This window comes from Leopardus geoffroyi, chromosome B1 (assembly GCF_018350155.1).
Source record: "Leopardus geoffroyi isolate Oge1 chromosome B1, O.geoffroyi_Oge1_pat1.0, whole genome shotgun sequence".
Classification (NCBI taxonomy): domain Eukaryota; kingdom Metazoa; phylum Chordata; class Mammalia; order Carnivora; family Felidae; genus Leopardus; species Leopardus geoffroyi.
Window position 1 is genome coordinate 133,249,233 of NC_059327.1, and position 116,757 is coordinate 133,365,989.

Sequence of the window (116,757 nt, forward strand, 5' to 3'; positions counted from 1 at the left end):
GTCTGCGCTTGGCTCCGGCGACTCCGTTCTGCTAATCCTCTGGCGGTTTTCTGGGTTATTTAGGCAGGTGTAGGTGGAATCTAAGTGATCAGCAGGACGCGCGGTGAGCCCAGCGTCCTCCTACGCCGCCATCTTCCCCTCACCCCTCAACTTTACTTTTTAAACTCAGCTCTTCATCACTAAGTTATGCTCAATCATTATCTCCCAGATTTCTCATCTGTTCCTAGATTCCCAGTTCATCACATGATGTCTCCCATTTCCATAATCTCTTGCCATGGCTCCTCTCAGTTATTCACTGCCTGGAAAGCTGTATGAGATCAGAAGCCCTGCTCTGAGGCCCATGATTGAGCCACCTCTCACCAGCCATGCCCTCTACCCCCATTGGGTTCCACTATGTTTTCCAGACACCACAACCTCCAAAGGGCATCACTATCATTGATGAACTACACCGACCTTATCAGGACTCTGCCTCTGCTGAGCACTGTCACCGCAAGTCAGCATCACTACCACCATCCCCCTGAGGGTCTACACTGTGTACTATTACTTGTGGCTGGTGCCACTGAGATGCCAAAGTAACTCTGTGTGCTCTGGAGTCATCCATACACTGAAGCCTACTGGGCTTGCATTGCACTGAGTCACATGGGTATGAAAGCAAAGCTGCTTATGCCCTGGATTTTCAAGAGATTTGATTAAATGGCTTGTTCCATTTAAACCCAGAGCCTCACCCTCTTTCCAGGATGCACTTGCATTCATTGAAAGCTGGGTGAGGAGAAAGCAGGCAAAAACCTCTTTGATCTTGCCCACAGCAACTTCTTACTCAACACGTCTCCAGAAGCAAAATCCCTCTGGGGAATTTGAATGAATTCAAATGAATTACTGGGACCTCATCAAAATAAAAAGCTTCTGCACAGCGAAGGAAACAATCAGCAAAACTAAAAGGCCGCCAATGGAATGGGAGAACATATTTGTAAGTGACATATCAGATAAACGGTTAGTATCCAAAATCTACAAAGAACTTATCAAACTCAACACCAAAAAAACAAATAATCCGGTGAAGAAATGGGCAAAAGACATGAATAGACACTTCTCCAAAGAAGACGTCCAGGTGGCCAACCAACACATGAAAAAATGCTCAACATCACTCATCATCAGGGAAATACAAATCAAAACCACAATGGGATACCACCTTACACCTGTCAGAATGGCTAACATTAACAACTCAGGCAACAACAGATATTGGTGAGGATGCGGAGAAAGAGGATCTCTTTTGCATTGTTGGTGGGAATGCAAGCTGGTGCAGCCACTCTGGAAAACAGTATGAAGGTTCCTCAAAAAAACTAAAAATAGAATTACCCTTTGACCCAGCAATTGCACTACTAGGCATTTATCCAAGGGATACAAGTGTGCTGTTTCGAAGGGACACATGCACCCCCGTGTTTATAGCAGCACTATCAACAATAGCCAAAGTATGGAAAGAGCCCAAATGTCCATTGATGGATGAATGGATAAAGCAAATGTGGCATATATATACAATACAGTATTACTCGGCAAGCAAAAAGAATGAAACCTTGCCATTTGCAACTACGTGGATGGAACTGGAGGGTATTATGCTAAGTGAAATTAGTCAGTGAGAGAAAGACAAAAATCATATGACTTCACTCATATGAGGACTTTAAGAGACAAAACAGATGAACATAAGGGAAGGGAAACAAAAATAATATAAAAACAGGGAGGGGGACAAAACAGAAGAGACTCACAAATATGGAGAACAAACTGAGGGTTACTGGAGGGGTTGTGGGAGGGGGGATGGGCTAAATGGGTAAGGGGCACTAAGGAATCTACTCCTGAAATCATTGTTGCACTATATGCTAACTAATTTGGATATAAATTTAAATAAATAAATAAATAAATAAATAAATAAATAAATAAATAAATAGAAAATAGAACATTGAAGACACACACACTCACACACACACAAACTAAGGGAAATAAAATACAGGCCTACCTTATTTTATTGCACTTTACTTTATTGCACTTTGCAGATACTGCATTTTTTTACAAATTGAAGGGTTGTGGCAACCCTGTGTTGAGCAAGTCTGTCAGCACCATTTTTTTAATTGAAGTATAATTGACACACAATGTTACATTAGTTTCAGGTGTACATCATAGTGATTCCACAAGTCTATATATTGTACCATGCTTGACCACAAGTCAAAGCTACCATTTATCACATCAGCAACATTTTTCCAACAGCTTTCTGTCTCTGTGTCACATTTTGGTAATTCTCATAAAATTTTTCTTATTCTCACAAACCTTTTTTTTTTGAACCGCTGCACTCTCAAGGTAAATCTTTAATGAACAAGGAGTTGCTTCTTATAGATGAGCACAGCAAGTGGTTTATTTTATTTTATTTTTTTATGTTTATTTGAGAGAGAGCACAAGCGATGGAGAGGCAGAAAGAGAGGAGGACAGAGAATCTGAAGCCAGCTCTGTGCTAACTAACAGAGAGCCCGAGGCGGGATTCAAACTCACAAACCATGAGATCATGACCTGAGCTGAAGTTGGGCGCTTAACCAGCTGAGCCACCCAGGTGCCCCACAAGTGTTTTCTTGAGATAGAATCTACTGTGAAGATTACTGGGGCACCTGGGTGGCTTAGTCAGTTAAGCATCCGACTTCAGCTCAGGTCGTTATCTCACAGCTCATGAATTCGAGCCCCACGTAGGTCTCTGTGCTAACAGCTCAGAGCCTGGAGCCTGCTTCAGATTCTGTGTCTCTGTCTCTCTCTGCCCCTCTCCCCCTCACTTTCTGTCTCTGTCTCTGGAAAATGAATAACCCTTAAAATTTTTTTTTAAAAAAGAATCTACTGTGAAGATTATTAAAATGACAACAAAGGATTTAGGATATTACATAATCCTAGTTGATAAATCAGTGTCAGGGTTCAGAGAATTGATTCCAGTTTTGAAAGAATCTCTACTGTGGGTAAAATGTTATCAAACAGCATCACATGCTACAGAAAAATTGTTCATCAAAAGAGGAATTAATCACAGCAAACTTCATCATTGTCTTATTTTAAGAAATTGTCACAGCCACCCCAGCTCTCAGCAATGACCACCCTAATCAGTCAGCAGCCATCAACATTGAGACAAGACCCTCTACCAGCAAAAAGATTACAACTCACCAAAAGCTCAGGTGATGGTTAGCATTTTTTAGCCATAAAGTATTTTTTAATTAATGTATATGAATTTTTTAAGGCATGTTATCACATACTTAATAGACTATAGCATAGGGTAAATATAACTTTTATGTGCACTGGGAAACAAAAAAAAAAAGTATTTGACTTGCTTTACTCTGTAATATTTGCTTTATTGCAGTGGTCTAGAACCAAACCCCCAGTATCTTCTTGTATTCCACCACTCCCCTGGCTATATAATTGAGCTAATCTTGTCTGCCTAGCTTCCTATTCCCTTAGAATGAGTCTTTCCCAAAAAATCCTTGGCTCCTCCTAAAGGGCCCACCCCATTCATCCCTCAGTACATGTCCAGATTTTTCAGTAGTGCATGAAACTAAGTTCAAACTGAACCTACAGAACAGAGATTAGAATTTAATCACAAATAGGAGTTACATGTGTTTTTGCAGGTTTGTTAATGTCAGCAGGGAAGAATTAAAACCAAACAATCACAGATCATTTGTTACTTGTCTCATAGAATTTATTTTACTTAATCGGACTTTAGCCATTTTCTATTACCTGTCCACCCAGGGATGTTGTAGGAAGTAATAAAATGAAATGTGATATTGCAAAAGCATGCGGATGCTGTTAGGGCACCATTTTCTGCTTTACGTAATGTCTCATATATTCTTTCTGAAATTATTTTACATTATGAATTTTACCGCTAATCATATTTTCCTCCTTCCTTTGGTCACCCAGTTTAGAGTCACATCTGCAACCCACCTGGTAGTGGCTTGAATTGTGTTCCCTCCAAAAAAATACGTTTGAGTCTCAACATCTGGCTCCTGTGAATGGGGCATTATTTGGAAATAGCGTCTTTATTTTTTTTATTAAAATTCTTTTATGTTTATTTATTTTTGGGAGAGAGGCAGAGGCAAGTGAGTTAGGGCCAGAGAGAGAGGGGGACACAAGAATCTGAAGCAGGCTCCAGGTTCTGAGTTGTCAGCACAGAGCCCATCATGGGGCTTGAACCCAGAAACCGTGAGATCATGACCTGAGCTGAAGTCGGACGCTCAACTGACTGAGCCACCCAGGCGCCCCTTAATTTTTTTTTAACATTTATTCATTTTTGAGAGACAGAGTGTGAGTGGGTGAGGGGCAGAGAGTGAGAGGGAGACACAGAATCTGAAGCAGGTTCCACACTCTGAGCTGTCAGCACAGAGCCTGATGCAGGGCTTGAACTCACAGACCACAAGATCATGACCTGAGCCAAAATCAGACTCTTAACTGACTGAGCCCCCCAGGCACCCCTGGAAATAGGGTCTTTGCAGATGTAATTAAGTTAAGATGAAGTCATACTGGATTTGAACTGACCTTAGATCCAATGACTGGTATACTTAAAATAGAACAGGGGCATCTGGGTGTCTCAGTCGTTTGAGCGTCTAACTCCAGCTCAGGTCATAAGCTCGCAGTTCATGAGTTTGAGCCCCACGTCGGGCTCTGTGCTAACAGCTCAGAACCTGGAGCCTGCTTGAGATTCTGTGCCTCTTCTCTCTCTCTGCCCCTCTCCTCCTGCCCCTCTCTCTCACTCTAAAAAATAAATAAACATTTAAAAAAGGAAAGAAAGAAAGAAAATAGGACACACAGAGGTTCAGAGGAGACACTCAGGGACCAAAGTCATGTGAGGATGGATGCAGAGATTGATAAAATGCTGCTACAAACCAACGTATGCCAAGGATTTCTGGGAGCCATTAGAAGCTAGGAGGAGGCAAGGAAGGACTCTTCCTTAAAGCCATCTTAAGGAGCATATGCCTGTTGACACCTTGATTTCAGACTTTTATCTTGAGAACTTTGAGAAAATAAAGTTCTGCTATTTAAAGCCACCCAATCTGTGGTAATTTGTTATGACAGAGCTAGAAAACTAATATATAACTCTTAAAACTTTATAGAACCATCTGATTGGTATTTCTCTAACCTAATCTAACCCCTTTTATTTCTGTTGTCTCAGTTTTCTTGGTTATTTATTTGTGTCTTCTGTAGAGCTGCCTCTTATTTTCCCCTCTCTCTTCTTCCTCCCTTGCCCTTTTTATCCTCTCCCCTTTTTTTCTAACTTCACTTCTGCCCCTTTATTTTCTTTTCTTCCTTTCTCCTAATACTTTTTTCAGTGGGCTATCCTATTTTTCCATTCTGATTAAAATCTACGTTCTGGTTTTATTGACTATAGTTCCTCTTCTCTGTAGGAAGAATATACTTCCCCACGCTGTTAAGCTCAGGTGTGGCCACATGACCTGCTTTGGTCAATGCGATGTAGTCAGAAGTGATATGTATCACAGTCAGGCAAAAGCTTTAAAACTAAGCGTAGTTTGCCATATTTCTTTTTCTTCGTCAAAGGGAACTGATTGATCAGCCTGGATCCCAGAATGAAGGCAATGTATAACGCAATTCCAATAGACCTACGGTAAACATGTAGCATGAATGAAAAATAAACCTTTGTTGCAAGTCCCTGATGTTTTGGGGATATTTGTTATTGCAGCTCAACCTATCCTGATAGATACTATTTTTTTTTTAAGATTTCATTTTTAGGTAATCTCTACAAACAACATGGGGCTCGAACTCACAATCCCAAGATCAACAGTCACATGCTCCACCAACTAAGCCAGTCAAGTGCCTGCTAGATACAGTATGTTATGTTTGTTCCATCCTCTTCTTCCTAACCTTAAATGGGTCAAATCTTCCAGAGCTCCCTTTTACCTAATGAATAAGAGCCAAACTGCTTAGACTGACATAAAATTCACCTCACCCTAGCCAGTCTTTCTCCTTTTATTTTTATTCCTTTTGCTTTGAAAGTTATTATGAGAAAAATAGCAGTTAATCACATTAACTGCATTATATTTAGCAAAATACTATGCATATTTTGCTATTCTCTTGCTTATTGTTTCCATAAGTCACGCCTCTGCTGAAGGCCAGATAGAGAGTATGACTAAGCCCATAGAAGAGCCAGGCTGGGAAAGGATGGCTAACGTCCTGCAAAAACCCATGGTCAGAAATTGACCCAATAGGTTGATGACCAAGACAGCTGAGAGATCTGAAATGGTTCAGGGCCAGGATATGATGGTAGTGCTGGGAGACGTTCAGGGGAACGTCACAAGAAGTCAGTAGCTAAGCCAGAACTGAGAAATGAGTATGGGTCCCAGAAGTAAAATCTTAGGGAATTAAATATAAAGGTATGAAAGATAACGGGGTGTTAATGGACTGAATTGTGTCTTCCCCAAAATTTACATGTTGAAGCCCTAATCCCTAATGTGATTGAATTTGGAGATAGAGCCTTTAAAGAGGTAATTCAGGTAAATGAGGTTTTAAAGATGGAGCTCTAATCTAATATAACTGGTATCCTTTTAAATATTATTTATTTATTTGGGAGAGGGGGTTGCAGAGAGAGAGGGAGAGAGAGAATCCCAAGCTGTCAATGTGGAGCCTAATATGGGGCTCAATCCCATGAATTGTGAGACCATGACCTGAGCCAAAATCAAGAGTCCTTAACCAACTGAGCCACCCAGGAGCCCCTGGTGTCCTTTTTTTTTTAATTTGTTTAATGTTTATTATTTGAGAGAGACAGAGAGCAAGCAGAAAAGGGGCAGAGAGAGAGGGAGACACAGAATCGGAAGCAGGCTCCAGGCTCTGAAGTGCCAGCAAAGAGCCCTACGCAGGCCTCGAACCCACAGACCGTGAGATCATGACCTGAGCTGAAGTCGGACACTTAACCAATTGAGCCACCCAGGCGCCCCCTTGATGTCCTTTTAAAAAAAGGAAGAGTCACCAGGATTGTGTGAGCATAAAGAAAAATCCATGTGAGGACACCAATGAGAAGATAGCCATCGATAAGCCAAAGAGAGAAGCCTCAGAAGAAACCACCCCAGTGAGCACCTTGATCCTGGACTTGCAGCCTCCAGAACTGTGAGAAAATAAATTTTTGTTAGACAAGTAAGCCACCCAGTCTGTGCCATTTTGTTACGATAGCCTTAGCAAACTAATACATGGAAGGAGGAAAGTCCTACAGGCCAGGTCCTGGGCAAAATAATTATTGAAACTCTGCTTTCACTGCACTTCCTACCTTCATCCATACGCACTTCCTACCTGGAGCTCTCCACTACTCCACAGGAATCATGCTCCTTTCTGACAATGAATGCATGTCCTGTGTCTTAGACTGCTAATAGTCAGGAACTGTATTTCTCTCACATCACCCAGAAACCAAAAAAGCTTATTCAGTGCTTAAGGATTGATTAATGTGTTCTCTGTTTACCTAAATCAGAGGTTCTTAAGTTCATGGAACCCCGGGGGGGGGTGGGTAATTCATAAATGTATTTTAGGAGCTTGCCCACAGCTTTTGTCAGATTCTCAAAAGGAATCTTAGCACTTAGCATTTAGTTAAAAAAAAAAAAAAAAAAAACTTTGATGTTGGCTTTTGTGAGACCCTTTTGACCAATGCTGATGTTATATGGATCAGTTCATATGTAGTAATTGATACGCTCTTTATTTGTCAAAGTTCTCCAATCACATTTAGGCACTGGGTAAGTTTCTCTGGCTTTTGTTTGTGTTGTGTTGTTTTGTTTTGTTTTGTTTTGTTTTGTTTTGTTTTGTTTGAGGGGGGTGGGGCAGAGAGAGAGGGAGACAGAGAATCCCAAGCAGGCTCCATACTGTCAGCGCAGAGCTCTATGTCAGCACAGAGCCCGAACTCACAAACTCCGAGACCATGATGTGAGCCGAAATCAAGACTCGGATGCTTAATGGACTGAGCCACCCAAGTACCCCAAGATGCTGGGTGAGTTTCTAAATCCGATCTACAGCTCCATCTGTTAGGTGGATATTATAGGTTTATTGTCTTCAGCTTCATGCACTGTAAACTATTTTAGAAATGACAGCCTTAGAAACAATAAGAGTTTGGATATCTGCCCATGAACATTCCTAAAATAAAGCCATACTTAAAAGACATTGTAAATTCAAAGTTTTTTTATTAAAAAAAATAATACTCTGTTATCTAGTTATAAGAAACACAGTCAAAATTCTCAAGATTTGCCACCTACAAATGAACTCTGTACCTATATATTTACACTTAAGAGATAAATCGCATATTTTCATTTAAGAGATGTAGTTTGCATTAACCAAATTATTTTTATGTTCATATAGATTCCTTAAGAAATTTCACTTTGATCCTTTCATAGAAATGTAAAATATCAATTTTAGTATTAGAAAAAAGTATTTTTGTTGAGCAAATTTTTTTCCATTGTCCTCTAGCTCAAACTTTCCCTACATTCTCAGTGAATTGATGTAATTACCTGAAATCAATCTCATAAAGCTATCTCAAATAAATAGGGAATGTGGTTAGAATAAGAAGTCCATATTTGGGCTCCAGAGAAAATTTCCATAGCCAAACCAGGGAAAATCTTCAGAAATGCTTATCCTACATACCCTGCAATAGTACCTCATCCCCGTGGCCCTCGGGAACTGTTGGAAAAAATGGTGCCTCTGTCTCCTCCACCTCTCAGACCCAGATGTGCACAGAGGCAGAGAAGCAAAGTCGAACACAGACCACTCCTTTGATCCTGCCTCTGAGGAGACTGCTTACACCCTAGACCTTGGCTAAGGAAAAACATCCCATTGTCTGAGGCAAAAGGACATCACGTCATTTCATCCTGTGCCTGCAAAGGCCGTTAGGAACAAGTAATCCTGATGGTAGAGTCGTGAGACACTTCCCAGCTGCGCGGTGACTTGTTTTCGGTTCCTAGGCAAATTGCCCAGTTTCCTCTGCTTCCAAATTTCCCCAACTGCAAAACAGAGATAATTATTGTTACCTTTCTTTTGTGGTGTTCTGACAAATAAATAGGGCAAATGTTCCTAAAGTGGCTAGAGACAGTTGTCTGAGGACATATTTGCCTACAACTGTAGGTGGGGTGTTTGTTTAGTTTTGTTGTCATTGTTTTGCTTTTGGCCTGACTTTGGCATAAATGTAGAAAATCTAAATTAAATTATAACCATTCATTTGAAGTTAATGGAGCATTTACAGTCTGCAAAGCACTGTGCCAGGAAGAAGGAGCACATCTCTACCCTCAAGGAACTCACAGCTCACTCAGAAGGAGGTATTATAGCCTGTAGTTTGAGTAACACAAGCATAGCAGTTGGCCAAGGTAGCTGGGTTGGAATCCCACTCTTTACCTTTACGAGCTGGAGACTCTGGAAAAATCACTCAGCTACTAAGCCTAGGTTTCCTCCTATAAACCACAATAGCTAACATTTGAGCATCTGCTGGGTGACAGGAGGTGTTCTGTGCATTTGTATTTACCTAAAACTCAGAACAACTGCCTGAGATAGATATTATTCTCATCCCCATATTTGTATCCCCCATCTTATAGATAAGGATACTGAAGCTTTGAGAGGTTACATAATTTGTCCCAGGTCATATAGTTGGGAAGTGGTGAGGCCAGGATGTAAACTCAAGCTGTGTGGCCTCAAAACATGCAGACTTTACCACTTAATACTACACCACCCTCAAATGGGAGCATACTCACCTCATATAAACGTGTGAGACTCAACTGAAATAATGCACATAACAAACTGTTAGCACAGTGTCTGACACACAATAAATGTACAATAAATGTGAGAGTAGCAGTAGAACAGATTAGACACAAACAACCAGAATGCCAAGTCAAAAATAAATGCATAACGCCAGTCTATTTCATGAGAATATTTCTTAACAGATCAGTCATTATACTGGGGGGGGGGGGGGCGGTTAGTAGGGAGTTGTGTGGGGAGAATAATAGTCTGTGAACCGCAAAGATTTCTGAATCAGCATACAAGTGATCTATAATATGAATGAGTGATGCTTCATATATACATAAATCCCTGAAGGTCATTTAAAGAAAGTTTGAAGTATCTGAAGTACCCTGCTATGATTAAAATCGAGAGTATATTCGTGAGACAGTTTCCAATTAAAAAATTTAAAAATGCATCTGCTGCAATTATTCTTCTCCCCTTCCTTAACCCCCCCTCAATTTCCTTTAAGAAACAACAGTAGAGTTTCTTTTCAAAGTCTTAAAATAAAAAATCCCCAAAAAAGGGATCCTGCTTGCTTTTAGAGTTATTTGAAAAAGGGGGAAAAAAAAAAAAGCATGAAGAGCCACGTGCTTCTCTTCTGGCCAAGTTATTAGCTTCTGAGAACAAGAGCTTGAGGGGAGGACTGTTAACCCCATAGTCTCTCTGGCAGAATGAGCTCTTTCCCTGTTGGCTTGCACTGCCTGGAAAGCTCCTCGCGCCCTCGGAGAGGCCAGCCTGCCGGAGAACTGCAGGAATCTGCAACAAAAACGATGACAGCCTGAAATACCCCCAGTGCCAACCTCCACATTTGTCTGTCACCTCAGACCCTGACTAGTTGACAGAGCAGCAGAATTTCAACTCCAACAGACTCGAATGTGTGTCTGGGCAGAGAAGCAGAGCTAATGAGGGAAGAGATTTTTTAAAGTGTATTGGGTATTTGTCAAACTTTTATTTCTTGGCTGTGTGCAAAGAGAGGATTCAACTGCAATTTTGTATCGAGGCTCTGGGTCCAGCCACCTACTTGAAGGTAAATTTTAATAAGTTTACTGTATCATCTAATTGCATTTGTTATACTACACTGCATGATCCAATGAAGATGTCTAGTATTTTTTTCCTAGGACAAAGCCATTTATTTACAAAAAAAAAAAAAATTTGTGTGATTTACAGAAAAGCTACTTAGTAAGAAATTTTAACTCTTGTATTCATGTTTCCTTTTCTTCTTCAAGATTATGTAGTAAGTAGTAATAAATGATGGTTTTAATGAAGACCAAGAACACAAATGTAGAACTGTTGTTGGCCAGATTAGCATTCAGATCTTGGTGAAGTCTGAATCTGGAAATGTGTTTAATAGAAATATTTTACTGAGTATATTAAGTAAATCATAAGGGAAGTAGTTTAAAAAAAGAACTTTCAAATCAAAGTAACATGTATGTTTTCCATGTTTAAATTATCTGAAATTATTTCATCACCACCACTGTCCCAGTGTGTACCTACCAGCAATATAGACATGGAACATTTTGCTTTTCCAAAAGGCAGGAAAATTGCTGCACTACTATAATCTTCTTTTATTGTTTTTTAGTTATTATGACTATTATTCCTTTCCTAATTCCCTTTTATACTTTTATGACTAGCTGTCTCTTGTCTCCCTCCATTGTTTTTTAAGGTGCACACACATAAAATTTCTCTAATTCCTGATGATGTCCTACTTGGGGAGGGAAGGAGGTAGGGAAACCAGAGAGCTGAGGAGATTATGGCAAATCCTATATCATACGGTATTATCATTCTGGCTCTACTAGAATAAAACAATAATGTACGTCATGCTCACTCATTCCTCCTAGGTATTAGAGGTCCCCCTGCAGGAGAAAACCATCCTTTCAACTGTAGATGGGTACTGTTGATACTATAACCAAGCAGTACTGAGGAAAGACTGTCTCTTTTGCACTGCCTTTAATCTGCAAAGAGGTTAAATATGTCACCTTGGCATTGTGTCTGAGCTTTCCTCTGGCCCACTGCCTGACTGCACTGAATAGAAATGTTCACTCGATCCAACTCAGCAAAAATCTTTTTAATAAATTCTCCCCTCTCTCTTGGATACCAACTTTTTTTGAGTTCGGAGCTTATTCATCTAAACTTTGGTGGTAGTGACTATTGTTAACCATGACTGTTTAAAAAAAGGACACGCCTCTTAGGAAAGATTTAAGTTTATATTTCTATTCATTCAACCAGATCTAGCAAAGAAGAGCAATCAGTCTGTTTCATCTACTTATCATCCAATCAACTAATGCTACTTCCCAAATTTTTAAAAAGAATGCGTACATGTTATTCATGAATCTTGCCTTTTTCCTTTTATGGAATTTCTGTGCACCTATTTAGCAATTCCTGAGGTTTCTTCTCCAGGTCTTTTGGGGTTCGATCCCCAGTACTTTCTCATGTGCAACTTCACTTATCAACTACATAAAAATAAATAGTGATGACAAGAATGAAATGAACAGTGATGTCTCTAGACAACTCCAGAACACTATTCATTTCATTTTCTCTTGACTATTATTTTTATTCCATTTAATAACAGTATACAAATATTTGTTTGTTTATGCTTTTTCCACCAAGAAAAACATAAACAACTGCTGTTAAAAGACTTCAGGTGCCCTTTTCCTTTACATGTCCTTCTGGAACAGCCTTCAGTGAAGGGGAAAGGGGCCCCATAAATCCAGGAGAACTTCCCCAGTAGACCTGGCTGCCCAAGAGATGGCCAGCTAAGCTGGGGTCTGGTTCACACAAGGCCCACAGGGCATCTGCCAAAGGCTGAGCTTGCACTGATAATACCACCTGGGCCTGGTTTTTGTGTTGGGCATCAAAAGGTACACAGAACTCTGGGGGACAGAATGTGCGGTCTCTAATAATTGTAGGAGATGGTGTAATAAAGTAAGATCATGAATTCTGGAAACACACAGACGTGGCTTATACCTGGGCTTTACCAGGCTCTGTGACTTTGGACAAATGAGTCTTTGAGCCTCAGTCCCCTCATCTGTGGAAATGAGGATCATAAAATTATTTGCCATTTCAGAGATTTGTTATGATAATTAAGTCAAGAAAACCCCTATGCCTGGTGCATATGAAGCAATCAGTTAATCATAGCTAATAATGAAAACACCACCCTACCTAGGTGTCCCAACTGGAACTCTGTAAAAAGGAATTTACTCTCGGTTTTCCCTCAAGGTTTCTTAGTTTACCCATCTATTAAGCAAGCAGTGATAATAATACCCACAAATGCAGTTGTTGTAGGAGTTAAATGAGATGTTTTTAAAATACCAAGTGTAGCACCTGGCAGAGTGGCACAGCGTGAGAAAGTATTCAGTTATACACTTGAAATGATTTTTCTGATAACAAAATTGGGGATTGAGAAGGGAATATTCTTTGAATTGTCTTTTTTTTTATTCAAAGGAATGGAAAAATAAATCTGAATCTACTGTACTCCCCTGGGGGGGGGGGTTGCTCTACATGAAGTATTTATTACTGTGAGTCTTTACTGCTTCATCAATTAGTTTCTTCTTAAGGACCAAGTCCAATGAAACCAAAGGGAGTTTTCTGTTTCAGATTGCCATTAAGAGAGTGAGATGAAATGCTGCTTTGCACTTGATTCTGTTTTATTGGCCTAGTTGGACAGGGGAGAAGGCCCCCAACATTTCTCCTTTCTTATCTTTTCTAAAGGCAAGAATAGGGGTTTTGACTTGCTCCAGGGGTATTTTTTCCTTTCTAACTGAAATTCAAACGAAAGGGTTTGGGTTTTGTTTTTTGTTTTTGTAAACCTCTCCCCCTGTGCTCCTAGCATTGAAATGTCAGCTGCTTTTTCTGGCTACATGTAGCAGGAGCAGCCTGTCGTCATAGCGATGAAAGGGTATAGAGAGACTGAGTTTCATGACCCACTCTGTGAAATAACTCTTAGTCTGCTCTAAAATCCTTCTTTAGAAATGAAGTCTCCAGTCTTGGCTTGTTTCCTTCCTATTATGCAACCAACTATGTACACCAATTGGAGTAGCTAAATGTTTTCTTTAGAGATTCGATGAATAGGTGTTAAGAAAATGAACAAGAAAGCTACTAAAACAGTGACCAGTTTACTCTGGAGTGCAGGGGGAGAACTACTGGGAAGGCAAAGGAAGAGAGATAGAAATAACCTCACTTCAAAGCACATACTGCACAGCCCAGAATAAATCCATTTTCCGAGTTCCTGCCGGCTCCTCCCATCTTCACAATGCACCACAGTACAGTGGTTATCCAGGGGGATTCTGGGGCGTCTACCAGGACTTGCACCCGGGCACTCTCTAGTGTTTTACCTTACACACTCTTTGCCTCTGTCTTCTCATCTGCAAACAGAGATAAGAATAGTCATGAAATTGTTGTGGAGATTGAATGAGATAGTGTGTGTAAGGCTCTCATTACAGTATGTGACCAGTGGTCAAGGTTAGCTGTTAGGCTTGCCAGGCCCCTATATCCCTTATTTGTTAGATGGGGGTAACAGCTAATTCATTGTCAGATTAACCGAAATGATGTGTGTAAGTGCTCAATAAGTAGTAGTTCTTTTAATACTTTTTAATACTTTTAATAGTCTTTTAATACTTGTCATCGCTATGTCCAACTTTTTTTTTTTTTTTCAACGTTTATTTATTTTTGGGACAGAGAGAGACAGAGCATGAACGGGGGAGGGGCAGAGAGAGAGGGAGACACAGAATCGGAAACAGGCTCTAGGCTCTGAGCCATCAGCCCAGAACCTGACGCGGGGCTCGAACTCCCGGACCGCGAGATCGTGACGCTATGTCCAACTTTGATGGAAATAGCTTTTTTTTTTTTTTTTTTTAAGAGAGAGCTTGGGCAGAGTAGAGGGGCAGAGAGAGGGGAGAGAGAGTGCAGGCTCTGCTTCCCGTTCAGCATGGAGCCCAATGCAGAGCTTGATCCCAAGACCCTTAGCTGAAATCAGAGTCAGACACTCAACTGACTGAGCCACCCACGTGCCCCAGAGCTAGCTGTTTTGAACTTGGAATTTCCCAATGAGTAAACTGTAATGAATATAGGTGTCAGAATTATCATTGTATAAATGTGAACCATTGAATTTCTAAAGAAAAATAAATAAATAAGGGTTTTTACATTTATAAAGAAAATTCTCATCTTGATTAACAGAGTAAAAGGTTATTAAAACATCTTTTATTAAGATGCTTTGCATTAAAGCATCTTAGTGTTTTAGTCTCTCCAGTGTTTTCCAGACCATGCAATTATGTCAATAAATAATCTTATGTCTTGAAAGACTCATGCATTTCAATGTTCTATACCATGAGAAATGCCAGAGATGCTGCAGGAGTGAATATAGAGAGGGCTGTGCTCTAGTGGCACTTACTGTGTAGTTAGGGAGACTGTCATTAAGTAAATCATCACATTAATAAAAAGTGCTTATGCCCAAACATAAGGTGACCTTGAATACAAAGCCATCTTTATTTTCCTAATGAAAAGATTCTCAGCCAAAGTCCTTGGCCAACCTAAATGCACAAACGGGTAGTAAATTGTAATATGTACTTAGAGGATACCTAAGATCTACTCACTGAATCCACTCTGTAATTATCTAGTACAGACTAACGCATCATCAGTCCTCCGCAAGTTGTTTATAACACACTTCTTAAAAATCTGTGGATGCTGCAAATTGGATCCCTAAGCATAAATTCTCATTCTATTTATTACTTCTTTGTTTTTTCCAGCCCTCTTTCAAGGCTTATTTGAAAACACTTGAGTTTGTAAAGTGTGGTTTTCTAAAACTGCGATTTTAACACTTGCAATAATGAAGTCATACCTCACGAATAATTACTAAATCTGCTTTAAATATCTTTACCTCCTTTTTTATTGTCAAGATGACCATCTTAAGCATGACAAAAATAAGCATTGCTTGAGATCATTTCAGGCTGTTTTCCTGAAACAATACTTTGTTGTTCAAAATGAAGTCATTGAGACAGTGGTCTTTAATGTGAGAGATCTCAGAAGCACTAAAATATAAAGCAAATCCCTCTTTTTTATAGCATAATTTGGGGGATGAAAAAGTCACAGTATATTTGAATTTGTATTGTATATAATCATCTGCTGAAATAAGTGTTAAGAGGGTAAAGCACCTTTGTTCTAAGAAAGTATGTTTAAGGAGCCTGACCTCTGCCGAAGGTCACTGATGGCTGTTTTGATCTGAAGGCTAAATAGATGTTACTCTGTGGTGTCTCTGTGTGTGCTTGTGTATGCTTGTGTGTGTGTGTGTGTGTGTGGTGATTGGGGCAAGTGGGTGCTGGCAAGAGAATTCTAACACTGTGACACCTTGTGCAAAGACCCCGCAGCAAGTGAGATCATGGTCTATTTGAGGAATACAGAGAAGGCCAGCTCCTCTGAGAGCAAAGAGCAGAGAGATGGGAGATGCAAATCCTAAGCAACTCTCCACAATACCCTCTTCCCTGATCACTAAGCATTTTTATTATCTGCTTGATTCATGTTGAACTCTTGTCAAAACCAGGTTGGACTCAGTGCCCCAACTGACATAAACCGTGTTTATCCCTCACTCGGCCCCACATGATTGTAGTAGGTTTGGTTAGGAAGGATGACGGTGAGTTGAAGGTCAAAGCTCCAGAAAATCTTTATCATTCACAGGGCTGGGTCACCTTGATGTCAGATGGTGACTCAGCAGAGAACTCAAAATAGAAGAACATCTTTTTTAATCCTTCAGATGACTTTAATGTCAAGCTACAGAGCTCTCCTAAGAGACTCATTAATACTTTAAAAGCCCTGAAGCATCAGTGTTAACTCTGGATCGGGTAACAGTATGTATATGTTAGCCAAAATGTGACTAAAGGGTTTGCTCTCTAATAATAAAAGCTTTGACTATTATGTAAAGACAGGGTGAAGGAAAATGATCTGTTTGTGATTGATTATGAAATAACCATGATGATCATTTTGTTTACTACATTTCCCTGAAAGGAAATTTTTCCACAGTTAAAATAATTACTAAAAATAGCAGCCTACAGGCTTCCTCTGATATAAATGAATTCAACAGAAGATATACCTAGCCTTATTTAGAAGCATGGATGTGCATACTCTAAGAAATGATATGCCAATAGTAAGAAGAAAAATAGGGAAAATGGTCAATGCAAACCTCTCCTTTTTCTAGGATATATGGTGTGTCTTTCTCAGTTTGTTGGACTTTAGACAAGGTAAGATGAACAGATCAAGTAATCATAATCTGCCTTGAAAACCAAAAGTGTTGAAGCAACGTTTGTTTAGTTTCCTTGGCCTAGAAGGGAAGGAGGAAGACTTGTAAGTTTGGCTGGGACTGCCTAAGAAGAAGCCAAGATCTAGGGAGAAAGGGGGCAGTTCAGCTGCCTGGGTAACTCCAGGCAACAAGAGGGAAGTTCAGTTAAAAAGACTTCAAACAATAACTCCCAGCACTAACATTTCCAAGGAGTCATTTACACAGCCAATAGAAGAGCTAGAAAAGAATAGACTCCAAGCCTGTTCCTCCTTTTAGAGGAATGGATAGCTGTTTACACTAGTTCATTGGTCAGAGAGCTTGTTAATGCTTAAGAGAAAAGAAAAGAGAAGGGATATAAAAAGAAGAGGTAGTGACACGAGAAGTGCCAGGTTGAGAAAAATGGTTACAGTAGGTAGATTTAAGCAGCAAGATGACAGCAGAACTTCGAAAAGAAGACTTATTTTTTTAAGTTCAAATTTAAATTAGTGCTTTAAAGTAATAAATTTATTTAGTGTTCTAAAAAACTTTAGAAGCTAAAAAGAAATCAAATACAAAAATCTACTCTGACCCAATCTTACTCTAATTTAAACTTCTAGAAAATACCCTAGAAACCGAAATGCAACCAATTACAGATAAGAACTCAAAACGAATCAGAGTACCCAAAATATATTCTGGTAAGTTTGTGTAAGTTCACTCTTAAATCTAGATGGAGGATGATATTCTCGGGAGTGCCAGACTTTAGGTGCCCTTCCTTTCTCTGGGAGATAGAAATTGCAGGACATCAAAAGATAGACCGAGTGTCAGAGGGTTCCTTTTAGAAATGTTCCACACCAAATGCAGTGTCCAAGCAATATTTACCTATCGCATGCACTGCTTTCCACCCTCAATCTAAAGGACCAAACACTGGTCTTAGAGGCCAGAGAGGTCTTTGCTCCATCATATGGGGTTGGATGATACACACATGGCCTACTTTGCCTGTGCCTTTCATTAATCCCTTCAAGCTTAGCTGGGCTACCTTCCCAGCTAGAGGAAAGGATAACCAGGCCCTTTTCCTTGTTTTTCCAGGGAGGGAGCTTGTAGACCTGCTGAGAAATCTAATTACAACCTCCTTTCATGGTAAAATCCAATTACAACCTCTCCCATGGTGAAAGCCAATCCTTTTGATACAAAAGGAAGCCAAATAAAGGGGCTTCAAGCAGCGGGTATGACTGTGTTCTGCTTTCTCTTAGGCAACTATGCAGAAAGGTTGCAGTGACCTTCACTTGCTTGAGTAGGAACAGTGGTCATAATCTATTACTACTCCCATTCTCATAAGAAGGAAAAATATTTTCATATCTGATGCTGGAGTTTCTGGGGATTTTCTCAAGCATCTATTAGTTGACCAAAGCAAATTTTGAGCCTCTCTCCAGACACATATTTTTGATTCAGTGATGGGGTTTTGGAGTGATGAGAGTTCAGAGCCAATGGCCAAGAAAGAATTCTTGAGACATCTTTGGTACAAAAAGGTGATTTTATTAAAGCACAGGGACAGGACCCATGGGCAGAAAGAGCTGCACTGGGGTTGTGAGGAGTGACTGGTTATATACTGTGGAGTTGTGAGAGGTAAAGGCAAAAGGGAGGCCTCCAGAGGGACTTTGATATGCTAAAGAGAACTCCTAAGATACCTGAGGCCTTGCTATTGTAGAGCTGCGGTTGTTTTCCCTCTAGCAAAGCATTATCATTAAGACGGTAGGGGGTTCCTGGAGAAATGTTATACTCTGTATTTACCTCAAGTATTTGTCAGTGGGCTGCAGGTTATGAGGAAATTTCATTTTACCTGCCATTTCCTTCTTGTTTTTGCTCCCCAAGTCACTATAGAGGGGAGGGTGATATTAAGGGCTCCAGGAAACTGAGTCTATAGGTTTCTGGAAGTTAAGCTATTGATAAGATTGCCTTTTTCTTATAATTCACTAAGATATTTGTAAACTGATAGAGACTCCTGTCCTGCATGATTGTGACCTCTATCAGTTAATCATTGGTGTTCTTTCCCTTTCCTTTGTCCTTGGGCAGCCAGGAGTGCCTGAAGAATGTAGCATACATCCCACCCTGGGCGGGGAGGGGGTTGGAATTGGTGCTAGCTTGTGCTTTGCCCTCTGCTTGCCTTATGGTCCCTCATCATCAGCAAGATGACTTTTTTTTTATTGAATTTGGAATATGTTAAATGAACAACAAAAAAAAGTAGTGAATTATTTAATCTAATATCCTCCTATAATCTGTTCCTGACATCTTTGACCTCCTATGCCACCCTGTCAGCCACCTGTTCACTTGAAGATAATGAGAAACTGCAGCGCTGCTTACAGAAGTGTCACCCAAATTCCTGAAACCTGAATGAGATAAACAGAGACAGTTCTCAAAATAGTCATTTGTGAAAATACTATTTTACAAGTACCTGGCATAAGTCTATAATTGCTGAAACAATAAAATTTAACCACATTCGAATATCAGTCTACACAATCACTATAGTCACAGAATATGTATAAAATCCAGGTTTTCAGCTTATCCAAAAACATGGGCAATTTAGAAGGAGCATCCAGTTATCTAATAGGTTTTTAATCAGATATGTATGGAGTAGTGGGTTTTTTTTTTTTAATTTTTTTTTTCAACGTTTATTTATTTTTGGGACAGAGAGAGACAGAGCATGAATGGGGAAGGGGCAGAGAGAGAGGGAGACAGAGAATTGGAAACAGGCTCCAGGCTCTGAGCCACCAGCCCAGAGCCTGACGTGGGGCTCGAACTCACGAACCGCGAGATCGTGACCTGGCTGAAGTCGGACGCTTAACCGACTGCGCCACCCAGGCGCCCCAGGTTTTTTTAACAGGATAAAGTTCACCCTAGGTTCAGATAAAGTGCTACACCCATGAAGTTAATATAAGTACATAAAGAAGTATAAAATCCACCATTTAAAGATTCTCAAATACCTCTGAAAGCAAAACATTTTTACTATACTTGATTCAACCTCAGTTACCTAATCATCTATTCCCTCTCTCTCTCTCTCTCGCTCTCTCTCTCTATATATATATGTATATATGTAAATATATATGTGTGTGTGTGTGTGTATATATATATATATATATATATACACACACATATATATATATATATACATATATATATATATATATATACACACATATATATGTAATTGCATGTCAGTGAAAACCTCTAACTGGTTTTAAGACACATGTTTACTCAGATCTTCATGCTCTCTTAGCCCACTGGATCATTTTTAACTCTCAAGCCATTAGTTCAGAGGGTTTTCTCAACCTTTCATTGAGGACCAAACAACTTTGAGCTAACTCTAAATCAATGCATCATTCTGTTGGAATTCAGAAGAATCAAAACACAAATGCTGAACCCCAAGTGTCTTCTTTCCCTCTCTTTTTCTTTCTTGATCCCCAATTTTAGCACATAATAGTAGCCTTCAAGGACCTCACAGTGGAGTGCAAGTTAAGCTCTTTCCAGGAAAACTTTTCAGTAATTTCCTAAAATATAGGTAAAGGAACATACTACAGGCTTTTGTTTTAAACTAAGAACGCTTTTGGTTTAAACCTTGGTACTCCCAGTGATCTTGCATTTTAGTAGCTTCTTAGGTATGGGGGCAGGGAAGGAGTACAGCATTAGCTCACTGATAAAATCAACTGATTGATGTCCCCTTGTAATCTGAAAACAATTTAAAGTGATTGATTTCAAAAGCAAATGTTTTCTTATAATTTGAAAAATACTCTGGGTAGAAACATACAAGGTTACTATAGTCTGAGTTCTGGATATGATTGACTTCTTTTCTTTCCCACAAGGTAACGGACAAAAATCTAGCCTATGTTTAATATATGTTTGGTTCTTTGTTTTATTTTTCTCAAATCCTCTGTGTTTGGATGGTGGCCACAGTAAGGTTTGAGGTTATAGTCATGGCTGGAGGTGGCTGACTCACCTCACACTTCCCAGCATCATGATAATAGGGCTAATAGCTCTAAAGATCTGTAGCCTAGTTATTGAATGTGGTGTGTACATTTTTAGTGTCATGAAACCAAAAATAGTCATTGTCCAAAAAGAATTAACAACAGATTCCCTTGTACAGTATTATTCATCCAAAATACAACTTTGTTTCAATTTGGCTAATTAGACTACTCTTGATTAGGCAAATTTCTACATGTTCCAGGACTAACCACCCAAAAACAATGGTTTTAGAACAGTGTTTAAAATGTTTAGTCAGACTGAACTAATGAGTTGGATTTCCTTTGGCATAGAAAAGACTGCATAATGGAGGGGAAAAGAGCAGAGGGACTAACTTACTTTCTAAGGTTTCAGATTAATCCTGGTGTCAACCTTCTAGAGATTGCATGACAAGAAAAATGGGAGAGGACTATAAAGTGAAAAAAACCATAGGTACTCCCAGACCTAGTTGTCCATATTTGTTTCTAAAACTCCTTGATTCACCCTTCAAAAATCAAAATAAAGATGATTTTGCTGTGATTTTATCAGCAAAATCATCTTTATTGAGTGCTGATCACATTTGAATACCTTGTAGCTTTGGGTTCTCTCCAAAGATGAGGACTGCTATGCTACATTTAAAGAGAAAAACATGGCGATTCCTGGGTGATTCAGTTGCTTAAGTGTCCACACTGGGCATGAGGCTGACTGGATTGAAGCCTACTGGACATGAAGCTTACTTCAAAAATTAACAATAATAGGGGCGCCTGGGTGGCTTGGTCGGTTAAGCGTCCGACTTCAGCTCAGGTCATGATCTCACAGTCCGTGAGTTCGAGCCCTGCGTCAGGCTCTGTGCTGACAGCTCAGAGCCTGGAGCCTGTTTCAGATTCTGTGTCTCCCTCTCTCTCTGCCCCTCCCCTGTTCATGCTCTGTCTCTCTCTGTCTCGAAAATAAATAAACGTTAAAAAAAAATTAACAATAATAAACATAAAGAAAAAGAAAAATGTGCCCCAGCTAAGGCAATGTAGAGGAGGAAAAAGCTTTTCCTCACCCTCTTATATTCAGTATTTGGGATCTGCAAATTAAACTGACAAAAGACAGATTAACAGGAGAAAAAAGTTCGTTCATATGCACACAGAAGCCAACAAAAGTAGCTGGCTCCTTAAGCAGGTCAAGTTTAAGGTTTATATAGATAGCTAACTTCAAAGGGGAAAGGAAGGAGTAGGGGAAGAAACAGCATCTGTGAGAAGGACAAAAGATTTTTTAGCAAAGACAAGCGTTTTTAGAACAAACTGGAGATAAGAAACTTTGTGAAAATGTTTGTTTATACAAGTATAAGTGGCCACAAAACTCTCCTGGAGAGGAATTTGTGGCAGGTTTACTCTTGGTCTCTCTCCTGGGAGTACAATCTGCCCTCAAGAGGGAATTCATGGCAATGTCTCATTTCTCAGAAGTTTCTGCTTTTGGTCAGATAAAGGAAGCTCCAAGAAGGTTTCTTTCTGCATCTGTTTAATCTCAAATGCCCTTAGCATCGAATAATCTTCATACCAACAAAAGTTCCAAGTGGATCCCCACAGCAACTGTTGGACAGACTTGAAACAGGGCAGCACTGGGGAGCAGGAGGCAGCTTTGTTGGCAAAGGATCTGAAAATATCCAAACCCACGAATACTAAATTTTGAATCAAGTGTTGTGTGGTCAAGGTTTCAGGAAGGAAATGACAGATCCAGGCCAAAAAAATTGAATTTGGGGACTTGAGAAAATGTATAATGGGATTATTTATCAAGGTGTGGGCAGGGTATAGAGAACCTGCAAGGGGTTCTAAGAACAGACTGATAAGAACTAAATTTGTTCATACCATGGGAGGGAGCATTTTCTGAACCCAGACAGAAAATGCTGCATGGAGAGGATCACTGAGAGGTGAGAGGGGCTATGACCTTCAGGAGAGGGACATAGTCACAGAGAGGGCACTGAGAAAACGTATACCTTGATTTTGCTCTCCTCCTTCGCCCAAATTTCTCCTGCAGTGCACTCCACTGGCTGTACCCAACAGAAACCATCAGGCAAGAGAACCTGATGATGCAATTCACAGGCCCTGGGATAGGTCAGGGTGGAGAAGAGTGGAGAGTGGATATGGTGTGCATCTGGAGGAACAAATGGAAGGTTTCTAGATTCTGGGGGGAAAGAATCTTTTCCCAGTGTGGGAGAGGTAGAAAACAGCTGTAGACCAGCTGTGTCCTCTCCTTGCTTAAATGAATCTTTTGGAGCTTCCTCTCTGAAGGCCTAAATATGCTTTGGTTTTTCACCCTATTTTCAAAGAATTCCTCAAATCTCAACCATAAAATTCATTAGGGTTATTGTATCTGCTTCTTTCAGAGAAGACAGGTAATGAATAACATTGCACCACTGGGGCAAGCAATTGTTCTCCCTGTTTAATGTGTTGGACCTCGCCAAAGCACATGAGAAGCTTCAACCATGTGCTGAATCCTGGAGGGACTTCTACTTGGAGTGAGTGCTTTCATTAGTGGTTCACACAAGAACTACTCATCAAAGCCCACCATTGTTCCCCAGCAGATCCCAACACCATGAGAATGAGGCTACTTGGAACTGCTCTTAGGTATGATTTACTGTTTTTCTTAATCCTGGAAGAGAACTACCCCAGTGAATAGTTCTTGGTACATTCACAAAGCTGAAAGCACTTGAAATTCCTCTCCCAACTAGCAGAGCTTAACAACCAACTTACTCTATTAACAAAAGGGAGACATTTTCCATTGAATCCAAAGAGGTTTTATATTATGCTGGTAGAGTTTAACTAATAAGGGAAATTCAAATAAGAATAGTCAGAGCAGAAAGTTAAGAACCTGGCATTCAGGGGAAAATAATTCCAGGGACGTAGGGAATAAAATAAACTGGGGGGAGGGGGGACGGGTAGAGAAAAGAACTAAAGGCAGAAAAAGAATAGGAATAATATGTCTGATCACATCATGGGCTAGGCTTCAAAAGGTGAATTGTCATGCCATTAACAACATGAAGCAAACCATTCGGATATTATTAAGTCTGCAATATGACACATGCCCCAAGCCTTCAGGTAAGTCATACTCAGGAGTAGATTCAGAATTTGTGAACCAAAAGTTTGCTGTATGTGTGGGGACTTCTTTTTCCAAATAGAAAAATCAAAATTAAGTGTAGGACTTTGTAAGGAGCCCATTCAAGTGAGGAGCTCTAAAGCTTAAGCTTCTTAGCTTCGTAGTATATCCACCTCTGGCCACACTCAAGTATCTATTACCCCAAATGATATACAAAAAGATGAGGGCAGGAAAAAAATAAGTATGAGAAAACCCTGCATGCACAGAGAAAGAAGAAATAAAAAGACATTTATCATAATATTATCTGAGCAAAGAAAAATAAATATGGCCAAAATAATTTCTCCCACTACACCATTCTCAAACAGCTCCAAAAGCAAAGCATTTTTACTATACTTGATTCAGCTTCAGTTATATATATCATCTATATGATATGATAGGAACCAGAGGAATCATAGCCTGAGATTTACTAAAGTCAGAAGACTTGACCTTGGGGCGCCTGGGTGCAGTCAGTTAAGCACCCAGCTCTTGATTTCAGCTCAAGCTCCATGTTGGTCTCCACGCTGGGCAAGGAGCCTGCTTAAGATTCTCTCTCCCTCTGTCCCTTCCCTGCACACACTGTCTGTCTCTCAAAAAAATAAAAAAGACTTGACCTTGTTTATAGGTCAGTAAAAACCTGTAACTGATTTCAAGATACCATGTTTACAATGGCATCAAGTCAGTGGAGTGTGTGACTCTTGATCTTGGGGTTGTTGAGTTTGAGCCCCACATGTGAGTGAGTGTAGAGATTACCTAAAAATAAAATCTTCAAAAAAAAAAAAAAGACACCATGTTTGCTCAGATCTTCATGCTCTCTTAGCCTGTTGGAATCATTTTTAACATAGGCAACAGTGGAAACTTTCAGAAGGGCTGGCAAATGCCTGAGGAAAAGAAAAGAGCACAGCCTCCATGGCTCCATCCTATACGGAGTTATGAAATGAGACCCAGTGAGATTAGTGAGTGATGAGTGGTACAATAAGATGAGGAGATCTGAGAGGAATGATGAAGAGGTGTGGAAACATGGCTATTGCACAGCCTTGCCTAAGATAAGCCTGTGAGATCCTCTAGATAATAATTAAAGTAATCTTTCAATTACACATTATAGAAGAGGGAGAATGTACTCATTTCTCCTGAGCTGGAGAGAGAGAGAAATCTTTGAGAATGTCCCTGAAAAATAATTCCATCTTCCATGACTCCTCATCCATGACTGGTCACAGTGGTCCAGAGCTCAGGAAGCTGTCACTGAATGGATATGCCTTGAGGTAGAGGTGAGGCAATAGGTAGGAATACATGGATGATTCATAGAGAAACATTTAGTGTAGTACCTGGCATATAGTAAAATCTCAAAAAATAAAAGCTAGTATATTATTATATATAATAGTCAATGATAAAAATCTTTTTTTTTAATGTTTATTTTTGAGAGAGAGCGAGCAGGGGATGGGCAGAGAGAGGGGGGACGCAGAATCTGAAGTAGGCTCCAGGCTCTGAGCTATTAGCACAGAGCACGATGGCGGGGCTCAAACTCATGAACCTCGAGATTATGGCCTGAGTTGAAGTTGGATGCTTAACCAATTGAGCCACCCAGATGCCCCAAAGCCTACTTTTTCAATAAAACTATATTTGGGTGAAGATAAGTGATGCTACTACTACTGACTATACCTGAGTGCTATTTCACTCAAGATATTTAATATTCTGATTATGTATTGCTGCTTACACATTTAGTGACTTAAAACAATAACCATTTCATAATGTCTCAAGCTTGTGTGGGTGTGGAGTTTGGGCAGGTCACTCAGAGGTACTGAAATAGCAAATGAGCTACTCTGGAGGGTCCTAGGTGGCTGTGCTCACATATGCTATGCCTTTGCAAAGACAGATGGAAAGCTGTAATCTGCAGGCACCATTGAACAGTGTCTTCGGTGGATCGAGTTTCCTACAAAGAAGATCAGGCCTCCCAAAACAAATATCCCAGAGATCTAGGTCAAAATGCCAAAGCTTCTTATGAGCCAAACTCCAGAGTCCTCAGACATCACTTCTGCCTCAATCATATGGTCAAGTAACTAAAGTCAGTCCAGATTTAAGAGGAAGAGAATTAGATTCCACCTTTTTACAGGAGGAACAGCAAAGAATTTACAGTCATCTTCACTGTACTGTAATGTTTATGTGTATTAAATAAGAAATGGTAGAAATGGTCTTAAAACAGCTACCCATGTAAGCTGTTGACATTCATGGATGTTTAGTTCTTAATGGGGAGACCTGTTTCTGCCGTGCTAAATATTTCATCTGGCTGTTTGTTTCCATGCTGCATGGGCTGGCCAGTAGAAGAACTTCAGGCATATGAATGTCAAATCCTGCATTTCCCCAGAAAGGCCATTCCTATAAAATGCAGTCTAGCTATCATCTTTTAAAATTCCAAATGAGGTTCTCCTGAAAGTTTGGTAATGAGACACTCTGCTCCTAACAGAGGAAAAAAGCTCGCCTCAAAGTTCCTTATCACCTCTCATCTCTAACCTCTTCAGACCCATGAAAAGAAACAGTGGTACAAAGGAAAGAAAGAAAACACTTAAGAACTCTAAAAGGATGAGTTAAAGTCTCAGTGAAGCATTAATTATTGGAGTTATTAAGCCATTTTTCCCTCATGAATGTTGTAAAGAAATGATACCCTTCATTTCATTTTTTACAGGTTAAATCATCAAATGACTATATGGTCACATTGGGTCTCAAAACAACCCTAGAAGGTAAATAGGAAAGGTACTATAATTTTTCCTACTTTGTAGATGAAGAAACCAGTGACTTGACAAAAAGTCTCCTGGTGGGGCGCCTGGGTGGCTCAGTCATTTAAGCGTCCAACTTCGGCTCAGGTCATGATCTCACAGTCCATGAGTTTGAGCTCCACATCAAGCTCTGTGCTGACAGCTCAGAGCATGGAGCCTGCTTTGGATTCTGTGTCTCCCTCTCTCTCTGCCCCTCCCCTGCTCATGCTCTGTCTCTCTGTATCTCAAAAATAAATAAAAACATTAAAAAAATAAAAATAAAGTCTCTTGGCTGGCAGATGCAGTTCAGGTCTGGAACTTAGATTCCAATTCTATACCAGTGTTCTTTCAGCCATGCCAATGTCTCTGGATAGACTCATTCAGTTGGGCTAAATAACGATCTAATTTCACATCAACACTCCATATTTAAGTCTTCAAGACTAATAACTTTGTATTCAAAAATTTGTCTCATTTCTTCATTTTTCACCAAGAGTTTTATTTGTTCTTTCTACAAAAAGGACATTCTGCATTTTGTAGACAGTGCACACCAAATTTGAATGCCTCAAAATATGTGACTTTTTACTTATCCAAGATTAAATGGTATTCATCATACTTAGCAAGGACATCATGAATTTCATTTTCAAAGTACTTTGCAAGCATCAGCTAATTAAGCCTCCCTGTAGTCTTCAGTGTGACAGTTATTTTCAAAATATCTCTCATTTTCCAGGAAAGTTCTCTATTCTGTCTTATTTATACAAATCAGCACATTTGTTCAGTTCTTAAAATAAGCTAAAGGCTGTGAAATTATTTTGATCAGTGTGTGGCAAATACAATTAGCTCAGTGAGACAAAAATGCCCAGTGACTGGTCTGAAGGACAACATAGGACACAGCACAAGAACTCGAGGCCTTCTACATTCTGGATACTAGATTGTTCCACGAGGTCCAGTCTTTAGAAGATAACACTGTTATCTGCTTTGTAAGTGAAAATTTGAAGGGTGCCTGGGTAGCTCAGTCTGTTGAGTGCTGTTGATCTCAGGTAGTGAGTTCAAGCCCCACATTGGGCTCCACGCTGGATGTGAAGCCTACTTTAAAACAAAACAAAACCAAAAAGTGAAAATTCAGGGTGATTTCCCACTTTGGTCATTCTAAATGACACAGTTATATTCTGTCTTCATATTTTGTTTTTTACTTCAGGATGGAAATAAACATGAGACCCTTAAAAAATAGTTCCATTCTGGACACAGTCAATAATCAGGGATCACATAGGAGATGTTGAGTTGATGGTCAAAAAACCTGCACAGTTGGCTGACAGAGGTCATGTGACAAACTCTATACTCGCTCCAAGTCTTATTACATCTTCCCACAGCTATGCCAAGATTTTCAGCACTGTGGTAGCCTCCTATGGGCTAAAGCCAATGTGAAAATACCTCTTACCTGAGGCTAGGAAGACATTAGTTCAGGAATATCCTTTTCTCCTAAGTATGGATTAGAAGCATATAGAAAACTAGAATTTAAATATGTGTTATATAGGACAGGTTTGTTTTTGTTTTTAATGAGTGAACTAAACATAAACATGTTTGGAACTAGGTCTCCTGGGCAGTTTGAGATCACCAAGGAGAAGAAGACAGGGAACAATGGAGGGAAAAAGCAAAGGAACACTGAAGATTCATTTCCTTTATGTCATACTTAATAGAAGACATAAATGATTATAATAATATTGATGAGATGCACAAGGCAGGGCAATGGAAATAATAATTACTTACATGTGCCTGTTACTTCAGAGTTTGCAAACAGCTTCTCCACCTCAATGATTCCCATTTTTTTAAGTTTGTTTGTTGAGAGAGAGAGAGAGAGAGAGAATTTCAAGCAGACTTCGTGCCGTCTGACACAGAGCTTGAACTCATGAACCGTGGCATTGTGACCTGAGCCAAAATCAAGAGTCAGATGCTTAACCGACTGAGCCACCCAGGTGCCCCTCAATGGCTCTCTTTGACATTGCAGGGAATTGTTATTTTCATTCTATACATGAAGTTTGGAGAGATTAAGTAATTTGCTCAAAAGTAGTATTTAGTACTTGGCAGAGCAAGGGCGCAATGCCCGAATCTCTGATTTCTTGTCTGCAGCCAGTTCTGCAGCCATGTGAGAACCCTGAATTCAGAGTCCAAAGCAGTGCATTCTAATTGTTCACCTCTTTTTTTTTTTGAAGTTTTATTTAAATTCTAATTAGTTAACATATGTGGTAAATTTGGTGTCAGGTGTAGAATTTAGTGATTAATCACTTACATACAACACCCCAGTGCTCATATGTGCCCCCCTTAGTACCCATCACCCATTTAGCCCAGTCCCTACCCACCTCCCCCCATCAACCCTCAGTTCTGTATAATTAAGAGTCTCTTGTGGTTTGCTTCCTTCTATTTTGCCCCCTTATCCCATGTTCATGTTTCTTAAATTCCACATAAATGAAATCATATGGTATTTCTCTTTCTCCGACTTATTTTGCTTAGCATGATACACTCTAGCTCCACCCATGTCATTGCAAATGTCCTTGCTCACCTCTTAAGCCTTGCATTTAGCAAAGTAATTCAGATTCTTTAAGCTTCTGGTTCTTTATAGTTAAATGTTGTCTACTTCCTTTCTTTATTGGATCAAATGAAGAGAGTATAAAGAAAGTACTTTATCACCATGAAATGTTATATAAATGTAAAAAAGGTATAGCTAAGTCCAACTTCATGAATTCCTGGGGCCTTGCCTCAATATATCCTTATAGTTAAGCCTTCCTCCCTTCTGTCTGAAAGAACAAAGAATCCCTCTTCTCTTCAAAATTAAACCTTCCACCTGTGCTTTAATATTAGACCAGCAAATATTTATCAAAGGCTTCCTGAGATTCTGTCATCTCACTTCATCGTTGTACAGATGAAGAACTGAGACTCAAAAAAGCTAAATTTTTTTAATGTTTTATTTATTTTTCGAGAGAGAACACATGCACATGTGCGTGCAAGCAGGAGAGGGGCAAAAAGAGAGGGGGGGACAGAGGATCCAAAGTGGGCTCTGCACTGACAGGCTGACAGCAGCAAGCCCGATGTGGGGCTTGAAATCACGACCTGAGCTGAAGTTGGATGCTCAACTGACCGAGCCACCCAGGCGCCCCAAAACTAAATAATTTAACCAAGATTATGCAAATTAAGTAGTGAGCCCAGAAGGCCTGTGTCAGAGCCTGTGTCTTTAATCACTATGCAATATTGTCTTCACAGTGACTTGGGCAGCTTCTCTGTTTTCTCCATTTCAGTTATCAATTAATGCGTAATAATCCAACCTAAAACTAAATGACTTAAAGCAATCCCCTTATTTGTACATGATTCTGCAATCTGAACTGGGCTCACCCTGGTGGTTCTTCTGGTGATTTTTGTCTGGAGTCATTCACATGTCTCCAGCAAGCTGGGAGCTCAGCTGGGGCCAAACCATCCCAGATAGTCTGTCATTTTCCAGGGTTCTATGTGGCCACTTATCATGCAATGGTCCAAACTAGTCTCTAGCCCAAACTGTCTTACAGCATGGTAAATGACTTCCATAGAAAGACAAATCCCAATATGCCAGTACTTACTAAACCTCTGCTGGCATCATGTTTGCTAATGTTCCATTGGCTGAAACAAGTCACAAGACCAAGGCCAAAGTCACAGGGCATAAAGCCCAGAAGTTGTGGTTCACTGGGGTTATCATTGTTTAGCAAATCTCCTTTCTCCCTTTTTCTTCTCATTCATTACTTATACTTTCCCCTCAGCATAGAAAATGCTTTAATGACCACATTTAAATACAAATAAAAATTTCCTGTGACCACATGTCCCCCCTTAGCTACCATCTTACCTTCCTTTCACAGCCAACCATCTTAAATAAGTAATCTACATTCATTGTCTTCATCACATCACTGTCTATACAGTCTCCAGTCACTGCAGACTGGCCTATACCAACACTATTGCACCAAACTTACTCTCCCTCCACTCTCCAATAACTTCTGTATTTGCAAAGGCAATGGATAATTCACTGGCCTTGTTTACTTTGACCTCTCTATGACATTTAACACTTTCTTTTTCTTATGTGACTCTCCTTTCCCTCATCCTTTGTATCTTTACCTTTTCTCATCCTCTAATGTTACCTAATGGTCTTTACTCACCAGGGTTGTGGCTCCTGCCCTCTGCTCTACTCACTGTATGGTTTCTGATAGTAATAGCATCCAAAACTCTACTTTAGCCCCAAGCTCTATGCTTACCTCCACACCTATTTATCCAAGTATGTCTCTACTCAAATGCAATGAGTCTGAAACTAATTCATCATCTTTCTTCTGAAACCAGATCCTCCTCCTCCCCAGGGCACCTGGGTGGCTCAGTCAGTTAAGCCTCTGACTTCAGCCCAGGTCATGATCTCCCAGTCTGTACGTTCAAGCCCCATGTTGGGCTCTGTGCTCACAGCTCAGAGCCTGAAGCCTTCTTTGGATTCTATGTCTCCCTCTCTCTCTGCCCCTCCCCTACTCATGCTCACTGTCTCTCCCTCGCTCTTTCTTTCTCTCTCAAAAATAAATAAACATTAAAAAGTTAAAAAACAAAAATAAAACCAGATCCTTCTCTTAATAATCCCTTATCTTGGTGATAAATTTACCCAGCTGCCCAAATTATAAATGTGATAACCCAAGACTTTTCCTTCTCTTCTTCCCACAGTGTCCAATTGGTCATTAATGCTTATCTGTTCTGCCTTTAAATAGTTCTCAGAAGTCTCCAGTGGTAAATGTTTAATAACCAGCTTTGGGCAGGATGGGGTGGGGATAGAGAGGTTGTTGGGTGGCATTTGATGATTTTCATGTTATAATCGTCCCACCATGGCTGTTTTCAAGCTACTGATGTCAGACATGACATCACTGAACAGAACTGGGAAGAGATGCATGGTAGCACACATTATAAAATATTTCCACCTACAGATATAACAGGCATAAATAACCTTGAGAGTAAGTAACAGCAAAATGTAGTAAAATGAGTATGAAGTGATGAGTTTTGAATATTTATTTCCTTTGTTTTTAATATAATTAAGTGTATATAATGTAATTTTTAGCAGTGGCTTTGTTTAGTAGTTCCCAGTACTCCTAGAAATTTAACAGTTGGCTCTCACAAGACAGTACAAGCTGGATCTATCCCTTCTCCATTTCCAAGACCACAGCCAAAATTTAAAGGTCTGTCCACTTCTCACTGTGATATTGCAATTTCATTTTAGTAAGTCTTTGTACTGGTCTGTCTCCACATTGGTCTGTCTCCCTTTTTAACATACAAACCTGATTATACCACTCCCCAGCTTACAGTCATCCATTGAGACTTCATAGCTTTTTAATTGGAATTCCTTGTTTAAAGCACAAAGATTTGCCTTGTTTCTGAGCCTTATCTCCTTCTACTTCCCCTATTAACACCCTAGTGACTCAAATGTTTGCTATCTTATGTCCCTGGACCTTCATCTATGCTGTTTCGACTCTCCGGGTTGTCCTTCCATCTTTGAGACAGCAAACTACCACTGATTGGTTTTCCAGATATCAGGTCAAGAATTACTTTCTCTGAAAGCTTTTTCTATAGAAGAGCAAATTAGCATAGTAGTTAAGAACACAGACATAAAACTAAACAGCCAGGTCTCAAATATGGCTCTGCCACTTGTGTAACCATGAACATGTTATTTAACCTTATTTCCCTTACTAGTAAAATGATGAAAACAAAATGCTATTTCATAAGATCATTGTGAAGATTAAAGAGGTATTATGTGCAAAGCCTTCAGAGCAGTGTCTATAACTTAGCACCTAAGACTTAGTAAATGTTAGTAATATTAACTAATTTTAAATGCTTCTTATCTCTGTTTCTGTTGCATTAGGTAGACATCACACTATACTAAATCATTGATTTCCTTGATTTCCTCCTTTTTAACTCTTCAAACAGAAACTTTGTAGCCTTGTAGGGGCACCTGGGTGGCTCAGGCTGTTGAGCATCCAACTTCGGCTCCGGTCATGATTTCATGGTTTGTGGGTTCAAGCCCTGCGGCAGGCTCTGTGCTGACAGCTCAGAGCCTGGATTCTGCTTCAGATTCTCTCCCTCTCTCTCTCTCTTTTTCTCTCTCTGCCCCTCTCCCGCTCGATCTCTCTCTCTGTCTCTCAAAAATAAACATAAAAAAAAAAAAACAGAGGTGCCTGGTTGGCTCTGTCGGTTAAGCATCCAACTCTTGGTTTGGGCTCAGGTCATGATCTCATGGTTCGTGGGTTCAAGCCCTGCATCAGGCACTGTGCTGATGGTATGGAGCCTGCTTGGGATTCTGTCTCCCTCTCTCTCTGCCCTTCCCCTGCTTGCTCTCTCTCTCTCTCTCTCTCTCAAAAATAAATAAACATTAAAAAAAACAACAACAACTATGTGGCCTTGTGCTTAGGCAGTGTCTAGTAAGCACTTAATGGATAAAAGTGAATGAGTGATGCACATTATGGCCAACTGGACATGTGTTTCTTCTTGATTCATTCAGCTGCATTAGATTCAAGAAAGTGAAGGGAATTTATGAGATCCTGTGATCAAGTTAAAGGGCAATGTTTTCTCAAATTTAACTATACATATTGCTATAAAAACTAAAATCAAAGGAAATTAGTCTTGAAACCCACAACACTTTTGATGATTCTTGCTTACTTTTTATGTTGCTATTATTTATAAGAAAATGTGGTAACAGTCTCTTAGCCTAATTTCATTGTCATTTGTGATGAATGTAGGAAAAACTGAAGTTAAAAGGAACTTTGGTAAATGTGTAGGCAAAAGAGACTTTAAATATTCCACTGGAAAAAATATTCTGACCTCACAGCAAAACTTATATTATTTTCTGAGGCTCTGAGTTGTTTATTCAAGATTCACAATTTGAATGTGTAGATTGCTTTGGGTAGTATTGGCATTTTAACAATATTTATTCTTCCAATCTTTGAGCATGGAATGTTTTTCCATTTCTTTGTACCTTCTTCAATTTCCTTCATCAGCTTTCTATAGTTTTCAGCATACAGATCTTTCACATCTTTGGTTAGGTCTGCTCCTGGGTATTTTATGGTTCTTGGTTTAATAAACAATTTATTTCCTTCAAAAATAAAAAGAATCACAATTTGACTTTTATGAAAGAAGAGAGAAAAAATAATAAAAATGTATTGAGTGTCCTGGGTATCAGGCAGTTTTACAACTATTATTTCTTCTAATCTTCACAAAACTGAATTAGATAGCGTATGCTGTATTAGCATAGATATGCTATAGATCTATGCTATAGATATGCTATAGATATGCTATAGATATACTATAGACATGCCAATATCTCCTGGAAACAACCTCACAGGCATACCCAGGAATAATGTTTAACGGCATATCTGGACATCCTGCAGCCCAGTCAAGTTGTCACATAAAATTAACCATCACAGACATTATCCCCTTTCTAGATGGGGAATCTGAGGCTTAGAGGCTTAAGTAATTTGCCAAAGATCACATAGTCGGCAAAGCACCAAAGCACCATTCCCCTTCTACTAAACTAGTAGTTCTCAGTCAGGGCAATTTTATCGTCAGGAGATACTTGGCAATATCTGGAGACATTTTTGGTTGTCATAGCTGGTGGCAGGTAGGGGACTTGCTATGATATCTAGTGGGTAGAAGTTACGGATGCTGTAAACATCCTACATACCACAAAGAATTACCCACCCAAAATGTTTACAGTGCCAAGATAAAGAATCCCTGCACTAAATGTACTATTTTTTTAAACTGTACTCTTTTATATTTTTACAGTTTTCCAAAACTATTCTATTAAACAGTGTAGGCTGATCTAAAATATAAATGATTATAGGGGCGCCTGGGTGGTTCAGTCAGTTAAGCTTTTGACTTCAGCTCAGATAATGATCTCACGTTTCATGGGTCCGAGCCCCACATCGTGCTCTGTGCTGACAGCTCAGAACCTGGAGCCTGCTTCAGATTCTGTGTCTCCCTCTCTCTCTTACCCTCTCCCAGTCTCTCTCTCTCTCTCTCAAAAATAAATAAACATTAAAAAATTTTTTTAAATAGGGGCACCTGGGTGGCTCAGTTGTTTGAGCGTCCGACTTCAGCTCAGGTCATGATCTCACAAGTGGGTTTGAGGCCCGCATCAGGCTCTGTGCTGACAGCTCAGAGCCTGGAGCCTTGCTTCGGATTCTGTGTCTCCCTCTCTCTCTACCCCTCCCCCACTCATGCTCTGTCTCTGTCTCTAAAAAATGAATAAACCTTAAAAAAATTTTTTTAATTTTTTTAATAAAATATAAATGATTTAGTTTCATAAATCTGATAAAATGAATGAATGCTAAATTCTGAATATGGAGGAAGGAAACTGCATTTTTCAATGACTTTTTACATTAGCATTCACTGAGAGAATAAAATATTTTAAATTATCAATAATAAAGATAGGAAATAGATACCACTTATATGCTCAAAGCAGTAAATACCATAATATATTTAATTTTGATACAATAAAATCATGAATATATTTTCAGTGGATTTGTAGTTTACAGAAAAAAGCAGCAGTTTATGGTTCATGAAATTCATAGAATTATCTTCAATTTTAGAATTATAAAATATTAAAGCTAAAGGACCATCAAGGTCATCTGCTTCATTGTTCATCACTTAAGGAAATTGCATCTAAGAAAGGGTAAGCTATCCAAGGCCTCTTAGCCAGTTAAGAACAGTGTTGGAGCCAGAATTCAGCTCTCCTGACAGTTACATGCTTTTTTTGATTCCAAGGTGTTTTTCAATATCCCTGAAGTGTTAGAATGTGGGGTAGAGGGAGTTGCTATATATTTTTATTTAAACATGTTCTTCATTCAAAGGAAATTGAATTTCTATGTTTTTGCCTTGTTTCAACTAAAAAAGCATTGAAAGGGACTTTTGATATCAAATAACCCAACCAACTTTCTATGATAAGACTTTTTTTCCTCAACACAAAAAAATGTATTTACTAAGTATGCAAAATCTTAAACCTTAACATTTCGGAATGCTTTGTTTAAAAACTCAAAGTGAATTCCAAATTTTTCCCAGTACTGGTTCAGAAGTTTTTTTGTTTTTTTGGTTTTTTTTTTGTTTTTCCTCCTTCCCTACATCTTTGTGTAAGAGGTAAAGTAGAGGTCTTTATTTGCAAAATTGCTACAAAAGCACCAGAGCTGGAGCCAGGAAAGCTCAGTTTGAGCCGGATTCCCTTCTTAACATCTTTCCAACTTCCAGCCTATCCTGTCATAGCCTTTCTAGTCCTGTTCTTCATCTCCCACATCATGGGGTTGTTGCAAAGGTCAAATAAGATAATATCTCATTTGTAAATCTGTTTGATAAACACAAGGCACTTTGATAATATAAACTTCCAGTATTTGTTACACATCATTACTAGTTCTAAATGTTTATTTCAAGATATAAATGGAACACACATGCCACTGTCAGTATTCTGAGTTTCTGACATTATGTACAGTCATTTTCAGAGGGGTCCATTAGAGGAATTAAATTTAAGTCTCCAAGCTGAGTACATGTTACTTTCATTAAACATGGAATAGATTAGTTTTTTTAAGGTGTTATAAGGTTATATGTGATTTGAGTTTTTCCCCCAAGACTTAATCTCCATTCTTCCAACACACTGTTCCCTAGTCTGGGCGGCCCACCCTCGGGGGTTTGAATAGGAGGATAGGTGAAAGAGTGTTTTTATTTTTTCTAACATGATAAGGAAGTCTGTGCTAGTACCTGTAGGCTCCTTTTCTTCAATAAAATCTTTATTTGTTAGCGAAGTTAGAACACAGACCCATAGTAATTCCTATGTGTCCTCGAAGCAGCAGCAGCAGTAATAACAGTAGTAGTGGTAGTAATGGGGATATAAATCTGATGAAGAAATGGAAATAATCTGTTGATTAAATGGGGTAATGAAGGGGCGCTGGGTGGCTCAGCTGGTTAAGCATCTGACTTCGGCTCAGGTCACGATCTTGTGGTTCATGCATTTGAGCCCTGCGTCAGGTTCTGTGCTGACCGCTCAGAGCCTGGAGCTTGCTTCAGATTCTGCATCTCCCTCTTCTCTCTGCCCCTCCTCCACTTGCTATCTCTCTCTCTCTCTCTCTCTCTCTCTCTCAAAAATAAATAAAGATTTAAAAAACTGAAATGGGGTAATGAAACATATTGCCACTCCCTGCTCAAATTCCAGTATAATGATAGAAAAAGAGAAATAATAATATAAACTCACAATAACAAAGAAAAAAGAGGAGGTGACAAGATAAAAGATTCCAGCAAATTTTTAGAAGGTAGCAAGCAGTTGGAAGAATAGGGAAAGCTTAAATCTAAGGATTTTCAGAGAAGGGTACCATAGACAAAGAAGACAGTTCACACTGCAAAACCCAGAAAAGTTTCAAGAATTGGAAGTACCAGGTAATTTGAAAGTTGAGGTAAGGGGAGAGGTTGAAACCAGGAGGACTGATGGAAAGCCTGTCAGATAAACAGATGTCAGATCTTTCCTTCTGTGTCTACTGCCAGAGGACTTCCCATTTCAACCTTAACGAAAAGGGAAGGTTATTCTCTGGTCCTGGGCTCTAGATAGGCACCATAGGGACAGGCGGTGGGGATGGGGGAGGATATGTTGCCATACAGAAATCTGGGGAGTGAGAGTCAGTATATTGTACTGAGAGACCTCCAGTCCCTTCACTCCTACACCTCACAGAATGTAGCAACCAAGCTTTTACCCACTCCCTGGGGTTGGAGGTATGGAGATCTTCTCTAGAAAAAAAAATCTCTCCAAGAACAAAAATCTGACAATGACACTGAGGGCAGCACCACATCAAAAATGTTAGGTTCCTATCTCAGCCCCTCCAAGGTAGCTCTCCAAGGTGTCGAGCCCTGCCCATGAAATGTCTAACTGGCTGTTTAGTGACTTGCTACTAAATATTACCATACAACCAAAGACATTGGACATTCGAGAAAAGCTTTTAACATAAAAATCAAAGACAAAAATATACAAGAAAAACTGGGATAATATGGAAACAGAAAATGCAGGGCTCAAAGGAAAATTTTAAAATATTTAATTAATATCCTCAAAAAGATAAGAGTATATATCACAGTAATGAAAACAGAAGAGGATAATATTAAAGAGGGGAACATCAGGAAATCAGAAATTGAAAGTTTAAAAATGTTTGAAATGTTTTTAATATGTTTAAAAAATGTTTAAAAAACCAATAGTAGAGATGAAAGATAAAATTAAGGAAGTTTCCAGGGCGCCTGAGTGGCTCAGTCGATTAAGCGGCCCACTTCAGCTCAGGTCGTGATCTCACAGTCCCGCATCGGGCTCTGTGCTAACAGCTCAGAGCCTGGAGCCTGCTTCAGATTCTGTGTCTCCCTCTCTCTCTGCCCCTCCCCTGCTCATGCTGTGTCTCTCTCTCTGTGTCTCAAAAATAAATAAACGTTTAAATTTTTTTTAAAAAGATTAAGGAAAAAAAAAGATTAAGGAAGTTTCCAAAAATAATATAACCATGGAAAAAAAAGAACAAAAACTGTAAGTAAATTAGAAAACCAATCCCAAAAGTCGTCATTTAACTATTATGAATTCCAGAAAGAAAATACAAAAAACTAGAGGGACAAAAATTATCAAAGAATTACATATTAAAATCTCTCAGAACAGTTGAATTTCCAAATTCAAAGAGACTAATGAGTGCCTAAAGTAAATTTAAAAGGATTCAAATTAAGGCAGATATTGTAATATTTTATTTTTTTGGTTTTTTTGTGTGTTTTTTTTTTGGTAGTATTTTAAAATACTAGAGATAAATATTAAAACTTGGGACAAAAACTTAAAAGCTTACAGAAAGAAAAAAAAACAGTTCTCATTTTTAAAAAATGGGAAAAACCAACACTGGTGCTCTTACTAGCAACACCAGAAACTAAAGAAAATGGATCATGTTTTAAAATTCTGAGAAAAAAGAATTGATCTAGAAGCAGCTTGGTGGCTCAGTCAGTTAAGCATTGGCTCAGGTCATGGTCTCATGGTTTATGAGTTGAAGTTGCTCATGAAGCTCTCTGTTCTCAGCAGCAGAGACTGCTTTGGAAACTCTGTTCCCCTCTCTCTCTCTCTGCCTCTACCCTGCTCTCACTCTCTGTCTCTCTCTCTCAAAAATAAATAAACGTTAAAATAATTTTTCTAATCTAAAATTCTATATCCGGTCAAACTGTCTATCAAGTGAAGGATGAAATACTCATGTTTTCTTGCTATACAGCGTCTCAAAGCTTTTGTCTCCTATATACCGTTTCTCAGGAAGCTTCTGGAGTATGTGCTCCATAAAAATGAGGGAGAACACCAAGATAGAAAAATATATGGGATCCAGGAAGCAAGAACTCAAACACAAGAAAAGAGCAAGGGGGATCCCCAGGGTGTGGTAACTAGAGATCCCAGGAGGAAAGCAGGGTAGCGCTTGGGGAGGGGGAGGAGGGGGGCTGCTGTCAAATGGAGCAAGCGAGCCAACACCTGGGAGGGACATGTCCGTGAGGAAAATGGGGCTTGGGGATCCCCTATGGGTTTGTTGTTGTTGTTCTGTTGTGGTAGTCGTTGTTGTTAGCATATTAAAATGAACTTTTAAATTTTGTTGGACAATTTGGGAAGAATAAATGTACCTGGAAAAGTACACTAAAAGAGGAGGCAATTTCTAGGGCCAGACAAAACACAATATTGTTCAAGAAATAAATGTAAGTATGATTCAACACAGGAAATTACTAGTTGACTCAGCTATGAAGAGTATGCACATTGTCATAAATGTTAAATAGTGATTTAAATAGCAATTGTGATATAATTATTTTAGGAAGGGAGCATTTGTGTGTGTGTGTGTGTGTGTGTGTGTGTGTGTGTGTGTGTGTGTGTATGTGAAGTGATAGCTGTTACAGTATTAAATCACAGAATGTTTGACATTAATGTATTTTTAAATATATATTTATTTTAAATATCCATTTAAGTATTTGTTTAGAAATATACACATATTTCTATTTCAGTAGGAGAACTCACTTTCTTTATAAACCTCAAAATATTTTTTTAAAGCTCTATAGATTTATACATTTATGTATAAAACTATGATTGCAAAAAAAAACTTAAAAGAGACATCTACTATTTCTAGGCGATCCAGAGAATCTCTTTTAAAGACTAAAAACTCTGTTCCTAATACCAGTGGGAGTTGGACTACTAGGCTTAGAGATACTCTGCAGAGAAATGTATACAGCTCACTCCTTTTAAGAAAATTCCCCTGGAGGCCAATTTACTTAGCCTCTTTGAGCCTTGCTTGCCTCATCTCTAAACTGAAAAAGTTCATTTGGAACAAACGAAACTCAAATTCGAGGCAAATAACAAGTGAAACAGACCAGGTACAAATGCCAGCATCCCTTACAAAGGACAGTCTCTACTCAGAACCAGCCGGCTTTGCCATGAAGACCTTTTGTTGCTAAAAGGCCCAGTGGTTCAAGAGAAACTGCAAATCTGAGTTTTTGCATGAAACCTCTAAATTTTAAAATGCTAGTTTAAAATACACAATGCTTTGGGACACTTAAGTGGCTCAGTCAGTTAAGTGTCCAACTGTTGGTTTTGGCTCAGGTCATGATCTAACGGTTCGTGAGTTTGAGCCCCATGTCGGGCTCTGTGCTGACAGCATGGAGCCTGCTTGGAATTCTCTGTCTTCATCTCTCTCTGCCGCTCCCCTCCTGCTCGCTCACTCGCTTGCTCTCTCTCTCAAAATAAATAAACTTAAAATAATAATTAAAATTAAATTAAATTAAATTAAAATAAAATAAAATACACAGTGCCTGCCAAACCAAACCCATCTGCAGGCCACCACCAACCCACAGATTGCAATGTGAGACTTATAAATTAGCTGAACATTGATGACCACTTAAGGTCTCATTCCTAAAACTCTGCATTGAATGTATGGGTTTCTCCACCACCAAAGAGGCAGGCTATTTTATCCCAACCTGACAAACTATATTACTTCACTTTGTCAATTTTATCTTTACTGTGAACACTCACAAATCTTAAGACTTAAATCTGCATAGCATCTTTATTCATGGAAACACAGTCAAAAACAGAGATAGGTGCTGCCCAAACACAGCTGAGCCAAAAAATCAAGGAGTCATTCTCACAGACACAACTGGATAAAAACTGTCATTAAATCCGTCTTTCCAGACATGTTAGTTCACATGTCTGTAAAGGCATTACTGTAAAGACAGTACTCGCGTTTAAATACAAAGGTCAGTATCAAGCTCATTATTTGCTAAGAAGATTATCTTTTAATTTTTCACAAGGAAACTTTTACCCACCACTGCTAATTATCTTCTTCATTCGCAGGCCTAGAAAGCATGAAGACTGTAGTTTTTCTCCTATACATTTTGGGAACTGCAACTGCAATACCGGTAAATATCCTTTTTTCTGTTATTACATCTCTCCTTCCTACATTTAATTTAGAAATCCTCCATTTAAAAAAATTTTTTTTTTCAACTTTTTTTTTTTTATTTATTTTTGGGACAGAGAGAGACAGAGCATGAACGGGGGAGGGGCAGAGAGAGAGGGAGACACAGAATCGGAAACAGGCTCCAGGCTCTGAGCCATCAGCCCAGAGCCCGACGCGGGGCTCAAACTCACGGACCGCGAGATCGTGACCTGGCTGAAGTCGGACGCTTAACCGACTGCGCCACCCAGGCGCCCCTAGAAATCCTCCATTTAAAAGAAAATGTGTTTATATAGTGGTTTGAAATTCTCTTTTTTTGTTTTAATATTATTTTTTCCCAAGCAGAGAATGAATGACTCAAAATATTGATATAAAATACTTTCTGAAAGAATATTTCCTTCAGAACTACCAGATTCTACAAGATACAATAAATATAAATCTGAAAATGTTGATTATCATTTATTAGAAAGGGGATCTTCCAGGACCCAAATGCCAAAGAGAATGGGAAGAAATAAATTTTCCTTTGGAAGTTTATCACTTAGTATAAGAAACCTAAGAAATTAGTATGAGAAGTCTTGGGAATGCACACCCATGCTCTTTAGCAGCATTTTCTTCAAGATCAAATATATACTGGCTGATCAATTCTGAGTCTGTAATAAAACAAGAACCAGTGGGTTAGGGCCAGGAAATGGTATGATAATCATAAATTGGCTCCTAACTCGTCCTTGGGGGTGGTTGGGGAGGGGGTACTTTCCAAGCAAACATGCTGATAATAGACAGAACTAGAACATTCTTTTCTTCACAATCAGATATCCTGGCACCACCATTCACACAGCAGTAAATCAGACACACACAAATCAGAATCATTTGAGACCATGTCAGCAGCCTTAAAATAACCTGAAAGTTATTATTGTTGTTGTTTTAATGTTTTTAATGGCTTGGATGATCATGTAGATGTCTCCCAAATGATCCATATCATCCATAATCAAGCTAAAGGATTTATGCCATTTTTTTTCTTTTTTGCCAAATGGAGGAATCAATCTCCTTTAAATAAACAAAGTAATTTTTCTCATCCCTTCTCTTCCTCTGTCTCTATTATGTCTAAGATTCTGTCCTTGTTTTTTGGATAGCTGGTGGCTAACATTTGGTTGACAGATGTGTCCACAAAGACCAGCATCATGCCACCCAGACCAAGCTTTTCTTAGAAAACAGAATTTATGACACTCCTAAGAATTGTGCTTTAGTAGCTGGAGCTACTCCAGCTGAAATTATACATGCCCTCTGCAATTACAAAAGTGGGATAAATTATGTTCAGCACAGAAAGAAGCTCCCACAGACCCATTGTTTTCTCCTAAAAATGTGTTTTCCCTTGCAGCTGTTGCCCAGTATATAAACAGGCATCAAAAATGTGTTTGAACCAAATGTTTGAATAACACATCTACATATAGACACATTTTAAAGGTTTTCTTTTGGGGACAATTTGTTATGTAGATCCAGTCAAACACTAAGAAGCTAAATATCTTCCCATAGGGTTTACCTCTTATAAATCTTGTGTCATTTTCCCAGATTGCCTGAATTGTAAGGAAGTAAGTGGATTCTGTGTGGTTCAGGGATTCCACACATTTCCAGAGGGTATGGTGTTATAGATGTGGGAATAATAATAATAAAACAGAGTTTGATTGCAGACAGTTTCTGAAAGAAGATAAGCTGCTGTCCTTCTGCATTTCTTTCAGCTTGGAGAGGGAGAGCAGAGGAGGAAGGGTGCAGAGGGGGAGCAGTTCTCTACTAATAAGCCGAAAATCTCCTCCATCCCTTGGCTTCCATAATGCCCTTGCTGGAAACCTGCCAAACTGGCCACCATTCTTTATCCTTTCTCCCTTACAAATGGCTTCTTTGGAAATTTTTTCACATGTTATTACTCCTTTTAGTTGAAAAGGTGATAAGCAAGAGAGCAAACCACATCTAAAATGAACCCTGAACTCCATGTCTTTCCTTATATTATACAATTGGTACAACAGAATGTGCTAATAGAGTAAAGACAAGTCAATGCAAATAAAATCTGGTTTTGTACTTATACCTCGATCTGCCTGACATGAGTATCCATAGCATCTCTGTAAGAAAGATTTGTAGTGAATACCTGCTTACAGTATTGGACAGTTCATAGTATTACCACTGTAGGATATTACTTCTAGCAATAGTCAGTTTTCACTTGGTTACTTTATAATTTACAAACGACTAATATACATAAACTTATCTTGATATTTCTGCTCACTTCACCTTGACAGATGATAGGGTGGGATTCACAATTCGTCAAATGACAGATAGATAGCTGATAGCAGAGTCAAGACTTGAAGGAAGATCTTTAATCTCTAAGTCAGTTGCTAAACTTCTCCATCATATATCACTGCCAGTTCTTCATCTATGCCTTCAGTCTTGCTAGAAATAGAGCCATCCTTCTAGTTGAAATAATACTCCATTTCTATTCTTCCTAACTAGACTTAGTGTACTATTTCACACAGTTTTTGAATTAGTTCTATGTTAAATTATTTATCATAAGATTTCTTGATGAATATAAGGCTGCTAGTGTTAAGAAAATAAATATTGAATAAGGTTTAAATCTTTTCTGCTATTTATCAGTGAATACTTAAAATTTAACTTAAGAAAATGTACAATGTTAAAGAACTTCTCAAACTCAACACCCAAAAAACAAATAATCCGGTTAAGAAATGGGCAGAAAACATGAATAGACATCTGTCCAAAGAAGACATCCAGATGACTAACAGACATATGAAAATATGCTCAATATCACTCATCACAGGGAAATACAAATCAAAACTATAATGAGATACCATCTCACATCTGTCAGAATGGCTAAAATTAACAGCACAAGAAACAACAGGTATTGGCAAGGATGTGGAGAAAGGGGAACCCTCTTGCACTGTTGGTAGGAATGCAAACTGATGCAACCACTATGGAAAATAATATGGAGGTTCCTCAAAAATTTAAAAATAGAACTACCCTATGATCCAGTAACTGCACTACTAGGTATTTACCCAAAAGATACAAAAAGACTGATTCGAAGGGACACATGCACCCCAATGTTTATAGCAACATTATCAACAATAGCCAAACTATGGAAAGAGCTCAAATGTCCATAGACTGATAAATGGATAAAGAAGATGTGGTTTATATATACAATGGAATATTACTCAGCCATCAAAAAAAAATAAAATCTTGGCATTTGCAACAACATGCATGGAGCTACAGTGTATTATGCTAAGCGAAATAAATCAGTCAGAGAAAGACAAATACCATATGATTTCACTCATGTGGAATTTAAGAAACAAAACAGATGAACGTATGGGAAGGGAAAAAAAAGAAAGAAAAACCATAAGAGACTCCTAACTATAGAGAAAAAACTGAGAATTGCTAGAGGCAGGTGGGTGTGGGATGGGCTAGATGGGTGATGGGTATTAAGGAGGGCACTTATGATGAGCAATGGGTGTTGTACATAAGTGATGAATCACCAAATTCTCCTGAAATGAATGTTGCACTGTATGTTAACTAACTAGAATTTAAATAAAAATTTAAAAAGAAAATGTACAGAGTTATATCGTTGGTAAATTTAATTTGACTTGACTTTCTGCTAACAACAGTTCTTAAAATTATAGAGTATGAATGTTTTTTAAGTTTGAAAAGCACAGAAAATAATTCCAAACCTCAAAGGTGACAATTATTGAAATAATCTTTGCTCTATTTTCACCCAGTCTCTGCATATATAACTTTTTCTTAAATATGTTTGGGAGTCTGTTTTCACCTAAGATTATAATCTAGCCATTTGCTTGTATTCTTAAAAATTCTAGAGAGTATTTTCTAATTGATGTTATGTATGAACCATAGTGCTACTAAGAATGATGACGATAAAAGAGTAGCTAGAAATTTTAGACATCAGCATCTAGACGTGAATAACATGAGCCAATTTCTACTTTTTTTCAGACAAATGCAAGGTTCCTGTCTAATCATCCAAAACCAACTGCTGATTCCTTGAGTTCCATCGAACAGGCTGAAGTGTTAGTAACACCTAACAACACTGCAATCCCCATGTTAAGGGTTGAAGATGCAGAAAATGAAAAGGAAATTGCAGTGCCTATAGAAGACCATCCCAACCATAAGGTAAAAGTAACATGGTTATGCGATTATAATTTAAAATTTTTCCAAAGGTCTCAATTTCAAAGCATAGTTAAGGATATTACCTCATTCTCACCTCAGCTTAATTTTTAAAAGATGATTATTGTATCAGTGATCTCCAATTATCAAAAGAACTGTGAAAATTAGTGAGTTTTGTGCCTTTGGCCAAGGTGCTATATAATTTCATACCACAAAATTCAAATTCAGGTTATAAACTTGCGACTATAAAGTGTGAGGAACATTGTATATGAGTTTACCTGATATTATGTGAAAAAAATAATGAACACTAAAGGTTAGCTTATGAATTAAAATATGATGTAGATATTCCATTACCAATTGTTTCAGGAGTAAACTTTTTTTCTTGTAAGGCTGAAAAATCTTCAGTACTAAAGCCAAAGGAGGAAAGCCAGGACCAGTCAGCAGATCAGGACCAGAGTTATAGCCAAGAGCTCGGGTTACAGGATGAAGAGGAGAGTGAAAGTGACTTAAGTGAGAATGTGGAGTACATACCATCTGAAGGTACATTGGACCTAAAAGAACATACGAATGAGCCTCAAAAGAAAAAACGCCCAGAGAACATTGATTTCCTTGCTCCTAATATTAGTTCCATTGTAGATATTAACCAACAAGAAAGCATCACAAAAACAGAAAAAAAAGAAGAACAACCAATGAATGAATTACATTCTCAGTTGAACAGGAGCAACAAACATAGCCAAGATGTAAATGATCAAGGAAACCAAGAGCAGGATCCAAATATCCCCAATGGAGAAGAGGAAGGGGAAGAAGAGCCAGGTGAAGTCAGTACCCACAACAATAACGAAGAAAGGGAGAGAGAATTTCCCAAGGAGCATTCTAATAGCAAGGAGGATGAAAATAGTACCAAATCTGATGATGTTTTGGAAAAGTCCAGTGAACCAACTGAAGTAAGCAAAATGCAGAAAGCTGAATTTGAGCAGGGTAACCAAGAACAAGAAGAGGACAGTTCCAAGGCAGAAATGGAAGAGGAAAGTGCATCAAAAATTACTAAGCACAGCCAAGATGCTGAATGGCAGAGCCAAGAAGAAAAACCTGAAGTTACCAGCAACCATGAGGAGATGGATAAAAAGACTGTTTCTGAGGCTTTGCTCGTGGAGCCTACCACTGGTGATGGTAACACCATGCCCAGAAATCATGGGGCTAATGATGATGGTGATGATGATCCCAGACACGATGCAACTGATGACTACGAATTCATCCCAAGTGAGGCCTTCATGGAGGCTGAAAGATCTCAGTCCATTTTCTATCACCTCAAATATGAAGAGGAAAGAGAAAGAGAAAAAGAAAGAGCACGTGAAAATGGGAATGTAGATGCCAGTGAACCTGGAGAATACCAAGGGGTGAGATTCTTTACATTGATGCTTGTCTGATAGAGCACTTAGCTTTATAAAGAAATAGCCATGACCTTTCTCTGTGCTCTCAGTCTCCTGTGCCTATCTCTACCAGTACATCGCTAAAATGTATTAAAATTATTTATTTTCCTGTGCTCTCCATCACCAGGCTGAAAGTGCCTATTTTATTTGGGTTCCCCTAGAAGCAGAGCCTGGATTTAAGTAGTTTATTTGAGAAGTTCAGGGAACAAAGAGGAATGGGACATGATATCAGGAAGGGAAGGAAGCTAATCAAAGGTATATCATTAAAGCCATGTAAAGCACATTCCTCTGAAATACCCCATTTGGAGAATGAGGGAGCTGGGGCATTTGTACAGACTGAGAAATGCTAAGAGAGGTGTTAATTCCCCAGCACTTTCAGTCTGTCCTTTGAGCAGGCCAAATAGATGTCATGGTTTTCCAGGCACAGAGATGCAGATACAGGCAGTTGAAAGTGCCTGGAGCTAACTAAAATGGTAAATTCTGACAGATATGAGGGATGGAAACACTAACAACTACTGCTCTAATGTCTTAAGAGTAGATGCCATGTAATATTCAGGTTAGATCACCAAGGTCTAGCAAAATGTCTCTAATGTAATAAGAAATCCAGGAATGTTTGTTGATTTAGCTATAAAGATGAAGAATAAAGACTTCAGCTCCAATTTTAAGTAAATACACACCAAAATGATAATCAGGAAACTGCAACAGAGTGGGAGTAGGGAAGAAGCATATTGTCATTGGCTGTTTAATCATTTGGAGCTTTCAGGCAAAACGCCAGCAGCCACCCACTAGGAGGACTTGACACAGCTTTTGGTGGCCAAGGTCAATAGTGACCTTGATTACTGCCATTTTAAGGTACGAATTTTATTACACTTTAGAAACATGGTAAGAAACCTTTATTAACAGCTCCATAGAGGTTACTGATGTAATTGTGTCTTAACTATAGAATCACATGATAATACTACATTTCTACCATTCCAAAATCCAAAGGGGAGGTCCCAGCTTTGCTCCTGATGTTAGTTCCAACTTTTATTGAATAATCCCCAGAGATACAGCACTGAATCCAGTTGAGGAAGAAACAAATGGCTCCTATTCTCAAAGGGTTACTGTCTATTTCCACAGTTATGGCTGGTATCATTTTGAGATCTGAAATGATTTGGGTATGAAAAGCTTTGTGAAGGTACACACAGTGGAAATATAAATTATGTAATGGCTTTCCTGTAAATAAACTTCAGCTTCTGCTCTTGTTGTTATAAAGGCCAAGAAAACAGAGAGCCTACCAAATGAAGGTGAAAGTTCATATGAAGACAACAGAATGGTACATGGTACTGGTGAGTCCAGGCTAAGCTGCTCATGACTGTATCAAGGAAGAAATGGAATGGCCACATTAGGCTATCCCCATTCCATCATTTATTTGTCACTGCTTCTCAGAATTTTTCCTCTCTTACATCCTCCCCACAGAAATGTTCTCATAAACTATTGACATTCTCTTGCATACATTTTATACACAACTATGAGCAAATGTGTTTACAAACTGGAAGTCTTGTAATAGTATGAAAGCTAGAATTCTTTTTTCCTAAATCCTATGCTTCTGAGAAGAATTCGTTCTACTTTATTTTTTCTCTTTGACGTCATATTTATTTTTGAGAGAGAAAGCATGAGATGGGGGGGTGGTGGGCAGGTAGTGAGAGGGACAGAGGATCTAAAGTGGGCTCTGTGCTGACAGCAACAAGCCCATTGTGGGGCTTGAACTCACAAACTGCGAGATCATGACCTGAGTCAAAGTCGGACACCCAATCGACTGAGCCACCCAGGTGCTCCTACTTTATTTTTTCTCAAATCCATAACTTGTGAATTTAGATCCTGTATTTAATTGAGACCTAATTCCCAATGGCTTACCCCAATCGCAAAGATTTTAAATTTCAACACAAAATTTTCATGACTTATTAACTTCTGACCAACCTGCAGAAACTTAAATTATTGACTTCAGACTATGACCATTGTAGGCAGGCCAAGAAGAGCTGTTCGTTCTTTTTATATTCCCAATTCAAACTGCCCAGAAAATCTAGACTATTGTGTAACACAGTTTGATGTCAGAGGGTCCCATCTGAACATTAAGATGTCCATTAGAATGGTTTCTAATATTTTCCCAAATTTTCTTTAATTAGTGAAAATGGAGCTCATGTCTAGATAAATTTGAGGTTACATACACAGTTTAGCTTTGCTCATGCTTTCTGTTCAATCTTTCCTGTCAGATTCTTGCATGAACTTCCAGTGTAAAAGAGGACACATCTGTAAAGCTGACCAACAGGGAAAACCCCACTGTGTTTGCCAAGATTCAGTGACTTGTCCTCCTACAAAACTCCTTGACCAAGTAAGTATTCTACAAAATAGTCTCTAAGGCGCCCCAAGTAGTTAGTGATTTGGATGAAAGTGGCTTGCAATTGAAATGTTTGTCAAAAAAAAAATGTCCAAGTTATCATCTAATACTTGAAATAATACTGAATAGGAACAAATGCCAGCAAAAGTGAGGAATTTCAACTGTACCTTGAAAAGGTAATAATGGCATTGATATCTTCAGAACTCATTTTAAAACTCACTGTATCCTTGAAAAGTCTGCAGTTTGCATTCTACTGAACTTATCTAGAGCTAGATTGTCATCACCATTGGTATAATTTAGTTGATTTTTTAAAGCAAATAGGCAGTTATGATTTTAATAACTTCACTTACCTGGCTTACAACTGATCAGTCTGCCTATGAGCTTTAAGAAGCACAGTATTTTCCTAGTGTACATTCAGAAACATGAGCTCAAGGGGCACCTGGGTGGCTCAGTCAGTTAAGCATCCTACTTCGGCTCAGGTCATGATCTCGAGGCTCATGGGTTTGAGCCCCGTGTCAGGCTCTATGCTGACAGCTCAGAGCCTGGAGCCTGCTTCAAATTCTGTGTCTCCCTCTCTCTCTGCCACTCCCCTGCTCATGCTCTGTCTCTCTCTCTCTCAAAAATAAACATTAAAATTTTTTTTCAAAAAAAAGTTTTAAAGAAACATGAGCTTTTTCTCATGCTTGTCTTTCCTAGGTTTGTGGCACTGACAATCAGACCTATGCCAGCTCCTGTCATCTGTTTGCTACTAAATGTAAACTGGAGGGAACCAAAAAAGGGCACCAGCTACAACTGGATTATTTTGGAGCCTGCAAATGTAAGATTCTGCCACTCTTGCCAACCACCATTGCTGAGAGGATTTGGGGTGAATCTATGCATATCTGAATAATCTATATACATACTCCCACATGCAAATGGAAAAAGGCTAATGTAGTTCTGAACCTAGGATGCTCATTAAAATCTTCCAGAGAGACTTAAAAAAAATAAAAAGAATAATTCCCCAGCCTTAACTAAAAGAGACTGATTTAATTGGACTGGGTTGGGGCTTTAACATTGCTTTTTCATTTGTTTTTAAAGTAACCTAGACAATTATAAGGTGCAGCCAGGGTTCAGAATTACTATGATAATGTTACCACTTAATAATTGAAATGAATCATTGGAATTTTGCTAAATTACTTGTCCTTTTTCCAATGTACATTAAGTCTCCGCCAAGAAGTTTTATGACAATATATTCTTCTAGAAGTTTTTTTTTTAATGCTCTTCTTCCCCCCCAAATACTCTCAATTGTGTTTGGATCTCCTTATCACTAAGTGATTCTCCACATTAGCAGTGCTTACTAATATTTCCAGTTCTCCTGTCTTTCCTGACACACAAGAGTATTAAATTTCTCAGCCCTCTTGATGTTAGATGTGGCCATATGAGTTGATTTATCCAGTGAAATTTCAGCAAAAATCATCCATGTGAGTTCTGGGCAGCTGCATTTAAGAGCTAGCATATGTGTGGTCCTGTACGCAGAGCCCTCCTGTCAACTTGTATTGGCCTTGAATGTACAACACAGTGACTGTAATTAACACTGCTGTATAGTATATCTGAAAGTCACTAAAAGAGTAGATCCTAAAAGTTCTCATCACAAGGAAAAAAAATTTTGTAGCTAGTGAGGTGATAGTGAGGTGGTCATTGCACAACATATGGATGTCAAGTTATTATGCTGTACATCTTAAACAGTGTTGTATGTATATTATATTTCAGTAAAACTAAAAAAATTAAAAAGTTTTTGTTCTTTTAAGTCACTGAGATTTAACACTGTTACCACAGGATAATCTAATTTCCACTTTTTTCTCTTTTCTCCTGATAGATAGTTCTTGCAGCCTCCACCCTCCACCTATAAATTTCAACTTTCTGATTCTAGAGCAATGGTTCTCAGACCTACCTGCATATCAAAATTATTTTTTGGGGGGCGCCTGGGTGGCTTGGTTGGTTAAGCGTCCGACCTCGGCTCAGGTCATGATCTCACAGTCCATGAGTTCGAGCCCCGCATCGGGCTCTGTGCTGACTGCTCACAGCCTGGAGCCTGTTTCAGATTCTGTGTCTCCCTCTCTCTCTGCCCCTCCCTGTTCATGCTCTGTCTCTCTCTCTCTCAAAAATAAATAAACGTTAAAAAAAATTAAAAAAAGAAAAAGAAAAAAGAATAATAATAAAATTATTTTTGGAACTTTTAAATCATCCTGATGCCCACATTCTACCCCAGACCAATCAAATCAGAATGTCTTTGAATGGAAGCTGGCATCTGGTATGTTTTGAAAACACCACAGGCAGTTCTGTTGTGCCGCCAGGTGTAAGGACCCACTGCTGTGACAGTGGGACAGTGAGCGTACCGTCAGTCACCAGATGTTATTAAGCTTTCTGTTATGAGGACGTGCCATAAGATAGGAGTAAGATCCAAAGATTAAAATCTATTTTCTTTCTGCTTGGAACAGCTATTCCTATTTGTACAGACTTTGAAGTGACTCAGTTTCCCCTAAGGATGAGAGACTGGCTCAAGAATATTCTCATGCAGCTTTATGAGCCAAACCCTGAACACGGTGGATATCTAAATGAGAAGCAGAGAAATAAAGTAAGTTATCCACAGGTCAACTACCCAAGTGTCTATGTACAGAGCCTAAGGAAAAAGGGTATGTGTGTTGAGGGGAGGAGGGCCTACCTCCCTCTGCATATCAGCAAGAGCCCACTTGGTTCACCACACCTGCTAAGTTCACATGCAGTAACAGAACAGTAGTGGTCACCATTCATGTCACAAGGTTTGAGACATGGCCAAACCACCCCATTCCTGTCCAAAGGGCAGTGGCCTGAGCAAGGACTCTTCACCTCATACCCCAGAGCAAATCCTGGTTGAGCAAAGGGAACCTCCATTCAGCATTTATATATTCAGGCCCAAACATATTATTTAAATCTAATAATAAATTTAAATAAATTTAAAAGATTTTTAATACATCTTTTTGCCCTCATAGACCAGACAGATTTATGATATAAGAGAAATCCCTTATTTGCAATGTCAGTAATATATTAAGATTTAAAAGTGCAGAATATTCATTCCAGAAGTTCTCAGGGAAAATGCACTCATCAAATAGCTATTGAGTGCATCCTGTGTATCTGGAATTGATTTACATGATGGGGATACAGCAATGAACCAAAGAAAAATCTCTGCCTTCATGAGCTAACATCCTAGGAAAAGAGACAGACTCTGAACAAATAAGTGTGTGTGTGTGTATGTGTGTGTGTGTGTGTGTGTGTGCACGCACATGCGTGTTTATAGACATATTGCAAATATGAGCATACATGCAAATATATAAACATGTAAATAAATATGCAAATATATAAGGTATGTCAGGTGGAATGAAACATGCTATGAAGAAAAAATTAAACAAGAAGGAAGGTGTGCATTAACTGTGTCAAATGCTGCTTATAGGTTGTAAAATGAGGAATGAGTTGAGCACTGATTTGGCATGTGGTGGTCACAGAGTTAACCTTGACAGAAGCTGTTTCTGCAGATTGGAAAGAAGAAAAGCTTGAGTGACAGGGTTCAAAAGAGAATAGGAGGAAGGATGTGGAAGCACCAAGTATAGACAATATATTCAAGGCATTTTGCTAGAAAGAGGAAAAGTGAAATGGGTGGCAGCCAGACAGGAATGTGAGTTCAAGAATCCCATCTACCGTGGGAGATAGTAGAGGATGTTTGTGTGCTTCTGGTAGGACCCTAGTAAAGATGGTAAAAACTAATAAGGAATAGAAAAGGTACCCAACTGCCATAGGGTGGTTTTGAGGAGATGGAAAGGGGTAGGCCTCTGAGCACCAGTGAAGGGTTGGGCTTATATTCAGAGCACAGGAAGTTCATCCATGATAACAAGGAGAGAAGTTGGTGGATGTGACCATGGAGATGGGTAGTTCTGTTCTAAATGCTTCTAATTAGTTCATGAGTAACATCATAAGCTGAGAGTTTTATATGCATTGCCCAGAAATAATTTCTATCCTCTCTTTTTAATACATCATAGTGAAAGTCTTGAGAGCATTAGATGCAAAACAGGGAAATTTTAATGGGGCTGACCAAATGGTGTCACACCACAGCTGATTCTGATCAGACACTGGACAGAAATACTTAGAGAATTAAGAGTATGCCAATGTGGTGATTGGGACTTTTCACTAACCAACAATTTTGCCTAGGTCATTTCAGGCCTTTTCATTAAAACCTTCTCATAATTTTAAGGAATGTGATGAACAGTGCTCGGTTAAAAGAAAGATCAAAAATACTTAAATATCTTGTAAAAACCACAGGTTGTATTTTTTAATGTTGGCTGTTATTCTATGTAGAAATAAGAAAGTCTATATAGTGTTGACTAGAAAGGATTTCATTCGGTCTCATGATGGCCTGGGCTTGTTTTCCTCTGTCATGTCACTGTTACTCTTCAAGTAAAGTTTACCAGTGATAATTACATTACATTTGTCTGATTCTCTGATGATCTTCTCCCTTCCTAATCCCAGGTCAAGAAGATTTACCTGGATGAAAAGAGGCTGTTGGCTGGGGACCATTCCATTGACCTTCTCTTACGGGACTTTAAGAAAAACTACCACATGTACGTGTATCCTGTGCACTGGCAGTTTGGTGAACTTGACCAACATCCTATGGACAGGTAAAAACTCTTAACCTTCACATTACTAGGTCATCTCCCTGATAGAATGTCTAATTATCTATACAAAGATACTTCTAAACAAATCTAGGAAGTTTCCACCTCTGTTTTAGAACACTGACATGCCAAACAAATGTAGTTAGGTGTCTAAACACAAAACTGCTTTGAAGATAGCACAATATGGCCACACCATGTTTCCCAAGTTTAGATATTAGGACCCAGCCTGTAGCAGAGACTCCTTAAATTCCTTCTCATTCTTAATCCTGAATTCTCAAGATGTTCTGATTGGCCCAGCTTAGGTCAAGTGCTTACATCTGGATATGTACAATTGGGTAATGGTCAGTGGGTAAGAGTCAGGCTGTACAAACATGATTGTTGGTGGGGGGGTGAGGCACCTATAAATGTAAGTTGGCAGGAGAGTACTTCCCAGTGAGGAAAGAAACTTTGTGACATCTCAAGTGCTGTGTATCTTACCCATAATTTTGCACCTTTTCATGAGTGTACTATTTATTTGGCATTCCTAGCAATCTTGTGGAAGAAAAATGCCTTGGTTATCCTAAGAGTTAACTTTCATATACAAGCTGGCCATTAATATACCACCATTTATTTCATTGCAGAGTCTTAACACATTCTGAGCTTGCTCCTTTGCGAGCATCTCTGGTGCCCATGGAACACTGCATAACTCGCTTCTTTGAGGAGTGTGATCCCAACAAAGATAAGCACATCACCCTGAAGGAGTGGGGCCACTGCTTTGGAATTAAAGAAGGTAAACTCATCATCAGTCAGGGAAAGGGGTATCCTCTTCTCCAGGAGAGCACCAAGGCCTGCAGCCCTCCTGGAGAGGTCCTGCTGTGTGCTCAGATTGACACGTAGGGACAGCAAGGTGGCAGCATCCCAGGTAGGACTTCCTCAGGGCACATGCTGTCATTGCAAGGTTACTTCATACTTCCCTTGATGATACTCTTTTTTTCAGAGAGTAAAAGTGGGAATACTTAGGGGATCACAACATTGAGTTCTTAGCAGTTGGCTAAGCCTGAGAAAATGATGTCAATCCAGAGAGCTGTGCTACCCTTCTGAAGAAGGAGGGATTTTATGTCATTTCTTTTTTTTTTTTTTTTTTTAATTTTTTTTTTCAATGTTTATTTATTTTTGGGACAGAGAGAGACAGAGCATGAACGGGGTAGGGGCAGAGAGAGAGGGAGACACAGAATCGGAAACAGGCTCCAGGCTCTGAGCCATCAGCCCAGAGCCCGACGCGGGGCTCGAACTCCCGGAACCGCGAGATCGTGACCTGGCTGAAGTCGGACGCTTAACCGACTGCGCCACCCAGGCGCCCCTTATGTCATTTCTTAACCTGACTATTGGTCCAAACTTTAAAAAATCATATGTGAAGAGTAAAACAATAAGTCTGATTCTGCCAGTGGGAGATGTCAGAAAAATCTTAGAATTCGTTACCAACTCACTAAAGATAGGGCCTCATATCACAAGCTGTGTCCAGATATTATGCTTTCAATCTATTACTGCATCTTCAGTGGCAAAAATAATAATAATCAGAGGGTTCTTTCTTTCTCCCTGTGATGGAGGAACTTAAATTTAGATATTTGTTTTGCCAGTCTATGTCTTAACATACTTCCTTTTGTTTTCCTAAGTTAAAGCTGATTTTTATTAGCAAGCATGTTTTTAATAATCAAGATTTGAAAGATTCTCAAAACTGCTTGCACAGTGTAAATCAACAGTAAACAACGTCTAAAGCAGAGGTTTTATATGTTATGTTCACAACATACAAGTAGGATGAATGTGCAGCCAACCAATCATGAAAAGTAAGTTCATCAAAGGTCAGAATGTCTTAAAAGGAGGCAACTTGTATGACATTCACTTTAAAAATATTCTTCATGGGGCATCTGGGTGTCTCAGTGAGTTAAGCGTCCGACTTTAGCTCAGGTCATGATCTCATGGTTCATGGGTTTGAGCCCTGCGTCTGATTCTGCTGACAGCTCAGAGCCTGGAACCTGCTTTGGATTCTGTGTCCCCCTCTCTCTCTGCCCCTACCCCACTCACACTCTGTCTCTCTTTCAAAATTAAATAAACATTTAAAAATTAATATATTTATTATATATATTCTTATATATGTAATATATATTCTTATATATATTATATGTGTGTGTGTGTGTATATTCTTCATGATATGTAGAATGCCTTGAAATTATAAAGAAAGAGCTGAGAGTATTGAGTACTTACTGATAAATAGGTAAGCAGAAAGGGTTAGCTCTTTGCCTCTACAATATTATTCTGTGAAATAAGCACAACTGTAAGGAGCAAAGAATGTATATTTTTGTAACCACCAAGTGCCGTATATTGGTCGCCTATCACTGCATAACAAATTACCCTAAAGCTTAAAAGCTTACAAGTTCACAGTTTCCAAGGCTCAGGAATCTAGGAGTTGTTTATCTGGACAGTTCTATCTTAGGATCTCCTCTGAACTCGCCCACATGGCTACTGTTGGAAGACTCCATTTCCTCACCATGTGGTCCTCTCCATAGGACTGCTCACAGCTTGGCATCTGTGAGAGAAAAGAGAGAGAGAACCCAAGACTAAAGTTATAATGTCTTTTGTAACCTAATCTCAGAAGTGACATACTTCTGCCATATTCATTTGGTCACACAGACCAACTCCTGCTATAATGTGAGAAGAGGTCTTAGAAGCTGTGACATATTGTTTATACCCTATTAGCATTAATAGGAAACGAATAAGCTGTTAAGACCCCGACCCATATAAATAATACCAATTTCCCTTCTAACGTCTATTCTATAAGTACAGTACTTATAAATTCAAATATATTCCCCAAAATGGCTAAAACTACTTTCCTAATTCCCATGTTAAAAGACAAAGTGTACCCAAGTACAGCTGCCCCTACCCTCCACCCCACCATTATCAAAAGGGGGAAATGTAGCTGGGACAGGATATATTGTGCCCTTTATAAATTTTTTTTAATGTTTATTTTTGAGAGAGAGAGACAGAGACAGAGTGTGAGCAGGCAAGGGGGAGAGAGAGAGGGAGACACAGAATCTGAAGCAGGCTTCAGGCCCTGAGCTGTCAGCACAGAACCCAACGCGGGGCTCGAACTCACAAAGATCATGAGATCATGACTTGAGCCCAAGTCAGACGCTTAACCGACTGAGCCACCCAGGCGCCCCAGTGTGTGCCCTTGTATATGGCATTTGATTTTAACAGAGTGATCATGTTTGAACAGAGTCCATTTATTTAAGGAAACCAGTTGTGCTTCACTGTTCCTCTGAAACTTCTGGCAGCTCTTCAGCATGTAGGCTCACTCAGGCTCTGTGTTGGGCGGTTGTCTGGGAGGAGCAGGAAGGGCTTGAAGTTCAGCGACTCCAAAAGCTCCTAATGATCTTGTTTGTTCACTGTGGTTTGGCCATGATTACATTATTTTGAAGGAGGGAAAGAATTATCACATAGTAAACCAAGAAAGCAGATATTTAATATTCAGTCAGAACAAGCAAACAAGTTACTGCTTTGGGCTGTAGCTAGGGAAAACAAAACACAACAAAATCTCTATTTGTAAGCATGCCCTTCCTTCCCTCATGGCTGGGAAATCCATGAAAGGACAAGATAAATTTTAGCCACGGCCATTCTAAATTTTAACTGCCTTTTATCTGGGCTAGGTGTGCTCGAATATCCAGCTCTGTCATGAGTTAGCTATGTGAGTTAGGGCATACCACTTAACCTCAGCAAGTCTCATTTTCCTTCTGTGTAAAAGCGGGGTTTAATTGAAAGGTAGAGGAGTAATATTTATTTGGTGTTCATGACATACCATTCCACATTAATCTTGAGAAAAACCCTCCAACTGAGACTCATAGGCAAACGAGTCAGATCATGCAGGTCCTACTGAGCCAGTTAAAGACATTATCCTAAAAGTACTGGAGGATCACCAAAGTGTTTTAAACAAGGGAGTGGTTTCACTGGATTTGTACTTAAGAAAGATTCTTTTGGTTACATGGTGGAAAAGCCAGAGAACTGGCTGATGTGCCTGTGGTAAATCCAGGCATAGTTGATTAGAACTTGAACTAGAGCAGTTACAGTGGGGAAAAAGAAAAAGAAACACACTCAAGATAATATTTAAAAATATAAACATGATATATTCAAGAATATAAGCATATTCAAGTGTATATAATATAGAAATAATAAGTATTTGCTAGGAAATATGTGGGGGCAGGGAATAGACAGTTGAGAGATAGAGACAAAGGGAAATATGACACCCAGGTTCCGGGCTCAGGCCAGGCAAAGAGACAGAGGAACAGAGACAGAAAACACAAGCACAGAAGCCGACTTTGGGAAGATGATAACTTCCATTTATGATGTGAACTTTTAAGTACTTGGGAGACAATGAACAGTAGATACATGAATACATGGGTCAGCTTTTCAAGGCAACATTTTGGAATGTAAGTACATAGTTGAGGATTACAAGCATACGGAAAGTAATTAACGCTATGGAAGGGAATTAATTCCCCCACAAAAATGTGTTGAGCCACATGGGAAAAGGTCTAGGGTTGAACACCAAAGAACCAAGAATAATGGATAGAGGAGAAAGAAGGAGTTCATGAAGGAGAATGAGAAGTCTCCTGAAAGGAAGGAAGAAAACAGGATTGTGCCATTTCAAAGGAGGTATTTGAAGAGGAAGAAGAGATCACAGTGCCAAACACTGCTGAGACGTCAAGTAAGATGAAAAACTAAGAACACTCCTTTTACATAGAAATAAGGGCATCCTGGGTGGCCTTAGTAACAGCAACTTTGATGGAACGGGAGAGATGGAGGCCAGATTCCATAGGTTGAGAAACAATAGATGAGAAAGGGTAAAGAGTGGCTGCTTGAAGACAGGAGGGAACTAAAAAGGGGTTTAAAGTTGAGGAAAGCATTTCTGGGAATAAAATAAGCTTGAGCACTCATTCATTCATTCATTCATTCATTCATTCATTCATTCAACAAGTGTTTACTGATGGTCCCCATAGTGCCATGCACTGTTCTCAAGGCTGGCTATGCAGCATATTTGCATGTTCATGGGAAGGGCCCAGTAAAAAAGGAAAGATTGAGGATATGAGAAAAACACGGCTGTCTGGTTGGCTTAGTAGAGCACGCCACTCTTTATCTCAGAGTTGTGAGTTCAAGCCCTATGTTGCAGAGCCTAATTTTTAAAATTTTTTTAATTTAAAAAAGAAGAAGAAAGAAAAACAAAAGAGTAAAATTAGGGGGAGAATTTCTGAGGCCAGAAGAGATCCTGGGCATAGGCAGAGGATTAGCCTAAATTCAAGGAAGGACATCTCGTATCCAAACAATGAAAAGAAGGCAAAAAGTGTGAGCACAACAGTAAGTAAATTTATAAATAATGAGACTAAAATATTCATTTTACAAATGAAGCCAGTGTTCAAAGGAAATATACCAAAGTTCATAATCTTTCCTACTCTTGTGTAAGACTTACACTGAGCAGGAAAATTACCTGGTGTCCCAGACAGTGTAGTCATTCGGTATGCTTCAAGTTAATCTGTTTAACTATTTGTTCAACAATGCTTGAGTGAGGGTGGGCCATACCGGTAAGAGTGATCTCATATCCCCTAAAGGATGTTCTCTCGTCCAAAGGTGTGGCAACAAGTTATTTTACAATTACTTGGTTGGAAATTTGATTTAACTGACCCTATACTTCTATTTATTTCTGTTATATCTTAGCAACCTTTATAGGTTAGTATACTTGGCATTTCTTGGCTAGGTCTCTATTGGTGCTTCTCAACCCTACATTTAGAACTACCAATGGAGTTTCTAGATGTATACGTGCCATTGGCCCACCCCTGGAGATTCTGATTCAGGAGGCCAGGGGTAAGGCCTGAGAGTATATCTTTTTTTACTTGAAGTATAGTTGACCCACAATGTTACATTAATTTTAGGTGTACAGTATAGTGATTCAACAAGTCTATACGTTATGTTGTAATCACCACAAGTATAGCTACTGTCTGTCACCATAAAACGCTATTATAATACCACTGACTATATTCTCTACGCTCTGCCTTTTATGCTTGTGTCTTATTCCATAACTGGAGGCCTGTACCTCCCACTGCACCCATTTTGCCCATCTCCCCATGCCCTCCCCTCTGGCAGCCATCAGTTTCTGCTTTTTGTTTGTTCTTTTTGTTTTTTAGATTCCACATATAAGTGAAGCCATATGGTATCTTTTTAAAAGTTTCACAGATGGGGTGCCTGGGTGGCTCATTTGGTTAAGCGTCTGACTCTTGGTTTCAGCTCAGGTCCTGATCTCGCAGTTCATGGGTTCTAGCCCCATGTTGGGCTCCGTGCTGACAGTGCAAAACCTGCTTGGGATTCTCTCTCTCTCTCCCTCTCTCTCTGCCCCTCCCTATGTCCCTCCCTCCCTTTCTCTCTCTCTCTCAAAATAAATAAGTAAACTTTAAAAAAAATAAATAAATAAAAGCTTCACAGGTGGCACTGATGCCCTATCAGGTTTGAGAACTATCCTATAAGTCTTATAGATAGTTTCTCTAATCCCCCAGTTCTATCATTGTTTGTTTATGTTACAACTCTGGCTGTTTTCTAAAAATGTGTTTTGTTTTGTTTTTGTTTTTTACAGAAGACATAGATGAAAATCTCCTGTTTTGAATTAAGATTTGAAAGAATTCTAACATTCCAGCATCCTCCTCTGTCCTGACCACTCCTGAAAATATATGCATCCATGATACTTGTAGATTTATATTTAGCAAAACTTTTGCATGTGTGAGATGACAATAAGAGTAATGGCTTGCTGACAGTGTATGCACTAAGCATTTAACATTAACTTTGGAATTAAACTTTAAAATAAAGTCTACATATGCAAAATCCTGTATGCTGTTTGTGAACACTCTACATCTGTTTGTGAGATACTTCCTAATTATGAAACTTGAAGAAAATACTACATTCGTTTTGTTCATAATACGATGTATACTTCAAGAAAGTGGAATAATGCTCTTTTGTCATTAATGTGCATTATTTTCAGTATCTTAATATCCTAATAAAAATCCAAATGCTTACTCAAGTTTATTTCCAGTCGTTTATTTAAACAGCTATATGTGAAAGACCAACTCAAAGCTCACACTTCAAACCAAATTATAATTGTGCTTCCCTAGACCCTACTACTTAAAAAAAAAAAAAAAAAAAAAAAAGGCAGGAGTATGGTTGGGAGAGATGTTTCCTGTGGGAAACAAATATTCAGTTATTAAATGGTAGATGCTTTTTAATGTCCTTTGTCATAATGCAACTTCAAACAGAAAAAAATAAATCCAAGTGCTCTTTACCAAATTCAGTTTAAAATGTGGACGATTATGCACTGCTTGGTACAACTGGTTCTAGCTCTTGTGCAGGGGAAGTGGAGGTGTGTGTTAGGGGAAGTGGAGGTCCTGTGTGTGTTAGGGGAAGTGGAGGTCCTGCAAATTTTTTGCGTGTCTCATACTCAAAATAAGGGTAAAGACAACACAGACAGAAAGCTCTGAAGTGTCTTAATGTTCAGTGTAGTCAGAGATAAATATTACTACTGCAATTTATAATTTTTCCAACTAGGGAAATAATTTTAGAACTTATTCCAAAAATCAAAACGTTCTTATGTGTAGCTGCAAAGAAATGTCATGAGGTCTTAACCAATAACAGTTGTAAATTTGTGAATTTGTCAGGAATGGTGAAATTATATTTGGAGGTGATTAGACCTAAATTGCCATTTTTAAACATTTTAGAATAGTGAAAAGTGATTTTAATTATTTTTTTAATATTTATTTTTGAGAGAGAGCAAACAAGCAGGGGAAGAGCAGAGAAAGAGGGAGACGAAGAATCCAAAGCAGGCTCCACACTATCAGTGCAGACCCCAATGGCAAGGCTTAAACTCAGGAACTGTGAGATCATGACCTGAACTAAAGTTAGACATTTAACTGACTAAGCCATCCAGGTGCCCCAAAATGATTTTAATTCTAAAGACACTACCTGTTTATTTAAAATGTTTTCTTTGAAAGTAAGTTCATTTTGAAATAATAAATGGTATTTAAAATAGAAAGTTCTAGAACCTTTAATTTTTCTGTCCATTAAGTCTCCCTTGTGTATAGCTGCCCTAGATGATATATTGTAGAAACACTGTAATATTCTTGGTAGCCACAATTTTTAATTGTGGATTATTTGTGATAAAGATGTTGCTCTGATCCCAACTGAGGAGATGAAGTTATTTTCTCAGTAATCAGTCTTTAAGCCTCTCTCTGTGTGAGATACCTGAGGAGTTGGAGTTCTTAGTCTGAAACCAGTTATTCAGTTTAGCTTTAAACTTTGTGACTCATATTGCCCATGACCATAAAGGTATTAGTAATATGGCTTAAATACTAGATGGGCATACAGATTCTAGAAGATCACACTGTTCCTTGAATTCATTGCTCCGAGGGCCATTTTGAAGCAAAGGTAATTACAAAGACATACAATAGAATTTGGACTGATTCTATTGCACTGAGTAGAAGACTGTTAAGATATTCTTGTGTTGGGTAATTTAATAATTTCTAATAGGCCCACTTATCACACAAAAAAATTCAAGGGTTTGGATCCAAAAGGAAGAAAAACATAAAGGAGAAACATGAAAAAGAAGGAAAAGGGAGGTAAGTTGCCCAAATTCAGGCAAAGTAAAATAGCATGAAGGTAAGTCATAGTTGAGTTTAAAATACATCTAAATTAGTTGACTTTTATATTAGTGACTTTTATAAAGAGATATACCTTGTTTCCGATGCTGGGGACAAATCTTAATGAGAATATGATGGGTTTGATTTTTCTTTCAAAATTTAATTCCAGAGTACAGTGGTTGGGTTTGAAATTCGTACGGTAAGTTAATTTGAATTAAATGTGATTTAAGACCATAAAAATGTTTGCTTTCAGAATCTACTGTCCAGTAATGACCACACTGATTTACTTGTTTTATTGAATCCACTCATATTGTGCTATTCTCTACCAACCCATTTGCCTTACAAGATTTTTCCCGTATCATTTTCTCCTTGAGAAATTATAATTGTCAGTAACAGCATCCAGGCTATGTAAAGGTCTAGGAAGTCTCATGGGGGTAGAAGCTTAAGGTGGATTTATGTGTATATTATAAAAAAAAAATCTCATTTGAGCCACTGGTGATATGTCCCCAATACTAAGCATGATGCAACAGTGGTGGTGGAGATTGGTGGGTAGAGACTGCAAATTCAAATAACTTCAGGGGCCAAACAAGTATGTTGAACTATGAGATTATAAGGAAGTGTATGAAGTGTATGCAATGTTATGAGCCAGAGAATGCATGTCTTGTCTAAAGGCATTCAAAGTTTTTTAAAGCTCTGTTCTAGGCTTACAAAACCTGAATTGAGGCATAATTTAGCCTGACCACTATTGCAATACCTCTAACTAAGCAGCCTATTTACAACAGGACTGGGACTTAGAAAAAACTAAAAATCTTCTAACCCTTTAATTCCAGACTCTTCCTTCAGAATGAAAGTTCTCCTCTTGGCTGGCCTTTTGAGCACTGCCGCTGCTCTGCCCATCCCTGTGAGTACATCGCCTCCATTTTCCACTCCATTTCCATTCTAGAGATAGTATTTCTGGGCTAGGAGGCATATCCTGTATCTTTTCCTTTCACAAAAGAGAAAGGTAGAGTCCAAGGAAGTTAGAGAATCAGGAATTTATCACTGTTCCTCAGCCCAGTGGTCTTCTCAGCACAAATCTCAGTTCCACATAGCATCTGTAAACCACGTGACCTTGAGCAAGGAACTAACCTATGACTTCCCAGTCTGTAAAATGAGTCATAAGAACTACCTCAGAGTAGTGCAAAGATAATAAAAATGTTTCTAAAACACATAAGAGTCCTAACTGGAAAATAGGAAGTTCTCAAATAAATTTAGGAAGCTAGAACTCAAATTCCATAGTGACCTGGGTCTTAGTTATGTAGTTTGAATTGGGTTTCATTATAATGCCTTTACCCCAAACCATCTCATGCTGACTATAGCCGTGCCTTCCACATCTATACAAATGAGATCTCTGAGTGTGATCTGTGTCGATTACAGTCTGAATATGGAGGACACCAAGTAGACAAGAAATCCTCTTTCCTGCACATTTTTTGACAAAGGAGCTTTCAAAGTGAGGGAGCTTTCAAACTTTGTGTTTGGGGATTCCAAATTTAAATTTACATTTCTACATGCTCTTCACTTTGAACTTCTAAATGCTGAGAATGAAATTGAGATCATTGTTGATTCGAAGATAAAGAGGCATGCAACATGTAATTACTCTTAAGAAATGTAAATAAAAACATCATTTGGAAATAAGTTTAAAAGCCAAAAGTACACCTTCTAAATCACTGGACAAAATTAATTCAACCTTTCCCCATTGGATACACAACTGCTTTTCATTTCAGAAGTGAAGGTACACCACTGACCAGCGTAACGCTCAATAGTGGCTTGTTACCTATTCTCATCAAATCTCTTTGTAATAAATAATGTCTTGCCATATGTTGCTTTACCCTGTTGCCGGTGCTGTTTTACAAGCTTGAACCATCTGGAGGAAGTTCCAGTGGACAGGTAAACTTCTAGTTGTTTTTTTCAAATGACATGTTCATCATTTTAAAAGTTTACAGTTGTCTGAAATGACTGGCATCATGTCTCTTTTTTTCAGAGATTTGGTTTTTACCCGCCACAAGGACCATCATTTCTTCCTCAGATCCTGTTTCCCCCACCTCCACAACTGCCCTTGGTAAACATGGGTTTGGGGACTCTCAAATTGCAAACAAACAAACAAATTAAAAAACCACTTATTAGTTAGATGATAGTTATTAAATTTAAAATTTGGGGCTTTCACATGTTGCCAGGCACGAGCTATTCACACCCTCTCCCCGCACAGCCTGCGGTGGAGTGTGACAAGGAGCTAGCAAATTTTCCCCAAAATTTTTGGTGACTTCTTTCAATGTCCTTCTATACTTGCCATCAAAAAGGTGTTTATACTGAATTTCCTTTGACTGTGATGAGCCTAGTTGCACTTCATGAAGGATATACTAAACTCTTTCTATAATACCTGTTCTTTTTCTAAATCATCTTGCTACTTACTTTTTTTCTAAAAAGTTTTTGTTTTTTTGAGCTTTCTCCCACAGGTCAAACAGTATAATTATTTTGCTCTTTCTGCTGGATCCTCTCCAATCTCTCCTAATGTCTGGATTCTTGGACATCTTTTAATAAAGCCCAGAACAGTGCTAAATATACAAATAGAATTTCCTTCACTTTATATGTAATACTTACATTTGTACAGACAGATAGCATTCAATTGATATTTACTGAGTGTCTACTGCATGATAGGGTCTATAGTGAGTGCTAGAAATACAAAAATTATGAGATAAGTTCACAGTCTAATGAGAAAAAGATTCATAAATGTAAAAATGTATTTTGATAAGTACTTCTAGGTGCAAATACAAAGTTGGCTTAGGCTGTGGGTCAAAGACTTCATTCACAGAGGAGACATTATCTGAGCCAGATCATGAGGGGTGGGCGGGGGGGGCGCACTGCAGGCAGAGGGAACAGCAAATGTATCTGAGGGACCTGAGGACATGGCAGTTTGGGAGAAGAATGATCAGTACAATGAGGTTGCAACACAGATTGGAGACATGTTAAATTTGGACAGTATTTAAGCAATGATGCTGTGAAAAATTCACACACATTTTAAAATAGCATCTGGCTTAACTTCTTGTCTACCACCTATTTTTAAAATAAACATGATTTTGCATAGTGTTATATCTAAATGTAATAAGCACCTTCCTTTTGCTTGTATTTAATGTCAAACTGTTTCTCAACTTTAAGTAGGCTTTTGGAAATTTGTCACTAAAGTTGAGGTCCTCAGTGGAAGTCTTTCCCTTTAATGTTTTCACATATCCTACTTGAATCCTAGCCACTAAATTTCTGACTACTTGCATTTATCATTAATTGCTAGTCATTTTGGTTTTAGTCAAGGGGCGGGGGCATTGTTTCCCTTTTGTGGTAGTGGTGGTGTTGCTGCTGTTGTTGTTGTTTTGGCTGAAATCCAGAAATATTTTTTTAAATTAATGAAAAATTCTGAAGTTTTGGTTTATAATTAGAATATAAGAGTCTCTGTTAACATCTTATGTAAATCTATGTGGCAGTAAAGAATCCCTAGCATTTGAAGTGGAAACTCTTCCTTCCACCAGATGGCAGAGTAGTATTAAAAAGTAAGCAAAGAATCAACTACTGTAGACAAACTGGTGGTGAATTTGCAAGAATTATCAAACACATCAAACAGATTCCTTTTGGCTTTAGATTTGACTAATGAAGCAAAAGAAGCATATCTCTTGAGAGAGAAAAAAAAAGATTTAAAATCCATTAGAATCTAAGCTTCACCAAGTAGAAGGTGGGCTCGTTGAGAGCATATAATTGTTCAATAAATACTGGATGGATGGATGGATGGATGGATGGATGGAAGGGTAAGTAAATTAGGAAAAAAGCTAAAACAAAATTGTTTTATTCACACTTCACTTGTTTTCCTTCTTTTGTAGATTCCGATTCCTTTTCCTTTTCCTTATTATCCAAATCAGGTAATTATACTTAAAGTTTCCTTTAAGAAAGTATAAAACAGTGAATTATTTATAAAGCCCATTTTACCTCTAAAACCTTATGCTTACATCTGCCATTAATGAGAGAAAAATACATTCTTATTGAAATGGAATCTGTCCTAGAATCCTTTGAACTAGATTTAAGGTTATGGTCGTGTTATAAAAGGATTTCATTTTTTTTTTTTTTTAATTTTTTTTTTTTTCAACGTTTATTTATTTTTGGGACAGAGAGAGACAGAGCATGAATGGGGGAGGGGCAGAGAGAGAGGGAGACACAGAATCGGAAACAGGCTCCAGGCTCTGAGCCATCAGCCCAGAGCCCGATGCGGGGCTCGAACTCACGGACCGCGAGATCGTGACCTGGCTGAAGTCGGACGCTTAACCGACTGCGCCACCCAGGCGCCCCAAGGATTTCATTTTTTACAGGATTTTGCTGAATGGAGGGACAATTACATGAGGAGATTGACTTAGTCACAAACCAAAAAATATGTTGTATATATTATAGCATACTGTTACTAAATTTTTAAATGATACTATTACAATGATAGGGAATGACATTATTAAAGTATTTCTTTCATAAGGAAGTGATCCTAAAATATAGTCTTTGCTCCAACCCAGTGAGCCTAAGTTTAATGATCTTTCCGAGAAGTCCCTGCTATGTTTGGAGACCACAAAAGAAAATGTGGACTATATGCTTCCAGAAATATAGGTTTGAAGGGAGGATGGGTACTATATTAGTGAATATGAATCTTAATGCCATAATTTTAGAAATCTAAGAATTCTAAAAAGCATGTGTTCATTAATCAAGGTAATATAAAATGTATAACATAGAAAAGATAGTTAAAATGCTGAATTACAACTCCCTGATTATTTAACTGCGTTTCCTTTATTCTAGGTCCTGACACTTAATGATCTTATAACGGTAAATATATCTGCCCTGTTAATCTATAAAGTTCATAAACATATTACATTCAACTCCCTTTATAAGATAGGCCAGCTCATCATAAAAATTTCTGTCTTTATTAGTCTAATTCATTTCGAAACAAAATAAATCACAGCTGTTAAATTCAAAGTCAAAAAACAATCTCAGTTCATTTCTACATTCTACAAACAGTTCTACATTCATTATTCAATTCATACAAACTATAAATTGACAAAACAACCTTTTCCATCACTGATGAGGGTGAAAGTGAAGAGTCAAAAGACTTAGACTTACAGAATAAATTCCTTTTGGAGAAATGAAAAAGACTTGATTATTTCTTCACTAATGAAGCATTAGCATAAACACATTATACATTAAAGATTATCAAAGCTAAGTTCCAATAGATAATGCTGCTTTTTTTCTTTTTTTGGATGAAAGGCACACAGTTCAATTTTTTAATAAGGCCCTTTATTGATACAGTAAGTTATTCAGAATATTAGTTCATGAAAACAGAGGAGAAATACTTGAGTGGAGTTACAAAAGATAACACTGAAAAATTCCATTTCCTTATCTAAAAACATACTTTTCATACTTAAACATTTTCTGAAATCAAGACACATCTCACAACAGATACATTTATTCTAAGATTTCTTTTTTCTTTAAAATACTATCATTTAAAATGTACATTTTACAATTGGTGGTATCTTAGAATCAGGGACATGGCAGTATTTTGTAAAAATGTCAGAAACTCAGGCCTAAATCATTCGTGTGCCAGAGATAAAATTTTTCAGGATTTGAGACTATTTAAAGCCAACCATCTTGAGGAATATTTAAGTGTCCCAGAAACTTGAGACCAAACAAGCTTCTGAGTCTAATCAATAAGAACCTAAGTCTCTTGAGTTCAAGTGCTAGTGCTAGTGCTCTTCCCATAATCCACTCTGTTTAAGCAATGTTATAGTCCATTTCCAAATGGCAGACAATAAAAATTCTAGCATATTTCTAACGAAAAATGTTTTAGGAAACTGCCTTCAATGATTAATCATTAACGATTACAAAACTGGCAAGTTCACCTTTGTATCAAAACCTGCAGAAAGAGCACTGGCCTGTGGTTGGAAAGCCTAGATTCAAACCTCTCTTAGATTCTGATTTCTCTCTTGATTTAAATCTCTTTACAATTAAATTAGCTGTGTGACCCTGGGTAAAGGTATCGGTTTACCTCCCAGGTCTCTTCCAGTGCAAATATACTCCTCAGATACTCATTCACATTACCAGATCTGGACACTTAATACCTATTCATACTTTCTTTTTTTGGAAAATTTTTAGAAGTACTCTTGGCCACAACCTATATCCTGGAAAGAATTCTGACAGAATAACTTCTAGAACTGCCATACTTTCATAGCCCAGGATTCTCCCAGGAATCCTAGTTAAGTCAGCAGGAAGAGTCACCCTTAAGAAACAAACACCACCTCAGGTATTGTTCTTGCCTAAGCAAACATTGGGACAGTGTTTGACTTACATATTCTTGCATACACACTGGGATGGACAGCTCTACAAATACGAAGGGATTCACTTTCTTTCACTGGTCAATTCCTTGAGCAAGCAGCCAGTCTGTTACGACAGAAGGACCCGTGGAAGCTACAAAGCAATACTTTTCCAGTGACACCGCTTATGTAAACAAACTCTTGAAGCCAAGTATTTATAGTTGTCCTAAAATTTTGGGTCAAGTATCATTCACATAGGGAATTTTCATACTTCAAGAAACCTAGCACTTGCATGGATATGTACACAGTGAGTTTCTTAACTGTTCAAGTTTTTATTCTTCAGATACAGTAAATACAATTACAATAAGATATTTCTGTGAATTAAGGGAATTTAAATCTAGATATTGCACATTCATTTTAAAATCTTATATCATGTAAATAAACCTCTAAATAAAATGGAATTCATTTTTCAATAAAAACAAATTTTCATATAGAAAATCTTCTAGCTTATATGTGTGCTAAGTTACGAATGTTAAAAAATAAACCCATTAACAGCACTAGCATTGATCGATTTTTCTTCTTTCAGTTAATCACTTCTATTCTGAACGAACTTGAGGTAAGTTCATATTAATTTTAATGTTTATTTATTATTGAGAGACACAGAGAGACAAAGCATGAGCACTGGAGGGGCAGAGAGAGGGGAGACACAGAATCTGAAGCAGGTTCCAGGCTCTGAGCCGTCAGCACAGAGCCGGATGCGGGGCTCAGACTCACAAACCACGAGATCATGATCTGAGCGGAAGTGTGACGCTTAACCAACTGAGCCACCCAGGCGCCCCTCATATTAATTTTTAAGTTATTATAAAGTATAAACCTATTTAATGGACTGAGGGTAATGTCTTTATTTTTTTATCTTTTAGGGCTTCTTTGGGGTAAGACTTTATTTCTATGATTATATTGATAAAAACAAGTGATATTTAATATCAGGAAAGGTAAGAATAACTCTCCTCAACTATAAAAATATATGGCAGGATCAAACCCAACTGACTTACCCAAATTAGAGCTCCTGAGTTATAAACTCTAAACAATTTAGATCAGAATTTCTGCAGGTCTAAAAAGGTATTTTCATAATGCCATGGTATTTGACAAAATTTCAGCCTACGAAGTATATGCAATGTTAAGAAATTTCAAACAGTAAATTTTTCCTCAAGCTTGTTTTTGTTTTATGGACAATTCATAGTAAGCAGTGAGAAAAGTCTGCTGTGAAACTACCAAATCTAGAAATGGCCTTATTTCAAGGCAAGGCAAAACATCTCCTTAACACCAAAGCATCAGCTTGCTGGATGGAGAGGCTACAAATCTTGAGACTTCTTTGATTCTCATCCAAGTTTGTTCTCACTTTAAAATATATACAAAAGATAAGCTTTGTGCAGTGGGTGTATCATAACCAATGAGGTTTATCCAAGGCACGATTATTGCTAATTGAAAATACATACAAAAGATAGATATATTCCTTTTTTAAATATCTGAATGTCAATCAAAATTATTAATTATATATAAATTAATGTTAATCTACCTTGAGAGAAGCTAATGAGTCAAAATATTCTGAGTCCCAATTTTGAGAAAGAAATTGGATTTCACCCATTTTCCTCCTATACATTTCATTGCCCCCAAATGCTTACTTAGTATTTCTTACCACTTCAAATGCTCTTATCAGGCCATCAAAGGCCAAGTGAGAGAAGCGGAAGTGCTTTGTTGCAGAAAAACCCAGTTGAGGATTCAATTTATCAGCATTTAAGATGTAACAGGATCATGTTATTTTCTATCTGCCAATACACACGATTGTATGAATACTAACCCATCAGCAATAAAATAACCATAAGATGGGAGATGTGAGTGGAAGCAAAGAAGAAATTATGGCAAGAATACCTTCATATAATAACTAATCTGTATTGTTTATTTTGGCAGAGATAATTCTCTCCCTCCTATGTCAGAAGTTATATACTAAGGTTAGTAAAATCTCCAAATATCTTTCAAGTACTATATATTTAAATTTTTTTTTTTTATCTTAGGAGTTTAATAGTCTCAGGTCACATCCATATTGATAAATTAATAGCATGATGAAAGGTGTACTGATGAAAGCAGTAATTAGCCTACTTAAATTATAAATGCTTCCTTCAAATGATGTATTTTTAAATCAGTTTATTAAAACCTCACAAATATGTTAGAAAATAATACCAACCACCGTTTCTTATACTGTAAGAAAATATAGCATTTAGCTTCTAAAAGTGGTTGGAATTTTCAAGTGCCAAACATTCAGGTTTTAGATTGTTATGTTCTTACTATGCAAGTTTAGCATATGCTTCCATTTGAGTCTGAAATGCTGGCAAGACAAACACCGAATTGCTACCACATATCCTTAGGTTCAGATATTATCAAGTAAATTCTCTTTGGGTTCAAATTATGCAAACAGTTACAGTGATGCTAGTTAAATCAGCTGTGACCTTAAAGTCAAGTCATAAACCATTAAGTGTGTTACTGTTAACGTGAGTACTGCTTAAATAATATATAATCTTCCAAACTGCAGACTTAACACAACAAATCATCAAAGCTTCATGACCTTAGTAGGGAATACAATACAGAATAAGTTTCGGAACCTGGCAGACCAGGATTCAAATCCCAGCTCTGTCCCTTACTGAATAACCTTGGGAAAATCTTTAGAAATATCATTTTCACCTGTGAAATGGAAATAATACCACCTAACTTCATAGGATTGTTGTGAGGATTGCATGATATAATGTAGATACTCAGTAAATGGTATCTGTTATTACTATTTTACTAAATAGTAAAATATTTTTAGATAGAAAGTATTCAGAGAGTATTCTTCCTTATACCTAAAATACAAGAAAAGCAAATATGGCATCAATATCACCTAGTGATATAGGAGCAAATATTCCTCCAGAAAGGTCTTCAACTAAAATTTTAATATGGTTTTTCTTATTATAGATGATGCTGGATATTTATAACACTTATCAGAAGATTACTTCTATTTTATAATTTTGCATACTTTAGAAATGTTCCAGAGAAAACTCTAAAATGCCATGAAGAATTCATTATCAATAGACCATGTGCTTTAATCATTCTTTAAATAAAATACTACCTACTATCTTTTCTAATGTCAATTTAAATGTTTGAACACTATTAGATGTAAGTAAATGTTGACCTTCAGGGAATTGCTCAAACTTTCTCAAGAGCTTTTGTAAGCAGCTTTAAAAATTCTATTCAGTGCCAGGAAAAAGCAGTCTCTTCCTGCCAAACAGTAAAAGTAGAATCCAACTCTGATTCTGGGAGAAGGCCATCCTACCCCTCAGCTAGTGAGCGGGTCATCCTGGTCAAGCACAAGTCCCTTATTACATACCAGGGACCAGGATTTTATGGATTTTAGAAAATTAATACCATACTTAAACCTTGTAACTCTTCCAGAGGGGTCTGAAACAGCATCTGGAAATCAAACATTCTAATGTTTCTCAGCAAACCTTAAGTTGCACTAATGAGTAAAAAGCTTCCTGTCAGTTTAGTTCAGGTTTACCACCAAAGTAAAAGTAGCTTTGACACTAAATTAGCAGGGGTTGAGGGGACTTTTGATTTACATTAGCCCAAGTTCTGTTCTCAAGCTACAGAATAAGCCTAATACCTTTTTCAAATATGTGAAGAAAAGGAAACCACCATGTCTCTATCCCTTACACCTCCTTTTCTTCAGATGCCCCATCTGTAACCCAACTAGAATGAAGACGGAATTATGATGGTCCCTACTCAAGGTTGACAGGAGTAAATACCATGGGATTTTCTCAATAAATATCTTAGCCAGGATGTGATACATATGCCCACTAAGACAAGTATTATTTTCATTCTTCTTCCCTAAGTATCCAGAACATCAACAACTCTTTCCTTTCTCTGGGAATTATAATGTTAACAGTGGGCCTCTCAAAAACCTATTCCAATCCTTATTCCCTTCCTAACAAATAATATGTTTAACTCTCAAAGGCTTCCCTCTCTCATTTCAATCCTTTCTGAACATCTATTTTTATTTTTATTTTACTTCTTAGAGAAAGCATGGGTGGAGGAGAGAGGCAGACGGGGGGAGACAGAGAGAGAGAGAGAGAGAGCGCGCGCGCGAAAGAGAATCCCAAGCAGGCTCCATGGTGAGTGTGGAGCCCAACATGGGGCTCGATCTCACAACCCTGGGATCATGACTTGAGCCAAAATTAAGAGTTGGACACAACCAACTGAGCCACCCAGGTGCCCCTGAACATGTAGTTTTACTTTATTTATGATACATACAGTTACAGTAGAGTGAAATAAATACATCAATTTAAATTACTAATTTCCAGAACATATTTTTAAATTCAGAATTTTTAAAAAATGAGAACACGAGCTGTTCATTGATATTGATCTTTATTAACAAGATATTAAGATCAATTTCCTCAATAAACTGAAATTTCCTCAATAAACTGGTAATTCTGAAGTCAAAACAAGGTTTTCATTTTTTAAATCAGCTTCAACAAGATCACATAAAGCAAATAAAGACAGGTTAGACACTGGCAGTGTTCTCCTAAAGGAGCCTGATATTTATGCCAGGAACATCCTTCAGACCCTAGATCAACAGGAAAAAAAGAAAAGAAAGAACTAACATGGAAGGCAGAAGTAATGGCTGACCCTAAATTTATCTTTATTCAGGTTATGGTTCTTCAAAGAGCATCAGCTGTTTCGATTTGGTTTAAACCATGCTTAAATAGAATACATAAAAAATATGTTGTTTATATTTCTTCTGACTGGAAAGCAGAAAATTATGTGTTGCATTTCATCATATTTACTAATTTTATTCTGATTAAAACCTTCTAAATGCAAACAGTTTTGAAAGTGAATGAAATAATTTCCAAGTGACCGTGCCTGCCCCCCTTATCTATCCTATGAGCTCTGTGGTACCGCCTTCTTTTCAGCACGTGCTCTTCTGCACTTGGCTGACACAGAGATGAGGCTACAACCCGCGACACTCAGCATCAGAGTTCTCACTCCAGTGTGCATCTCGTTTCTCTGCCACAAGTTTGATGAATTGAGAGTGACTGGCATAAAGCTGGAGTTGATCACTGATGTCCACCCATTTCACTTTTCCAGCATCATCTCCAGCTTCTAGGGTAAGGTTATCCATTATCTCACCTATTGCCAAAGCACAACATCACCAAGAAGAAAGTAATGCATTTATTTATGTCCTTTTCAACATAACTCTGTAGCTTCAAGTATTCTTACTGAAAACAATTTAAATCATTATTGTATTAGGTGCCCCAGGGAATTAAAAACTAGAAGGTTCCAAATTTTCCAAATGCCCAAATTTTAACCACATTGCTAAATTTTAAGTAGAGGCACCAGTAAGGAAGCTTTTCTCTTTAAAAAGTAAGAATATTGGCTTTAGCTTTAAAAAAAAAAAAAAAAAAAAGAGTTCGTATTAAATGAGTATGAAACTTACATCAAAACAAGTTCTAGAGGGATTGGAGATTTAAATGTAAAAAAAAGAAAAACAATTATTGGCAATTCATTTTACACTCTTAAGTGGACCTTTCTAAAATAAGCATGGGGGCGCCTGAGCAGCTCAGTCAGGTAAGTGTCTGACTCTTGGTTTCAGCTCAGGTCATGATCTCATGGTTCACTGATAGCACAGACAACATGGGATCCAGCTCTGCATCAGGCTCTGGGCATATAACTTGGAGCCTGCTTGGGAGTCTCTTTCTCCCTCTCCCTCTGCCCCTTCCCCCCGCACCCCCCCCCCAAATAACCATGACACCAAACCAGAAATCATAAATGAAAATATTTATATTTACAAATAAATATATTTATTAAAATCTTTATAATTATCAAAAAAATTAAAAATAAAGCTCTTAATCACTGTTGGGAATGTAAATAGACTATTTCTGTAGGACAATTTGGCAATGCTTATCAAGAGCTTTTAAAAAAGCAAATGCTGCGGCACCTGGAAGGTTCAGTCAAGGAGCCAACTCTTGATTTCAGTTCAGGTCATGATCCCAGAGTTGAAGGACTGAGCCCATCATTGGGCTCCATGCTGAGCATGAAGCCTACTTGAGATCCCTCTCTCTCTCTCTGTCTCTCTATGTCTCTCTCTCTCTCTCTCTCTCTCTCTGTCTCTCCCCCTCTCCCCCTGCTTGCACTCTGACTCTTTCTAAAAGAAGAAAGGCACCTGGGTGGCTTAGTCAGTTAAGCAGCCGACTCTTGGTGTTGGCTCTGGTCATGATCTCATGGTTTGCTGACAGCACAGAGCCTGCTTGGGATTCTCTCTCCCCCTCTCTCTCTGTCCCTCTCCTGCTTGCTCACGCTCTCTCTCAGAATAAATAAACTTTAAAAAAAAAGAAAGAAAGAAAAGGAAATTGCTCTTTGATGAGAATTCATTCCACAAATACCAGAGTGCCTCTTATGAAGTCAGTTTAATAAACACAAGTTTACCTGTTTCATCATGGTAGTTCACAGCTTCTGTCTCCATCCATGCATTATCAGTGTTTCGAGGATCATCGACATATCCTTTATATATCTATTTTTAAAAGGAAGCAGACAAAAAAAGTGTACAAACACGAATGGGCGGAGCAGATGCCTGCTACATCGGAAATGTAAATATCCTATTACAAAGCAGTGTGCATATAATTAACTGTACATTACAAAGTTAAGATGGTAAATTATATGTCATGTATTTTTTACTACAATAAGAAAAAAGTGCCAACCTAAAATTGTCAGGAGGCAATAATTAAGCATTTATTTATGATCAAAGAACTGCAATTCTGGGTACAGAGATGTGGGTAGCAACCCAGTGTCCCACTAGGGAGCAAAGTCAGAGGTTTTTAAGATAAAGAGAATGCTTGTATAAGTTGTTTTCAAAGAATTTTGATTGGCGTTGCTGCAGAAAACTAATCTTGAGTGAATACAATTGGTTGCTAAGGCTATCACTAAGCAAGTCCCTTTTGTAGTAAGTTGCAGGTGTTTGTGTAGAGTCTTTGGAGTATTTGCGGTTTAGCCCAGTTTAAAAGATCAGGGCTCCACCTGGTGAGGAAGTACGTAAGTCCCACCTCCCTAAAGGCCTCTCAGCTCCATTTTAAAACCCCTTGATAATAAGTGACTCCTTATTTCACCTTTCACAAGTGAAATGTAAGTATCATAGAAACTTTCACGTAACATTCCACATGCTTGTTTTAAATTTCCTAGGATAAGTATTCTCAAGGTCAGCTTTAAAATTCACAAAACCCTCAACTCTTCAGACTCTAATTTCATAATTTGAGAATAGTCTTATTTGGGCCATATGACTTTTTTAAAGGCTCTATAAGTATTTTTCTGTGATTATATATATATTATATATATATATATATAATATATATATAATATATATAATTTCTGTGATTATAGTTTCAGACATACAAAGATAGATTTTTTTAGTTTAAAAAAGAAGATCTATAAATAAATTTAGTAAAGACTAATACTTAAGCTATTAATATAGGGAAAGATTTGGATCTAGCCATCTAACACAAACGTGACCCCAAAAGACTGAACATAAATAAATAAGAAATCCTAATTCTAGAAAGAAAACAAAGCAATTCAAACAAAAGCCAGCAAAAAAAGAAACTCTTTTTCCTTATTACCAGCACCAATATACTTTATAAGGTGATTTTTTTAAATCACAAAGGGTATGTAGACAAAACATAAGACTTAAATGGTTATCAACCAGAAAAACTCTGAATAACATAATTTAAAATGTAAACATACTCTCAAAAGAGCTAAATTTATGTAAATTTTTTTAAAAGGTTTCCGGATGGATGGGTGTGTTCAGTGTCACGTTGGCTCACATCTAGTCTAAAGAAAAACTAAGAGGAAAAAAGTGTATTCTAATAAATGTAACTGACCTAAAGTTGGGCTATAAAAGTTTAAGCAGAAATCTATTCACAGTGAAGATCTATAATTTGTTTCTATGAATATGTATTTCAAATATACAGGTTTTACCTATCAGATTTCCAGGTGAACTTTTAAGGAATTTTCACTAATCCGTGAGGCTAAAATCCTTCATGGGAACCACCATTTCTTACCACTAGATGTTCCTGGCTGAAGAGTTTGTGCAACTGTTCCTCTAATTCTCTCTTTTCTGCACTGGATTTCTGTAAGGAGTTGAGAGCTTCCTCACCAAATTCTCTTTTCAGTGTAGCACTAATCTTCTCTCCTGGGTCCACCATCCCCTAATAGCCACATTATTTAAAAAAAAAAAAGTAAGCTTTAATTCATTCAACAAATATTTACTGGGTGATGCAGTAGACACATTGTTCTACCTGGCCATAATCATGATTCCCATTCTCCTGTGATATGTTCTTCTCTAAACCATTTGATTCTAGAAGTAGCCAGTCAGGGTATCTCATGTATTTGACTGCAGTAATTTGTCCAAGGTTAGCCAATAGTAAACTGAGCCAATAAGACTCCTTTCCTGGTATCTTCTAAACTCAAGCTAAGGAAGGAAGGCCTGGAGGCAAGATGGAATATAGCAAGCCGAAATTTCCCCATTGTTCATCCCATTCCAGCCACACTGACCTCCTGAATCAGTGTCTAGGACATGCCAAACAAATCCCACCTAAGGCCTTTGCACCTGCTATTACTTGTATCCAACATGCTTTTCCCTAGATACCCACATGCATCGCTCATTCACCTTCTTCAAATCTTTGCTTAAATGTTACCTTCTCAGAGAGACCTTTTATAACCACTCTAATCTCAAATTGCAAACTCTCAAACATTTCCTAGTCTCCTTCTTTGATTTAGTTTTTTCCTTAATATTTATACCTTTAAACATACAAAAACATATTTTATATTATCTGTTTCCCCCACTGGAATGTGAGCTCTAAGACAACAGGGATGTTTATGTTGCTCTGTTATATTCTCAATGTCTAATATATCAGCTGACAAAAAACAGATCTCAAAATATACTGATTAGATGAATGGTTTTCAATATGACACCAGGGACAACCACTTCCTTAATGATCAGAATTTCAGATGACAAAAATATAAAATCCTACGATGAAATCATTACCATGTTTTACACTAATCATGGGTGAAGTTTGACAATTTGGCTCATAATAATTAACCTAAGCTTTTATTACAGTCACCTGGGATTTTTATTTCCAATCCATTTTTATCCTACAAAGAAAAAAACAACCATTCTTGCAGATAGCAGTATAAGAATCATCCTCTTTTCAAATTATCTCCATTTCACAATATGGCATAAAATATAAAACCCTCTGTTGCACATATACACATTTCAAAAAGCCACTTCAAATTTACCACTGAAATGAACTCAACAAAAGTACAACTGTTCCTGATGATATTACAGAAATTTTAAAAACTACAAGGAGGGGTGCCTAGGTGGCTCAGTTGGTTAAGGATCTGACTTTCGGCTCAGATCATGATCTCACAGTTTGTGAGTTCTACCTCCACTTCAGATCCTCTGTCCCCACCCTCTCTCTGCCCCTCCCCAGCTTGCGCTCGCTCTCTCTCTCTCAAAAATAAATACACATTAAAAAAAAAATTTTTTTAACTACAAGGAAAAGTAACAAGAATTATCTTTTTTATGTCTAAAGTTAATGAGAATTCAATAAACCAATGCTAACAGTCTTACCCTGGACTTGGAAGTAGGGGTTGAGTTCTGAGATGGGACCCAACATGTATGAATATCTACTTTATGCCAGGTGTTTTATGTGCTATTGCTACTAATCCTATGAAGTAGATATAATTATGTAAATTTTAAAGAGAAAGTTCTGGGGCACCTGGCTGTCTCAGTCAGTAGAGCAACTCTTAATCTCAGTGGTGTGATTTAGAGCCCCAAACTGGGTGGAGAGACTACTTAAAAAATAAATAAAAATTTTAAAAATTTAAGGTAAGTGTCTGAATTTTGTATTCTCAGCTCAAAGTGGGAAGGCCAACGTACAAGCCTAGGTCTAACTCCAAAGTCCATGTTCTTTTCCAATGGCTTTATAATTAGACTCAAATTCTAACAGCCTTGATGTATTATCCTACACTTGCTATTGACAGACTTCATTGCAGTGATAAATGACAAAAGAATTACTAAGTGAAGTGTGAAGGAATGGAAAATAAATGGAGGATAAAGATCTACATACAATAACCTTGCAGTAAATGAAGCTAAAAAGAACTTTAATTTAATTTTAATTCTTACCCCTGGGATTGCCCATTCTCCACAGTCTTTCCTTTTTATTGCCACAAACTGTAAGATGTTTTTCCCAGAAACAGGGTGGGTAATTTTATTTCCACTTCTATCCCTTTTCCACCTGTAAATAGTAATATAAAATCATAATGGATTTTGAAGAATAAGGATCTATCTCAAACTTGAGACAAAGTTATAATGATGTATTTTTCTTTATAACAAGAGTATATAATAAATTCACCTCTCAGCTAGTTTTACCAAAAAAATTATTTTGTATTAGAAATATCCTGTGGTGCCTGGGTGGCTCAGTTGGTTAAGCGTCCAATTTCGGCTCAAGTCATGATCTCACAGTTCGTGAGTTTGAGCCCCACGTTGGGCTCTGTGCTGACAGCTCAGAGCCTGAAGCCTGCTTTGGATCTGTGTCTCCCTCTCTCTGCCCCTCCCTTGCTCATGCTGTCTCTCTCTCTCTCTCTCTCTCTCTGAAAAATAAACAAACAGTAAAAAAAAAAAAAAAAAAAAGAAATATTCTGTATTGAGCACTGTTACAAACCAAGTCAGATGTCTACTTTCCAAAAAAGATATCCTCTGTAATAAAAATTCAGAATATAAGTAGTTTTTATTAAAGTATTGTCAAAAAAAGTTTAAAAGCAGAACAGAATTTAGAGGATGGGTCATAAAACTTAAAAACATAGTCGAAGGATCCTTTTTAAGAATCACTTTTAGTATAAGAGATCTGGTAATATTTCCTTTTAATGGGTCACTCTGTTATCAAAACAGATTACACAATGCAGATTACACAATACAAGTTCAGCTGGTTTCAACAGTAGTGCTTCTCAATCTTTATGCCCTTTCTTAAAAAACAGCAAAAACAAAAACAAAAAAAACCACAAAACCTCACTCTATCCTTTAGTTTTTAAAAAAGTATCAAAGTGGGGCACATGGGTGGGCTTAGTTGTTTGAGCATCTGACTCTTGATTTCAGCTCAAGTCGTGATCTCAGGGCATGGGATCAAGCCCTGCATCAGGCTCCACACTCAGTGTGGAGCCTGCTTAGGATTCATTCATTCATTTTCTCTCTCCGCCACCCCTCCCCCCCCGCCCCCCGTCCCTCTCCCCCACTCAAGCTCTCTTAAAAAAAAAAAAAAGTATCATGGTTATGTTAATTTTAGAATGAACTTTTTCTTTTTTTTTTTAAGATTTTTTTTAGGTTTTATTTTTAAGTAATCTCTACACCCAACATGGGGCTCAAATTTACAACCCTGAGATCAAGAGTCACATGCTCTACCAACTGAGCCAGGCAGGCGCCCCAAGAATGCACTTTTTCTAACCATAGCCTCTTGCCCAGAGATGCTGATACATCTCCCTTTCCTTTCTCTACCCCCACCACACCCAATTTTAAGAATTGTTCTAAAACTATCTTAGGCAAAGAAAAAGATTTTGAATCTCTAGTACTAAACCAAAAAAGAAAGCCCATGATCTAATCATTGCTTTGGGGGCGCCTGGGTGGCACAGTCGGTTAAGCATCCGACTTCAGCCAGGTCACGATCTTGCGGTCCGTGAGTTCGAGCCCCGCGTCAGGCTCTGGGCTGATGGCTCAGAGCCTGGAGCCTGTTTCCGATTCTGTGTCTCCCTCTCTCTCTGCCCCTCCCCCGTTCATGCTCTCTCTCTGTCCCAAAAATAAATAAACGTTGAAAAAAAAAAAATTTACAAAAAAAAAAAAAAATCATTGCTTTGAATTAGAATCAATGAAATTAAATGAGTTTAAATAGGAGTTCTCCCCCCTCCTGCAAATAAATAAATAAATAAATAAATATTTCCAAATTTCTTTATATAGTGGTTGACTACCATATCTAACCCATAATTCCTGCCCTGAAAGAGCTCATAGTCTAGGGGTGGAGCTAGACATGTAAGTGAATAAATTATAAGAGAGTGACAATTTGATGAGGACAGTAAATAGAAATGAAAGAATAATTAGTACAAGAAGACAGCATCTGTTTTTAAGGATGCCAGACATAGGTATGACATGAGCAAGAAACAAAGGTATAAAATAATATGTTCAAGAAACTGAATCTATAGGTGGGGTCTGGCACCACAGAGGGAAAGAAGGATGATGAGGCCAGACGAGTAGGCAAAGAATTCATCAAATTCATCTGCTTAGAGAGCCAAAGAATATTTTTAAGAAGGGTAAAACCATAAGCAATTTGTATTTAGAAAGCTCACTCACTTTGACAAAAGTGTGGAGGCTGGTTGGGAAGAAAGCAAGACTGGAGGCTAGAAGACTGTTACCATTGATGAGGAAGCATAAGGCAAGCTGAGAGCAAAGTACAAGCTAGCATACCCCACCACCCCGCCCCCCCCCCCAAGTGGGATATGTGTGGTATTCCTCAGGCACTCCTAGATGCCCAAGAACAAAGGAAAGGAAAGAAAACAAATGGTTAGAGATCACAGTCATGCAGGACAGGAGTCTCTATCAGTTTACAAATACCTTAGTAAATTACAAGAAAAAGGCAATCTTATCAATAACCTAATCTTCTGAAACCTAGACTCAGTTTCCTGGAGCCCCTAATATCACCCTCCCCTCCACAGTGATGTGGGGAACAAAGGCAAGAAGGAAATGGCAGGTAAAATTAAATTTCCTTATAACCTGCAACCTGCAGCCCACTGAAAATACCTGAAGCAAATGCAGAGTATAACATTTCTCCAGGAACCCCCTGCAGTCATAATGTTGATGCCTTACTAGAGGGAAAACAAGCTTAGCTTGACAACAGCAAGGCCTCAGGTATCTTAGGAGTCCTCTTTAGCATACTGAAGTCCCTCTGGAGGCCTCCCTTTTGTCTTTACCTCCCCCAACTCCACAGTATGTAACCAGTCACTCCTCACAACCCCAGTGCAGCTCTTTCTGCTCAGGGGTCCTGTCCCTGTGCTTTAATAAAATCATCTTTTTGCACCAAAGATGTCTTCAAGAATTCTTTCTTGGCCATGAGTTCTGAACCCCACCATCACCCCAAAACCTCATCACCATGATCCAGGTACAAGATTGAGAACAGGACTGAAGGTAGACGTGGTACTTTTACTTCTTAAGGCCCATTTCTATAGCACTTATTATGTACCTGATACTGTTAAGTCTTTCATGTATTTATCCATTTAAGCCTCAAAACAACCCTATAAAGTAGTTGCATTATTATCTTTATTTTACAAATGTGGAAAATGAAGCACAGAGTAGATTACACTTGTCCAAGACTTCAGAGCTAAGTGGTATAAACCAAAATTTGAACCCAGACAATCTGCTTCCAGAATCTGCACTCTTAATCACCATACTGTCTACTTAAATCAAACAAACAGAATGTTTACACTAATTGGGTAAGAGGAGGGCGTGAGAAGATGAAAGATGCTCTGTACACACACACACTTACCAGCACCTACTATATATACATCACATTAGAGAAGCTGGGAAAACCAAGACAGACATACCGCCAGTTGAGGCTGCAGCACAGGGAGAAGCAGGACTGGGGGAGAGGCGCTGCTGGGCTAGAGAGGGCCAGACTGATGATGAACAGTCACATAACCTGTTTACCTTCTCAGATTTTACCCCAAAGGCACTCATTTAAGAACTACCGAGCAGAGTAGTTTCTTCTTTTGTTCCTTATTGTAAATACCAAATGATGAGGGAAACAAAGGCAGAAGGAAATGGCAGATAAAGTTAAATTTCCTTACAACCTGCAGCCCACTGACAAATACTTCAGGCAGGCAGGGTATAACATTTCTCCAGGAACTCCCTGCTGTCTTAATGTGAATTCTTTGCTAGAGGGGAAAACGACCTAGCTGACAACAGCTAGGCCTCCTGGATCCTGTGAGTCTTCTTCAGCATATGAAAATCCCTTTGGAAACTGCCCCCCCAACTTTACTCCCCAAACTTCCAAGTACATAACCAGTCTCTCCTCAGAGGTCCCAAGGCAGCAATTTCTGCCCCCGGGTCCTAACCCCATGTTTTAATAAAATCACCTTTTTGCACTGAAGAAGTCTCAAGAATTCTTTCTTGACCATTAGCTCCAATCCCCATCACTCCAAAACCTTATCATCAAATAAATTATTACCAAATTTAAAACAAAATCCTTGATATAATGGAAATAATGTATATTTTAATTAATGAACCTCATTAACATTTGTTAAATGCCAAAGATTATTTCTAAATACTATTGATATTCCCTCCCCACTTCTGATGGCCCACACCTTCCTATCTCACCAAAACTGGAAAGAAAATGAGAATACCACTAACTATGGATCTGACTTTACTCACAGTAATGTATCAACACTTCCCACCTCATTTTCATTTTAAAGGATCTAAAGGAACATCAGATAGTTGTACCCACTGAATCTCTAGGAGAGGTCCCTGAGAACAGAAACATTTAACACTTTCCCTGGAGCATTTGTTAAACTACACTATACAGAGCTGTTCTGAATCATGAAGTACTTGAAAGAAAAGGGAATGGAATCTTTAAAGTGCCTAGATGATTCTTATGATTACTCATTAGTGAAAAACTGGTATAAAAGAGAAAAAGTATAATATCTGGAGCCAAATACCACGGACTCAAATTTCAGATCGACATAAACATTTAGGCAAGTCACTTAACCCCAGTGACTCTTCATTTTCAGATCTATAAAACAGAGATGTTAATATCTACTTTTGAGGAGTTATGTGAGAAACAAATGGAAAAACTGATGACAGCACCTAGCAGAGGAGAGCAATACTTTTTAACAATGTGCTTTAGCCTTGTTGATGCTTCCTTTTTAACATCTTACATTCTCTTCCTTCCATTTCCACTGCCACTCACTCATTTAGACCAACTCATAGGTCAATATATGTGTTACTGAGGTAATAAAGAGCATCAACCTAACAGTACAGGTGAAAGCTAGACTCTGCCATCTGTGGGCTTTTCCATAGCCTTGGACCCTCTCAAAGTCTTCAGCTATTGCTGAAGCTGTTGTATAATGGCTGCATTAAGCTCAAAAAGTCTATTATTTCAAAACAATGCAACCCAATCACCACATACACTTCCATCTATTTGGCCCACCAGAGATAAAGATAAGCTAATGAAAGGCTAACTTCCAAGTGTCTAGCTTCCCTTTTCTGCTTCTTGTCCCCTTACTGGCATTTCTACTTCAAATGCTTCACACCTTCCTGATTTTAGCCAGCCTTACCAAAGTTGGAAACAAAACTGATACTGTCATTAATATTTTTTATTTCCATTCATTAAAAGTATATTAACTCTTCCCATTTCATTTAAACCATAAAGTTTCTAAAGTAATTTTATTTATTTAAGTTTATTTATTTATTTTGAAATAGCATGCATGCACAGGGGGAAGGGGCAGAGAGAGAGAGAGAGAGAGACAAAGAGAATCCCAAGCAGGATCTCTCACAAACCATGAGATCATGACCTGAGCCGAAATCGAGCTGGACACTTAACCAACTGAACCACCGAGGTGCCCCTCTAAAGGAATTTTAAATGGATACGTGGGTTAGTAGGTAGATACATAAGCATCTATACATAAGATAGGTAGAAGGCTGGGCGGAAGGAAGCAAGAAAGGAAGGAATGAGAAAATTGGAGTGAGCTGTGGGGTAAAGACCTCTTTTGTCAGGGAAATTGAAAGGCCAAGGAGAATAAGATGGGACAAATATTGGTGCCTCTTCCAGTAACTTGAAAATAAGGGAATTAAGCTGTTTTCTTAGGGTTAACCTATGAAATCATTACTGGATCTCAGATCAGAGAAAAGGTTTCCTGAAAGAAAGGAAGACCCTCAAAATACGAAAATTAAAAAATAAAAATATTGAGGGTATTTGCATTATTTAAAGCAAAGTGACAATTATTTGTGAAGACGGAGGTGGTCAGTGAAGAATTCCTAAAAATACAAAAATTAAAAGGATGACAGAGATGACAGAATATTCCAGACGTGCTGAAAAGATGATTCCTATGGAGATGGTCAAGTCCATCTAAACCTAAGATTCACCTGCCTTCCTTATTCTGATTCATGCTTACCAAGGGGCCTCCTGAATATGATGTGGCTTACCAGATAGATTTACCTCAGGAAGAGAATGCCTGTCCCCTATTCCGAAATCTTCAAGGGCTCCCCTTAACACTCCTAAACTTTGTTATTGTAATATTCTCCACAATAAAACTGCATAAAAATTACATGTTTGATTACCCACTATTCTACAAAATTTTCTGCTTTGACCACCTGATCCTTTCATTGTCCCTCAATACTCAAATGGAGGATTTTGAGGGGGAAGATGGCGGCATAGGAGGACACTAGGCTCACCTCGTCCTGCTGATCCCTTAGATTCCACCCACATCGGCCTAAATAACCCAGAAAACTGCCAGAAGACTAGCAGAATGGATTCTCTGGAGCCAAGCGTAGACAAGAGGCCCACGGAAGAGGGTAGGAAGGGTGAAGAGGCGGTGCGCACAACCTGGACTGGCGGGAGGGAGCCGGGGTGGCGGAGGGGCAGCCTGCATGGCAAGGTGGAATCCCCGAGTCTGGCTTGCAAAAGCGGACGGGCCGGACGGAGTGTGTTCTGACAGTCAGCGGGACTTAACATCTGGAATGTCATAAGTCAACAGCTCTGCTCGGACAGCAGGAGAACTAGAGGACTACAGGAGGGAAGGTTGTTGAGCCCCGCAGCACAGAGCTCAGCTTGCCAAGGAACAAAGGCGCTGAAAAGCACCATCTCCCTCTCTCATCCCCCAGCCAAAATCCCAAAGGGAACCAGTTCCCGTAACGGAACTTGCTTGCACCGCACAAACACCCAAGGCAGTGCTTCTGTGGATCCATCCCTCTGACGGGTCTGCCTCCCTCCCGGTGCCACAGGGCCCCTCCCAAAGCGGACCACCGAAGGCAAAGCGAGCTGAGTCTGCCCCTCCCGCCCCCATGCACCTTGCGGATCCACCCCGGCTAATACACCAGATCCCATCGAAGCAGCACCATAAGCCTGGCAGTGTGCGAGTAGCCCAGACAAGGACCACACCACTCCACAGTGAGCCTGCCCCTGGGAGAGGGGAAGATAAGGTACACACCACTCTGACTGTGGCCCCAGCGGTGGCCTGGGGGCAGACATCAGGTCTGACTGCGGCCGAGCCCACCAACACAAGTTACTCCAGACAGCACAGGGGAAGTGTGCTGCAGTTCCACGCCACCCCAGGGACTATCCAAAATGAAGAAACAGAAGAATTCTCCTCAAAACAAACTCCAATAAGTAGCAACAACTAACGAACTGATCAAAAATGATTTAACCAATATAATGGACCATGAATTTAGAATAATAGTCATAAACTTAATCGCTGGGCTTGAAAAAAGTATAGAGGACAGCAGAGAATATTGCCACAGATCAAGGGACTAAGGAACAGTCAGGAGGAGCTAAAAAATGCTATAAATGAGCTGCAAAATAAAATGGAGGCGACCACAGCGTGGACTGAAGAGGCAGAGGAGAGAACAGATGAATTAGAAGATAAACTTATGGAAAAAGAGGAAGCTGAGAAAAAGAGATAAAAAAATCCAGGAGTATGAGGGTAGAATTAGAGAAGAAGTGATGCTATGAAACGCAATAATATACGATATTTGGGATTCCAGAGGAGGAAGAGAGAAAGGTGCTGAAGGTGTACTTGAAGAAATCATAGCTGAGAACTTCCCTGATCTGGGGAAGGAAAAAGTCATTGAAATCCAAGAGGCACAGAGAACTCTCTTCAGACGTAACTTGAATTGATCTTCTGCACGACATATCATAGTCAAACTGGCAAAATACAAGGATAAAGAGAAAATTCTGAAAGCAGCTAGGGACAAACATGCTTTAACATATAAAGGGAGACAAATAAGACTAGTGACGGATCTATCTACTGAAACTTGGCAGGCCAGAAAGGAATGGCAGGAAATCTTCAATGTGATGAACAGAAAAAATATGCAGCCGAGAATCCTTTATCCAGCAAGTCTGTCATTCAGAATAGAAGGAGAGATAAAGGTTTTCCAAACAAACAAAAACTGAAGGAATTCATCACCACTAAACCAGCCCTACAAGAGATCCTAAGAGGGATCCTGTGAGACAAAGTACCAGAGACATCACTACAAGCATGAAACCTACAGACATCACAATGACAATAAACCCATATCTTTCTATAATAACACTGAATGTCAATGGACTAAATGCTCCAACCTAAAGACATAGGGTATCAGAATGGATTAAAAAAAAAACAAGACCCATCTATTTGCTGTCTACAAGAGACTCATTTTAGACCTGAAGACACCTTCAGATTGAAAGTGAGGGGATGGAGAACGATCTATCATGCTACTGAAGTCAAAAGAACGCTGGAGTAGCCATACTTATATCAGACAAACTAGACTTTATATTAAAGGCTGTAACAAAAGATGAAGAAGGCCATTATGTAATAATTACAGGGTCTATCCATCAGGAAGAGCTAACAATTATAAATGTCTATGCACCGAATATAGGAGCCCCCAAATATATAAAACAATTACTGATGAACATAAGCAACCTTATTGACAAGAATGTGGTAATTGCAGGGGACTTAATACTCCACTTACAACAATGGAGGACCCTGAATGATACATTGGATCAGATGGACTTGACAGATATACTTAGAACTCTGCATCCCAAAGCAACAGAATATACTTTCTTCTCGAGTGCACATGGAACATTCTCCAAGATAGATCACATACTGGGTCACAAAACAGCCCTTCATAAGTATACAAGAATTGAGATCATACCATGCATACTTTCGGACCACAATGCAATGAAGCTTGAAATCAACCACAGGAAAAAGTCTATAAAACCTCCAAAAGCATGGAGGTTAAAGAACACCCTACTAAAGAATGAATGGGTCAACCAGGCAATTAGAGAAGAAATTTAAAAATATATGGAAACAAATGAAAATGAAAATACAACAATCCAAACACTGGGATGCAGCAAAGGCAGTCCTGAGAGGAAAATACATTGCAATCCTATCTCAAGAAACAAGAAAAAACCCAAATACAAAATCTAACAGCACACCTAAAGGAAATAGAAGCAGAACACCAAAGACACCCCAAACCCAGCAGAAGAAGAGAAATAATAAAGATCAGAGCAGAAATAAACAATATAGAATCTAAAAATCTGTAGAGCAGATCAATGAAACCAAGAGTTGTTTTTTTGAAAAAAATAAACAAAATTGATGAACCTCTAGCCAGGCTTCTCAAAAAAGGAGATGACCCAAATAGATAAATCATGAATGAAAATGGAATTATGACAACCAATCCCTCAGAGATACAAGCAATTATCAGGGCATATTATGAAAAATCATATGCCAAGAAACTGGACAACCTGGAAGAAATGGACAAATTCCTAAGTACCCACACACTTCCAAAATTCCAACAGGATTAAATAGAAAGCTTGAACAGAACCACAACCACTGAAGAAATTTAATCAGTTATCAAAAATCTCCCAACAAGTAAGAGTCCTGGACCAGATGGCTTCCCAGAGGAATTCTACCAGACATTTAAAGCAGAGATAATACCTATCCTTCTCAAGCTATTCCAAAAAATAGAAAGGGAAGGAAAACTTCCAGACTCATCCTACGAAGCCAGCATTCATTTGATTCCTAAACCAGACAGAGACCCAGCAAAAAAAGAGAACTACAGGCCAATATCCCTGAAGAATACGGATGCAAAAATTCTCAGTAAGATACTAGCAATTCGAATTCAACAGCACATAAAAAGAATTATTCACCATGATCAAGTGGGATTCATTCCTGGGCTGCAGGGCTGGTTCAACATTCACAAATCAATGTGATACATCACATTAATAAAAGAAAATATAAGAACCATATGATCCTGTCAATCGATGCAGAAAAAGCATTTGACAAAATTCAGCATCCTTTCTTAATAAAAACCCTCGAGAAAGTCGTGATAGAAGGAACATACTTAACCATCATAAAAACCATTTATGAAAAGACCACAGCTAATATCCTCCTCCATGGGGAAAAACTGAGAGCTTTCCCCCCTGAGATCAGGAACACGACAGGGATGTCCACTCACCACTGTTGTTTAACATAGTGTTGGAAGTTCTACCATTAGCAATCAGACAATAAAAGGAAATCAAAAGCATCAAAATTGGCAAAGATGAAGTCAAGCTTTCACTTTTGCAGATGACATGACATTATACATGGAAAATCCGATAGACTCCACCTAAAGTGTGCTAGAACTGATACATGAATTCAGCAATGTCGCAGGATACAAAATCAATGTACAGAAATCAGTTGCATTCTTATACACTAACAATGAAGCAACAGAAAGACAAATAAAGAAACTGATCCCATTCACAATTGCACCAAGAAGCATAAAATACCTAGGAATAAACCTAACCAAAGATGTAAAAGATCTATATGCTGAAAACTATAGAAATCTCATGAAGGATATTGAAGAAGATATAAAGAGATGGAAAAACATTCTGTGCTCACGGATTAGAAGAATAAATATTGTTAAAATGTCAATACTACCCAATGCTATCTGCACATTCGATGCCATCCCAATCAAAACTGCACCAGCATTCTTCTCGAAGCTAGAACAAGCAATCCTAAAATTTGTATGGAACCACAAAAGGCCCTGAATAGCCAAAGTAATTTTGAAGAACAAGACCAAAGCAGGAGGCATCACAATCCCAGACCTTAGTCTCTACTACAAAGTGGTAATCATCAAGATAGCATGGTATTGGCACAAAAACAGACACATAGACCAATGGATTACAATAGAAACCCCAGAACTAGACCCACAAGAGTATGGCCAACTAATCTTTGACAAAGCAGGAAAGAATATCCAATGGAAAAAAGTCTCTTTAACAAATGGTTCTGGGAGAACTGGACAGCAACATGCAGAAGGATGAAACTAAACCACTTTCTTACACCATTCACAAAAACAAACTCAAAATGGATAAAGGACCTGAATGTGAGACAGGAAACCATCAAAACCCTCAAGGAGAAAGCAGGAAAAAAACCTCTCTGACCTCAGCCGCAGCAATTTCTTACTCGATACATCCTCAAAGGCAAGGGAATTTAAAAGCAAAAATGAACTATTGGGACCTCATCAAGATAAAAAGCTCCTGCACAGCAAAGGAAGCAATCAATAAAACTAAAAGGCAACCAATGGAATGGGAAAAGGTATTTGTAAATGACATATCGGACAAAGGGCTAGTATCCAAAATCTATAAAGAGCTCACCAAACTCCATACCCGAAAAATAATCCAGTGAAGAAATGGGCAGAAAACATGAATACGCACTTCTCTAAAGAAGACATCCAGATGGCCAATAGGCACATGAAAAGATGGTCAACGTCACTCCTCATCAGGGAAATACAAATCAAAACCACACTCAGATATCACCTCACACCAGTCAGAGTGGCCAAAATGAACAAATCAGGAGACTATACATGCTGGTGAGGATGTGGAGTAATGGGAACCCTCTTGCACTGTTGGTGGGAATGCAAACTGGTGCAGCCACTCTGGAAAACAGTGTGGAGGTTCCTCAAAAAGTTCAAAATAGACCTACCCTATGACCCAGCAGTAGCACTGCTAGGAATTTACCCAAAGGATACAGGAGTGCTGATGCATAGGGGCACTTGTACCCCAACGTTTATAGCAGCATTCTCAACAATAGCCAAATTATGGAAAGAGCCTAAATGTCCATCAACTGATGAATGGATAAAGAAATTGTGGTTTATATACACAATGGAATACTACATGGCAATGAGAAAGAATGAAATATGGCCTTTTGTAGCAACGTAGATGGAACTGGAGAGTGTTATGCCAAGTGAAATAAGTCATATAGAGAAAGATACCATATGTTTTCATTCTTATGTGGATCCTAAGAAACTTAACAGAAGTCCATGAGGGAGGGGAAGGAAAAAAAAAAGAGTTTAGAGAGGAAGAGAGCCAAAGCATAAGAGACTCTTAAAAACTGAGAACTAACTGAGGTTTGATGGGGGATGGGAGGGAGGGGAGGGTGGGGGATGGGTACTGAGGAAGGCATCTTTTGGGATGAGCACTGGGTGTTGAATGGAAACCAATTTGACAATAAATTTCATATTAAAAAAAAAAACAACTCAAATAGATATTACTATAAGCTTTTTTTCTTAGGCCTCCTGTTGTCCCCCTATCCAAGCTTCAAGTTCAGCTCAAGTCTGCCTCCTTCATGATGCCTTTCTTCGGTGTTCCAGTTTACTGTCATCACAACCCACATCTAATCTAATTTTTAAAGCAGACTGTCTCACCCATTGTACTTTGACACATTTTCTTATTTCATATTTTTCATCTTACGAATGAAGCCATAGCTCTTCTGTGATAGGGAGCTGAAACGTAGAATTCTTTTATTTTTTTTATATCCTCCAAAGCACCTACTCAGTTTTGAGAACAAACAGATGTTCAGTTAATTCACTATGTGAATTAACTTTGTTCAGATAACTACTCATATAAAACTACAACTTTACACTTGTATCACATCAGTATGATTTCACATCAAGACCCTTTAAAATATACATTTCAGGGGCGCCTAGGTGGCGCAGTCAGTTAAGCATCCGACTTCAGCCAGGTCACGATCTCGTGGTCCGGGAGTTCGAGCCCCGCGTCAGGCTCTGGGCTGATGGCTCAGAGCCTGGAGCCTGTTTCTGATTCTGTGTCTCCCTCTCTCTCTGCCCCTCCCCCATTCATGCTCTGTCTCTCTCTGTCCCAAAAATAAATAAACGTTGGAAAAAAAATAATAATAAAATAAAATAAAATATACATTTCAAGGGGCACCTGGGTGGCTAAGTCAGTTAAGCATCCGACTTCAGCTCAGTTCATGATCTCACAGTCTGTGAGTTCAAGCCCCAGAACGGGCGCTGTGCTAACAGCTCAGAGCCTGGAGCCTGCTTCAGATTCTGTGTCTCCCTCTCTCTCTGCCCCTCCCCTGCTCATGCTCTGTCTCTCTCTGTCTCAAAAATAAATAAAAACATTAAAAAAAATTTTTTTAATATACATTTCCAGTGTTTGCGCTTATGAGCATATACATACACATGTACATATATGTATACAAACGCATATATTTATACATGTGTACATATACATACATACATTTGTGTGTGTGTGTGTGTGTATAAACACATAGTTACAGTCCATATTTCTCCAATCACCTGACTCTTTGCTATTGAAATGGTTTTTTTCATTCTTACCTGGTTATGATGGGATCTGCAGCATGATTTGGGCCCCATCGCCCCAAAAGCCCCCGGCCAATCAGTCCTGTCCGTCCTGCAGGATTTCTGGGAAAAGAATATAGAAAATCAATTGAATATGTTCATCTTTTTAAACCCAACTTGACATGGCCCAAAAGAAGGCAGTAAGTGCAATAAGAGGGAAATAGTATCTCCTCCCAAATCCAGGAACGCTATCACATATCTGCCACTAAAATCACACATTTCCTTATGCTGTTATTTAACTTTTCTTTTGTGCACGTCTTAAGCTTTGGGCTTGATCCAGGAGGAAGATCTCATTTCTGAAGTTGTTCTATAAGAGAATTTGTTTCAGTTTTCACGTATACTCCTAAATTCAAACTAACACCTTACTGGACTCTTACAACAGGGCAGACGAATGGTCTGCACCTAATGATTCTCTAGCTCTACAACAATGATGATTTATCATTCAAGATACCCACATTTCTCTTCACTTCTCAACATCCCCTTTTCTTACTCTCATCTCATACAACCCTTCCCATTATTTTTGTTACTTTTTAAAGAAAATGTTTTCTCAGTGGGTTCTGGATGTTTATTACCAATAATATATATTTTGTAGCATATAATGAGGTAGTATTATTCAATATTTCAAGATTTCAAATATACCAAAATTCAAGTTTTAAAGAAAACAATTTTATAAAAATGCCAACTATTTAACCAATAGCACAACCCAATGTTAAAAAGTCTGTCAGGTGAACATAGCAACACTCAGGCCTGAGTAATTTTCTTCCAATGAATATTCCTTAAATGTTCAACTTTCATTATGTCCCAGTAAAATGCCCTAATCTACAATCTTACCTTTTTAAGATTATATCTTTTGTCCTCCCAATATTTGAAAGTAAATACACAAACAGCCAAAATTTTCCGTCAGCCATCTGTTTTTATTCTGGTCTTCCTTGTGACTGTTATTCAAGTTGAATGAATTTTTACACTGTACTAGACCCAAAAATATATCAGCAAGACTTTCAATTAAGACAAGGCACCTGCCCAGGTGACAATAATTTTACTTTTCAAATTCACAGGAGGAGGGGCAGGGTGGCCAGCAACTATGTTTTATTCCAAATAAGTATACATCCCTGAACACAAATGATCAAAGCCAATATTTAAAGAGTGAAAGTTCATTTTTATAGATGACCAAGCTTATAACTGGTAAATCAGAAACTATGGAAAAGACACATAGACTACCCTATAGTCTGAGAAGCAGAGAAAGTTGTTTGCAGTGAAAGAGAAATAAAGGCAACATAGAAAGAAAAGCAGAGACAGATTTTCAATTCTACCTAAAGTTAGCTGCATTTACACTTCGGACTGCTTGAGATGACCCCATAATCCTAAAGTTCACTTTTTACTAAGGCAAGCTAGAATTGTTTCCATTAGACTCTTGACTAAAACAACATGCTATCTTGCCTTTGCTGCCTATCCTTTTTCATGGATAAATATCTTTTAATATATTTTTTTTATCCAGAAAAGAACCTAAGGAATAAGTCAAATGCAAAGGTCTGACTTAAAAAGACAGAAAAGTGAAATTATGACCAAAGAAAGAGTTAGCAAAACTAAAGGACCAGGTTGTGGTGAGAGAAGCCAGATCATTGCCTTGTCCTTGAGGAAGGAAGAATACAAGTTGCAACATTTTTGCAAGATAAAAACCATGATTACAGAATCTGATCCTTCTTTGTTTTATTTGGGGCATGCTAATTTTTACATTTTTTCCTAACTTTTATGTCTTAAGGAAAATGGAAATTGTTGGAGTTGTGTATAAAAATCATTTTTAAAAGTACAGAAAGAATCTTGATGTTAAATTACTGGGTTATTTTTATTTTTACTCTTACATGTTTGGGTAAATTCTTCGTTTAAGGCACTAATTTAATAAATTTAATAAAGAACTAATAAACATACAATTCTCAATCCTTCCTCTGTTAATTTATTCAACTAATTATTTCTACCTTCAAAGCGGAGTTACAAAAAAATGCACTCAAATACTGCCTCTGCCACTTACTGTATGCAAATTGCTTACATTCTCTCTCCTTATCTGTAAATGGAACTAAAAATATCCACCCACAGGGTTATTGTAATGATTTAATCAGATCACATATATAAATTCTTTTGTACAGGGGCGCCTGGGTGGCGCAGTCGGTTAAGCGTCCGACTTCAGCCAGGTCACGATCTCGCGGTCCGTGAGTTCGAGCCCCGCGTCAGGCTCTGGGCTGATGGCTTGGAGCCTGGAGCCTGTTTCCAATTCTGTGTCTCCCTCTCTCTCTGCCCCTCCCCCGTTCATGCTCTGTCTCTCTCTGTCCCCAAAATAAATAAAAAACGTTGAAAAAAAAAAATTTAAAAAAAAATAAAATAAAATAAATTCTTTTGTACATTGTCTGGCACACACAAACACTCAATAAATGTTAATTACATTTTCTATCTTTCGAAGACCTATTTATTGTAAGATATCCATCCCCAGTACCTACCTGGGTCTTCCATTTTCAATCTCATATAGACCGTTCTGGCTCTTTCTCTCAACATGCCCATCCTTTTCATTAAACTTGGGAAAGAAGTTACTTTCACTGTAATAAGAATACCAAAGCAAAATAAGAAATAATGGCCCAATACTACCAACAGCTTACTAACGCCAGTCAGCCTGTTATTTATAATAAAGTATCCCTGAAACTAAAATTTTTAAGAGTTAGTTTTCATTTACAAATCCATTTAGTCCTTCAAAACAGTTTCTGGAAAAAAAAGAAAAAAGTTAACAAAACACCTTACAATACAAGGATGTGTATTATAATCCCTCTGGGAAGGACTAGGCAAAGAAACCACAGTTCCTCCCACACGGTACAAAAAAAGTCTACATCATTTATCAGCATGGAAGAATTGTCTGTGGGCACAATATTGCAATGAATGGTTCCTATGTGGTTCCAGAAATAATATTCTCTGTGATATCTTGATGTTTTTACGGTCTCAAAGTAATTTTAATTTCCTCAAATGTACACTGGTTAATATTTTCATCAAATAAATCCACAAAACCGTGAATTTACCCCAAAACTTCATAATAACTATGATCTAGATTAAAATCAATGTTATATGTTAGAAACGTTCTGAATTTTAATCTGGATGGTAGTTACAGCTATAGAAATAGAAAGTTGTTCTGAGCTATAGCTGCACACTTAAGTGTGCATTTTATTTCATTTGTCATACCTCAATAAAAATATTTTTGGGGCACCTGGGTGGCTCAGTTGGTTAAGCATCCAACTCTTGATCTCAGCTCAAGTCATGATCTCACAGTTCCTGAGTTCAAGCCCCATGTCGGACTCTGTGCTGACAGTGCAGAGCCTGCTTAGTATCCTCTCTCTCCCTCTCTCTCTCTGCCCCTCCCCTGCTCATACTCTCTCTCAAAATAAACTTTAAAAAATATTTATTTTCAAAGTAGACATAAATATACTACTTTCCTCACCATTACAAAATCACTGATATAACTGTGTTGATAGTGAATAAAGAGTTGTATAGCACTACATAATTCATAGGTGATTCTGACAGAAGTTTCACTTTTTTCCTTGCTTTAATATCAGTTAAGAGAACATAGAAATATTTCTGCTCTATTTTGGAAATAATTTCCAATTTGAATGATCCAAAAACTCTCTCAAAACTTCTAACCAATCTTCCATCTAACACACAAATAAAAAATAATTAAATGGTAAAAATCATGAAATTATACAGCCAGGGTTACAATGCTCTTGGGACTCTAGAAATTCACCAGAGGGAAAAAAAAAACATGAACATAATCATAATTGAAATATTAATATTGGTAGTAAAGTTTGATTTTAGATGGTGATATAAATTCAACTCTTAAAAATTAAACTGAATGAAAAATAAGAAAATGTATGCAATCTTCCTCTATTTACACTATATAGCACCCCTACCAACATCAATTTTGTGTATAATGTATATGTATAATGTATGTGCAAATATGTAAATACTTAAAATGGGGAAAATGCAACTTATTAAAGCTACAAATTTCTCTACAGATTAGCTTCATGATTAATTAAAATCCAAGTAGTATCACAAAATGACAAACACATCTTTGAACAAAATAGGGAAACTGTATGTCAAAATCTAGTCACAGCAATAAGTCCATAGTAAAGTTTAACCTAGAACTAATACTGGATCTATCCAACTTGCAACAGTTTTTACTTACTTGACTAAATTATGCCTCGAGGCATTTATAATAAATTTTCCCATGGAATCAAATTTGTAAAGCTGTTCTAAAATTAGGGTAGCAGCTTAGCAGAGTGATTAAGAGCATGAATTCTGGAGCCAGACTGAGTTCAAGTCCACACTATACCATCTACTAGCAGCTCTGTGACAATATGTAAAGGACAAACTTAGTGTGCTTCCATTTTTTGTGTGTGTTTTGTTTTTCTATAAAGCACAAATAACCCTATCTTCCAGAATAGTTGTAAGAATAAAATAATGTTTATAAAACGTTTAGTACAGTACCTAGTTCATACTCAGTACATTTAAACACTCTACGTATTCATTAAAAGGAACATAAATAGAAAATGTGAATCAATGTACTTCTATGAATTCAGTCAAAGGATTTTTGCTTGAGTTTTTTTCTTCTTTATCCCTTTTCTATTTTATCACATTACTCCAATTTTATCATCATGCTGTTCTTGGTAATCTGAAAAATTCCTGAAAAATATTTTCACTACTTCAAATACAAGTCTAGCTATGGTGGAAAATAACAATAAGAGATGTTCTACTGATAACCTAAACAGAACAAATGAAAACAGATACCACTACTTGTCACCTCATAAAACAAAAATCTCCATAGTAAAATAGATTTACCTTTTTGGAAGGATCATAAAACTCCCAAAAGAAGAAGCAAACATGGACTGTCTAGCTTTAGCAAGAATCCCAGCCAAATGTTGGAAACTGCTTTATAACAAAGTCAAGCACTAGATGAAAATGATTTTTCAGCTATCAAAATGGTAATTTACAAATACAATCATTCTCGGGGCGCCTGGGTGGCTCAGTCGGTTAAGCGTCCGACTTCAGCTCAGGTCACGATCTCGCGGTCCGTGAGTTTGAGCCCCGCGTCAGGCTCTGGGCTGATGGCTCAGAGCCTGGAGCCTGCTTCCGATTCTGTGTCTCCCTCTCTCTCTGCCCCTCCCCCGTTCATGCTCTGTCTCTCTCTGTCTCAAAAATAAATAAACGTTAAAAAAAAAATTAAAAAAAAAAACAAAACAAATACAATCATTCTCTTCTCCGTCTTACACCCAGCTACCAGCTAACACTGACTAGTTTGCTCACCTGATCTGAGGATCGGCCCACCTGGGTCCTGCCAAGACAGAGACAGCAGTGTATTCCACAGGATTATAGTCTTGCCACTCAACAAACCATCCTACTTTCTCATTTGGAACCTGGCTGCGTTGGACTTTTGAACCAGGATACGGAGATGTTCGAGCCTTGTTGTGCGAATTCTCTTTGGCACCATTAGAACTAGACATGATGTTGGAGTTAAGATGAAACCCACAGGATAAAAATGAGTTTCTGGAAAGAAAAAAAAAAAACAATCAAAAAACAAAGAAAAGAAAAGAAAAATGTTTTACATACATACCAAAATAGAAAAAATAAAGAACCTATGGGGCACCTGGGTGGCTCAGTCAGTTAAGCATCCAACTTTGGTTCAGGTCACAATCTCATGGTTCACGGGTCCACACCCATGTTGGATTTTGTGCGTACAGCTCAGAGCCTGGATCCTGCTTCTTATTCTGTGTCTCCCTTGCTCTCTGCCCCTCCCCCACTCATGCTCTGTCTCTCTCAAAAATAAACATTAAAACATTTTTTTTAATTAAAATTAAAAAATAAAGAACCTAATTCAAAGACCCCAAAACACACTTTTGAACTTCAAAGTATAGAAGCCCAACATCTGAGAAAATTATTTTCAAATATGAAAATTTTTTTAATATTGCTAGATCTTAGTTGAATCTACTCACTGAATTTCTTTTAGCTGAGAAAAAGGAACAGGTTTACTTTTGTTAGCACAAAAGTTGGAGAAGTTTGTTGTGAAAATTACATAAAAACAAATGTAAAAGAAAACTGTAAGTCGATGTGAGGGAATACATTTTTTTTAAATGGTCTACAGTCTAACACACGTGTAAAATGTATGGCAAAGATGGCACAAAGGACAAGATAATGAAAATATAGGTTGCCAGGTTCTTACATTGTACATGAAGTAATGTAATATTACTTGAAGTCAGACTATAATAAATATACAAATTGTAAACTTCAGAATAAAATTTAAAGTAACATTAGGAGGCACAGAACTGAGGGGCGCCAGGGTGGCTCAGTGGGTTAACCCTCTGACTTCAGCTGAGGTCGTGATCTCATGGTTCATGGGTTCAAGCCCCAAGTCCAGCTCTGGGCTGACAGTGCAGAGCCTGAAGCCTGCTTCAGATTCTGTGTCTCCCTCTCTCTCTGCCCCTCCCCTCCTTGTGCTTGCTCTCTTTCTCAAAAATAAATAAACATTAAAAGAAAAAAAGGCACAGAGCTGAAATAAGTAGAAAATATATACAAAAACAAACTGAACCTCTACCTCACAGCATACACAAAAATGTTTCATGTCTTCTCCTGCCTAAAAACTTAAATGGCTTCTCATTATTCTTAAAATAAAGGCTAAATTCCCTAATGACCTAAGTGATGACATGTAAAGTGGAAAAAGGATTCTGAGAACATGGTGAACTGATGACAGCTCCCTTCCCCTGCTCTCACTATACTTTGAGACAAATGGTTAAGACAAACAAAATGTGATAGGATGGTGAAATAAGTCAACATCCTGTGCCTCCTGACACCATACACTGAGAAGTACACAGTGATCATTTCTGAGGTACTCCTCACAAGAATATATGACCAGAATCTAATCATGAAATATAGAACAGATCCAGGTCAAGGGACAACTTGCAGAGTAAATGTCTGTACTCTTTCAACTGGTAACATCATGAAAGACAGAGGAACTCTTCCAGATAGATGCAGACTAAAAAGACATGAAAAAGAAAAACTAAATGCAATCAGTGATCTTGGATTGGTTCTTGAACCAAAAAAGAAAAAAAAAAAATTGTAGGCAAGTGGTGAAACTTGAAAGGGTTATATGAATAATTTTAAAAGGTGATACCAAACCTTATTTATTTCCAACAAAGAAAAGCTTGAAAGACAATGGCTTCATTGGTGAATTCTATGAACCATTTAAAGAATTAAAACTCAAACTCTTCCAAAAAAGTGAAGAGGAAGGAATACTTCCCAAGTTTTTTCTATGAGGCCAGCATTATTACTGTGACACCAAAGCTAGACCAAGAGACTATCAGAAAACTACAGACCAATATCCTTGATGCATATCAATGCAAAAATCTTCCACAAAATAGTAGCAAAGAGAATTCAATAGCACATTCAAAGGATTATACACTATGACTAAGTGGGATTTATTCCTGGAATACAAGCATCTTTAAACATACAAAAACCAATCAATGTAATACACATTAACAGAATGAAGGAAAAAAACACATGATCATCCCAAGTAATGCAGAAAGTCTGTCCTAATTCAACACCCTTTCACAAAAACATTTAACAAACTAGAAGAAAACTACTTCAACATAATAAAGGCCATATATGAAAAGCCCACAACTTTTTGGAGTGATGGTGAAAGACTGAAAGCTTTTTCTCTAAGATCAGGAACAAGGGACCCCAAATAGCCAAAACAATCCTGAAAAAGAAAAAGATGGAGGTGTCATACTTCCTAATTTCAAAACTTACTGCAAAGCTACAGTAATGATAACAGTATCATACAGGCATAAAGACAGACATAGAGACCAGTGGGATAGAACAGAGAACTCACACATAAAACCTCACACATATGGTCAAATGATATCCAACAAGGGCACCAAGACTATTCAACGGGAAAGGACAGTCTTTTCAACAAATGGTGCTGGGAAAATGAGACACGCACCTGCAAATGAAGATTGTCCCTTACTTTATAGCACATGCAAACACTAATTCAAAATGTTCAAAGACCCAAACATAAAACCTAAAACTATAAAACTCTTAGAAGAAAACATACAGGGAAACTTTCATGACATTAAAATTGGCAATAATTTCTTGGATATAACCAAAAGCACAGGTAACAAAGAAAAAGATAAATTGGACTACATCAAAATTAAGAACTGCTGTGCACTAATGACTCAATCAACAGAGGGGAAAGGCAAACTATAGACTGTAATGTAGATGACATTCAAAGGATTAATATCTATAATATACAGCATTGTTACAAATTGCAAGAAAAGGCTAAACTGGAATAGAAAATTGGGCAAATTACAGGACTAAACAGTTACAGAAAAGCAGATCCAAGAGCCAAGAAACATTAAAAGATTATTTTTTAAAAAGATGGTTTATAATTACTAGCAATGAAAAAATGAAAATTAAAGTAACATTAAATTCTTTTTACCAACTAGACTGACAAACCTTCAAAAAGGTTAACACCACCTCCCAAATATTGCTGGTAGAGATGTGAACTGTTACTGACTTTCTCAGAAGCAATCTGGCAACAATTAATATATTTATATTTTTCAACCCAGTAATTTCATTCCTGGTAATCTATCCCACAAACAACAACAACAACGAAACAGTTATATATATATATATATATATATATATATATATATATATATATATATATATATATATATAAAAGATGCTTATTTCAGCAGTGTTCAATGGGAAGTAAAAGAAATGCATAATAATATGGGGATGGTTTAGGAGAGCCACACCATGGATTAAACATTAAGTAGCTATTAAAAATAATGACATAAAGTAATTTGTCAGTATTTTCACAAGGTATTGTTGAAAAGGAAAAGACGGAGAATAGTATGTATAATATGATCCCATTTTTAAAAAGCAGTAACAGGGGCGCCTGGGTGGCGCAGTCAGTTGAGCGTCCGACTTCAGCCAGGTCACGATCTCACGGTCCGGGAGTTCGAGCCCCGCGTCAGGCTCTGGGCTGATGGCTCAGAGCCTGGAGCCTGTTTCCGATTCTGTGTCTCCCTCTCTTTCTGCCCCTCCCCCGTTCATGCTCTGTCTCTCTCTGTCCCAAAAATAAATAAACATTGAAAAAAAAAAATTAAAAAAAAAAAAAAAAGCAGTAACAAAAAATAAGTACATATTTAATTAAGAGTATTCGTTGAAAAAAAAAATTTAAAAAAAAAAAAAAAAGAAAGAAAAAAGGGGCGCCTGGGTGGCGCAGTCGGTTAAGCGTCCGACTTCAGCCAGGTCACGATCTCGCGGTACGTGAGTTCGAGCCCCGCGTCAGGCTCTGGGCTGATGGCTCAGAGCCTGGAGCCTGTTTCCGATTCTGTGTCTCCCTCTCTCTCTGCCCCTCCCCCGTTCATGCTCTGTCTCTCTCTGTCCCCAAAATAAATAAACATTGAAAAAAAAAATTAAAAAATATAAAATAAAATAAAATAAAAAAGAGTATGTACATAATGTTATTAGTTTTCTATTGCTGCATAACAGACTCCCACAAACTCAGCAGCTGAAAACAATGCAAAATTATTATCTTACAGTTCTACAGGTTATAAGTCAGACACAGGTCTCACAATGATGTGGGAAACAAAGGCAGAAAGAAATGGCAGATAAAATTAAATTTCCTGATAATCTGCAGCCTATCAATAACTACTTCAGGCAGGCAGAGTATAACATTTCTCCAGGAACTCCCTACATCTTAATGTTAAGGCTTTGCTAGAGGGAAAAATAACCTCAGCAGGACAATCTAGGCCTCCAGTATCCTTTGAGTCTTTTTGAGCATTTGAAAATCCCTTTGGGAACTTCCCTTGACTTTACCTCCCCCAATTCCCAAGTATATAATCAGTCTCTCCTCACAATGCTGGGGCAGCTTTTCCCACCCATAGATCCTGTCCCTGTGCTTTAATAAAATCACCTTTTTGCACCGAAGAAGTCTCAAGAATTCTTTCTTGGCCATACGCTCAGAACCCCAACACTTAAAACGGCATCATTTTGGCACCCAATGTTAAATCAACAAGTTGTCAAGGCTGGATTCCTTTCTGGAGGCTCTAGAGAAAAATCCGTTTGCTTGCCCTTCCCAGCTTCCAGAAACCACCCCTATTCTGTGGCTCACAGTTCCCTCCCTCCTCCTTCAAAACACTCAACAAATCTTTCTTTGATCCTTTTTCAGTATAGTCCTCCCTGACCACAGCTGGAAACATTTTTCCATTTTTTTTTAACTCATGATCAGATTGTGCCCACATGGAAAAGCCAAGATACCCTTTCCATCTCAAAGTCCTTAACTTTAATCATATGTGTCAAGTCTTCTCTGCTATATAAGGCAAAGTATTCACAGGTCTCAGGGGTTACGATGTGGACATCTTTAGGAGCCATTATTTTGCCTACTGCAAATGTCTATACTATTTGTTTCACGAGCATGGGAATAATATAAAAGGATCCATATCATCAAGTTCTTAATATGGGTTAGAGAATGTGGTGTGAATGTGGGTAGAAGAAGGAAAGACAAGTAAAGGGGAGGGAGGAAGAAGGGAAGGAGGGAAAAGGTGGAGGGAAGAAAACAGGGGGGTGGCTCTCCCCTTCACCCTTTTTCTGAAAGGGAAGAGGTTTGGAAGAAGGGATAAGAAAGTGTTAAAAAGAAAACTACTGGCCCAAAATGGTGTCACTTAGGCCAAGTCCTCAAACTGAGTCTTAATACCTAATCTAATCGCAGCTTCAACCTCCACCAAAAATGTAGTCTTTACCAGTCTAATCAGCTAATGAGGTAATCTGACACCTGGGCCCTCTCTGTCTCCCAAAGGTAGACGAGGTAATCCTCAAAGTAACACCCCCTCCTCTACCCCCTAAGGAAAAGCAACCTAGGCTGGAACAATCCTTTTCTTGTGCTAATAACCTTCTTGCCTCCACTTCCTTTCTATAAAAACCTTCCATTTTAACACCTCCCCACTCCCCTCTACTTGCTAGACCCCATGCTGCGCAATTCACAAATCATTAAGTCTATTAGATCTCTCAATTTACTTGGCTGAATTCTGCTTTTTAATAACAGGAAAAAGAGAGGAGAAAAGGAAGTGAGCAAAAGAAAGAAAGAAAAAGAAAACTACCCAAACATACCAGTAAAAGGAAGTACGAGTGATCACATTTATGCATTTAGGTCAATTTATGTATTTATATTTGCATAGAAAAAAATTATTTAAAAAATTAAATTCTTTTTTTAAAATTTTTTAACATTTATTCATTTTTTCACAGAGAGAGAGTGGGGGAGGGGAAGAGACAGAGGGAGACACAGAATCCGAAGCAAGCTGCAGGCTCTAAACTGACAGCACAGAGCCTGATGCGGGGCTTGAACTCACAAACTGTGAGATCATGACCCGAGCCGAAGTCGAATACTTAACCGACTGAGCCACCCAGGTGCCCCCCCAAAAATTAAATTCTTAACTTGACCTACAAGGACTGCCTATCACCCTCCACCTCGCTCCTTTGTGCTTTTGCCAAATGACCTGTCAGTGCCTAAAAACGCCCACATTCCCTCTCCATACATGGCCTGACTGAAAGGGCGGGCCTACGCTGGCCGACTCCATCTTGTTCTGTGTCCTTCACCGTGACCACAGCTTCTCCCCTTGAGTAACTCCCCCTCACCTGCCTAACAGGACTCGGACCCTTCCCCAGGACCCTTCCCCAGCCATCAGCTGAGGTCATAGCCATTACCTCACCAACTGCCCCCAGGCCCCAATAAAACCTTTGTCCTTTTGAAACTCGCTCTCTCTCCCTGGTATCTCACCGCGTCGGTGCAGGTAGGGGATTGAGCTCGAGCTAGCTCGAATAAAGGCTCTTTGCTTTTGCATCGGACTCAGCTCCCTGGTGGTCTTTGGGGATCATGAATTCTGGGCATAACACTGACCAGCAACAGCTTCCTCCTCTACCTTACTAACCTACATTCTTCCTTCAGTGAACTTCTAAGTTCACTTCCTCAAACAAGTCTTCCTCGTTAACTACTAGGAGAAATAAGTTCTCCCTGCTACATGCTATCAGAGCTCTATTTTCTTTTTCTTCATTGAATTACGATTGTGATTTTACACTTGTTAGGGTGCCACATGACTATAAACAAATGGAGAACAAGGAGCACACCTGTTTTAGCTAAACATTATATCCCTTGTTTGGCATAATGCCCCGCCAACCATAGATGCAAGAAGTCCTTCCTCACATGAAAGTAACAGAGGAAGGCCACTTAAGTAGAGACCAAACCAATTTTCACTGTAGTGAAAAAGAGTTTGAATATGTAGCTTCACCTTTCAAAATGAAATTTTAAATTATGAAAATAAATGTCAACATTATAGTTCAATAAGTTATAACCAAATCTATACACTAAGCCTTAGAACAAAAAAATCAAAAAAAAAAATTAAGAAACTTATGTAACTGCATAATATACCAACCTTTGCTTTTACCTTCACAGTCAAATCATAAGCGATAATTTTGGCAAAAATATTAAAAGCCTTCATCAAAATTTCCCCAAGACCTCCTTTAATCAATCTTTTGATACACCATTCTTGTTTGAAACACTATCCTTTCACTGACTTTGTCAACTTTTTTTAAGTTTATTTGTTGAGAGAGAGAGAGAGAGAGAAGACGGAACAGAGAGAGAATCTCAAGCAGGCTCCGCACAGACAGCACAGAGCCCAATGTGGGGCTCAAATTCATAAACCGTGATATCATGACCTAAGCCGAAACCAAGAGTCAGACGTTTAAAGGACTGAGTCACCGAGGCGCCCAGACTCTGTCAACCTTTTTTAACAAGAGCGGTATGTGTTTTATTTTCCATTTACCTGTCTCTGTGTAAATTGAAGAAGTAGCCAAGGGGGTCCTACTTGCCCTTTTTTAATTTTTTTTTTTTTCAACGTTTATTTTTGGGACAGAGAGAGACAGAGCATGAACGGGGGAGGGGCAGAGAGAGAGGGAGACACAGAATCGGAAACAGGCTCCAGGCTCTGAGCCATCAGCCCAGAGCCTGATGCGGGGCTCGAACTCACGGACCGCGAGATCGTGACCTGGCTGAAGTCGGACGCTTAACCGACTGCGCCACCCAGGCGCCCCTACTTGCCCTTTTTTAAATAGACTTTTTTAGAATAGTTTTAGGTTCACAGCAAAATTGAGCCCAAAGTACACCTAAATATCCTCAGCCCCAACCCCTATACCTACCCCCCACCCACACACAGCCTCCCCCACTACCAACATGCCCCACTGAAGAGTAGATTTGTTTCCATCAATTCACCTACAATGACACATTATCACCCAAAGTCCACAGTTTACACTAGGTTTCATTCTCTCAGTACATTTACTAGTTTGAACAATGTATAATGACATGAATCCACCATTATAGTGTAATAGTTTCACTGTGCTAAAAATCCTGAGCTCTGCCAGTTCACCCCTACCTGTCCAACCCCTGGCAGCCAAGGATATTTTTACTGTCTCCAGTGGTTTGCCTTTTCCAAGACCTTATGTAGTTGTAATCACACAGTATGTAGCCCTTTCACATTGGTTTCTTCCACTTAGCAATGTACATCTAAGGTTTCTCCACATCTTTTCATGGCTTAAGAGCTCATTTCTTTTCAGAGCTGAGTAATATCCTATTGTCTGTGTACACCAGTTTATTTATCCACACACCTACTGAAAAACATCTTGGTTGTTTCCAAGTTTCAGCAATTATGAAGCAGCTGTAAACGTTAAGTATGCAAGTTTTTGTGTGGATCTAAATTTGTCAACACATTTGAATAAATCCAAAGAGGGCAACTGCTGGATCATATGCTAATAGTATTTTTTAGTTTTTTTAAGAAACTATCAAGCTTTTCTTCTTCCTAAACGGTTCCTTTCATATTGTTGTCTACAGCTTTATATGTAATTCAACTGTTCCGTTTATCCCACTTAAAAACTTTGAAACAATTGCTATTTCATCTTATGCTCACCTTGCATCTGTGAAGTACTGTCAAACAGCCAACAATCAGGGAAAACTTAAACAGTAAAAGTCTATTCATGAGTGTGAGGTGGGAGAATATTTGACATGTGACTAATTTTATTAAAAGTGGTAGAATCATGGGGCCCCTGGGTGGCTCAGTTGGTTAGGCATCCGACTTCAGCTCAGGTCCTGATCTCACAGTCCGTGAGTTTAAGCCCCGCGTTGGGCTCTGTGCTGACAGCTCAGAGCCTGGAGCCTGCTTTGGATTCTGTGTTTCGGATTCTGTGTCTCCCTCTCTCTCTGCCCCTCCCCTACTCATGCTCTGTCTCTTTCTGTCTCAAAAATAAATAAAACATTTAAAAAGAAAATTAAAAAAACAAAAGTGGTAGAATCATTATTTTCAGATTATGATGACCTGTACATGCCTAAATTGCCACAGCGTTGGAAATCCAAACAATGAACTCTCAAAATAAGATCTTCCTCACCCACCCTAAACTCATACTCAATAATATTAAGGGAACAGATACGGAACACATGTATTTACCAAAAGTGGCAAACAGATTTCAGGTATGTGTGTTTTAAAAAGCAAAATTTTATATGGGGTGCTTGGGTGGCACAGTTGAGCTTCAGACTCTTGACTTTGGCTCAGGTCATGATCTCAGGGATCTATGCTGAGGGTAGCCTGCTTAGGATTCTCTCTCCCTCTCTCTCTGCTCCTCCCCTGTGCACACACATGCTCTTTCTCTCTCTCAGTCCCAAAATAAATAAACTTAAAAAAAAAAGCAAAATTTTACATATGGAGCCCTAGTATCTAATGAATTGTTATAAAATTAGTTACTTTTCATGGTTCAGGGATAAAGTAAGAGTACTGATGAGATGCTGAACAGGAAACACTGATTTTGTTCCAGTCTATGCCAACCAAGTACCAAATTTCGTTCCCAAGTATGAGACTCTCTGTTCAGCAAGCACAAATCTGCTACCCACTCTGACAAGAGAAACTTACATGCCTAATTGTTTACTTTTCCAAAACAAATTTAATTTTAAAAACTTGTAAAAAACAGTAAAAATTCAGACTCTATCTTACCACATTGAGAAGTGCTAAGCTGCTACTATATCCACAGTTTAAACATGATACACCAAAAGGAAACAGAACAAGAAAAAATGTAATATATACATATACAGCCTAGGTTCTTTTATTATACAAATGAATTGGTGCAAGAAATACACCTGACCAAGCACGTGAGAATTCAGTAGCTTATAAAGTTCATTTCACAAAGCAAAAAAAAGTTCCCAAAATGGTCAAACTTGAAGAAATACAACATCGATATGGTGCTTTGAAATAAAGCAAATTTACAATACTAATAGCCATGATAGTAACTAAATGTATATAGTGCATGCTATGTGCAAGGTACTGTTCTTGTGCTATAATATATACTCATTTGTCCTCACAACTCTAAGGTTAGATACTATTATCCTTATTCTAGAAATAAGACCCCTAAGGCCCAGAAAGACTACATAAATTTACCAAGCTCACACAACTGATAGCAGAATCAGGATCCAATACCAAACAAGTTGGTTTCGAATTCCAGGCTCCTAAGATTAGGCTACAGTATGCTGACTTCATTTTTAGCTTACACATTTGTAAGTCTTCACAGGAATAAAATACACACTGTTCTCCACATGTCACTGATAGCTGCTGTTGGAAAATTTGAAAGCACTCCCTACATCTTTATGTTCTATCACTTTTTTCTAGAAAATAGACATTTGTAACCGTTGAGGCAAATCACAAAAATCAACTGCAAAATTCTGACTTTCTGGATTTGCCCAAATTAAGAGTGGTAAAATTCTCAATGATAAATGTCTTACATCTCTTCCAGAATGCCTTGCAATATAAGATACCAACACTGAACACGTACTTGTTGGCTTCACTTTTGGCTTTTTCTTGAAAGTCAGTAATTAGTCACTAGTTTTAGATATAGCCCAGTTCACCTAGGGTTCCCAGCATTATAAAAATGCAAAATAATTGCCAAGCAATTTTACATTGTTCTAGCAGCATCTATCAAAAACAGTATTCATCACTTCCAAAGAATATAGTTTGGGGGCACTTGGATGGCTTGGTGAGTGGAGTGTCTGACTCTTGATTTCAGCTCAGGTCATGCTCTCACAGTTCATGGGATTGAGCCCCACATGGGGCTTGATGATGATAGAATGGAGCATGCCTGGGATTCTCCCCCTCTCTCTGTCTCTCAAAAGTAAATAATAGTCTTATAAAAAATTTACAGTTTGATTTTTTGTCTTTAACTAGAATATTTTGTAATTTTTTTTAATTTTATGTTTTTTAATAGGAGTTTGGTTGACCCATGTTACATTATAAAAAGCATAGATGTTTATTCCTTCCCTCCCCAAAACTTACTGAAAAGTGATAAAGATGTATAAAAGGCAACAAAACCCACGGTAGGAGAGAGAATAGGATACCACCAGTGAATAAGAAATTGTTCAGGAAGATAGATAGTAAATGGACTCATACTGACCAAAACCAAAGTAAAACAAATTATATTTGAAAATATGAACAAGAGGGTGAATGAGAGATGCCATTCCTATAAAAGGAGGGCTGAGAGGTTTTAGGCTTGAAATAAGTGGGCCCAAATGTCATGGGCAGCGGGACAGTAACATGGAAATCAGTCCTCCTTCCCCAAATAACAAGTTAGCAACAGTCACGTTTGCCCCTGGGATAAAGCCAAAAGTTAAAATGAAAGATTAGGACCTCTACTGTGAATATTGGTGTTAGAGAATATAGCGCCAATTTAGGCTTAATAGGACTACAGTTCACACTAGGAAATAAAGTTAAGGCAGCTATGCTCAGCAGAGAATTTGCTAGTCTGGAAGAAACGGGAAAGAGGAGGATTCCCAGCCTGTCCACCTGTTACCTGCTCACACACCTTCAACTGAAACCTTCCAGTCTACGTGCCCTGGCACATGACACCAATATTCTATCAATCATCCCGTTTAGAGAAAATAATATCTATTACCTACATGAATCAAAATATAAATGAAAAACCGGTGTCCACCAGATATCTGAGAAAAAACAGAAGGCAAAAGTACTGAAAATTAACAGAACCATGACCTATAACAGATAATTCAAGAAACAGAAGATACTTTTTTTATTTTGATGACTGTTTTTATAGATTCAAGAACTTTTATATCCATAAAATAAAAAAGGCTGCTATTAAAAAGAGCAATTACTGGGGCGCCTGGGTGGCGCAGTCGGTTGAGCGTCCGACTTCAGCCAGGTCACGATCTCGCGGTCCGTGAGTTCGAGCCCCGCGTCGGGCTCTGGGCTGATGGCTCAGAGCCTGGAGCCTGTTTCCGATTCTGTGTCTCCCTCTCTCTCTGCCCCTCCCCCGTTCATGCTCTGTCTCTCTCTGTCCCAAAAATAAATAAACGTTGAAAAAAAAATTAAAAAAAAAAAAAAAAAAAAAAAGAGCAATTACAGGGAAAAAAAAGGTTGTCAAAATTTACAATTCAATAGAAGAAATGACTAACAATGCACAGGACTTAAATCTGAATTAGTAATCTGGAAGATAAATTTGAGTAAAATCGCTAAGAACATCGTACAAAAAGATGAATGTAAAATGAGGGAAAAAGAGAAGAGATTCAATCCAGAAGGTCCAACAACTATCACAGGAGTTCCAGAGAAAAAGGGACAAGACAAAAATGGGGCGGGGAGGGAATATAAGAGAATTTCTTTGTGCCAAAAGGAAACATGACATGCCAAACAGGAATTTTTTTTTTAAAACCACTCCTTTTTTCAATGAGGGACAGCCTCATAAAACTCGTTCATTACTATGTGCCTAATATAATACCTAGGACACCGTGTTTACTGAAGAATGAATTAAGAGAAGAAAAAAAAAACAGAAAAAACGTAGGAGGCAGTGTGAGATACGAAAAACCCTAAATTTATCGAGTTGGCAAAACAAGAAAAAGAGGTAGATAAAGATATCTACATTTGAAATAAGAGGTGGAAGGGAGGGATGACAACTTACACTTTTCATTTTACACCATTTCTACTGTTCACTTCTTTAAGCTTTATGCATGTATTAATTTTAATAATATTTTAAGTACTAATCCGAAAAAAAGTGACACGGGACACCACCACATCCAAACTCTCGGAGAACAATAACGTTGGTGACTTAGGCAGGATGGCAAGTTTCAATATCAGACACCAAAAAATATCACTACCACTAGTTTTCCTCAAAAGGCAGATAAAACATTTTGGAGCTTTTTTGAAAACGTAAATACAACTATAAAAACCCTGGACCCAAGTAAAGCCTATGGAATCCGCAGCACTGGACGCTGGTTCCCACCCATACGCAAGGGCTCAGGAGAAGCCAGCAGCACTAGGAGGGGGAATACCTGCACGCCGGAATGCTGCAACAGCCCGAGGACTTGACAGTCACAGAGGCCAAGGCCACAGAGAGAGACACCGTGGCTAAAGTCTTTCCCAGAATGCGTTCGGCCATCAGCGCCCCGCGGGCGGCTTCGCGGAGCGAGGTCACGCTTAGGTAGGGCCACAACCTCCGTCCGTCCACAGCCCCTAGTATTAGCGGGCACTAGGACCGGGCCGCTCTCCCGTTCCAGGAAAGGACTATCTATGTTCTTCTCAAAAATACACAAAACCAGGAGCCCTCCCCAAATAATCCCCCACTTCCAACAGTGAGACGCAAGGAACCAAACCAGCAGAGCGCTTGGTCACTCCCAGCGCCTGCCGCTGCGTAGCAGCGACGCGGACCCCAGTGACGCCCCAAGTGCGTAACAGCACTTTACGACCCTGCCGTAAAGCAACTACAGTGCCGACCTCGCAGCGCTCGCGATCTTTGACGTCTCAGTGTGCGCAGGCGCACTTGGGGCTGGGCGGAGGGAAAATGTACCCGGAAGACTCAAGAAAAAGGAGAAAACAAAAGAAGATGGGGAGCTGGAACGGGGGCGGGAGAGGAATGCAGAAAGTAAAAAAAGGAATTGAACGTTGTTTACCTGTTTTTGTTTTTTTTAATCGGCTGGAAGGAGTTACAAACAGCTCTTGTAGTGAACCATCGGGGACCTAGTATCTGAATAATAAGTGGTTGCCCGAAAAGGAGGTAGTTAAGAGATTCGCACTCCACCTAAGGCTTTCTCTTCCTTTTTCACCAAGTTGTTGACTGCAAATGCTAAGTTTGACAAGGCTTTGCCGGATGTGACCGTAGCAAACCTGTGGAAGAGTAAACCAGCTGTGAGCCAAGAACGCAGCTTGGAGCAGGAATACAAGGCAACACCCCGCACAAACAAGGGGCAACAATTAAACTGCCAGGCTGAAAATTGGTAATTCAGATTGTCTAAAACAGTTTGTAATCTGGCTTTCATCTTTAATATTCATTATTTTATTAATGTGGCAAATAGTCAACTTTTAAGTACATAACACACAATCTCAATGGTGTGGTATAGACACACATTGTAAAGTTTTGTCTCAAAAACCAGATTAATCAAACTTTTACAAGTATTCTGATGACTACAGAATGCAGAACTCTTGGCATATAACAGCTCCATCACAACCTCTACACTAAGAGACTCAGCGAAACCAGTATGGCTTCTAGCAGTTTAAGGCTTTGTCCCCAGGTTAATCCGAGACCCCCTTAAGATGCCTGCATGGAAAAGCTAAGGAGAATTGACTGTTCCAGGAAAAAAACCTTGCAATAGGCAAATAGTAACCTAGACCCCTCTCTTAGAGCAGTTTTTTTAGACTTGGAGTTAGGAATATTTTTCCTGACCTTTGTGATGTATAAATCTACCAGCCAGAACTGTTCCTCAAGGACCTGAGAAATCTTCACTTTGAAATGCAGTCATTCAGGAAGATAACTCTGTGTTAGTTCCCAGTGCCTGTGAAAGGATAAGGGCCTAACTTTAGTGGGCATCTTTCTTCAACTTGCACTGCTGCCTTTTATGGTAAAGATAGAAGTTTCTTTCATCTCAGGTGGCCTACTCACATGAATCATCAACTCAGCCCCTTAACACCCCTCAGTGTCTTTCCCTTAGCACCCTCCAGCCTTCTATTTCAGGGAAATTGAGTTCATTCATGCAATAGTATTACTGAATAAAATGTGTCCTTATTGCTTTAACTAGTATCTAGGTTTGTTTATTTTTTGGCAGTTCTTCTAGTACTATTATTAAAGTGTGTTTGCTTTTTTAAAAATAAATATCTGGACATGTCTTCCTCTGGTCGGATAAATTTTGCCCTTCTTGTCATTGACAGCCATTAAACTCTGCTTAAACTGGAAATGTAATTAGTCAGGCTCTGTTTAAAAGATTCAGCCCCTCTGAAATGTCATTAAGAAGAAGAGAAGGCAGTGCGCTGCAAAACCTCTGACCAGGAACAAGAGACAGGAAGGAATTCTCATAGAAAGTTCTTCAAGCTCTGGTTTTCTAACTCCACATTCCTTTTTTTTTTTAAGGGAGAGGCAGGGAGACAGGAGAGAGAGAATCCCAAGCAGGCTCCACACTACCAGCACAGAGCCCGATGCAGGGCTTGATCTCACAAAACTTGAGATCATGACCTCAGCTGAAATCAAGAGTCAGTTGTTTGACTGAGCCCCCCAGGCACCCCTCTACCTCTACATTCCTTAAGGAGAGATTGGAGCAGACTTAGCTTAAAGAACTATACAACTATGCAAGCAAAACCAACTTCTTGGTACTAGGACTGTACCATAATTAGCTCAGATAGTGGGTCTCCAGGGTTCCTTCCTGCAGGGACATGTACTAGAGTCTGCTAGAGTAGTGAGCATGCCCTGTAGTCCACTCTTGGGTAGAACCCAAATGTCATCTCGAATATTTACTGTTTTATATTACCATCCATTTATCCACATCCCAAATTAAATGGGTATCATTAGAACTTAAGTAGAGAGAAGTGAAGGTTTTGTTGTTTTTTTTTTAATGTAGTAACCACATACCAACTCTAAGGGCTTCTTACAATAGTTAGGCAAAAGATCCTCAATAAAGAATGTTTTAAAATATATATTTTGAGAGAGAGAGGGAGAGAGAGAATCCCAAACAGACTCCACACTCAGCATGGAGCCCGACACAGGGCTTGATCTCACAACTGTGAGATCACTACCTGAGCCAAAATCAAGAGTCAGAAGCTTTACCAACTAAGCTACCTAATGAATGTTTTCAAATAGGAAAGCAGTGTATGTAATTACTGATATCAATTTTACATATGCTAAAAATAAGAGTGATTATTAATTCCAACTGTTGGGGCGCCTGGGGGGCTCAGTCAGTTAAGTGTCTGACTCTTGATCTTGGCTCAGGTGATAATCTTATAGTTTGAGCCCCTCTTTGGGTTCCATGCTGACAGCATGGAATCTGCTTAGGATTCTCTCTCCCTCTCTCTCTGCCCCTCACTCACATTCTCTCTCTCTCTCTCTCAAATAAGCTTAAAACTTAAAAAAAAAATAATCCCAACTGTTTCCCCCTTTTTCTATCCATTTCTTTATATAACAAATATTTATGGATTAATTACTGTTTACCAAGCACTGCCCTGGGTGGCAGGAATAAAGTTGGGAACAAGATGAACAAGGTCCTGCTCTCATGAAACTTACTTTCTAGGGGAGATAAATCAACTATAAATAACTAAGCCAACTAGGAATTGCATATTATGAAGGAAGTAGACAACTTACTGTGTAAAATAATAATTGAGGCTGGAGTAACTATATTACAGGAGAAGTGTGTCAGCAAAGACTTTTCTGAGGAGGTCACATTTGAGAGACACCTAAGGACATGAAGCTGCCAGTCACTGGAAAAGCTGGGTAGAGAGCATTCCAGGCAGAGAGGACTGCAAGTGCGACATCTCTAAGGTAGGAAAGGGCTTGGCCATAATCAAGGAACAGAAAGGTCAATGTGCTAAAGCATCGTAGTAAACTGGGGAAAGTGTGATCTGCAGTGAAGCCAGAGAGGTGGGCCAGTATGCTGGACATAGCTCTCTGCTTCCCAGTACCCATTTATTCATTCTCCCTTCTTCCATGTCATATGTAGAAATGTGTCCGGTTAAAAGCTCACCTCCCTGTGCTCCCTGCAGCTAAAGGGGCCACAGGACCCTTCCTGGCCAATGAGATGAATGTGGTAGCCTACTGTGTGGGTTTTCTAGGAAGGCCATTATTTTCCTGGGCAAAAGAGACTGGCTGATTTAGCAGGAACTAGTAACCCTTCACAATTTCCCCTCCCTCCTTTATTCCTGCTTGGAGGGAGGGCACATTTCCTAGAGAAGGAGCAGCCAGCCATCTTGAGATCCTATTGACAAAAGCCACACATATAGATGGCAGAATTGGGTATAAGAAGGAGACTGAGTTTTTTATGACTTCCTTAAGTAGTTGCACCAGTCCTGCATAGCGTGGTTCTGGGTTAATAAGGAAAATAAGCCCCTATTTGACTAAGCTACAATGGTCGGGTTTATTTTATGTAAAAATCTTGACACAAGAGCCAAATCATATAAGGCTTAATGGTCTGTGGTAAGGAATTAGGAGTTTATCCCAAGTGCGACAGAAAGCCATTAATACTGTACGAAACTTTATTCCTCACAACATAGAGAAATAGGTATTATAAAAGTTGGAACTGGACAAACTGTAATATAGGGGTAGGGGTTGGAGTCGAAGTCAAGTTATTACATTCTTAATACTTACCTTCACTGCTATTATCTCTCCTTTTCCATAAACCCCTGGGCCAGAAGAAGCCTACTTTCCTCTTTTTCTTTGCTTGTGGCAAGAATTTTCATCATATCATTTGTGTTCTTTCAATCAGTGGAAACGTCACACCCACCAGTCCTGTCTCTTAATAAGTTAATGCATGCTGAAGGAAATTAAAACAAAGAATTTAAATGATTTGTTCAAGGGGTGCCTGGGTGGCTCAGTCGGTTAAGCGGCCGACTTCGGCTCAGGTCATGATCTCACGGTCTGTGAGTTCGAGCCCCGCGTCGGGCTCTGTGCTGACAGCTCAGAGCCTGTTCTGATTCTGTGTCTCCCTCTCTATGACCCTCCCCTGTTCATGCTCTGTCTCTCCCTGTCTCAAAAATAAATAAAACGTTAAAAATAAATAAATAAATAAATAAATAAATAAATAAATAAATAAATGATTTGTTCAAAATCACACACCTAGAGAGTGACAGAGCTGGATTCCAACCTAACTTCAGAGTTTTTGCTTTAACATTATGCTGCCTCAGATTTCATAAAGGCCAAGGGTGAATAGTTTCAAGATGACAGTGATTTCTTCTGATCCAGTCTGTCCCAGTTACTCTAGTAAAAGCCTTTTGCTAATGAAGGCCACTGTTTAGTCACAAGAATGTAAATACTATCTTTTGACTTTTACCTTTCAGAATCAACCATAGACCAAGCACAGAAAATGTTACAGTTACAAAATAGAAAGTCAGCATGATAAGTCCTGAGAATATGAAAGTAAACCAGGTATTAGAAATTGGGAGGTAGAAATGGAATGGACTCCTGAGGAAAAGAATAGGGCTTACCCTCCTTTTACAGAATGGGAAACTGAAAGTTTCATCATACAGTGGCATAAATAAGACATAAAAAGTGTAAAAGTTTTAAATATAACCAAACAAAAGTAGTAAGGATAATAACATAATTTATATTGGGAATATATAAGGAGAAGGGTATTAGGGGAGGAATAAGTGAGCTACATCCTCAGCTGTCATAGAAGAAAATCAATTAATAATGTCTATTTTGGGGGCACCTGGGTGGCTCAGTCAGTTGAATGTCTGACTTCAGCTCAGGTCATGATCTCATGATTTGTGAGTTTAAGCCCAACTTCGGACTCTGTGCTGACAGCTCAGAGCCTGGAGCCTGTTTCAGATTCTGTGTCTGCCTCTCTCTGTTCCTCCCCCGCTGGTGCTCTGTCTCTCAAAAATAAATAAATAAATACAAAAGAAATTTTTTTTAATGTCTACTATTGATTAACCAAGAAATGACACTGTAAGCTTTTATTAGAGGCATGGAATCAATTCTGCAAGAGATAGTTAAATAGATTAAAAGTAGTTTATCTGGGACACCTGGGTGGCTCAACTTCAGCTTAGGTCATGATCTCACACTTTGTGAGTTCAAGCCCTGTGTTGGGCTCTGTGCTGGCAGCTC

At 38.5% G+C, this 116,757-nt stretch overlaps 2 protein-coding genes, 1 long non-coding RNA gene and 1 pseudogene across 15 annotated transcripts; 2 read left to right on the forward strand and 2 right to left on the reverse strand.

The window, feature by feature from the left end:
• Positions 1-8,157: 8,157 nt before the first annotated feature.
• Positions 8,158-111,420, reverse strand: NUDT9 (nudix hydrolase 9). 11 transcript variants are annotated; one of them, XR_006711312.1, is made up of 11 exons: positions 111,011-111,420; positions 97,897-98,136; positions 95,055-95,150; positions 92,542-92,628; positions 79,315-79,426; positions 77,189-77,335; positions 75,567-75,651; positions 69,089-69,180; positions 56,401-56,555; positions 13,934-14,117; positions 8,158-8,990 (listed from the first exon to the last, which is right to left on the reverse strand). XR_006711312.1 is itself a non-coding variant. In XM_045473386.1 (9 exons), the coding sequence occupies exons 1-8, from the start codon at positions 111,115-111,117 to the stop codon at positions 56,542-56,544; spliced, it is 888 nt and encodes a 295-aa protein (XP_045329342.1). In that variant the 5' UTR covers positions 111,118-111,419; the 3' UTR covers positions 41,774-41,989; positions 56,517-56,541. The 11 variants fall into 11 exon arrangements, 6 of the variants coding, with proteins under 6 accessions (XP_045329332.1, XP_045329342.1, XP_045329336.1 ...); XR_006711307.1 differs by lacking the exon at positions 8,158-8,990 and adding an exon at positions 10,679-12,781; XR_006711301.1 differs by lacking the exon at positions 8,158-8,990 and having other exon boundaries at positions 10,679-14,117.
• On the forward strand, positions 10,681-61,082 carry SPARCL1 (SPARC like 1). Of its 3 annotated transcripts, none has more exons than XM_045473342.1 (11): positions 10,681-10,783; positions 41,240-41,304; positions 45,336-45,512; positions 45,896-46,903; positions 48,192-48,264; positions 49,189-49,307; positions 50,010-50,130; positions 51,791-51,927; positions 53,850-53,998; positions 54,613-54,761; positions 60,642-61,082. In XM_045473342.1, exons 2-11 carry the CDS (start codon positions 41,251-41,253, stop codon positions 60,668-60,670), a joined length of 2,016 nt encoding a protein of 671 aa, XP_045329298.1. In that variant the 5' UTR covers positions 10,681-10,783; positions 41,240-41,250; the 3' UTR covers positions 60,671-61,082. The 3 variants fall into 3 exon arrangements, with proteins under 3 accessions (XP_045329298.1, XP_045329294.1, XP_045329301.1); XM_045473338.1 differs by lacking the exon at positions 10,681-10,783 and adding an exon at positions 26,793-26,841; XM_045473345.1 differs by lacking the exon at positions 10,681-10,783 and adding an exon at positions 39,508-39,600.
• On the forward strand, positions 70,475-70,599 carry LOC123596517 (annotated as a pseudogene).
• Positions 109,762-111,004, reverse strand: LOC123595722. The gene is made up of 2 exons (XR_006711329.1): positions 110,089-111,004; positions 109,762-109,839 (listed from the first exon to the last, which is right to left on the reverse strand). It is a non-coding gene; the product is annotated as an uncharacterized LOC123595722 (long non-coding RNA).
• Positions 111,421-116,757: the final 5,337 nt, after the last annotated feature.

Excerpts from the sequence above, each read along its gene's own strand:
- NUDT9 (XM_045473349.1), bottom strand. The coding sequence starts at position 111,117 with ATGGCCGAACGCATTCTGGGAAAGACTTTAGCCACGGTGTCTCTCTCT. Across the intron at positions 92,629-95,054 it reads ATTGAAAATGGAAGACCCAG|AAATCCTGCAGGACGGACAG; the intron begins GTAGGTACTGGG and ends TTCTTTTCCCAG. Across the intron at positions 77,336-79,314 it reads GAGAATGGGCAATCCCAGGG|GGGATGGTGGACCCAGGAGA; the intron begins GTAAGAATTAAA and ends TGTGGCTATTAG.
- SPARCL1 (XM_045473338.1), top strand. The coding sequence starts at position 26,808 with ATGGTCACATTGGGTCTCAAAACAACCCTAGAAG. Across the intron at positions 53,999-54,612 it reads GACCAACATCCTATGGACAG|AGTCTTAACACATTCTGAGC; the intron begins GTAAAAACTCTT and ends ATTTCATTGCAG. Across the intron at positions 54,762-60,641 it reads CTGCTTTGGAATTAAAGAAG|AAGACATAGATGAAAATCTC; the intron begins GTAAACTCATCA and ends TGTTTTTTACAG.